The sequence below is a fragment of the Dendropsophus ebraccatus genome, chromosome 1 (genome assembly GCF_027789765.1).
Source record: "Dendropsophus ebraccatus isolate aDenEbr1 chromosome 1, aDenEbr1.pat, whole genome shotgun sequence".
In the NCBI taxonomy this organism is placed as follows: Eukaryota; Metazoa; Chordata; class Amphibia; order Anura; family Hylidae; genus Dendropsophus; species Dendropsophus ebraccatus.
The window spans coordinates 185,485,071-185,629,249 of NC_091454.1; the positions used below are offsets into that span (position 1 = coordinate 185,485,071).

The 144,179-nt window shown below is 43.9% G+C and overlaps 4 protein-coding genes across 10 annotated transcripts in view; 1 reads left to right on the plus strand and 3 right to left on the minus strand.

Moving 5' to 3' along the window:
• Positions 1-5,962: 5,962 nt before the first annotated feature.
• Positions 5,963-10,503, plus strand: LOC138783809 (putative stereocilin-like protein). Its single transcript, XM_069958984.1, has 4 exons — positions 5,963-6,019; positions 7,403-7,500; positions 8,237-8,384; positions 10,409-10,503. Exons 2-4 carry the CDS (start codon positions 7,417-7,419, stop codon positions 10,501-10,503), a joined length of 327 nt encoding a protein of 108 aa, XP_069815085.1. The 5' UTR covers positions 5,963-6,019; positions 7,403-7,416.
• Positions 10,504-17,202: 6,699 nt separating this feature from the next.
• WDR76 (WD repeat domain 76) lies at positions 17,203-49,255 on the minus strand. 3 transcript variants are annotated; one of them, XM_069986656.1, is made up of 16 exons: positions 49,097-49,255; positions 42,168-42,344; positions 36,592-36,756; positions 35,258-35,422; positions 34,365-34,700; positions 32,679-32,756; positions 31,328-31,371; positions 28,667-28,745; positions 27,056-27,133; positions 26,915-26,955; positions 26,382-26,535; positions 24,114-24,266; positions 22,342-22,556; positions 20,972-21,121; positions 18,638-18,694; positions 17,203-17,559 (listed from the first exon to the last, which is right to left on the minus strand). In XM_069986656.1, exons 1-16 carry the CDS (start codon positions 49,163-49,165, stop codon positions 17,313-17,315), a joined length of 2,208 nt encoding a protein of 735 aa, XP_069842757.1. In that variant the 5' UTR covers positions 49,166-49,255; the 3' UTR covers positions 17,203-17,312. The 3 variants fall into 3 exon arrangements, with proteins under 3 accessions (XP_069842757.1, XP_069842766.1, XP_069842774.1); XM_069986665.1 differs by lacking the exon at positions 36,592-36,756; XM_069986673.1 differs by lacking the exons at positions 35,258-35,422; positions 36,592-36,756.
• Positions 49,256-51,977: 2,722 nt separating this feature from the next.
• On the minus strand, positions 51,978-83,807 carry BLM (BLM RecQ like helicase). Its single transcript, XM_069986683.1, has 22 exons — positions 83,694-83,807; positions 73,915-74,013; positions 72,299-72,888; positions 71,934-72,096; positions 70,520-70,611; positions 70,291-70,417; positions 69,541-70,205; positions 63,762-63,950; positions 63,442-63,560; positions 62,373-62,486; positions 62,010-62,108; positions 60,882-61,030; positions 60,334-60,440; positions 60,045-60,205; positions 59,757-59,952; positions 58,112-58,302; positions 55,883-56,018; positions 55,599-55,798; positions 53,621-53,816; positions 52,701-52,823; positions 52,389-52,596; positions 51,978-52,259 (listed from the first exon to the last, which is right to left on the minus strand). Exons 2-22 carry the CDS (start codon positions 74,010-74,012, stop codon positions 52,073-52,075), a joined length of 4,110 nt encoding a protein of 1,369 aa, XP_069842784.1. The 5' UTR covers position 74,013; positions 83,694-83,807; the 3' UTR covers positions 51,978-52,072.
• A 5,217-nt stretch (positions 83,808-89,024) lies between these two features.
• RASGRF1 (Ras protein specific guanine nucleotide releasing factor 1) overlaps positions 89,025-144,179 on the minus strand; it is a 56,638-nt gene continuing 1,483 nt past the window's right edge. The window contains exons 2-27 of one of the 5 annotated variants that reach the window (XM_069986731.1): positions 134,235-134,341; positions 130,514-130,661; positions 114,233-114,322; positions 113,041-113,294; positions 112,843-112,922; positions 112,553-112,746; positions 111,502-111,611; positions 111,268-111,386; positions 109,437-109,597; positions 107,739-107,796; positions 107,416-107,552; positions 105,987-106,069; positions 104,363-104,611; positions 103,248-103,624; positions 102,234-102,356; positions 100,271-100,441; positions 96,904-97,010; positions 95,993-96,105; positions 95,210-95,270; positions 94,057-94,160; positions 93,528-93,612; positions 93,096-93,293; positions 92,853-92,932; positions 91,986-92,103; positions 91,654-91,722; positions 89,025-90,368 (exon numbers count right to left, since the gene is read on the minus strand). In XM_069986731.1, the coding sequence (XP_069842832.1) occupies positions 90,276-90,368; positions 91,654-91,722; positions 91,986-92,103; positions 92,853-92,932; positions 93,096-93,293; positions 93,528-93,612; positions 94,057-94,160; positions 95,210-95,270; positions 95,993-96,105; positions 96,904-97,010; positions 100,271-100,441; positions 102,234-102,356; positions 103,248-103,624; positions 104,363-104,611; positions 105,987-106,069; positions 107,416-107,552; positions 107,739-107,796; positions 109,437-109,597; positions 111,268-111,386; positions 111,502-111,611; positions 112,553-112,746; positions 112,843-112,922; positions 113,041-113,294; positions 114,233-114,322; positions 130,514-130,661; positions 134,235-134,341 (3,489 nt within the window). In that variant the 3' untranslated portion in view covers positions 89,025-90,275. Of the gene's footprint in view, positions 90,369-91,653; positions 91,723-91,985; positions 92,104-92,852; positions 92,933-93,095; positions 93,294-93,527; positions 93,613-94,056; positions 94,161-95,209; positions 95,271-95,992; positions 96,106-96,903; positions 97,011-100,270; positions 100,442-102,233; positions 102,357-103,247; positions 103,625-104,362; positions 104,612-105,986; positions 106,110-107,345; positions 107,553-107,738; positions 107,797-109,436; positions 109,598-111,267; positions 111,387-111,501; positions 111,612-112,552; positions 112,747-112,842; positions 112,923-113,040; positions 113,295-114,232; positions 114,323-130,513; positions 130,662-134,234; positions 134,342-144,179 lie in introns of those variants that run through there. The other 4 variants (XM_069986720.1, XM_069986696.1, XM_069986703.1 and 1 more) reach the window with 4 other exon arrangements.

Here is a 144,179-nt window from a genome sequence, read left to right on the forward strand (position 1 = left end):
TGTTGGATGGATATTTAATTAAAACGTCCATTCACATACCTCTTGTTTCATCCCTACATAGACTGTAAGCTTTTGTCATTGAAAAGTGCTACAGAATATGTTGGCACTCTAGAAATAAAGGTTATTATTACCCAGGCATGCATTTGTTTATAAGAGCACTGTGTTATCTAAATGCTGTATTTCTTTGCAGAATTCTACAGGAACCACTTCTCCTCAGGCACAATTTATCATTCTCGGGGTCCTAGCTCCATTTCTCAAAGGCCCAGCTTATCTTACCTTATCCCAGGGAATGATGCTACAGCATGTAGAACGTGTGACAGGTTACTGCTATCCTCAAGAAACCCAGCTGCCATTATCACAATTGCTGCAGGCAGCACCGGCCTTTGGGTATGTAATATGCTGAGGACAAGTTATGGATGCCCAAATTGTCTTATTATTCACTCATATGGGCTTCTTCATCCTAGTATATTTTAACAATTAGGCCAGAATGCCCCAAAAGATGCATTGATTTCAATCATATGTAAGTTATGTTGAATTATAATGTAGTTTCTCTAAGTTTGGCACAACCATGGGCACTCTAACAAGAAAATCTTGGCTAGCACCTGTGATCCAGATGATAGCACCATCTGCACTGGAAACAGTGGCCAATCGTAGTGCAGTCTAGAATTAAAGGTAAATCATAAGTGTTTGCTATGGCTCCTAGTGATGTGTGTAAGAGTGCCTTGAGTTGTGTCGGTAGGTAATTGGTTCAGGAAAACACAATTAGGCTATGTACACACTGTATTTTTGCTCAGTATTTTATTCAACCAAAACAAGGATCGGGATCCCTCGCGGCACCGCAAAGAACTGACATGTCAGTTTTCTGCGGCCGCTATTCAGTGAACAGTGACCGTAGAAAACCCTGTCAGTGCACACTATGAAGCGAGCGACTGTGGCCGCAAGCTTCATAGTGTGCTGTGGGGAGTTTTGATGCGGGCGCGCAGGGATGCACCCACGTCAGAACTCTGTGGCGTAAAAGATCATCCGGCCGGTACTGCAGTACCGGCCGGGATGATCCTTTCAGAGACCGGCCACTCTGTGACCCGGACGTTCCCTTGCGTCATGCGAACATGGCCTAAAACTGCGAACACTGAAAACTCAGTCTTAGATGTATTAGATTAGAGTTCGGCATGTTATTCAGCTGTGAGCGAGCACTGCCCACTTTATCCCTTTAACTCTCTTCCTTCATGTGCATGAAGTGTTCCTGGAATATAGGGATTTTTATATCTGGTTATCTATTCCCTTTTCTATGAATAGTCATATAGGTGGGAACTTCATTTCAAAATGGTATGTAAATGATGGAACACAAAGGTGCCTTTTACATCTGGCAAATAGTCAACACCACATTGCTTAAAGGGAATCTGTCAGCACCTATTCTTGTTCTGAGGTGCTGACAGTGTGATAAAGGTCTGTGTTTTCTACCTCTATTTTTCTGATCGGTGCTGTACTTGCTGTAATTTTTCTTCATAACTGTCAAAGAGGGGGAGTGGTCTTGGTGTCGCACTTCGTGCCGCGTTTTGGCCCGCTTCACCACTACCTCCTCCCAGCTTGTATTGAATATTCATGGCGCCTGTCCCCCGGCCTCCTGGCGACGTCATCTGTAGCTTCCTGGTTCAGTGTAGTGCGCGCACGCTCCCGCGGCGTAACTTGCGCATGTGTCGTAGTGCAAAGGAGCGGCACTGAGGGCATAGGCTTTGGCCCTCAGTGCGGCTGCGCCGGTCCGACACACTACAGCGCATGCACGAATCACGCCGCGGAAGCGTGCGTGCACTACACTGAACCAGGAAGCTATAGATGACGTCGCCAGGAGGCCGGGGGACGGGCGCCATGAATATTCAATACAAGCTGGGAGGAGGTAGTGGTGAAGCGGGCCAAAGTGTGGCACGAAGTGCGGCACTAAGACATCACCACTCCCCCTCTATGACAGTTTTGACAAAAAATTACAGAAAGTACAGCACCGATCAGAAAAATAGAGGTATGAGCCGGCACTAGAAAACACAGACCTTCATCACACTGTCAGCACCTCAGACCAAGAATAGGTGCTGACAGATTCCCTTTAATAAAAACATCACACCAACAGTCAGACATGTCTGATATTCAAAGGCAATACTGATTGTTTTTAGAATGAAATCCTAAAAGAAGAACGATCCAGTAAGTCTGAGATGCACCATTATTTATCTCTTATTTTAGATCTCCAACCCGTTGGACGTCTCAGATACTGAAACGCTTGGACAGGCTGGTTCCTTTGCTGCCACTCACCTCCCTACAGTCTCTTAATTCAGTAAGTTCCAGCGAACTAAAGACACAATATGGAGTATATTCTATTCATTCCTTCATATGTGTTTTAAAAAGAATCGCCTTGTTAAATTATATTTTTTGGGCCAGTATGGTATAGGCTGATATACATTTTTGCAAAGTGGTGGAGTTGTTGTTGTTGGTGTTTTAATTTTATTGACCTGCATTTAGACAATGACAGCTGAGATCAGTTGGACCACATCACCCCTTCCCCCACTTCCATAGCTTTCATGACTTTTTTTTATGTTCTCTTCTTTTATGAAGACTGCACTTTCTAGCCTATGGTTATACCAGATGCTGTCTGACGAACGACTATGGAGGCAATCGGCACTAGGCACTGCCTGCAGAAAGAGTAAAACGGCTGACCAGCAGGCAGAGGACATAGCGAAACAACGTACACTGCTTCAAAGCTGGTCTTTGAGCCGATCCACACTGAGGAGCTCAGGTGAGAGCTAGTGGTGTTGAAGTGTAGTAAGAAGTTACCAGTTAAAGATATAGGACATCTCTAGATATAATGTTTGCATGTATAATGAGGACTGCATTAAATGTAACTTTTATTATATAGTCCAAAAACTGAAACAATGAAACCTGTCACTGTAACGAACATACAATACATTTTTTTTGTATTGTATGTCCATGGTGACAGGTTTTACTAGTTCAGTTTTTGGTGGCTGTTTATCGTTTTATCAATTATCTAAGCTTTATCATTACAATAGTTTTCTTCAAAAACGTATCATTTGCCCCTCTATAGCAGTACCTGCACCCGATTGTGGCATGCTTCGTGGTAGCATTGTCTCAGCTTGGGGTGTACAGCTTCTCCTAAAAATGACTCCTAACAATTTTATGGACTGTCTGGAAGAAATCGGTCGGGATCCTGATATTCCTAACAGTGAGTTGGCTCCCTTGTTGGCCAAAGCCTTAAAGGTAGGAAATTTTGAGTTTTCAGGTATTAACTATTGGATAAGCGGACAAGTGCACTGGTTGCGTTTTCTTTACAGATAGCCGGACCTTCGTCTGCTCTTCCTAGCCACATCCTTATGCGTCTTGGTCGCTTGGCGACTAAGCTTAGTGTTCAGCAGCTCAAAGTGGTTCCTTTGAAAGACTTGCAAGTTATGGAGGCTTTGGGTAAACAGCAAGAATGGACAACAACTCAGGTAAAGTAATGGATATAAAGATAAACCATTTATTTTGGGGATTTTGCATGAAAAACCTAACACAGTGTGAATACAATAATTACAAATTTGTAAAGTATGCACCTTAAAGGACAACTCCCACAAAAATTTTTTTTTGCTCATTTAACACACATTACAAAGTTATATAACTTTGTAATGTGGTTAAATACCCGGCCTGGCCCCCTTCCCCCACTTTCGGACCCCCGACCCCCCACCCCGGAAGTTAAGGAATGTATACATTACCTATTACGATCGTCACGGTCCTCTTCTCCGGGGCGGCATCTGGTGACGACGACGTCAGAGCCGAGGGGCGGTCCGGGTCTTCTTCCTCCTCGGCGTCTTCATGCAAAGTGAATGGGGATGAAAAGGCTGCTGGTGCACATGCGCACCAGCAGCCTTTTCATTGGCTGGAGCGCATCACATGGCTTCCAGCTTGCTCAGCCCTGATTGGCTGAGCTTGCTGGAAGCCATGTGATGCGCTCCAGCCAATGAAAAGGCTGCCGGTGCGCAAGCGCACTGGCAGCCTTTTCCATCCCCTGGACCCGGAAGTTGGAGACGTCGCTGGATAGAGGACGGCGGCGACGGAGAGGCGGACGGCGGGCGAATCGAGTGGCGATCGTCACCGGAGAGATGGTGAGTATGGTGTCTGTGTGTGTCTGTGGTTTTTTTTTTTTTGGGGTCCCGCGGGAGTTGTCCTTTAAGGCTAAATAAAGGCCGTAAAATAACGGCCGTTGTTTTCACCGTCCGGACTTTTGCGACCACAACTACGGCCGTAGAATTACGATCGTACGGGCTAGTCGTGAAACTACGGCCGTTGTTTAATTTTGATTCCTAGCATGATTATAAACGGGATGAAACAGGTCATTTACTTTAAATACTGCGCCCAGCCTGAGAAACCACTCAGAAATTTTTTTACATCAAAATCAAGTCTAACGGCCGTAGTTTTGCGGCGCAGACAACGGCCGTTATTTTACATAGTGTGAACATAGCCTTAAGGGGTATTCTGGAGAAAAAAAATCTAATCAACTGATGCCAGAAAGTTATCCAGATTTGTAAATACATTTTATTTAAGAAAAACTCAGATTTTCCAGTACTTATCAGTTCCTGATCAGTACCTGGACATTTCCTGACATGGACATAGGTGACAGCAGAGAGCACTGTGTCAGACTGGAAAGAATACACTACTTTGTGTGGGACTTACAGCAGTTTATTAGTACTGAAAGAATTGAGTTTTTTGCAAATAGAAGTAATTTGCAAATCTGCAATTCTGGTCCCTGTTAAATAAACAAAAAAAAAAAATCTCCCCTCCGGAGTACCCCTTTAATATTCACTTTCTAATAGTTAATTTTTATTTATCTCCACAGTTAAGTACCATAGTTAGTGGATTTATGCGGACTCATAATGTCGCGGTGAAGGATCTAAATGCATTGTACTTGGTGACTCTTGGATATGCAATTTGTGGTCTATCTGTGAAAGACATGGAACAGATAAAGCCACTGGAATTTTGGTAATTTTTTTTCTTACTTGGTAATGTAATCTGTAATTAAATAAGGCTGAGCAAACCTGTCAAACTGTTCGGGTTCTGCATCGTTCTCAGAACCTGAATGCTTGCCATTTGACTCCCAGTGGCTGGGGAAGTTGGATGATGACCTAGGAAGTCCTGGAAAACATGGATACAGTCATAGGCTATTTTCATACTACGTAAGCTACTTAGTAATCACTGCCGTTGTAGCTTATGTAGTGCTGCCTTCTATGGAATCCCAGCCAGAGTGTATACACATAGGGCCACATGTATCATCCGGCGAACGGATGATTTTCGGCGGAAAGTGCCGATTTGCGTATTTTTTTTTATACGCAAATGGCCGATTTGCGAATAAAATATTCACAAATCGTCACTTTCCGAACTTAATAAATGCCTCCCATAGTATACACTCTGGCCGGGATCCCTGCGGCCGCAAAAAACCCTGTCAGTTTACACAATGTAGTGTGCGGCTCCAGCCGCACGCTATATTGTGTGCAGTGGGGAATTCGGATGTGGGCACGCAAGGATGCGCCCGCATGCGAATTGAGCGGTGGTTAAGATCATCCGGCCAGTACTGCAGTACCATCAGGGATGTTCTTTTCTGACACTGGCCGTTCTGTGACCTGGCCAGGTCACGGAACGGGCGATTCCATACAAAGTGTCAACATGTGTTCCTGGCAGTCCTAGGGTGGCATCAACTTCTCCAGCAACTGGGAGTCAAATGCCAAGCATTCAGGTTCAGACAACATTGCAGAACCCAAACAGTTTGACAGGTTCCCTCAACGCTATCTATGATATAACTGTGGTCACTTCTGTGGTGTTCCCTTTTCTCTTGGCTTTAGCTCAGCAGTATTGTATCTAGGCCACCTTGCTCTTGGCTGCACTGAGCAGCAGTTTGAGACACTTGTACGGCTCTGCACTGGTAGTGACACGTTTGGACCAGTCAGTGGATGGACAGAAGATGTTTTTCTTGAGATTGGATCAGTAGCTGGTGAGATGCATTTCCATGTAGACTTGTATTTATTTGTAACCTTATATGACATGTTGCAGTGCCAAGAAAGATAATCAAACATGGTCAAAATGGCTTAGGGATGATCTAATCTCTAACAGACAGATATATCTGACAGATTTTTGAAGCCAAAGCCAGGAACTATAAACAGAGAACAGGTCATAAAGGAAAGACTAAGATTTCTCCTCTTTTCAAACCCATTCCTGGCTTGGGCTTCAAAAATCTGTCAAATAAATCTCTCGTGTTTAAGGACCCTAAGGGTCCTTTATACATACAGATGCCTGACCAATTTATCTTACAGATTATTGAATTACTGAATATAAATTGGTCAGATATCTGTGGCTGTAAAAGGGCCGTAAGTTTAAAAGACTCAATGGGGGAGATTTATCAAACATGGTGTAAAGTGAAACTGGCTCAGTTGCCCCTAGCAACCAATCAGATTCCACCTTTCATTTTTCAAAGAATCTGTGAGGAATGAAAGGTGGAATCTGATTGGTTGCTAGGGGCAACTGAGCCAGTTTCACTTTACACCATGTTTGATAAATCTCCCCCAATATGCCTTTCCGGAAAGTAATAATAATACAAATGAGGCTCTGGTTCCATTACATTTAAACCTTCCATCAGGTGTATGACGGGAGGATTTGTCCATGTATATACCTCCTCTACCCCCACAGGCTGCCATGTCAAAAAAAAACCATCTATGACATTATCCTCTACAGCAATGTATTGTACTGTATGCTGATATGATGGATGACACTCTTTGGCATTTGTCTGATAAATGGAGCCATATAGATATACTTGACATATAACAAACCTAGACCTCTGATGTGAACAGAGCCTAGTTATTGCCTGGTTATTGATCCAGGAATTTATCTGGCCAGGAAGTAAGCTTTTATCCCTAGGATGAGGCGTGTACTTCATAGTTGTTTGCTTTCTTGGGAAACAACACTTAGGGGGACATTTATCATTAATAAAATGCATATTTTTTTGTCGGCAAATGGCCAGATGCGAATAAATATTTGCATCTGGCCATTTTCCGCCCGGTACGCCAGGGGGGCGAGGGGTGTGGTGTGGAGGGGGCTGAATGGGGGACACAGACTTAGAGTCTGCCCAATTTATCATTTTGTTCGCCATAAAATAGTCAGGAAACCTACTCCAGCTCTGAGCTGGGGTAGGCTTCCTGGCGCATGCACTCGCACGCCCAGGATTTATGTAGAGGCAGTGCGCCTCTACATAAATCTCCGTAGTGTCGGAGCTGCGGGGACATTTTTTAGTCCCAGAAAACGCCGGACTTAATAAATGTCGCCCTTCATGTGATGGAAATCTTTCAGCTTTACTGACTATGTTACTGGGGTTTTTTTATAGCCGGCCTGCAAGATATGGAGCTTTCTGCCCTCGTCCTCGAGCAAATCCAAGGTCTTACGCCTCTTGCAATATCTCTCATCCATCCTAATAAGTTTGCAGTAAGTTTAACCTATTTCTTGTTTCTTTTGGAAGCACAGGAACCATGGGGTATAGGCGGCTGCATTCAGCAGGCTATACAATCCTTCTAGCACTGAGCTTAGTGTCCATAGGAAGCTCTGTTCTACTCTACCATAAAACAGCTATAAACCATTTAGTAGCTGTTAGGGTATAAAACCAAACTGTATCTTACCTGGCGTGAAGGAGGTACCTACAAAATCATGTGTCAAGAAGGCTGGACCACAAAATTGCACACCTCCTGGCTTGAGTTCACATCCTGACTAGAGATGAGCGAACCGGGTTTGGGTTCGAGTCAATCCGAACCAGAAGGTTCGGTATTTGATTAGCTGGGGCTGCTGAACTTGGATAAAGCTCTAAGGTTGTCTGGAAAACATGGATACAGCCAATGACTATATCCATGATTTCCACATAGCCTTAGGGCTTTATCCAAGTTAAGCAGCCACCGCTAATCAAATGCCGAACGATCGGGTTCGGATCGACTCGAGCATGCTCCAGGTTCGCTCATCTCTATTCCTGACTCATCAACCACCCTGCCATAAGATTCACTCTTCTACAAAGTTTGACTTCCGTCTGAAGGGGCACCCCACCTATACCCCTATGGTTCCTGTACCGCCATGTGAAAACTACAAGAACATGGTTTTATGGTTAAAAAAGCCCCTTTTTGTCTAAATGTGACAAATTCCCTGCCATGATTTAGTAACCCCTCCATTTTTCTAGGTATCGTTCTCTGTGCAGCAGCTTCAGCTGTTCTCCTGGTCTCAGGCCAAAGCGGTTACAAGCCAACAAATGAAGCTGTTGGATAGTGAGCAGATAAAAGCTCTTACACTGGCGCTCATCGAAGATAGTGGAAACCAGATATACAGAGGTATGAATAGCTATAAATGCAGAGAATGGGGTGGATTTGTTAGCTAATAACAGTATGCTAGGAATATTGCATCTCCAGTAGAGATGAGCGAACCTGGAGCATGCTCGAGTCCATCTGAACCCGATCGTTCGGCATTTGATTAGCGGTGGCTGCTGAAGTTGGATAAAGCCCTAAGGCTATGTGGAAAACATGGATATAGTCATTGGCTTTGGGCCCTATTCCACCGGACGATTATCGTTCAGATTATCGTTAAATCGTTCGAATCTAAACGATAATCGTTCGTTTGAAATGCAGTAACGATTAACGACCGAACGAGAAATCGTTGATCGCTTTATAAGACCTGGACCTATTTTTATCGTTGCTCGTTTGCAAAACGTTCGCAAATCGTTCGCATTGAATAAGACATCGTTCGGTCGTTCGCAATAGATACGAACGCAATAGCGAAGAAATACGGAAGAAGAAACGATCGCAATTACGATCATAAGTAACGATTATCGTTCCATGGAAATGAGTGAACGTTTTCAGGTCTTTCGCAATAGCGGTCGTTTGAGATCGTTAATCGTTAACGATTATGCTAACGATAATCGTCCGGTGGAATAGGGCCCTTTATCCATGTTTTCCAGACAACCTTAGGGCCCTATTCCACGGGACGATTATCGTTCAGATTATCGTTAAATCGTTCGAATCTGAACGATAATCGTTCGGTTGAAATGCAGTTAACGATTAACGACCGAACGAGAAATCGTTGATCGTTTAATAAGACCTGGACCTATTTTTATCGTTGCTCGTTCGCAAATCGTTCGCATTGAATAAGACATCGTTCGGTCGTTCTCAATAGATACGAACGCAATAGCGAATAAATAGCGAAGAGAAACGATCGCAATTACGATCATAAGTAACGATTATCGTTCCATGGAAATGAGTGAACGTTTTCAGGTCTTTCGCAATAGCGGTCGTTTGAGATCGTTAATCGTTAACGATTATCCAAACGATAATCGTCCCGTGGAATAGGGCCCTTAGAGCTTTTTCCAAGTTCAGCAGCCCCCGCTAATCAAATACCGAACTTTCAGATCGACTCGAACCCGGTTCGCTCATCTCTAATCTCCAGTCATTTGGATTTTCATTCCCATTCAGGTTTCTATCATTGTATCTCATCCTGATGTCACTGTGACTAATATTTCTATTCTTCTATAGTCTCTTTGTATCTTTTCAGATGATCAATGTTTTCTTAAAATATATACAAAAGAAATATAGGGTCAGGCATATGGATATATTATTGCTCCGTATCAGTTACAAGTAGAGATGAGCGAACCGGGTTCGGGTTCGAGTCGATCCGAACCCGAACGTTCGGTATTTGATTATCTGGGGCTGCTGAGCTTGGATAAAGCTCTAAGGTTGTCTGGAAAACATGGATACAGCCAATGACTATATCAATGTTTTCCACATAGCCTTAGGGCTTTATCCAAGTTCATTAGCCACCGCTAATCAAATGCCGAAAGTTTGGGTTCGGATCGACTCGAGCATGCTCCAGGTTCGCTCATCTCTAGTTACAAGTTATATACAGCCATAGATTCTGGCTGGATTGTGCCATGTACCATCCGATGACATTCTAAGAAAGAATACTCTCGTAATATAATGCTGTATGAGGCCACAATAAGCTGACACACAGAGTGCTTATGGCTTCATGGCAAATAATTGTACAGACTGTATGTTCCACTATGCAAGTACCCAATATAGAAGAAAATAAAGGATCTTGCCAACTATCTACTTCTCTGTAAAAGTATTCGCAAAGTTTCTAACCACCACCAAACCTTTTCTTTCTCATGCGTCTTATTCAGGGACACAGATTCCATGGGTATAGGCTGCTGCCACTAGGAGGCGCTGACACTTACCCTGTTTACTTACTCTTTTCGGCTTATTTATCACCTAGCTTTAACAAGCAACTAAAATACCAAAGCCGGGACAATTCTGATGTTAAGAGTTCCATTTCTATGTCTCTTACAATGCACTTTTTTTCTTTTTAGCCGGGAAATCCAGTGGCGATCACTGCCGATACTGCGCTCTACTCCAGCTCACGTCTCTGCTTTCAGTTCTACAGTACATGTGTTCAGCATCGTGAAAGCTGCTGTCTTCACTGAATCTAAGACAATGACTTGCACTCTGTGCTCCTAATATATTATATGTGCAGTTTAGCTTCTTCCAATAGTGTGGGGTTTTTTTTGCATTTAAATCCCAGAATTATAAGAAGAGATGAGTGAACTTACAGTGAGTATCCATGTTTTCCAGGCAGCCCTATAATGGCATCCGTCTTCTTCAGCTACTGGGATTGACATGATGAGCATTCAGGTTCACACAAACCCAGTCTTTCTGTAAGTTCACTCACCTCCAATTACAAGGACTCTTATTGCTATGAATACGCAGTACTGAGAAAGTAAAGAGAGATAATGTCCAGTGGCACTAACCATGAAGTCATTTCTCTTCTACTTGAGCCTCCTGCACATTGGCGGTACCAGCTACCAGACACTGTAAAAGTGAGTCAGGTGGCTGCCTCCATTACTCGCACCCTGGAGGAAGCTTAGAACTATGAATGCCCGAGACATCACTGTTTTTTTTTCCCTAAATATTCTGAAAAATGCCCCATGGTGACTTTGTAGCTTTAACGTTTACTAATAGAGACCATGGGCACCCAAGTCTCATTGATGCACATGGGGAAGCTAGCCTACTAGGTCTAAGATTTAGGACAACCAGGCGGTGGGGAGATCGTATGCTGGGCTGTATAGCTAGAGGTATAACCAGTAGGAAGAGGGAGATTGTGATCCCGCTGTATAGAGCTCTGGTGAGATCACATCTGGAATACTGTGCCCAGTTCTGGAGACCTCACCTACAAAAAATACTGATAAAATAGAACATATACAGAAATCAAGAACTGACACATCAAGTCTCAATGTGGATGCCAGGTAGAATCCCATTAAAAAAAAAGTAAAGATATATGGTAAATCTACACACTCTTGTGCGTGTATTAGAAGTGGATTTTCGGCTACATGATGAACAGTGTAAGCATGTCCTAAAATGGGGGGGGGGGGGGGGGGGGCGGAGCCTAGCCGGGCATGTGAGCGGACGCGAGTTCTGAGAGCTCCCGCGGGTCCCGCTGAATACCGGCACATTGCTACTCCTGCGGGCCACCATCCTCACTGAAAACGCTCCCAGGGGTGCGGAGAAGCCCGGGAAGCATTCCGGTACCGGGCAAATGGCTGGAAGGGTCCCCAAAAAGACAAAATCGATGGCGGGAACGGGCGGCCAAGAAGCCCAAGTTGGCCCCGACTCGCCACTTCACACACCACGCAGTACAAGGCAGCTTACTGCGGGGACGGCTGCCAGGCTGGTGGAGTTCCAGAAACCGCCGACTCCACGGATGAGCAATGGATGTGTCCGGTATGATCCAGTGGAGGGGGAAGATATAGAGGAAAGCCCCATAGAGACTACCCCTTCAGAGGCAGACATGTCGGGGGGCTGCAGTGACAAGGAGGGAGAGGAGGAATACATGGAGGCTGTGGCAGGGGAAGCACAGCAGAGCAGTACTCCACCACAGGAACCCACACTGAGAGACATTTTGCTGGCAGTCTCACAATGTAACTCCTCTATCACCAAATGTAATGCTGCTGTTTCTTCTCTTACACAACAAGTGGGCAGCTTGCAGGGAGAAGTGGGGTTCCTCCGCCAAGATTTACGTAAAGTCAGTGATAGAACCACGGAGGTGGAGCACAGAGTGGGGGACCTGGAAGACAAACATGTCCTAAAATAATGTAAGTGACGCCCACCTCCTAAATATAATTGGCTTTTGGTTGTCTTGGGAGGACATGCCTCCTGATTACTTGGCCACTTACCTCGCCGCTGGTCAAAATGTATCTAGTAAGTCCAAGGTGCATCTTCTGTCTATGTGTGGCCTTAGGTTTACCAACATTATTGTATTAAGGCCATGTATTGCTGAAAAAAAGACACTTACCCCTAATTCTCCTGAGCAGTCTGCGCTCCTATAGAGCAGAAAAATAAACTTTATTCTCTGCAGCCATGATTGTTTCTTTTAGTTACAGTCAGTGGTTACACTCACCATGCCCTGCCCCCTTCAGCATAGACAGTAGTGATTGATAGCTTAAGTGCATGAGGTATGGCAGAGCACTGAGACAGTAAGCACTGGCTGTAACTGGGAAAAACAGTAACAGCCACAGTTTATTTTCTTCGCCATGTAGGATTACAGGGTAATCGAACACAGGAAAAAGTAATGTTTTAGCGAACTCTAACCTTGTCGAACCTTCCGCATTTCTGATCCCTTCCCGTTCCGTGGGGAAGGAGACAGCCCGAGTACCACCTGGAATTCCGGGATTCAGCCTATTACCTAGGCCAGTGATTTTCAACCTTTTTTGAGCCGCGGCACACTTTTTACACTTAAAAAATCCCGGGGCACACCACCAACCAAAATGGCACAAAATGACACTAAAACAGTACATATTATACATATAGTTAATAATATAGATTCTAAATGTATTTATACTCACTCATTGTGAAACCTGGGCCTGTTTTCTTCTCCCCCCTGTGCTTCTCTCCACCATACTTCCCCCTACTTCTCTCCTGTGCTTCTCTCCACCATACTTCTCCCCCCTGCTTCTCTCCACCATACTTCTCTCCTGTGCTTCTCCCCCCTGCCTCTCTCCACTATACTTCTCCCCCCTGCTTCTCTCCTGTGTTTCTCTCCACCATACTTCTCCCCCATGCTTCTCTCCTGTGCCTCTCTCCACCATACTTCTCCCCCATGCTTCTCTCCTGTGCCTCTCTCCACCATACTTCTCCCCCCTGCTTCTCTCCACCATACTTCAACCCCCTGCTTCTCTCCACCATACTTCAACCCCCTGCTTCTCTCCTGTGCTTCTCTCCACCATACTTCTCTCCTGTGCTTCTCTCCACCATACTTCTCCCCCATACTTCTCTCCTGTACTTCTCCCCCATGCTTCTCTCCACCATACTTCTCCCCCCCATGCTTCTCTTCTGTGCTTCTCTCCGCCATATTTCTCCCCCCCATGCTTCTCTCCACCATACTTATAATCCGCCACTGATCGCTGCGCATTGCCGGGGAACAAAACACAGGGGCACCATAGTTTGTGGAACTTTCCCCGCGGCACACCCGACCATGTGTCGCGGCACACTGGTTGAAAATCACTGACCTAGGCAGTACTTGGGCTGTTCTCCTCCTTCCCCACGGAACGGGAAGGCATCGGGAATCAAATTTTTTCCGGTGTGCGATCATCTCTACACAGAAGAACAGTGTAAGAATGGTGTTCTCTTGATCTGTCAGGTCCCAGGGCCAGTTTGTGAGACCCCAAGGACCTGATAGGTCCCCAAATAAAGAAAAACTAACAGAAATGAAATCATCCTGAGCACCACGCCTAATAACAGACTGACACTTCCTGTTCTGTAGAGATCACATGGGGTCAGACATCATGGGGCAAATTTTTTTTATGATCGGCTGCCTTAATGCCACCACATGGGGTACAGAGCCAAGTGTTGCTGGCCCTTTTCTCTGTGTAGTAAAAAACAGGGATGTCAGGTGTCAGCACCCTACTAATCTACTATAAGTGGCCAATCATGTGGATAGGCCATCAATAGTATTTCCTGGAAACCCCCTTTAAAAGCACCAAGTCATGGGAGGCCTATCCCACTCCACTGTTTGGAAAAGAAGCCTACACTAGGTGTTGTAAAAAGGTGTTTTTTGTTTTTAAGGGTATATTCACACGGACGGGCTCGCAGCGAGATTCTCGCTGCGAGCCCGGCAGGTCCTGTCAGTTCCCATAAACTACATACTTGCTGCGGTCTAAACGACCGCAGCGAGTATGTAATTTACCGCGCTTAACCCCTTCTACTCCCGCCGGCTCCCCCGCTGTAAGCAGCATACATTACCTGTCCTTGCTGCACGGGTCCGGCGTCCTGCTCTCCCGTCCGGCCAATTAGTGTGTTGCCCAGCCGCAGCCACTGATTGGCCGGACGGGAGAGCAGGACGCCGGACCCGTGCAGCAAGGACAGGTAATGTATGCTGCTTACAGCGGGGGAGCCGGCGGGAGTAGAAGGGGTTAAGCGCGGTAAATTACATACTCGCTGCGGTCGTTTAGACCGCAGCAAGTATGTAGTTTATGGGAACTGACAGGACCTGCCGGGCTCGCAGCGAGAATCTCGCTGCGAGCCCGCCCGTGTGAATATACCCTAAAGCCAGCAACTCTTGTACACCACAAAAGCCTCATACAGCCTTTATAAATTCCCTGCTCATGTACTCTCCTCATATTCTTTTCTGTGCACGTGTATTGTAGTCAAACATGAATAAATAAGACTGCAAGATGAATCTGCCAAGAAACCATACTGCAGTGATGAATGAATAAGCCTTATAAACAGAAAAATGTTGTCCTGGCGCCAAAGCCAATTCTTCTTCTCTAATGTGCCTCCAATGTGTTACAGAGGAGTGACATGTACTGTACGTCCCTGTGTGCCATTCATCACTGCAAAAATGAGGTCTTACTATTAATGTGGGGAGCCCCTAATCCTTTTATGAACATTAATATAGTTCATCAACACTGCCATTTAGTTTCAGGATTGTGAGCCACAGCTGCCTTCATAATTCTGCACTAGTACTTACAAGGTTAGTCATAGAAAACTATTTTTTTCTTAACTAAACGTAATAATTGGACACCAGAAGATAATAAGAATATACAGAATCAAATGAATGCAAGTGGAAAACAAGGTATACACAGTTCTAATGCACATACAGTAGCAAATTGTATTTAATATGGAACAGAACAGGTAACAATGGCATTAAATGAAATAGGTATAAGAACTGGTGAGTTAATGTGCAAGTAATAAATCTATTTCTGCAATCCTCTGGAAATGAAAAATAAAGCCATCGCACCATCCATTTACACAGAAAGATTATCTGACAGATTATCTGCCAAAGATTTGAAGCCAAAGCCAGAAACAGACTATAAACATCCATTCCTGGCTTTGGCTTCAAATCTTTGGCAGATAATCTTTCTGTGTAAATGGACCCTAAGTCTTGTACACAGCATTTTTACAGACTATGGACATGTTTCAACCAGGGCTGTGGAGTCGGAACTAGTTTTAGCTGGAGTCGGAAAAAATGTAACGACTTCATTTAAAAAAATTCTTAGAACAATTTAAAATTGAGTTTTGATATGAATTTTATAAGTTATATATATTATGAGCAACATTCTAATAGGACACTGGTCCTATTAGATAAAGGTGGTCGGGGAAAAGTTGTCTGTTACTATTTGGCAGTTTATTCTGGCATTTTTAGCAGTGTTTGTGTGTATAGTGAATATTTAGTTAGAAACATAGAAGATTGTGAGCAGGAAAAGACCACCTGCTCCATCTAGTCTAGTTGTGAGTAGTTCAGGACATGGAGGCTGGAGACTGGCTGCATCCACTGCACACACAGGAGAAGCGGCTTTATATCTTTCCTTGTTCTCTCAGAAGTCGCCCCAGGATCATGTAGGACATTAGGGAGAAGCTGCTGAGCCAGTGTGATAGATAACTCCCCTGGTATATGACTTGCCATTTATGAAGGAGCAGGAGTCAGAGTCGGGAGTCGGTCCTGATAAAATTCAGGAGTCGGAGCTGTGGCTTACCGACTCCACAGCCCTGGTTTCAACAGTTACTAAGAAACCCTGTGTAGTCCGATCATAAATCATTAATGAGAGACTGACAGCACGGATATGCATATAAAAGTGCTGCCAGTTTCCCATTACCATTCACACAAGCAGGACATCCATAATGCTCTGTAATCCGGCATATTCACAAAAAACAATTTTTATCCCAGAGCTGACAGTGTCACACTGGTGTGTCTGTGACACTGACTGCGCCCACCTTGCCACTCTCCATCCAATGCTGTAGCTGCAGGCCACAGTCTACCTCCTCTGAAATGATAGACAGCTGGCTGGCAACAGTCACAATATACAGCATCGCATGGACAGCGGCACAGGTAGAGACCATGAAGGGCAGGCGCAGACCGGGTCATAGACACACCACTGTGACATTGTCAGCTCGGGGATACAGACTTTTTCGTGAAGGCGTTGAATAACAGAGCAGCATGGATGGCAAGTATGCTTGGCTCGTGGGAACGGCAATGGGAGACTAGCAGCACGTATATATGCATATCTGTGCTGTCAGTTTCCCTTTAACTATTTCATCTGTCCTCCTCTTCATGTACATTTCTTAGAAGTTAATGAAATATAAGTGCTGGACACATTGTTTGTGATCACATAGATCTAAATAGCAGCAGTACAAACATAACAGCAAAAGATTGCTAATGAATTTTCTGAATATCTTCATTTCATTTCTCTATAGGATAGCGCATAAGTTTCTAATTGGAGAAGACCTAATATCTGTGACACCTACCAATCACAAGAATGGGGGTCCTGTGCCCACCCATGTGAATGAAGCAGTGGTGCATCATATGCGCCGTTACTATTCCATCTCTATAATACAAATGGAGACAGCGAGTTACAGCGTTGGGCTATCTTCACCTTTCCTACAGTAACTGAATGAAATAGTAGACTGCAAACTTGACCACTGGGGTTGAGGGCACTGCACAAGACCACTGTCCTTGTGATTGGGGGGGGTTCCCAGACATCAGGCACCCACTGATCGGACAATTGTTACCTATCCTGTTAGGAAAACCTCTTTAGGATGCACTTTAAAAAATAATTAAAAAGTTTTCAACATACCCTGGGTGGTATATAAACCGATAAAAACCGGAGGAAGCAAGTTGTAGAACTGTATAATAATGAACAAACTGCAAATTTTCATAAATCACCTGAATTAAAAAAAAAAATTTCAAAAGAAGTTCAAAATTGGTTATCTCCAGGTGTATCCTTAATTTGTCTGTTCCTTCCACACACACAGACTTCTTGTATCTTGCATCCCTGCGGCCAGCAGGTTTCTGGTGGGATGCATGGCAATGGCACTAGGAGTACCAGTAATTAAAAGTGTTTTTACAATTTGTCCCTTCATGTGGCGAATATTTATTTGGCCCTTGCTAATACGGCCTTCAGCAAGGCAGTTTTCTTGCCTGGGGTCCCACGCAGCTGGTGCAAAGCAGTTATATCGCATCCTTTTAGGTCTGAAAAAGAGGCATGCAGTGAAGTTACAGAAGTGATACCCAACTAAAACATTACACAGGAACTACAAAGATTCAGGATTAGCAAGAGTGAAGCAAGACAATTCTGATTTCTGTCACAGGTTTCCCCTTTTGCATACCCACTGCCTAGTAAAGGAGTAATCCGCCCGGAACCCCTTTTTACACAATGCCCAGGGAATGCTCCGATCACTGGCCGCTTCCTGGTCTGAAATAGGACTTGAGACACGAGGTTCCAGGCTGCTCAGCCATTCAGTGGCTGTAGCGGTGTCCCACTTCTGAATGGCTGCGCAGGCCTAGGAGGTCTTGTCTCAAGTCCCATCTCAGACCAGGAAGTGTCCGGGGACCGGAGCTGTGGAATGCCGATATGTGCTGAAGCAGAGAAGATAACTGGACTTTATTATTATTTGTTTTCATACACCCTCTCCCTCTGTCATTGTAAAAAAAAAAAAGAAAAGGGGGTCCTGGCCAGTCAACTCCTTTAACTTCCTGCATTGCTGTTGGGCAGAAATAACCTTGACAACCCAACATACATTGTCAGACAGGGTATAGGCAGATAAACATTGAGAGCCACAGGCATAACAGCTGGAGTGGCCGCTCAGAATTCTCGGGTCCTGAATGAATGTAGAGACCACCAAGGCTACTATATGGGCAATGCCTTCAGCTCTTGTCCACAGTGGTTTGACTGCAAAGAGGAGGAGGAGTGACACGAGTGGTATGATTATAAAATACGTACAGTCTGTATTTGCTATGGCACACCATAACTGGCATGGCTATAGGGTTATTATATCCTATAAAAAAATGGTTGTTTGGTTGTCAGTTATTAAAGGAGTATGGACATATTTACTCGCTCCCACTCCCTGATACAGTACGATCTCTAATACTGGGAGAGCAGAAAATCTGTCTGAAGAACTAATCTTTTGCTAAGCTGCAAAAAGCTAGGAAATTTCTAATGACTATTTACAAAGTGGCTTAATTTTACATTTAGGAAACAAGTGGGAAAAAAACCAAAAACTTCCGTGCAAAGGTGTCCATAGTCTTAAAGTAAAATGAATATGTATACCTCATTATAGTGCTGACAAGATTTGCATTCTGTTTAAAGTCTTTAATTCCAAACACCCTACAAAGACAAAATAAAGCACATTTTAACATTACTGTGTTCCAGTATACAAATGGGGGGGGGGGGGGGGGGGGAGGGGGGAAGATATATGGAAAAGAAAGAACAAAAATACCAACATCTATCTTTACAACCAAATAAAACAATCTTTCATGTTAAAGATGTCATCTTATATTATGGTTCTGTTTAGGAGGGCAGATAGAGGGGCTACAGAATGAGATGTCACATGGATTTTGTGATCGAATGAGCGTGGAATTACATCTGTTAATAAAATATATACAATATATACACAACTCACTCTAATATACACTAGTGGCTTTGCATATAAACAAATGTTTAGATCCTTATAGCAACAAATGCCATATGCCAAAGTAGGTAAAATTGTACTGCTTGCAATGGGTAACTTCTCCCCTATTCTAAACTGGAACATGAAGCACATGGAACAACTTAGAACATTACACCATTGTGTCACTATTACAGCCAGTAGTGAAGCCGCCTGCTATGGGAGGGTGGCAGAATGTTGCCAGGATTCAGCATTCCCAAGTTTACCATGAACTCCTCCAAAGTGACTATGATTTCACTTCTCAAGGCCTAGGGCTCAGTCTCAGCAAGATTGTTTGAAACCTAGAGAACCATCAACTGGTGACGGACATACTGAATGTAATTTTATCACTACGTTCCATCAATCACATGGGGTGATACGCCAAATTCTGAAAAAGCATTGGCATATATTATTGAATGATCCCCTATTAATGAAAGTGCTCCCCAAGAGTCCACGAATTTTATTTAGAAGGGCTAGGAACATCAAAAGTATTGTAGCTCCCAGTCGGTTGCGCCCAGTCACAGCTGGAACATCCAATACTAAGAATACCTTAAAGCAGAATGGCACCTATAGATGTGGGGGTATTAGTTGTAAATGCTGTTCTAGTATTGTCCAAGGACAGAATACCATCACTAGTACAACCACAGGCGAGAGCTTCCCTATCCAAACATATTGAAAAACTGTGGGTCTGAGTATGTGATCTATGTTTTACAGTGCACATGCAATTTACAATATGTTGGGAGAACATCTATGAAACTTCGCACTCGGATTAATAAGCATCGCTCAAATGTCACAAGAGGCTTTGAGCTACATAGTGTTTGAAGACACGGCAAGGAACATCATAATTGTTACTTTAAGGAGTTTTCGTTTATTCCTATTGAACACAAAGAAATCCAGCACCGATCGATTGGGAATGTTACGCAAGCGTGAAATGTACTGGATTTATAAGCTAAATTGTATGGAGCCATTAGGACTAAATGAAGCCTTTGAGTGGAACTGGAAGGCACTAGGTTTAAGTACAATAAGTTGGTCGTATAATTTTATCTAGATATATGTATTGTTTTATATATATTTTTAAGGTTATAGGTCCAGTCATGTATATTTGTTTGTACCATTACTGTTTAATTTCACTCAATAGTTCAGCTATTTGGTATAAGAAAGGGGGCAAAAAAGGGAAAGGAAAAGGGAAGAAAAAAAAATTTTTTTTTTTACATTTATATATTGGGTCTGCATATACCACTTAGCCTTGTTCTTATAGCAACACAATATATTTGTATTTTATTGTATATCTTTCTATTTCCTGTTTATTTTACCATTTCTAGTGACACTTATGTCATATAGGATTCTCGTTAAAAGACACATCACATGACACTTATGCCTAATAGATTAGTAATCACACAATATGACTCCTGGTTTTGGTCTGATCATGTGATGTGGTCTGATCATGTGACCGCTCGGGGTCGATCATGAGATGGTTTTCTCCATGTGCTCCATGAGTTGGAACGCAGAGTACTTTCGGCTGCTGCCTCTGTGGGAATCCATGAGAAATTGGCCTGCCTTTCTTTTTGTTCTTTGTTTTCACTCCTCAAGGAACCTCCCGAATCTCTTCCAGGGTGTCCGGAGACACCACACACTGTATGGATAAATTCAGTATAAAGAATGCCAGTCACTTTACTCTTGATATGCTTTGCACTACTACTGATATTTGGCAGGCATTAGGCTCCTGCTTAGTTATTTACAAGTTCAGGAACTGTCAGCAATCGGTTAGTTTGTGTCTGGGAAGGCATATACATAATTATTCCACTTTTTGTACATTTTCTGTCCTCAGCTTCTGAATTTAACAGGCCCCTGAGATCTACAGTAATGTGTCCACTCCTGTGTTACATAGTAGGTCAATGACAGGCAAAAAGAATACATTACAAAAGTGTTTTTGAGTTACAGCATCTGTCAAAGCTTACCGAAGGGTTGAATCCCAAAAAAGGGTAAGGACGTTTTTTCCTGTGGCCGGGGAGAAGGACGCAGACACACAACTGATGCCTTCCTGTAAGCTCAATACTGGCTTGGTCATGATCATGCTGAGCTTTCGCACATCATAGATAACATTACCGCTGTAAGAAATTCATAAGAAAAAAATAGGAGAACTGTGCAAATAACCAGAACCATCTAAAATATTAAAGGAACACTAAGTATTAAAGATGAAAAAACAAAGCAAGAAAAAACTGCCCCCCCCCCCCCCCAACGCTAATTTACCCAATAATCGGCCTGTGAAAAAGGGTAAAATCGTTGTTATGGGCCGTATATCTTTCTCTAATTGTCAATCAGTCAAGACACAATGCTGCTAATCTCAGCTTGGCCCTCAATTACTATGGGCCCCAGCAGACCAGTGGTAATCGAGCACTGATCTCATAGATCAACGCAGTATCAGTGCAGTTATCATAGAAGTCCCCAATAATAAAAGTTTAAATCCCCCCCCTCCTTTTCCCTATTTACAAATAAAAAATAAATAAACGGCATGTGGAATCGCCCAAACTATTAAATTATCACACCCCTGACCTTACACGGTAAATGCCAAAAAATGCCAAGTTACTAAATTTGTTGCATCAAATCCGGAAAAATTGCAATAAAAAGTGATCAAAAAGTCGCATATACACGAAGCAAGCTACCAATAGAAAGTGCAGATCTGGGTGGAATAAATGACACCATAGGCCAAAAAATAAAAGCATTCTAAGGATGGTAATAGAGCAATTTTAAGAGCAATTTTAACAACATTTAGTTTTTTAAAAAAGGTTTTAATTTTTTAAAAGCCATCAAATAAAATAAAAGATATATTAGTTGCCTATCGTCGTAATCGTGCTGACTTAAGGAACATAGATAACATAGATGTCAGTTTTACCATAGGCCAAACAGCATAAACACAAAAAAATGCTTTTCAATTTCAGCGCACAAGTAATTTATGGAAAAACTAAGTCTGTCATTGAATAGTACAATTGGTGTCACAAAAAAAAGGTCTCATTTGGGTTTGTGGGTGAAACAATGCAAGTGCTATGGCCTTTTAAACAAGGAGGAAAAAATGAAAATGCAAAAACAAAAATTGTCTCAGACCTTAAGGGGTTAAAAAAAAAAAAAAAAAAAAAAAAAAGGAAAAAGGTTACTTATTGGCCCCAATCTCCTGTCTTTCCATAAGCATCTGCATTCTAATGTCCACAACTGAAGAGCCATTTTAATACCCCAAAATTTATGCATAGAAATATGCCCAAAATATGTAGATACATATGGATTATCTACTAAAGATTATAAGTAAAAGAAAGTTATATTGGCACAAGCTTACTGCAATGAAGCAACCACACACAGTTCCCTTTTGAGAGGATGCACATTAACAGATCGGATTCCCACCAAGTGCAAGTGACCGGAAACATTGGATGTATATGTCGGTGTCCTGCGGTCCACCACTGAAAGCTGGGATTTGTAATGACTAACTAGAAGGACAGAACCATCATCTGACAGGAAGTCAAAGGAGGTAAGATCTCTTTCCATGTTGAAAACCTACAGAGAATCATACAGAATGTTTTATGAAGTGTGCAGAATACCAGAACATTCCCCCCTTGTAAAATAATTCACATTTTATTTTAACATTTTGGAAATCCTTTTGTGCAACAGGTTTCATGTTTACTGGTGATATATGAAAGATTCTCTTTGGAAGTTTAAGGGTATGTTCACACTGAGGAATAAGAGAAGAAATAGCTCTGGCGATAGAGGTGCGGAAGGCGAGCGGGAAGCGGAAATTTAAAGCCCTGATGACTTCTATGGGATTTCTCTAGATCAGGGATAGGGAACCTTCGGCCCTCCAGCTGTTGCAAAACTGCAATCCCATCATGCCTGGACAGCCGAAGCTAAAGCTTCGGCTGTCCAGGCATGATGGGTATTGTAGTTTTGCAACAGCTGGAGGGCCGAAGGTTCCCTATCCCTGCTCTAGATGAATTTGCCAAAAGAACTAACATGTCAATTCTTTGGGTGGAAAATGGATCTGTGGTGGTACATTCCATGTGTAAATTCTGCCGTGTGAACAACAGAGCGGAATATCCCATTCCCATTGGCTCTGTACATATGTTACAGGGGAATTTCAACCGGAATATGCGTAGAATTAAGCGTGTATTCTCCCCTCCTCACCCCCTTCTGGACGCAGGTGATTGCAGCCATTAAGGAGATGTGTGGCGAACCTATTGTTATAACTTCACAACTAGTACTCCTATGGCTGCCCCCCTCTGACACCCATTTGTCCAAACAGAGTCTGTTGGTCCACCTCCTCACTGCTGCAAAGCTACTTATTCCAACTTATTGGAAACAATCTATACCACCCCCTATATCAACATGGTACGCTAAGATAGACAGTATGCGCACTATGGAGGAGTTAGCGAGTTGGACCACGCGCACCCACACCACGTTCTTAAAGACATGGGCTCCTTGGACACAATACGCCGAGACCCACCAACTCACTCTGTAGAATAGATTGCTCCCAGAGACCGTTGCGCACCCCACCGCTATTCATCTTCCACGTGAAATGCTAGCAGCGACCCCCCAACCACCCCCCCCCCACTCCCACCCTCTTGTTGATGTCTGTATGTGTCTACCGTCTCTCCCTGTTTTCCAGTTACATCGTTCTTCCCCTAAAAGGCCTTGCCCATGCTTCTGACATCACTAAAAGGGACAGGATAACCCACTTCCATACATTGCCTACTATGCTGCTCCCCTCCCTAGGTGGGACTTACACCCCGAATCTTGGTTGAAGGACCTCCCCTGATGCTCCCCCATCTTGGGTCCTGCCCATGATTTCCACCGGAACATTATACACAGATGGGTTGCCTACCTGCCTCAGACAGGCCGTTTGTCCTCCTTGTTTTATGTACTTGTTTCGTTAGGAGGAAAATATTACCGGTTTATGATCAAAGTCAGTCTGTTTCTATGTATTTATGAAATGAGAAAATATCTTAAATAAAGAATGTTTAAAAAAAGAATTAAGCGTGTATTCCGTTTGAAATTCCTCGCCTATTTCTCAGTGTGAACATGTCCTAAGATAATGTACGTACATGAGCAAGTATTTACCTCATCGAAAACAGAGCGAGTTACGTCTCCACAAAGCATTCTCCCTTCAAGACCAAGAGACAGCAAATGTTTGGAATTGGAAGGTGGGAAAGCAACACACCTGGTTTCTTGAGAATAAAGTGGAAATGTATATAACCCTGGTGACTGGTGATTCTGGAAAGAAATACACAAGGCAATATAAGTGGAATGAGAACATCTAATATAACTAGATATACACACACACATATATATAGGACAGTGTAAAAGGTTTAGGCAGGAGTGCAAAAAAATACTGTAAAGTAAGCTGCCTCCCTCCCAACAGGCACCAAAAGCTGAAATTAATGTTGCAAACAACTATGGCAACATGTACAGTCATGGCCAAAAGTTTTGAGAATGATAAAAATATAAAATTTTTACAAAGTCTACTGCTTCAGTTTTTAAAATGGAAATTTGCATATACTCCAGAATGTTATAAAGAGTGATCAGCTTAACAGCAATTACTTGCAAAGTCAATATTTGCCTAGAAAATTAACTTAATCCCCCAAAACACATTTCAACATTATTGCAGTCCAGGACCAGCTAACATCGTTTCAGTCATTGCTCCATTAACACAGGTGTGGGTGTTGATAAGGACAGGGCTGGAGATCAATCTGTCATGATTAAGTAAGAATGACACCACTGGACACTTTAAAAGGAGGCTGGTGCTTGGCATCATTGTTTCTCTTCTGTTAACCATGGTTATCTCTAAAAAAAAATGTGCAGTCATCATTGCACTGCACAAAAAATGGCATAACAGGGAAGAGTATCGCAGCTAGAAAGATTGCACCTCAGTCAACAATCTATCGCATCATCAAGACATCAAGGAGAGAGGTTCCATTGTTGCCAAAAAGGCTCCAGGGCGCCCAAGAAAGACCAGCAAGCGCTAGGACAGTCTCTTAAAAAAGTGTTACAGCTGCAGGATCAGGCTACCAGCAGTGCAGAGCTTGCTCAGGAATGGCAGCAGGTAGGTGAGGCGCACGCTCTGCACGCACTGTGAGGCGGAGACTCTTGGAGCAAGGCCTGGTCTCAAGGAGGGCAGCAAAGAAGCCACTTCTGTCCAGAAAAAAACATCAGGGGCAGACTGATATTCTGCAAAAGGTACAGGGAGTGGACTGCTAAGGACTGGGGTAAAGTCATTTTCTCTGATGAATCCCCTTTCCGATTGTTTGGGACATCTGGAAAACAGCTTATCCGGAACAGACGAGGTGAGCGCTACCACCAGTCTTGTCTCATGCCAACTGTAAAGCATCCTGAAACCATTCATGTGTGGGGTTGCTTCTCAGCCAAGGGAATTGGCTCTCTCACAGTCTTGCCTAAAAACACAGCCATGAATAAAGAATGGTACCAGAATGTCCTCCAAGAGCAACTTCTCCTTTTCCAGCATGATGGAGCACCTTGCCATAAAGCAAAGGTGATAGCTTAATGGCTCAGGGAACAAAACATAGAGATTTTAGGTCCATGGCATGGAAATGCCCCAGGACTTAATCCCATTGAGAACTTGTGGTCAATCATCAAGAGACGGATGGACAAACAAAAACCAACAAAATACAAGCATTGATTGTGCAAGAATGGACTGCTATCAGTCAGGATTTGGTCCAGAAGTAGATTGAGAGCATGCCAGGGAGAATTGCAGAGGTCCTGAAGAAGGGTCAACACTGTAAATATTGACTTGCTGCATTAACTCATTCTTACTGTCAATATAAGCTTTTGTTACTCATAATATGATTGCAATTATATTTCTGTATGTGATAAAAAAACATCTGACAAACACACATAAAAAACAGAGGGCAGCAGATCATGTGAATATAATCCAAGAAAACAGAGGATACACACCATAAATTCTTTTAAACTTTCTTTATCCAAAATAATTTCAGGATAACAATGCACATAAGGTATATCACCCAACACTCGTGCTCATCGTATTCAGATGCTGTGTGAGAGACAATAAAGTCTCATGTGCAGCGTATCTGTGTGTTAATTGGACATGTGAATATAATATTTGTGTCATTCTCAAAACTTTTGGCCGTGACTGTACATCACGAGATGATCGTAAGATGGATAAAAAAAAAAAAGAAAACAAAAAGAAAACAAAACAAACAAACAAAAAGATAAAACAATTCAAACTTAAAGGTTATTAGATTACAGATTCACAAGACTACAGCCCCTATACTTGTTATACATGTTCACACGTACAGGGGCTGTTGTCTAGTGAGTTGCTGGCATTTACTACTATATTATATCAATCATTACCTGGTCCCACAACACCACATTACCAAGGCTGTCTCCAGCTGCCACCAGTGTATGTGTATTTGATGGATGAATTGCTATAGAAGAAACACAACCAGGTAGAGTACATATACCGGTCCTTTTGTTCAGTGTCATTTTTTTCAGGCTGTTTGCATAGCTGGAATTAAGAAAGCAGATCTCATAGCATCCGTATTCTTCTTTATAAAAAAATACAATGATTTTTAGAGACAATGAAAAAAAATTACAGGCACAAGCGCAACATATTATCGGTATTGCCAGCATTGGTGATTGGTGAAGAGATGCAGCAGTAATACAATGAAGAAATCTCCAGGAAAATGCTGGTTCTTGGAGATGCTAACTTGCTGCCCACTTTACCCATCCTGAAAGCAGGAGACTTGGCCAGACATAAAATAAAACAACAGACCCTAAGCTAATCGATTCCATGACATATCCATATTTAAGTAGAGGTAAGTTTGACATGACAGAATTAGAAGTACAATATATCTAAGGGTTACATGGATTATACTTGCTCCTACCTTGTGATCTTACTGTATTTACAATGTGTTGGTTTGGGAAACTAAATAAAAGAAAAGGCAATAAAAGAATTTATTTACAGTCTTGGTAAATGTAAACTACTACATGAAGTAAGTCATGTACAGGATACCTATTGAACATACCTCATTTGTGCTAATAGACTTCCACGTGTCCTGGAATGATATCCAAGCACCATGATCTACATTGTCTGCCGGTAACATCTTGATAGAACAAAGACAACATAACAGATAGTCAAAAACTTTATAGAGAAAACCAATACCGACACTACCCTTCAGGCAGGACTTTTGTTAGATAGTGGAATGAGGTTGCATATAACAAAAAGCCATGTATGGGGTGCTCCTCATGGAATGCAAAAAGAATTCATAGATATATTCGGTAAGGAGAAATACTAATGTGCAAGCTTTATTTCATATGGATTTTAAAATTTCGGCAGGTCCATCTGTAGGGGGCTCGGACACCAACCACTAATTCACACAAGCTGTCACAGCTGTTTTATGCGCATGCGCGCTTTGTCAGATCTGACGAAGCGCGCATGCATGTGAAACAGCTGTGACAGCTTGCGTGAATTAGTGGTTGGCGTCCGAGCCCGCTACAGATGGACCTGCCGAAATTTTTAAATCCATATGAAATAAAGCTTGCACATTAGTACGGTGAGTGCCCTCTTATCTTTTTCTCCTAACCGAATATAACAGATAGTCAACTGATCTGAAAACCTTATAAAACAAAAGTAAAATATGATTTCTAAATGTAAGTAGGGCAACACATTTTTAACTGTTAGTCCAACAATCACATAGCTATAAATAACTGGTTATTTGCATGACATTTGGTAACTGGACATATTTTTTCCTTTTTTTTTTTTAATTTCTAGTAACATGTGAATGTATATATTAAAAAGGTATATTCTGGAGATTTTTTTCCCCAAAACATAAAAAAAAACTATAATTAAACTTCTCTGCTGCTTTCCCAAAGCTCCGGTCCGATGTGCAGCACTCCCAGCATTTGGGGTTGGCATGTGCCATTGGTTGCTCAGAAAATCAGTGGCTGACCGCTCACTGCTGTGGCCACTGACTGGCTGAAAGGCCAAGTGCACATGCAGACTCCAAACACAGGAAGTGCTGGGGATGGTGGCAGCAGCGGAGTGGGGAAAGTAAATATAAGTAATATTCCAATAATACCAAACTCATTGTTTTTTTCTATGGTTTCATACTTTCAAAAAATGAATCTATTTTTCTACCTCTTTAAAAGGTTGAAAGATTGTTCTTTGTGGAATGAACTATAACTTTTATTGGTACTAGGGATAGGTATGACTTTTTTTCATAATTTTTTATTGTGATATGTGGAAGGCTGTAATAGGAGTACTACCATGTTAAAGTAAGGGTTGTCCACTAGGTCGCTGGGTGGGTTGTCAATCAGTGCGGATGCTTTAAGGAAGTATATAGAGGAGGGGGGCTTCCAATCTGATCTAAGAGCTTGAATTGAATGGTTGCTATTGGCTATGGCATCGTAGGGCCCTATTACACCAACAGATTATCTAACAGATTTTTTTTAAGCCAAAGCCAGGAATGGATTTGAAAAGAGGAGAAATCTCAGTTTCCTTTTTTACCTGTTCTCTGTTTATAGTCCATTCCTGGCTTTGGCTCACAAAAATCTGTCAGATAATCTGTTGGTGTAATAGGGCCCTAAGTGTCTCTTTACCTGCGCTTTAGGATTACTAAAACATTTTGCTTACGTACCTGTAGAACTTTTTCTGAAGGTATTGTTCCCTTTAACCTGACGGAATGGCGCTTAATCTCAAAATGTTGTCGCTTTATTCTTGTAAAATAAAAAAATAATAATTAACTATTTGGTCAGAGTGTATGACTAAGGGCCCTATTACACCAATAGATGTTTGACAGATTATCTGACAGATTTATTCAGCCTAAAAAGTCAGGAAAGGACTATAAACAGAGAACAGGTCTTAAAGATAAGCCCGAGATTTCTCCTCTTTTTTTAAATCCATTCCTGGCTTTGGCTGAAAAAATCTGTAAAGATAATCTGTCAGACATCTTTTGGTCTAATAGGGCCTTAAGTGGTAAGTGCTCCCTTGTGCACTAATTCCATTTAACAACAAAGGATAGATAGGAGCAAAAGGTGTGTGTTCACCTTAGTGTGTGGGCACAACACCAGAGACAGCTTGATTAAAATTGGGTGTGTCACTTGCACGGAACCGCAATCCTCTCAAAGGAATGGTCTCCTAAATTACAGTGTGCTGAATGAAGTCTATATTTAAAACTGCAAGTGCTGGTAACAGTACAACCACCAATCAACCAGAGCTTTATACCGTTACTTGCATCTAAATGGACAATGCCTAAAAAAGAAACTCTTCTCAAGATATTGCCCACCTACATTCTTATGGACTTCCAGTTTAGTGGCGGTTGTTCTATTAGAAGTACAAGCATTTTCGTCATCACATTTACCGGCAGCAATCCAAAAGTCTAATTTTAGGCTATGTTCACACAACGGTTTTCTATGCCCGTTGTTTGATACTCAAAATAACGGTCGTTGTTTTAAGTATTAGGGTATGTTTAACCTGAGTAATACAGAAGGAGTTCCGCGGCGGAGCTTCACACTGTGTAATCCCGCCTGCCTCAATGTGTCAATAGGACGGCTCGCCACTCTCCGATCCACCGCAGGATTCCGCCTGTATTATTCAGTGTGAACATACCCTTAAACAACAGCTGTGGTATAGCATATTCCAACAGCCGTCATTGAAATAACAGCTATTGGAACATTATTCTAGTTCATAGTCAAAGATGGCTCTTTTGGGTGTATCTTTAAAGAGGACCTGTCACCCCCGGTGCCGGGGTGACAGGCTCCCGACCCCCCGCTAGAGCCCCTCATGCTTACTTCATCACGCCGGGTCCCTCTTCCTCGGCCGGTCCCAGGACGGAGATATCCCTGCGGGAATCCTGGCGCACGCGCCGCTAAGATGGGTCCGACGCTCATAGAGAATGAATGGTGAGTTCGACGCTCCATTCATTCTCTATGAGCGTTGGATTGATCTCAGTGGCGCGAGCGCCGGGCTTCCCGCAGGGATATCTCCGTCCCGGGACAGGCCGAAGAAGCAGGACCCGGCGCAATCAAGTATGAGGGGCTCTAGCGGGGGTTCGGGAGCCTGTCACCCCGGCACCAGGGGTGACAGGTCCTCTTTAAAGTGAATGTACCATCAGGCCCGGGCTGAAGCACTGTAGGCGGGCCAACCCACCCCCAGTGGGAGGAAACCCCCGCCCCTCTATGATATGGCTCTATTAAAGCTAATGGAGCCGTGTCACAGAGGGGCAGGGGTTATCTCCCACTGGGGGTGGGTTGGCCCGCCTACAGTGCTTCAGCCCGGGCCTGGTGGTACATTCACTTTAACTAACAGGACCATTTATTTTAATATAAAGAATGGTGAAAAAAGTACTATGTGTGAACAACTGTGTTCACGCAACACAAATCAGTGACACAAACTTTAATTTTTAAATTGTGTGAACCAATGTCCGTTGTTTCCATAGACTTCAAAAGAAATCATTGAAGAATGAAACAAATCCCCAATATTTTACAGTGTGTGTGAACAAGGCCTTATAATGGAACGTACCATAATTCCACCAAAAAGCAGAGACCAAGCAGTCACGTATGCCCATTGCCCACCTGACTCATGTCTAACTACAAAAGAGCTTTGCAGTGTTGATGAGATATTTATAATGCTGGCATAATGCTGAAATGCCAACACTTTTCAACTGGTGAGTGTCTAATGTCAAGAAGCAAACCTAAAGGGGTTGCAGCATTGATATCTCTGTACTGACCTCCGGCTGATCACACTTGTGTCCACCATATTGCTCATACATGTGAACTGACCACTGACCTCCGGCTGATCACACTTGTCTCCACTGTATTGCTGATACCTGTGTACTGACCACTGACTGACTGCTGATCACACTTGTCTCCACTGTATTGCTGATACCTGTGTACTGAGCTCTGGCTCATCACACCTATTTCCACTGTATTGCTGATACCTGTGTACTAAGCTCTGGCTCATCACACCTATCTCCGCCATAATGCTGATAGCTATGTACTGACCTGTGCTGATAACGGACTACAGTACATTTCTAGTATACTTTCTGCATCCAGTACAATGCTGCTATTGGACCTCAGATCTTCACACACCCTAATCACTATATAATACCAGTTTCTGAATAGCAATAGCATCATTTGTATCTCCTTATAAAGAGCATTTAATAGATCTATCTGTTGAGATGGGAAAATCTCTAGCTGATATCCCCCATACAATGACTTTGCTTAGGTATAGGTTCCCCTAGAACTATTTCCCCTGTGTACAGTTCCCACAGCCCAACATACTGGCATGCTAACTTTACCTTGGAGTGTACTTTTTACGACCCAGACGAAGAGTTGATCCAACCTGTAAAACAATATAATGAACAACATATAATGAACTCACAAACCAACAATTTATTAGGCAGAATATGCTCAGAAAATGTTTTTCCATTGACTAAAGCTCAACATGCTCACAAGACAGCAGTTAGCTAAACAAGCTTTTAGGATTCCAAAATGCAAACTCCACTGACTGAGCGTGCATTTGTTCTGAACGGTGAGAGGGGAACAAGCCACTGACAAACTCCTGGTGGTGGCTTGTCTCGCAGAGAACAAATGGATTTAGAAGTCCTGGATCTAGAAGAATGCCTGATAATTATCTCACCTGAGCTGAACACAGAGCAAGACAATATATGACACATCTGCAGCCCTCCCCATATACCACCAATATGATCCAAAGAAATGTGGCCCTTTTAAATCGGGGTCCTAAGATCTTTAATAGAATTAACTTCTAACATGTCAATACCAAGTTTCAAACCATTTGCATTTGTAACAACACCTTCAAGGTTAATTCAACCATTATTTGTAGATTGTGGAGAGGTAAGCATAATCTTTATTATTTTCTATATATCAATACTCCTTTCATCAGTGCATCACTTATTACACAGAGCAACGTGCGGCCGGGGGCCAATGATTTTTAAACGTGGCAATAATGAACAGATGTGCAAACGACTGCTTGCTCCTCGACCAATCGACCCCCGAAGAAGTCTATGACGGAATGCGTGGGGGGACTTTTCATCCTCTAGAGCAGTATTTCTTAGAATTTTGTTCTCTCCATTCATTGTATGGATACTTACCTTCCTTTTTTGCACTGGCACGTTCATGGATCAGGTTACTGTTTACATACAGCTTTGTTGTTTTTGCACTTTTTTTTAAACTGATGTGTCTTACTAGTTTGGTATTGCATTATTTATTCATTTCTTATGCATATTGCTATTTGCTGCACTTGATATTTAAAGGTAAACAGGTTTACCATGTGTCTTATTGGGACCAATGTATGAATTTTCTCTTTTCTATTTTAATTTTTTACAAATCATTTTTGAGGTGCAGCCCATACATACTGGCTTCTCTTTTGGATGGGTACCTTGGCTGATCGTTGTCTTTATTAAACTGAGCTAGCTATATCTGTGTGATTCAGCCTGATTCGGCAGATAATCGCACAGTGTAACAGGGCCTTTACAGGAGATATGTTGTTTCCTTAATCCTAGTTCATATCATCTATTCCCAATGGATGTTAGAAAATTAAGGAGCCCTCATCATTCCAATATCTAGTTTTATCACAATGCAGCGATCGATATATATCTATATGTACATGTTAAAGAAAACACAAATTACCTCAAGCAATTTCAAGGACTTTAGAAATTGTTCGTTCGCTTTTATATTCTTCAGCCTTTCACGCTCATACGCAGAGACCTTTTCAAGATCATAAAAAGACAATATATGGTTATGGAGTTCCATGTTTTTTTCCAGATTTAGTTAACAACTCTCTTTCTATTTCTATCTTTATTTAGTTGTTCTGCTTCAATATCTATTTATGCAAAATGCAACAGTGTGCTTAACCCCTAGACGACCCAGGACGTACAGTTACGTCATGGTAGTCTGTCACCAGACTACCCTGGACGTAACTGTACGTCCTGGGTGTTTCTCCCGGTATGAAGCGCGCTCCAGAGCGGAGTGCGATTCATAGCAGGTGGGGGCCGGCTGCAATCAGCAGCCGGGACCTCGCCGTTCATGACACGCTGCAGCGATCGCGCTGCCGTGTGTCATTAACTCCTTAAACGCCGCAATCGTGGCGCGGCCGCGGCGTTTAAGTGTAAGTGACAGGGGGAGTCCCCTGTCACTTACCGATCGGGACCCCCGCAGTGTGACTGCGGGGGTCCCGATCATTGAAACAGACCGCCGGAGGTCTCTCGCCTGCCTCTGTGCGGTCCGATCGGCAATCTGCTTCACTGAGCCTGCACAGACAGGCTCAATGAGCAGATCGCCGATAACACTGATCAATGCTATGCCTATGGCATAGCAATCATCACTGTAGAAATCATACTAGTGTATGTAAAAATCCCCAACTCACTGCCCCAAAACCCCTCCCCCAATAAAAGTTTAAATCACCCCCCTTTCCCATTATATAAATAAAACATATAAAAATAAATAAACATATAATATACCGTAGCGTGCGTAATTGTCTGATCTATTAAAATATAACAAGCGTCATGGTGAACGGCGTACATGAAAAGAGGGAAAAAAAAGTGTGCGGATTACCGATTTAATGTTATATTTACATGTTTTACATTATATGTAAAACAAAAATTAATAAAAAGTGATCAAAACGTCCAATCTTCACCAATATGGTATTGATAAAAACTAGAGATCATAGCGGAAAAAAATGACACCCCATACAGCCCCGTAGGTGAAAAAATAAAACTGTTATAAGCGTCACAATAGGCCCATTTTATTATTAACGAATTGCCAAAAAAAAAAGGATTACATTAAAAAAAAATATATATAACATTAGAGAATCTGTGTAACCTGCATATAGTTGTGTTCGGACTGACCTATAGAGTAATTGTATCATGTCGCTTTTACCATATAGTGCATTACGTAGACACAGGAACCGACCAAACGTTACCATATTGCATTCTTTTTTATGATTTCACCTATTTATATCTTCATAATAATAATATAATTGGAATTCCATCATACATGTTATGGTAAAATGAAAGACGCCATTACAAAGTACAACTACTCCTGTACATGGCCTTGTAGATAGAAAACTGAAAGTGCTGGAGCTCTTAGAAGGGGAGGAGGGAAAAACAAAAACACTAAGATCAAAATTTGCGAGGTCCACTGGGTCATTTTGGGCCTAGTCCTCAAAGGGTTAAAGTATGAGAAAGGAAAATGTGTCTAAAATACGTCATATTATTTCTGTCATGCATTGGTGGGGTAACACTGTACAATAAATGGTATATGCATGCTAATTTGAAGAGTAATATTATTGGCACAGAACTAATCAAGAGGCTGTACCTGCTTATCAAATTCGTCAGAGTCCTCCTCCTCATCTTCCTGTTCTTCCCAATACTCAGGTTGCACATTTAAGGGAGCGCTATCAGGAGGCTGTACGTGGTCGTGGTGATGTGTGCTGTCGCCTTCAATTCTGGCCTGCCTTACTATTTGGTGATCGGCTTTTATATTCAAGCGAGTACATTGAATTACAGGATACTTCAGACCAAGAGTCTCTGGGCCACATTTCTGCTGATCAGGCTTCCTTGCAAAATCTGTGTTTGGACTGAGAAATTCTTTTTGTGCAAAAGAAGACAGAGCCATTTCCTCATGAGCCTCGCTGTTACTGGGTGAAGACACCTACGTATGACAGGAAATGGTCATTTATATTTTGAGGGACTTTTTTTTTTGCAGATCTGTAGGATTACATTTTAAAAATTATACAGTTATTTATATTTTACTACTACATATTATAATAGTTTACAGCAAATTTGAGTTTCCTTTTTTTGTATCTAGAGTCTTCGTGTTCAGACATAGATCAATCCGATAAACAAGCAGACTTTGTGTTATGTGACCTAGTTGGCTCGATAATGTATGGGACCATCCAGAACGGACACAGAGTGGGAAGAGAGAACTCTCTGCATACAGACTTCTCCCAACTTGTTCTCCTGAAAGGTGATCCTGAACCCAGACCGATCACAACTCTGGACATGTCAAAAATTTTTTTTTTTTTAATAATGACAGGCATGCTTTATATATTTTTATAAACACGTTAATTTAGCAAATTTATTATTCTTCTGGTATACTTGGTGATGCATCCACCCCACCCTGAATAACATCCTTTACTTTGCCCCTAACAAGAATTGTAACTCAAAACCTGGAGCACAACTGGCAGCAATAATTGGTATTAGTCATACCTGATCGGAGTACTGCTTACTTAATTCACTGGATTGCTTTTTTCCTTGGTGATTAAGTGGAGTCTCTAAGCAAATTAATTTAACCACAGGCTCCTTCCATTTACATTCAGATGTGGAAGAAATGGTCACACTTGGGTCTTTCTGCTGGTCTGTCTTGTGTCGCTTCTTCATCCAAAAAATAATTTTAGGAGAGTGTCACAAAAACCAAACATGGTAAGGGGAGACTGTGTTTTGTGGCCATTATTCGGTCTTCATTATCTACACCAGTGCTTCTCAATTCCAGTCCTCAGGCCTCACCAACAGGTCATGCATTGAGGATATCCCATACAAAGAACAATTGTGATAACACCTAAGGCACTGAGTATAATTATAGCGCCTGTGAAATACTAAGGAAATCCTCAATACATGACCTGTTGGTGAGGCCTGAGGACTGGAATTGAGAAGCACTGGTCTACACTACTCTCTACATCTGTAGTGGACCTGCTGCATAGCATAGCAAGGTGTGTAATCAGAAAGCAATATCACTATGTTATTACTAAGTTACCTCCTAATAAAGGGTTTTTCTGGGGGGAAAAATATAGTTTTTAAATCAACTGGTGTCAGAAAGGTTTGTGTTAAAAAACGGAAGCCTTCCAGTACTTATAAACTGCTGTATGCCCTGTAGGAAGTGGTGTATTTTTCCAGTCTGATACAGTGCTCTATCCTGCCACCTCTATCGGTGACAGGAACTGTCCAGCACAGCAGCAAATCCGTAAAGAAAACCTCTGCTATTCTGGACAGTTACTGACACGGACAGAGGAGGCAGCAGAGAGCAATGTGTCAGACTTCAAGGAATATGCCACATACAGCAACTGATAAGTACTGGAAGGCTTGAGATCTTTAAATAGAAGTCATTTACAAATCTTTATAACTTTCTTATACTAGTTGATTTGAAAAAAAATTTTGCACGCTGGAGCACCCCTTTTACCACATACCATAGTGCATGGGTCTCCAAAACTGAGGCCCTCAAGCTGTTGCGAAACCACAACTCCCATCATGCATGGACAGCTAAAGCTTTAGATTTGGCTGTCCAGGCATGATGGGAAATGTAGTTTTGCAACAGCTGGAGGGCCGAAGTTTGGAGACTCATGCCATAGAGCAACAACAGGCAAAAACACAACTCAAAAAATGATGAAGAGAAAGTAACCTATGAAAGTAACCTATCTGCACAACTTTTTTTTTTTTTTTTTTTTTTTTTTTTATATTGAATCCAACCTATGAATGATCTACAACTCTAACTAGAGCATTACTAGCAGCAATAAAAAAAAATATTAATCTAGTTTAGAAAGTCATACCTGATCGGAGTACTGCTTACTTAATTCACTGGATTGCTTTTTTCCTTGGTGATCAAGTGGAGTCTCTAAGCGAATTAATTTAACCACAGGCTCCTTCCATTTACATTCTGATGCTGAAGAAATGGTCACACTTGGGGCTTCCTGCTGGTCTGTCTTGTGTCGCTTCTTCATCCAAAAAGTAATTTTAGGAGGAGAGTGTCAAAAAAAACTAAAATGGTAAGGGGATTTTGTGTTTTGTGGCCATTATTCTGTCTGCACCATCTACACTACTCTCTACATGCGTAGTGGACCTGCTGCATAGCATAGCAAGATGTGTATTCAGAAGACAATATCACTATGTTACCTCCTATTAAAGGGGAGCAAAACAGATTTTAAATCAACTGGTGTCAGAAAGATACACAGATTTGTAAACTACTTATATTTAAAATTCTCAAGCCTTCCAGTACTTATCAGCTGCTGTATGTCCTGCATGAAGTGATATATTCTTTCTAGTCTGACACCGTGCTCTCTGCTGCCACCTCTGTCCATGTCAGGAACTGTCCGAGCAGAGGCAAGTCTCCATAGAAAACCTTTCCTGGACAGTTCCCAAGATAGACAGAGGAGGCAGCAGAGAACACTGTCAGACTGGAAAGAATATTGGGTTTCCTCCGGGTACTCCGGTTTCCCCCCACACGCAAAAACAAACATTAAATATAAAAAAAAAAAAAAAAGAATATACCACTGAGATTTTTAAATAGAAGTCATTTACATTTTTCTAAAACAAGTTGATTTGAATTTTTTTTAAATTGTCTGGAGCACCTCTTTAACTACATACCACAGAGGCAAATTCACAATTTAAAAAGAGGATTTTTGTACTCACCGTAAAATCCCTCTCTTGTGGCTTCATTGGGGGACACAGCACCAGTGGTATAGGCTACTGCCACTAGGAGGCGACACTAGACAGAAGAAGTGGTGACTCCGCCTGGCAGGCTATACCCCTCCTACAGACACCAGGCTAACTCAGTTTAGTCACAAGCAGTAGTACACGGTAAGGAAAACAACAAGCAAAAAACCAGGCTGGTCCCGGGAACAAAAACCCAAGAACAGAACAAGCCCTGGGAGCAACCACCTCAAAAAAACAGGGTGGGAGCTGTGTCCCCCAATGAAGCCACAAGAAAGGGATTTTACGGTGAGTACAAAAATCCTCTTTTCTTGTGCCTGTCATTGGAGGACACAGCACCAGTGGGACAAACAAAAGCAGTCCCAGAGGGTAGGGAAAGAAGATGACAATCCCTTAGCGGCCTGCCTAACGCACGGCGGCCTGCAGAACCTTGCGGCCCAGACTGGGTTCAGAGGAAGCCAGGATATGGACCTGATAAAACTTTGAAAAAGTGTGAACTGAAGACCAGGTGGCGGCTTTGCAGACCTGGGACACTGAGGCCTGATGGCGAACTGCCCAAGAAGCCCCCACCACCCAAGTAGAATGAGCGGTGACCCGAAAAGGCGGAGCCCTGCCACGAACGTGGTAGGCCTCTGTGATGGCTGCCCTGATCCAACGCCGTAGTTGGAGGCAGCCAGCCCCTTGCGCGGACCTGATGGGACCACAAACAGGGAATCCGAGCGGCGGAAGGAATCAGTGACGGATAAGTAGATCCTTATGGCCCGGACAAGGTCCAAACAATGCAGGGACCGTTCCCTAGGATGGGAGGGGGCAGGACAAAAAGAGGGGAGAATTATATCCTCATTAATGTGAAATGCAGACACGATCTTCGGCAGGAAGGAAGGAATAGGGCGAAGCACAACCTTGTCCTTGTAAAGGACCAGGTAAGGGGAGCGACAGGAGAATGCCGCCAGGTCAGACACCCTACGGATGGACGTAATCGCTACCAAGAAGGCGACCTTCCAAGAAAAGAGAAGAGACAACTCCTGTAAAGGCTCAAAGGGAGGACCTTGCAGAACCTCGAGGACCAAATTAAGGTCCCAGGGCTCCACAGGCTGTCGGAAGGGAGGGGCCAAATGGGCCACCCCCTGAAGGAAAAAGTCTTCACCTGAGGGCGAAAAACAAGAGCCCACTGAAAAAGAACAGACAGGGCAGAAACTTGAGAACGCAAGGTGGAATGACTGAGGCCCTTATCCAGACCGAATTGCAAAAAGGAAAGAATCCTGGGCGTGGAACACACCATAGGGTGAAAATTATTCTGTTCACACCAGGAGAAGGACCACCGCCGAGAAGGACCACCGGGGAGGTCAACCAACAAAGAAGCTTCCTGCAAATGGCAGGGGGGAGGAGGATCTTCTTGTGGAGAGACAGAGAGGAACTTTCCCACTGAGACAGAATCGCTCCCTGCAGAGGGCGTGAGTGAAACCGAGTGAAAGGGATCGCCTCAAAAGAAGAGACCATCTTGCCCAGGACTCGCATGCAAAGGCAAATCGAACAAGAAGAGCCGGCGCAAAGCAGAGCGACCGCAGGGAGGCAACCTAGTCGGGGGGGGGGGAGGAGAACACGGGCAGTCTGTGTTGAAAAGCATGCCGAGAACTCCACAGAACGAGGCCCAGCTCCCGAGATGCGACCACTAACCGTAAGGATCCCATGCGGAAACGCCGCAGGCGAACAAACTTGTTAAGCCGCTTCAAATCCAGGGTAGGACGGACGGAACCATCCTTTTTTGGGGACAGTGAACAGATTGGAATGGAATCCCTGGAAGCGCTCGGAGGGGAGGACTGGAACCACAACTCCTTGAGCAAGGAGAGTCTGAACTGCCCGAAAAAGCTCGGAAAGCCGTTCCGAAGAGCGTGGGAGATTTGATAGGAAGAAAAGAGGAGGTGGGATGGACACAAACTCGATCTTGTATCCTGAAGATACCATCTCCCGACCCACACATCGGACACATGGGCGATCCAAACCTCCTTGAAGGAGTGCAGAAGACCCCCCACCTGAGGAAGAGACCTGAGTGGGGAAGGACCCTCAGGAAGAAGACTTGGGGGCAGAACCCTTGGAAGGGCAAGTGCGGGGCTGCCAGGAAGGGCAGGGTTTGAAGGAGGACTTCCTAGAAGAGGGAGCTGGAGGCGTATCCTTAGCAGGGTGCCGACGTGCCGGGAGCGGAGTCGGCTAGATCGCCTGGTAGGCTGCGAGCGTCGGGACCGGTTTTGAGGGAGCAAGGAGCTCTTCCCTGCAGTAGCGTCCGAGATTAACTTATCCAGGCGCTCCCCAAAAAGTCTGCTTCCTGCAAAGGGAAGAGAAGTCAACGCTTTCTTGGAGGCGGCGTCAGCTGACCAGGATTTTAGCCAGACAGAGCATGGATGGCTACAGAGTGCGCCAGGGCCCGAGCAGACAAACGAGAGGCTTCCTAAGAAGCGTCGCACAAGTATTTGGACGCCTGCAGAATCTGCGTGGCCAGAGACAGGAGGTCCCCACGTGGAGAGTCCAGGGTGAGGTCATGGACTAACTGCCTGGCCTAAGAGGAACAAGCTTTGCTGACCCAAGATGCTGTAAAAATAGGTCGCAAGGCCGAACCAGCTGCAATAAAGACAGATTTGGAAAAAAATTTCTTGTCCACTGGGTCAGTGAGTGAAGCACTATCTGCCAGAATAGTAGACTTGGCAAGTCGTGAAACAGGAGGGTCCACCGATGGGGGCACCGTCCATGCAGAGACCAAGTCAGGGGAGAAGGGAAACAAAGCCTCGGCACGCTTAGAGTATGGAATCCGCCGGTCAGGGTGTTTCCACTCCTTGGCGAGAAGATCTTCAAAATCCGTGTGACTGGGAAGAAACAAGGGCTGCCGTTTATGGCGACTGAAGGAGACTTCACTCTTAGATGTAGAAGGGGACTCTGCACGGACCAAGGCTTGCACAGCAGAGGCCAGCTGATCCTCCCTGTCAGACTCTGAGGCAGAGTCAGAGGGGTCCCCCGAGGTGGCGGTGAGGGGTCGCTGGGAAGCGGAACCGCCTGCAGTGGATTTGACAGGAGAAGGGTCTGAGGAACACCGAGAGGGTGACCGTGAGACAGAGAGTCTAGATCTCTTATGAGACCGTCCTCTGGAAGGGGAGTCCGGAGATATCCTGGATGGTCCCGCAGCTGGGGGCGCCTGGGAGGGCAACCACTCAATGGCATGAATCATGACCTGAGACAGCTTAGAGAGGTCAACGATCGCCTGTGACAGGGACCTAGCCCAGTCGGGAGAGGCTACATCTGAGCTTGGAGGGGGGGCCTCCTGGGAGTTAGCACCACGGTTAAGGCATAGCAGGCAGAGTGAACCAGGCTGACCGCAGGGGAACTTCTTATTACAGCGAGCACACGCAAAGTGTGTCGCCACAGCCGCAGGAGCGAGCTGCCTAGGGGGGTCGTCCCGGGGAGGAGACATGGTAGCTAGGGCTGTTAGCCAGGGGAGTGGAGGAGGGGGATATCACCCACTGGGTGAGCCTACCCGACCCTGGACCTGCTGTGTCAGCCACTGGAGCTGCACTTGCACTGGATGCTGGAGCAGCTGCTGCTGCACTGGATGCTGGAGCAGCTGCTGCTGCACTGGATGCTGGAGCAGCTGCTGCTGCACTGGATGCTGGAGCAGCTGCTGCTGCACTGGATGCTGGAGCAGCTGCTGCTGCACTGGATGCTGGAGCAGCTGCTGCTGCACTGGATACTGGAGCAGCTGCTGCTGCACTGGATACTGGAGCAGCTTCTGCTGCACTGGATACTGGAGCAGCTGCTGCTGCACTGGACGCTGGAGCTGTGGAGCTGACAGGCTGGGGGAACGCAGGTTGCCATAAGCTGCACTGAGAATAGTCAGCAAAGAGGAGGAGGGAGAAAACAAGGGTGGGGGCCACTGGGAAAGGAGTAGCCAATAAGAGCAAAGCAGGCAGGCGGGAAGGAGAAGAACGGGCGGGCGCTCCGCCCCCAGTGACGTCACACCCATGCGCCGATGCGGCCAAAGCCGGAGACTAAATTTATGGGGTAGGCCGGCGGTAGCGAGGCGGCGCCGCGGAGCGCCGAGAAAACGTGGCCACTGGAGGAAAAGGGGGGGGGGGGGGCCTGGGACGACCCCCCACCTCCTAAAGAGAGGCCTAAAGGGGCGCTACGGACAGGAATACTCACCTGTCCGGCGTCTTCAGGTGCGCGCAGGGTCACCCCTTTGGTCACCTCACACCTTGGTGGGGCACCGGAATCCTGCCTGGGGGCAGGCGTTGGGGGGCGGGTGACCGGCGTGGGGAAGGAAAACTTTCTGTGCACCCTCAACCCTTAACCTAAAAAAAAAGAAAAGAAATAAAACTAAAAAAAAAAAAAAAAGGAGATGCATGGCACCTGTGTCTACCTCCTACGGACGCTAGACTAAAACTGAGTTAGCTTGGTGTCTGTAGGAGGGGTATAGCCTGCCAGGCGGAGTCACTTCTTCTTCTGTCTAGTGTCGCCTCCTAGTGGCAGTAGCCTATACCACTGGTGCTGTGTACCCCAATGAAAGGCACAAGAAAAATGATGATCAGCAAGTAACCTATCTGCACAACTTTTGTATAGTGAATCCAACTTATTAAAGAATTATAACTCTAATTAGAGCATAACTAGCAGCAATTAAATATATATATTAATCCGGTTTAGAAAGCCATACCTGATCAGAGTACTGCTTACTGTCCAATTTATTTGATCGCTTCTTTTCTTGGTGATCGAACTTTGTATCTAAGTTTAGTAACTTAACCACAGGCTGCTTCATCCGACATAATGCTTCAAGTGACATGTAAGAAATATTCACAGATGGGCTTTCCTGCTGGTCTGTCTTCTGTAGCATCTTCATCACAAAAAGTAATTTCAGGAGGATAGTGTCACAAGAGAAGAAAAATAAAAAGTGCTGTGTATTATTAATTGAGTATGTAGGTTACATTTACCCTTCCATTATAAAAATTTTACTCAAACTGTGTTAATTTATATTTGCTAAATACCTGCGCGACAACACGGCCCCACTCCCTGTCAGACAAAAAACAACTCTTTCGCTTCTCAGAATATAATGAGGAAAAAAAAGAGTCGGATTTGGAGAAACACACTGCCACACAATTCCTGCCGGTGGTATCTAGAAATCTAACCCCCAATACTACTCCTAATACTGCTCTACTATTACTACCCCGAATACTGCTCTACTTCTACTACCCCCAATACTGCTCTACTACTACTACACCCAGTACTGCTCTACTACTACTACCCCCAATACTGCTCTACTACTACCCCCAATACTACTCCTAATACTGCTCTACTACTACCCGAACACTGCTCTACTACTACCCCCAATATTACTTCTAATACTGCTCTACTACTACCCCCAATACTGCTCCCACTACCATTGCTTTGCATGTAAGTATACTGTGGGGTGGTTCTGCATGTAATTATACTGTGGGGCTGGTTCTGCATGTAGTTATATTCTGGGGGTGGCTCCGGATGTAATTATACTGTGGGAGGGCTTTGCATGTAAATATACTGTGGGGGTGGCTCTGCATGTAATTATCCTGTGGGTGTGGCTCTGTATGTAATTATCCTGTGGGTGTGGCTCTGCATGTAATTATCCTGTGGGGGTGGCTCTGCATGTAATTATCATGTGGGGGTGGCTCTGCATGTAATTATCCTGTGGGGGTGGCTCTGCGTGTAATTGTCCTGTGGGTGTGGCTCTGTATGTAATTATCCTGTGGGGGTGGCTCTGTATGTAATTATCTTGTTGGGGTGGCTCTGCATGTAGTTATCCTGTAGGAGGGCTCTGAATGTAATTATCCTGTAGGAGGGCTCTGAATGTAATTATCCTGTGGGAGGGCTCTGAATGTAATTATCCTGTGGGGGTGGCTCTGCATGTAATTGTCCTGTGGGTGTGGCTCTGTATGTAATTATCCTGTGGGGGTGGCTCTGCATGTAGTTATCCTGTGGGGTGGCTCTGTGTGTAATTATCCTGTGGGGGTGGCTCTGCATGTAATTATCCTGTGGGAGGGCTCTGAATGTAATTATCCTGTGGGGGTGGCTCTGCATGTAATTGTCCTGTGGGTGTGGCTCTGTATGTAATTATCCTGTGGGGGTGGCTCTGCATGTAATTGTCCTGTGGGTGTGGCTCTGTATGTAGTTATCCTGTGGGGGTGGCTCTGCATGTAGTTATCCTGTGGGGTGGCTCTGTATGTAATTATCCTGTTGGGGTGGCTCTGCATGTAATTATCCTGTAGGAGGGCTCTGAATGTAATTATCCTGTAGGAGGGCTCTGAATGTAATTATCCTGTGGAGGTGGCTCTGCATATATTTATCCTGTGGGGATGGCTCTGCATGTAATTATCCTGTGGGGATGGCTCTAAATGTAAATATAATGAGGTAAAGACTCTTTATACACGAACTATGGCCACATCTACACGTACTTAGTGCCACGCGCACTATAAACATGTATCAGTAGTGCTCCGCGCCTCACAGAGCACTCTGCGATAGCTATCCATGCTGCAAATCCCGTTGGAACTACTATGTGTGCTTTTTGTGTTGCAACCCCACACACACACGTATGAATGGGGCCATTGAAAAACACTGCAATTGCGTGCCCAAAACAATTGCGTGCCCAAAACAGACCTATGGACATTGTAAACACAAGCGGACAAATACGACGTTTCGGCTGCACAATGAGCCTTTGTCAAGGCTCATTGTGCAGCCGAAACGTCGTATTTGTCCGCTTGTGTTTACAATAAAGATTTGAAGATTACTACACTTGGATGCTGTTGGACTCCTACTCTACAAGTGTTCCTCTTGGGGTTGTGGACATTCCAGCGTGCATCCACCATACAGCTGTATTTCTTGGAACTATTGGTGCTGTTGGACTCTCTGCATTCAAGACCTATGGACATGTGAACGTGGCCTAAGGGGAGGGCTGTGTGGGATTATACTATGGGGGTACTGTGTATTTACTGGGCTTTAGAATGACCCATTCTCACACAAAGGTTTGTAAGGGCAGCCTGCATTGGTGGGGAATGGCTTTAAACACCGGAATCCAGGGATTAGTGATGTGTGTGCCCATACAGGGGACTTCCCCTCACAAGCTTTATATTATAGCACTTCATACTTCTTTTTTACACATTTTATCCTATCAGAAGAGGAGGAGTATAGTGAAGCCTGAGCAGAGGACACTGTGGGGTCTCCATGTTATTATATGAGGAGTATAGTGAAGCCTGAGCAGAGGACACTGTGGGGTCTCCCTGTTATTATATGAGGAGTATAGTGAAGCCTGAGCAGAAGACACTGTGGGGCCTCCATGTTATTATATAAGTATAGTGAAGCCTGAGCAGAGGACACTGTGGGGTCTCCATGTTATTATATGAATATAGTGAAGCCTGGGCAGAGGACACTGTGGGGTCTCCATGTTATTATATGAGGAGTATAGTGAAGCCTGAGCAGAGGACACTGTGGGGTCTCCATGTTATTATAGAGGCTAAGCACAGTTCACCGAGGGGTCTCCATGTTATTATAGAGGAGCCTGAGCACAGTTCACCGAGGGGTCTCCATGTTATTATAGAGGAGGCTGAGCACAGTACATTGAGGGGTCTCCATGTTATTATAGAGGCTGAGCACAGTACTGAGGGGTCTCCATGTTATTATAGAGGCTGAGCACAGTACTGAGGGGTCTCCATGTTATTATAGAGGCTGAGCACTGAGGGGTCTCCATGTTATTATAGAGGCTGAGCACAATACTGAGGGGTCTCCATGTTATTATAGAGGCTGAGCACTGAGGGGTCTCCATGTTATTATAGAGGCTGAGCACAGTACACTGAGGGGTCTCCATGTTATTATAAAGGCTGAGCACAGTACTGAGGGGTCTCCATGTTATTATAGAGGCTGAGCACAGTACAGAGGGGTCTCCATGTTATTATAGAGGAGCCTGAGCACAGTACACTGAGGGTCTCCATGTTATTATAGAGGCTGAGCACTGAGGGGTCTCCATGTTATTATAGAGGCTGAGCACAGTACTGAGGGGTCTCCATGTTATTATAGAGGAGCCTGAGCACAGTACACTAAGGGGTCTCCATGTTATTATAGAGGGTGAGCACAATACTGAGGGGTCTCCATGTTATTATAGAGGCGGAGCACAGTACACTGAGGGGTCTCCATGTTATTAGAGCCTGAGCACAGTACACTGAGGGGTCTCCATGTTATTATAGAGGCTGAGCACAGTACACTGAGGGGTCTCCATGTTATTATAGAGGAGCCTGAGCACAGTACACTGAGGGGTCTCCATGTTATTATAGAGGCTGAGCACAGTACACTGAGGGGTCTCCATGTTATTATAGAGGAGCCTGAGCACAGTACACTGAGGGGTCTCCATGTTATTATAGAGACTGAGCAGAGTACACTGAGGGGTCTCCATGTTATTATAGAGACTGAGCACAGTACTGAGGGGTCTCCATGTTATTATAGAGACTGAGCACAGTACACTGAGGGGTCTCCATGTTATTATAGAGGCTGAGCACAGTACTGAGGGGTCTTCATGTTATTATAGAGGAGCCTGAGCACAGCACATTGAGGGGTCTCCATGTTATTATAGAGGAGCCTGAGCACAGTACACTGAGGGGTCTCCATGTTATTAGAGCCTGAGCACATACTGAGGGGTCTCCATGTTATTATAGAGGAGCCTGAGCACAGTACTGAGGGGTCTCCATGTTATTATAGAGGAGCCTGAGCACAGTACACTGAGGGGTCTCCATGTTATTATAGAGGCTGAGCACAGTACTGAGGGGTCTCCATGTTATTATAGAGGCTGAGAACAGTACAGAGGGGTCTCCATGTTATTATAGAGGCTGAGCACAATACTGAGGGGTGTCCATGTTATTATAGAGGCTGAGCACAGTACACTGAGGGGTCTCCATGTTATTATAGAGGCTGAGCACAGTACTGAGGGGTCTCCATGTTATTATAGAGGCTGAGCACAGTACTGAGGGGTGTCCATGTTATTATAGAAGCTGAGCACTGAGGGGTCTCCATGTTATTATAGAGGCTGAGCACAGTACACTGAGGGGTGTCCATGTTATAGAGGCTGAGCACAGTACTGAGGGGTCTCCATGTTATTATAGAGGAGCCTGAGCACAGTACACTGAGGGGTCTCCATGTTATTATAGAGGCTGAGCACAGTACTGAGAAGTCTCCATGTTATTATAGAGGCTGAGCACAGTACAGAGGGGTCTCCATGTTATTATAGAGGAGCCTGAGCACAGTACACTGAGGGGTCTCCATGTTATTATAGAGGAGCCTGAGCACAGTACACTGAGGGGTCTCCATGTTATTATAGAGGCTGAGCACAGTACTGAGGGGTCTCCATGTTATTATAGAGGCTGAGCACAGTACTGAGGGGTGTCCATGTTATAGAGGCTGAGCACAGTACTGAGGGGTGTCCATGTTATAGAGGCTGAGCACAGTACACTGAGGGGTCTCCATGTTATTATAGAGGAGCCTGAGCACAGTACACTGAGGGGTCTCCATGTTATTATAGAGGAGCCTGAGCACAGTACACTGAGGGGTCTCCATGTTATTATAGAGGCTGAGCACAGTACTGAGGGGTCTCCATGTTATTATAGAGGCTGAGCACAGTACTGAGGGGTCTCCATGTTATTATAGAGGCTGAGCACAGTACTGAGGGGTGTCCATGTTATAGAGGCTGAGCACAGTACTGAGGGGTCTCCATGTTATTATAGAGGCTGAGCACAGTACTGAGGGGTCTCCATGTTATAGAGGCTGAGCACAGTACAGAGGGGTCTCCATGTTATTATAGAGGAGCCTGAGCACAGTACACTGAGGGGTCTCCATGTTATTATAGAGGCTGAGCACAGTACTGAGGGGTCTCCATGTTATTATAGAGGAGCCTGAGCACAGTACACTGAGGGGTCTCCATGTTATTATAGAGGAGCCTGAGCACAGTACACTGAGGGGTCTCCATGTTATTATAGAGGAGCCTCAGCACAGTACACTGAGGGGTCTCCATGTTATTATAGAGGCTGAGCACAGTACACTGAAGGGTCTCCATGTTATTATAGAGGCTGAGCACAGTACACTGAGGGGTCTCCATGTTATTACAGAGGAGCCTGAGCACAGTACACTGAGGGGTGTCCATGTTATTATAGAGGCTGAGCACAGTACACTGAGGGGTCTCCATGTTATTATAGAGGAGCCTGAGCACAGTACACTGAGGGGTCTCCATGTTATTATAGAGGCTGAGCACAGTACACTGAAGGGTCTCCATGTTATTATAGAGGCTGAGCACAGTACACTGAGGGGTCTCCATGTTATTACAGAGGAGCCTGAGCACAGTACACTGAGGGGTGTCCATGTTATTATAGAGGCTGAGCACAGTACACTGAGGGGTCTCCATGTTATTATAGAGGAGCCTGAGCACAGTACACTGAGGGGTCTCCATGTTATTATAGAGGCTGAGCACAGTACACTGAGGGGTCTCCATGTTATTATAGAGGCTGAGCACAGTACACTGAGGGGTCTCCATGTTATTATAGAGGCTGAGCACAGTACACTGAGGGGTCTCCATGTTATTATAGAGGCTGAGCACAGTACACTGAGGGGTCTCCATGTTATTATAGAGGCTGAGCACAGTACACTGAGGGGTCTCCATGTTATTATAGAGGCTGAGCACAGTACTGAGGGGTGTCCGTGTTATTATAGAGGCTGAGCACAGTACACTGAGGGGTCTCCATGTTATTATAGAGGCTGAGCACAGTACTGAGGGGTGTCCATGTTATTATAGAGGCTGAGCACAGTACACTGAGGGGTCTCCATGTTATTATAGAGGCTGAGCACAGTACTGAGGGGTGTCCGTGTTATTATAGAGGCTGAGCACAGTACTGAGGGGTGTCCATGTTATTATAGAGGCTGAGCACAGTACACTGAGGGGTCTCCATGTTATTATAGAGGAGCCTGAGCACAGTACTGAGGGGTCTCCATGTTATTATAGAGGAGCCTGAGCACAGTACACTGAGGGGTCTCCATGTTATTATAGAGGCTGAGCACAGTACTGAGGGGTGTCCGTGTTATTATAGAGGCTGAGCACAGTACTGAGGGGTGTCCATGTTATTATAGAGGAGCCTGAGCACAGTACACTGAGGGGTGTCCATGTTATTATAGAGGCTGAGCACAGTACACTGAGGGGTCTCCATGTTATTATAGAGGAGCCTGAGCACAGTACACTGAGGGGTCTCCATGTTATTATAGAGGCTGAGCACAGTACACTGAGGGGTCTCCATGTTATTATAGAGGCTGAGCACAGTACTGAGGGGTGTCCGTGTTATTATAGAGGCTGAGCACAGTACTGAGGGGTGTCCATGTTATTATAGAGGCTGAGCACAGTGAGGGGTGTCCATGCTGTTATATAACACAGTGATGGAGGTGACAGGCGGGAATCCCCGGCTCTCTGTGAGGAGATGCTGATGACATAACGCTGCTTGTATAAGCAGACCTCTATGACTGTAACGCGCAGCCACCACACATGAGGAGAAGTACACTGCCGCCCTATACCCGCCCGGGGACTGGGACACTCACCTGAGGTACAGGAGGGCCATTTCTATGACTTTTTCTAGTTTTCATTGGCCGGCAGCAGGAGGACGCCATATCACAGCCGATAGACTGACACACGGGACACCAGCTGCAGGCGTTCACAATACGCGCGCTCCCATCTCCCGTCCAAATTGTGTCATGAACGTGGCGGAAGTGACGTTGTGCCAGTAAGTAAGCGTGCTTACGTTTCAGTAAGGGGGCGGGGTTTGGCCGTAAAGAAGGTAGCGGTTGCTATAGTTACATGGTGTGGAATAATCAGAGGCAAAGGGGTAATGACTAAGGAGAGGAAACTGTTGCATAACTACATTGTAGTTTTTAACAGCTGGAGGGCCGAAGGTCCCCCATGCCTGCTGTAAAGGAGAGCAAGTACCAACTGTCACCTTTCAGATGGGACAGGGATGGGGAACCTTCGGCCCTCCAGCTGCTGCAAAACTACAACTCCCATCATGCCTGGACAGCCGATGGAAATTGTAGTTTTGCAACAGCTGGAGGGCCGAAGGTTCCCCATCCGAGATAGGAAAACTCATAGGATAGTATAAGCATCTGCTCCATCTAATATTCCTTGTACTAGGAGAATTGTTCCCTCAGTGTACTTTTAGGACATGTTCACACATGACAGACACTGTGTAGATTTTGAAAGAAACCACAAGAAATTTGCATTTTACTCCGCAAGTGTGAACATACCCTTAAAGGAAAAGCCCCGGGTCCATCATTTTTTTTAATTTTTAAAACAGCTGGGGAGGAGGTGGCTGACCATAACAGTGCCTTACCTCCTAGCTCCAGCACTGGGGTCCCCTGTCCTCCGCTCGGGTTCCTGGTCACCAGTCTGTTTCCTGGAGTGGGGACCCAGGACGTGACGCCCACCAGGCGACCAGGAACCGGAGCGTAGGACAGCAGACCCCAGTGCTGGAGCCAGGAGGTAAGCACTTGTTATGTCCTCCCTGGCTGTTTTTTTTTTTTTTTTTTAAATGATGGACCCCCGACTTCTCATTTAATGGTAAATGACCGATTTGCTTCAGATTACAGCAGCAACAAAGAGCTTTCTGAAATGTGCACACAGCAACTATACAAGGCTGGGGTCACACTGCGTACTTGCAGTCTGTTTAACATATTTGTTTTTAAATGGTTACTTTTAGGGTACAAACCCACACACCGTATACGCAGCAGATTTGATGCTGCGTTCAGTTATTTAGATCTAATCTGCTGCGTATTTGCTACGTATAGCAGCAGTAAATAAGCTGTGTATACAGTGTGTGGGTTTGTACCCTTAAAGGAGACCTGTCACCCCCCGTGTCGGGGTGACAGGCTCCCGACCCCCCGTTACAGCCCCCTATACTCACCTTATCCCGCTTCCTGATCCGGTCGGGTCACGGAGATATGAGCGCCCGAAGCCCAGCGCGCGCGCTCACAGGAGAGTCCGACGCTCATAGAGAATGAATGGGGAGTCCGATGCTCCATCATTCTCTATGGGCATCGGACTCTCCTGTTAGCGCACGCGCCGGGCTTCGGGCGCTCATATCTCTGACCCGACCGGATCAGGAAGCGGGATCAGGTGAGTATAGGGGGCTGTAACGGGGGGTCGGGAGCCTGTCACCCCGGCACGGGGGGTGACAGGTCCTCTTTAACCTACATGGTCATCCCTAATTTTGTGTAGCTAAAAAAACAAAAACATAAGCTTTGATCCTTTTTTTTTTTTTATAATGTAAGTCAATGAAAAAATGAATCGTAACGGATTGCACACAAAAGCACTATTTTTTTTCTTCCATATACGTTATGTTAAACAGGCTGCAAAAATGCAGTGTGAACCCAGCCTAAGGGGCCTATACCACGGAGCGATAAATCGGATAAACAGCCCAATTCGGCCGATTATCACTCCGTGGAATAGAGAGAATGATCAGCCGATGATCGTGTCATTGGCTGATCGTTCATTTAGGTTCAAACCTAAGGGTCCTATTGCATGGGCCGAGCAGGGCCCGATCACGTAGCGCTATTCCACATAGCGATGCGTAGGTGGCGATCGATGATTTTAGGTTTAAACCTAAATGAACGATCAGCCGATGACACGATTGGCTGATCATTCTCTCTATTCAACGGAGCGGTAATCGGGCCAATTTGGCCGATTATCGCTCCATGGAATAGGCCCCTAAAATCATCGGCCGCCACCAGTGTGACCGACGATCTCACAAGCATCATACATTACCTGTTCGGGCTGCAGGTCTTCTTCTCTCCCGTTCCCGCGCCACAGCAGCTTCTGAGCGGTCTGTCTGAACTAACAGACGGCTGAGCTAATCACTAGCCAGGACCGTCGCGGCCAGTGATTGGCTGATTAGTCTGTCAGCTCAGACAGACCGCACCGAAGCTGCTGTGGCGCAGGACCAGAAGGAGAAGACTTGCACCTGGACAGGTAATGTATGAAACAAGGGCTGCAAGGACATCGGTAACAATGTCCATGCAGCCCTCGCTAAATGATTGTCGGGCCGTAGAATAGGCCCAGTAAACGAGCACAGATCTAGTAGATCGGCGCTCGATTACATCGTTGATCGGGCCCTGCTCGGCCCGTGGAACAGGACCCTAAGCAAGGTAAAATCTACATCAAATCCAGAAAACAGGAGAGAGAGCATTGCAAGCAGAGTAGTCCAACACCCCCACCCCCCTCTTGTTCTAATGATTTGGAGGGGGGTCTCCGAACATGTCCCGAGTGTTTTGCAGAGGAAAAAAATTGAATAAATGATGTAGCACACACAAGTTCCCATTTTACATATATAGCATAGAGATCCCAACTATGGTGGTAATGTGTTTCCATACGTCATCCTATTGTGGATATAAGTCAGTAAGCACTCCAATAGATGCATATGGAAAACCCCTTTAAACATATTTATTATACATATTTGAATCTATAAAAAATATTACAAGGCTTTATTACAAATAATAATAGAAAAACATTCACAAATACTGGCACTATCAAAGAAAACTGTAGGTGGGTGTCAGGAAACGACGGTTGCTCTGGGGCAATGGGACTGCCATGAAGCCAGGTTTGTTTGCATCCCCTTGTCTGGATCCACTGTTGTAATTTGCATTACGCCCTCTGCCTGTTTTAGCAGAAGCAGCGTTATTCTTGCCGTATGAAGTTGGAGCATTTCTATCAGCGCTGGAAAAAAACAAAAAAAAAACTTAATAAACATTTACAGAAAACAAATCACTTATATGGTTAACAGCAGATAAGAGTCTATTAACCTAGTGAAACTAGAGGCCTCTTATAGGCCCCTGCACGGTTTACCTTTTGGAACGGGAATTCTGACCATCTCCCCATGTCTTCCTTTTCTTGGCTTTACGAGCATATGGGGCATTCTTCCTCTTTGTTCCACTTTTCCGAGAGGAGTTAAAATAAGAGGAAGTTCTTTCCCTCTCCTCCTCATCCTCCTCGCTGTCATAAATCCTGGCAGTGTGGTTTGTAGGTGCACTGGACTTCTGGGAAACGTCCTCAGCTGTGAGGTGAATAGAATGAATAATACATGACACAGAAGTCACACATGTATAGTAACAAAATGCATGTATCTAGCCAAGTTATGCGCTAGCATAAGGGTCCCACCTGGAAGGGTCCATTCAGAGTATTTCTGGAGAACATCTATAAGCTCTGCACCATATTTCTCCAATTTATCTTCTGTGACGCCATCAATCTGTAACAACACCTCAGGTTCTGGAGAAAGGGCCTCTGAAAAGCATAAATTGGATAAAAATAACCTCAGAAAATGAACACAACAAGGGCATAAGTTACTATTTCTCTTACAGATATGGCCATATACTACATCATCTTAGCTATACATGGTATAATAATTAAAAATAAATAAAACAGGTTATGTAGGCTTGGAAAACATGGCCTCATTCTTCCAGAAACAGCACTAGGCTCCATTCACACGGAGTAAAACTGATGAAATTCCGCGTCGGACTTCTCCACCTGCCTCCGTGTCATAATGGAAGTCTATGGGAGGCTTGCGCACCTCCTCTCTCTGCGCTGAAGAATGGACATGACCATTCTTCAGCGCGGAGAGAGGAGGCGCGCAAGCCTCCTATAGACTGCCATTATGACACGGAGTCAGGCGGAGAATTCCGCCAGTTTTACTCTATTCTTGCTACTCAGGTTGGTTGTAGCTTTGCAGCTCAGCTCCATTGATGTGAATGGAGCTGAAATGTAATACCACACATAACCTGAGGACAGGGGTGGTGCTGTTATTTGTTTCTTCTTATCCTGGGTAACCCCCTTTAAAGCTTACCCCGGCACTCTCACTATTACTGACAAGGCAAGTTATAATAATTATTAGCAATGATTAAAGCCGGTGAATCAGTTTTTCAGCATTGTTAGGTTATAGAAAAATGAGTTGTATTATTTTTTTAGTTTGCCTCTATTACAAGCTTAGCAAACCATAACCAAATAATAACTGATTCTCCAACATTATAAATTCCCGGATAGCTAGATGAAGGTTACATAAAGGTCACTATGCCAGCACGCACCTGCAATCCTACGTATGGTTGCCGTATTGAAGATATTGAAGTAGTGTACACCAAAAATTTTTCCCAGGCGTTTACATAGCTCAGTCACCTCAGCCTGGCATTTTTTGACCATTTCCTCTCTCTGGGTTGTGGATGCCATAACAGATGCCTTCTGTTTCCTGAGGCTGCTTGCATTTTCAGTATCCTGGAATTGAACCTGCCAGTGGTAAATGGTCAAGAATTAGTTTTAGTTTTTTACATTACATTACATTGACTTATAGGACCACTTAATATGGTGGTTTTGATGGTTCCCCTGTAGGAGCCACCCACTGGCTGGGTCCTTTTTGGAGGGATATCTGGCTAGTCCTGTGACTCTTAACCCTTTGAGGACCAGGCCCAAAATGACCCAGTGGACCGCGCAAATTTTGATCTTAGTGTTTCCGTTTTTCCCTCCTCCCCTTCTAAGAGCTCTAGCACTCTCAGTTTTCTATCTACAGGCCATGTAAGTGCTTGTTTTTTACAGGAATAGTTGTACTGTGTAATGGCGTCATTCATTTTACCATAACATGTACGATGGAATTCCAAATATATTATTTATGAAGATATAAATAGGTGAAATCGTAAAAAAGAATGCAATATGGTAACGTTTGGGGGGTTCCTGTGTCTACGTAATGCACTATATGGTAACAGCGACATGATACTATTACTCTATAGGTCAGTCCGAACACAACCATATGCAGGTTACACAGATTCTCTAATGTTATATATATATTTTTTTATGAAATCCTTTTTTTTGCCAATTAAATATTAATAAAATGGGCTTATTGTGACGCTTATAACGGTTTTATTTTTTCACCTATGGGGCTGTATGGGGTGTCATTTTTTCCGCCATGATCTCTAGTTTTTATTAATACCATATTTGTGAAGATCGGACGTTTTGATCACTTTTTATTGATTTTTTTAAATATATAATGTAACATAAAATCGGTAATTGCGCACTTTTTCCCCTCTTTTCGTGTACGCCGTTTACCGGTCACAATGACGCTTGTTATATTTTAATAGATAGGACAATTCCGCACGCTACGGTATATTATATGTTTATCTATTTATTCATTTTTATATGTTTTATTTATATAATGGGAAAGGGGGGTGATTTAGAATTTTATTGGGGGAGGGGCTTTGGGGTAGTGTGTTAGTGTTTTGAACTTTTTTTTTTTTACACATTTGAAGTCCCTTTGGGGGACTTGTACATACAATACTTAGATTTCTACACTGATGAATGCTATGCCATAGGCATAGCATTGATCAGTGTTATCGGCGATCTGCTCATTGAGCCTGCCTGTGCAGGCTCAGTGTAGCAGATCGCCGATCGGACCGCACGGAGGCAGGTGAGAGACCTCCGGCAGTCCGTTTCAACGATCGGGACCCCCGCAGTCACACTGCGGGGGTCCCGATCGGTAAGTGACAGGGGACTCCCCCTGTCACTTACACTTAAACGCCACGGTCGCGCCGTGATCGCGGCGTTTAAGGGGTTAATGACACGCGGCAGCGCGATCGCTGCAGCATGTCATTACCGGTGAGGTCCCGGCTGCTGATTGCAGCCGGCCCCCACCTGCTATGAAGCGCGCTCCGCTCCGGAGCGCGCTTCATAGCGGGAAAAACACCCAGGACGTAAGGTTACGTCATGGGTCGTCTGGGGACAGACTTCCATGACGTAACCCTACGTCCAGGGTCGTCTAAGGGTTAAATGAGGCTCCACAGGCTCTTTTTTTGCATATTCGTATTTCCCAGGGAGCAATGCACCTAGGATTTAACTTTATTGAGCACTTTAACCGGCAGCCGGCAGTGTTATTTTTGGCTGGTCTCCCTGAGATCAGTGATGTGTTTCCTGTAAATCTTAATATTTTAAAACAATGTTTCTGATCTGCCCAAAACTCTCTGGCAATTTTTTTTTATTATTACATTTGTAATAATTTTGCAATGTATTATAAGCACATACCTTCGTGAACCCACTCAGCACAGCATGAGACTTCTCTCCAAGTTTGATATATGCTACAGCTTGGTCATTGGCTGTAATAAATAGCTCTTCATCCAGAATCCTGTCCAGAACCAGTTTTCGGAATAATCGTTCAGCATTGTGGCGGGAATATGCTGCTCCCTTTCCAAATATGCCTGTCTGGATCTTAGCAGATTTACTCCCTGGTATGAGGCAATAAAATTCATTAAATATACCTTTCCCATCTGTTTCAAACACTGATAGTAGGTCATTTTCACAATTCTTACCCAAATATATATCCACCAACATGTTGAGTGTCAAGCGATTTTTGGCTCCCCTTCCTTTTCCTTGAGAAATGCAGTGCTCCTGGACAAATCTCACAATAGTTTTCACCTCATCTGTCACGTCTCTGGACTTGTATTCCTGAAATGCACAAATCCAACAAATATTCTAAAAAGTTAAACTGAACATAATCTAAACTGCTGCTTTGGCAGATAAACCCATAATTTCCAAGACTCTGTCTGGAGAATGGGGAATAGGCGATTACTTAACAGCAGTTAGATATAAAGAAATGAAGACTATGTTCAGACGAATGTGAGTCAAGTACGATAACCAACAGTTTAAAGTATCCCTATCATTAAAAAAAGCTTTTGATGTGTTCAGACCCCCACGATCTCTAGATATATCTGGGATATGTGGCCAGCTATATGTTTTACTCCCTGGATTGCTGCGATCTCTAAGTTTCTGCACAAGATGAGCTTCATAGATTTTTAATGGAGCTCACCTTGTGCAGCTAGAAAGAGATCACAGCTTTTTGCGGCTATGTTTAAAGATCAATGCGAATCTGAACACTCAAACTAAGACGGATCAAAACTTGTGACATCTGCAACAAGTTTTTTTCTAATCACAGGGACATGAACATTCATCGGAGAGCCATTTTTGTGTATGCTTTTAGGTTGACTGTAGACAAGATATTTTAGTCAGCTGGAAAGGGAGATTTAGACCATTTTTTTTTTGCTGGCGATCAGTGTCTTTTCAAATGAATGCAACAGATGCCATCTTAAAGGGGCTATCTAGGACAGTGCTTCTCAATTCCAGTCCTCAGGCCTCACCAACAGGTCATGTTTTCAGGATATCCCATGCAAAGAACAGCTGTGATAATACCTGATGCACTGAGTATAATTATATCACCTGTAAAATACACTGTACTAAGGAAATCCTAAAAACATGACCTGTTGGTGAGGCCTCAGCACTGGAATTGAGACGCACTGATCTAGGCTTAGAACGACATGGCCGCTTTCTCCAGAAACATCACCTTTCCTGTCCTCACTGTGGGTTTTGCAGCTCAGTTCCATTGAAATGAATAGAGCTGAATTGTAATATCATACTATAAAGCACAGAGAAACAGTATATGGCGCACGCACAAACGTATGACAAATGAATCAATATCTCAATAGCATCTTTATTATCAAAAAATACAATGACAAACAAAGAAAATGGACCAACACTTAAAAACACCTAAATACCCAATAAGGGTGAACCATGACAGGGAACGCGCATGAAAATATATGTCACTCCCACCAAAGCCCCAAAAACAATTTTAGCTCCAGATCCTGTACATTACATAATCAAATGTATCTCGGACATTAACAGTCATAGTAGATGTCTCCTAAAGTGCACGTGCTCTCATAAATACATACATAAATAATAAGTACAATAATCAGTAAAAAACATTCATCAACCCATCCAAAAAGTGACCATGTGCTACGTCACCCTAATTTCAGAGCGTCAATTGCTGAAAAAATATCTATTGCTTAGTATATCACCTAGGACTCTAGAATGGGGCTCCGGACTGCAGACCCTACGCATATAGTCACATCAAGTGACTTTGTCAGGGGTAATGGTTCAACAATACATACATCCTTACATACCAATTAGCCTAGAAAATCAATAAACTAAACATAAAGTATCTGTCTGCCGCCATCGTGGCGGATCCCCGAATTGTAATATCACACACAACCTGGGGACAGGGGTCGTGCTCTTTTTGCAGGACACTTCTGTTTTTCTAAACCTAGATAACCCCCTTAAGACTTATATTTTCAATATTCTGCTTTGTTGGACTTTTCTCCTTCATTGAAGAGTGCTATTGTTAAAAGCTGTTTATTGTGAAAGACAGAGCTGCACCCCATTAATAAAAGCCCAGACCAGACAACAGATCTCTGCACAGGTAAATTAGCAATCTGCCATTTTAACTAATGGCAAATTTTAGCATTTTAGCTAATGCACATGTCAGCAAAACCCGTCCGTGCACGGACAGTGTCTTGTGGAGTGGACCTCGGAGCTCCCAACATCGTGATTATGATGTCCAATACTGTTTAAACGTTCGCACTCGTGTACTGACACAGCTGCCCGGCTGTGTCAGTACAAAGTAACGTAAAGGCAAGTTTACCATCTTGTGATTATCATAATACATGAGAAATGACATTGATTAAAAAATAAGTTACTGGAGTTCTCACCGTTGTTCTGCAGCAGTTGTCACAAGCGACTCTTGGATTCTCCTTGCAAAACTTCGGATTGAATGTATTCTCACCAAAATAAGTAAGAAGCTGCATCCTACGACACTCCAGCACATTTTCACAGTAATGCACCATGCTGTATAAGTTATTAAAGTGTGTCTGTTTTGTCTGACTGTTTCCATCTTTCTCCACTTATGAAAAAGAAAAACATACGTTAAAAAGTCCACAAATGTTTTGAGCATTAAGGGCCCTATTCGACGGGACGATTATCATTCGAATAATCGTTAAATCGCTCGGAACAAAGCGATTATCGTTCTGTTGAATAGCAGTTAGCGATTAAACGAACGAAAAATCTTTGATCACTTAATAAGACCTGGACCTATTTTTATCGTTGCTCGTTCACAAATCGCTCGCATGGAATAAGACATCGTTCGGTCGTTCTCAGTAGCGACAACAAGACGACCGCAAGAACGATCATAAGTAACAATCATCGTTCCGTTGTTCGCAATAGCAGTAGTTTGAGATCGTTTTCCGTTATCCAAACAATTAGGGCCCTATTCCACGGCACGATTATTGTTCGAATAATCGTTAAAACGCTCGGAAAAAAGCGAATATCGTTCAGTTGAACAGCAGTTAGCGATTAAACGACGAACGAAAAATCTTTGATCGCTTTATGAGACCTGGACCTATTTTTATCGTTGCTCGTTCGCAAATAGTTTGCGTGAATTAAGGCGTCGGTCGGTCTTTGGCAGAAGCAACGAACGCAATAGCGACGACAAGACGACCGCAAGAACGATCATAAGTAACCATCATCATGCCATGTAATTGGGTGAACGATTTCAGGTTATTCGCAATAGCGGTCGTTTGAGATTGTTTATCGTTAACGATTATCCGAACAATAATCGTCCCGTGGAATAGGGCCCTAAGCGAGCGCCGATCCCCTAGATCAGCACTCTTACCGAGCCTATTACACAGCTAAACGATCGTGTGGCAAGAGTTGCACAGACATCATTGGCAATGTCCGTGCAGCCCTTGCTGTGTTCATAGAAAATAAACCTAAGCCAATCACTGACCGAGACGGGCTGCGGTAAGAGGCCAGGAGGACACCAGGGAGCACGGACAGGCAAGTATAGCTTTATTTTTTTTTTTACATAAGCCATCAGCCACGCACCTCCTATCAAATGAGTGATGCTAGGTTGGCAGCCAATGATTTTAAAACTTGATGTAAGACAACGTTCAGCCCATTAGCTCCTTGGCTGATTGTTTTTTTTTTATTACATGGGCCAATATCTGCTCAATTGCTCTGTGTGATAGGACCCTAAAGGACCTATTTCACCAACAGATCTGACGACAGATTATCTGCCAAAGATTTGAAGCCAAACCCAGGAACGGACTATAATCAGAGAACAGGTGATAAAGGAAAGACTGGATTTCTCCTATTTTTAAACCCATCCCTGGGTTTGGCTTCAAATCTTTGGCAGATAATCTGTCGTCAGGTGGAATAGGGCCTTTACTTGTGACAGGGCTTGTAAAAACTCTGGCCTAATTATGTAGATGTAAGATTCTGGAAGGTGAAATTGCATGAATATTTATTAGGTAAGAACACAGAGAGAATAAGAAAGATTAACTTTAAAATAGCCCTTACTTTGAATCAGCCGACGGATTCTTGTTACATCACTATAGCTATAGAACAGAAGACAGTGGGACATTTCTCCGTCTCGTCCAGCTCTTCCAGACTCCTGATAATATCCTTCCACAGACTTTGGCAGAGAGGCATGAATAACATATCTAACATCTGGTTTATCTATGCCCATTCCAAAGGCAATAGTAGCACAGATTACCTACAGCCAAGACACACAAATAAGGAATTACAGGAATCAAAGTCAAACCTGGCTTTATACTGTACAAATCATTACATTCACTAAAGACTTACATTACAGTCATCCTGATTGATCCACTTCTGTTGTACGTAGTCTCTGTCTCTGTCACTGAGCCCAGCATGATAGGCCAGAGCAACTAGTCCCTCCTTCTGTAGTGTTTCGGCCATAGTGTCACACTCATGTCGTGACAGACAATAAATTATACCAGAATCATCTAGAATTAAAAAAAACAACAACTATGCATGAAACTAAGATACTAGAAGACTTTATTGTATCATCAACAAATATTAAAAATACTAATCATCACTTTTACATCACAGACATTGTTAGTGTGACACTTACTGGGGTGATGTTTCTTTATCCACTCCACACAGTCAAAAGCCACCTTCTTGGGTTTTTTGGGTAAAACATCATACTTAAGATTGTCTCTGTTGAAGCTCATTGAAAATCTGATAAAATACATCAATAGATATAGACATTTTAATAGACTTGACAAAAATGAATTACTTTGAAAAGCCATTTCCCTCTTGTACAATTCCTGAAAGTTATTTGCAGTACTTGCTAGCAGCTGGTAAATGGCTACCTGCCCAGGGAAGCCCAATATGTGCCCTGTATACAAAGCAGATATGTACTAACAGATCTTCTTTAATATGACCCATGGTTAAAGTCTGAACCTCACAGGAGATAGTAGTCAACCAAACGTTCTCTTGGTGGGCTGTAGCAATGTTATATGGTCGGTTGATAATCATAATGTGCATTTTCAGTCAGTAAAAGTCACTGCTACAATAAATAGGCTGGTAACAAAAAATTAAAAGGGGATAGACATGGTTCACCCCCCACCACCACACTTTTCAAAAACACATTTAGCATCCACATCACACCAGACTCACATTTGAGGTTTTGTCATCTTAAGCTGATTGAGAATATCTTTCTGAACGCGAGGGTTTGCTGTTGCTGTAAGAGCCATCATTGGTACAGAAGGGAATTTTTGACGTAACATGTTGAGCCTTTTGTAGTCTGGTCGGAAATCATGACCCCACTGCAATATTTTATGAAAATAAATTGAGAAGATTGTCAACTTGAAAGATCTGTCAGTGTTTCTTAATGTTTCCTTAATGAACATACTACATCTTATGCATAACAGACCTTCATTCACAGTGTTTGTACATCTAAACATATCAGAATGTATGCACTGAAAATTACCTATAACTTCAGTTTGTTATTAATTTGGGTTCAATTTTTAAAAATACTTTTAGGCTATGTTCACACACACATTTTTGCCCAGTATTTTGCAACCAAAACCAGGAGTGGATTGAAAACACAGAAGGACTGTGCCCACACTCTGTTGAAACTGAATGGATGGCAGTCAATTACCATTATTTTAAAACGGGCATTATTTGCCATTAAACGACGGCCATCCCCTAAATTTCAACAGTGTATGAACATAGTCTGTGTTTTCAATCCACTCCTGGTTTTGGTTGCAAAATACTGAGCAGAAACATAGCCTAATTCTAATGATGGAAACAATGCAGAGCTACATCTAAAAAGAAATGAGGGGTGCAGATGATTATGGTTATTGTTATGTCTGCAGAGGGTACAGTCCATGGGGTTGCGGGCGGTGGCAGTATAGTACACCATTCGGTCCTTTGCATGATGTTAGAGTAGAAATCCCATTGGCCATATATTCAATATAATAATGCGCTCAATGAAAGCGAATGGGAAATTGGCCAGCAGTGCACCCACCGTATAGTATGTTGATTAAGACCGTCCAAATATTGAACATGCTCATTATTTACCACCTGCTTTTGCAAAATACAGACATTCTTTTTTACCTGTTCACACATTGTTTTATTTTCATTCAAAATTACAATCGTATTTTATTTATTTTTTTACTGTGAGCCTAGGGAAAATATTTGAAAGCTAGACTAACACCTTTGATTTTCTTTATTTAACAATAATCATAATAAAATCGCACTAGTACTCCTTACCAGGAATTGTCAGAGCACAGGACAACTTACCTGGCTAACACAGTGAGCTTCATCAATGACAAATCGTGCCAGCAGTTGACGTTCATATAAATTTTCCATTGTAGTGATAAGCCTTGGGCTTGCACAAACCTAAACAAAGAATTTTTACACAGAAATAAAACAAGGATCAGACACAATTATGATGAAGACTAGTGAAACCAGATTTTTCTTTTACAGTAATTAAAGTAATCAATGTTTTCCTTGGTAGACGTTTTCAAACACACAGTGAGATTTCAGCCTACACAACTTATTTGGATATTCCACAACACAATCGTTCAGATTTTGATGTGGGTTTCCCACCATGGATTATACAAGGTAAATTCATTAAGAAATACTTTATTACCATATATTTACCTTCTCTGGAGTAACATACAGCAGCTTTATAATTGGATCTTTTTTAGAGAGCTGCAAGTAAATACTAGAAGCTTCAGCATCTGTCTTATCTCCAGTGAGATAAGTCGCTGGAATCTAGATAAAAGAAATACAACCAATAGTTAATATAACATTAGAAATTAACTAAATCAGGGACACGTATCTGTCATTTTGTCATGTGTCTGCTAAAATGACAGCCATCCTTATATTGACAAGAAAAGTGAGCTCTGCTGCCTAAATGACCTGATGCCTGATCAAACAGCTATACAATATCAATAGAGGGAAATAGGTGGCTTGTTACTATGGTATAGCTTTGGACACATGAAACATGATATGCACAAAACATTCTAGGCATCACCACGGGTTAACATCAGTATCAATGAAATACAATGAGGTGCACCATCACAAAGTGCAACAATCACAATGCATATAGTCATTGTGGGGACTACCAGTCCTGAAAAGGATCATCACCTACACCCCAAAACAGACTAAATGATATGCGCCATTTTAGAGCTGATGACTGGCTGAGATGGCCTATGCAACTTCAAAGAACCAGGAAGAGCTCTATGTGGTACACAATTAGGTTATAGTATACGTATGATTTGCTCAGGATGTTATAAATTTTAATATTATGGTCACCAGGGTGATAATGGAGTATAGGTGGGTATTGTTGTACCCATAACAAACATGGAGGGTGTGTTTTAGAACTAATTATTTTATAACACATGTATTTGTATATCTGTAAACCAATCAGCACTGTGGATTTATGTAAGAATGCACTTTAAAAAATTTTTGTTATGCTTGACAAAGATGGCTGCATCCGCCGAAACGTTGCATACTTATGGCGGACTAAAAAAAAACATCACTGGATGCTACTTTGAGACCCTGTCTTTCCTGTGACCTCCCACTGGTGTACATGGGGTGTACTATCCCCATTGCCCCTTGCAAAGCTGAGGTGCCCTGTGCTGGCTCTCTTTGTTTTTCTATATTGGATCCCTTTAATAGTCATAGTTATACCCACAGATGACATAAAAAAACACAATATTCTTACATCTAGAGTGGTAAGCTTCTGAACCTGGTCAACAATCAAGGAACGAAGGGGAGAGATGACAATAGTAACACCGGGGGACACGCAACCGGGCAGCTGGTAACAAAGACTCTTCCCACCACCTAAAATATAGATGATGTGATACATTTAAAACAACATTTCCTAAAACAGAAACAATGACAATACCTTTCTATGGTGTTCTAGAACAACATTACATATAATCAGCAAAAGGCAAACATACATTTTACGTACCATTTTTAAGAGGCGCCTTTTTCAAGCCATTCAAGATAAAACAGCAGCAGTTATTAGAAGTAGGGACTTACCTGTTGGCATTAGAATGAAGCAATCCTCTCCACATAAACAGGCATTGATGGCTTCCAGCTGGTTAGTACGAAAGCGGTGCAACCCAAATTTCTTGTGGAAAATTTTCATCATTTCTTTTGAGTGGGAAAAGTTGAAGCCTCGAAATCGATCATGAGCTGGGTTCTCTATTGGCGGCTTTATAAAAGAATCTATTAAGACAAGAGATCAAACATTTTTCAGATGTACTAAGAATTAAAAACAAAGTAAGGCTGCATTCCCAGGTTCCGTGTTCCTCACGGAACACGGACGTGAATACCTGTAACAGACTCTTCCCCGTCTGGGCAGTATCTGTGATAAGATGCTGGGAGCGGAGGAACTGTACACGTCCGTGTTCTGCGAGGAACACGGAACATAGGAATGCAGCCCAAGCCAACAAATCTAGGACCTGGCACAATATAGTAAAAAGTTAAATTTGGTAGTTTGGAGACATTTGGACATTGAAGGACAAGTGCCATGAAAAACTTTTTCCCAGTAATTGAAGCACATTACAAAGTTATATAACTCTGTAATGTGCTTCAATCTCCTATCTGCCTCCCTTCCCTGTCTTTTCCCCCCTCCACCCCCCACCAGGAAGTGTCCTGACTCACACAGACCTGATTACTGTCGTCACCGTCACCAAGCTCTTCTCTCAGCTCCTTCTCCTGTTACACTAGCCTCCCACTCCCCTGCCTTGTCAGGTGACAGGCTTGCTCAGCTCCCATTGGCTGAACAACTGCAAGCCATCACTTGTCACATGTCTCTTGCTTATCTTCCCTCAGACTGACTCCGGCACATAGGCAGCTCCCACCTCCCCTCATACCCTCTCTCCTGCTGCCGTGGACTCAGTGAAGGAGTCATGTCACTAGAGAAGATAAGCTGAGCAAGCAGAGTCACCTGACAAGGAGGGGAGGGGGGGGGGGGGCTGGTGTAACAGGAGCTAGAGCAGCCCTCCTGCTGATGACTCATCCTCACAAGAAGGAGCTGCCTGGTGACGGTGACGACAGTAATTAGGTCTGTGTGAGTTAGGACACTTCCCAGTGGGGGGTGGAGGGGGGAAAAGACAGGGAAGGGAGGCAGATAGGTGATTGAAGCACATTACAGAGTTATATAACTTTGTAATGTGCTTCAATTACTGGGAAAAAGTTTTTCATGGCACTTGTCCTTTAAGGCTGGGTTCACACTGCGGATCAGTTTTAAGGTTTCTTTTAACTACAGAAAACGGACAACAGATCAGCTCTCTGTGATCATGTCACAGTAAGGCAGTCTGTCCTCCTATACCACCATTTGACATCTAAAAGATTAAATAACTCTCACGGCGATCACTCCGTGCCAGCTATTTGCGGCAGCTACCAGATGTGGAAAGTAGCTGGGAGCTGTTGCCAGGTATGGAGTGGGTTCAAGTCCCAAGGGTATTGTTTGATGCAATCTCCATAACGTCCATGGAGGTTAATAAAAATGGCTTAACCCCTTAGTGACCGCCGATACGGCTTTTTACGGCGGTCACTAAGGGTCCTTATTCTGCTGCCATCGGCTTTTTACGGCGATGGCAGAGAATAAGGCTGCGGGGCCGGGACGGCCCCCACCTCATCCCGCCAGCAGTGTGTGGGGTCCGTCCCGCCCCCCCCCCCCTAACCGACGATCGCCGGTATTAACGTTATAGCGGCGGCCGTCGGTAAAGGGGATTACCGGTGCCGCCGCCGCCTTTCATCTCCCCCCGCCGTGAATCTACGGCAGGGGGAGATGAAATAAGTGTCCCCCAGACCTCAGATCTGCCCCCCCTAGTAGGGCGATCACTAACCCCCCTCCCCCGGCGGCCATTATTTCCAAGATGGCCGCCGCCATCGCTGTGAACCGACTAATGTCTGTTCACAGTGATGGAAAAGTTAAAATGAATGAAAGCCCCATGCTCTCCGCCACCGGAGGTAGCGGAGAGCATGGGGCAGTCATCGGGACCCCCCCTGTGGGGTCCCGGTAAAAGCGATCAGCGGTATATACTATATACCGCTGATTGCTTGTACCATGTGCTCCCGGCACTTTTTATCCCCTGTCACCATGAATGATTGGTGACAGGGGATAAAAAGTGATGTCCCCCCACCCCCCAAGTCGCCCCCCACCCCCCCTGTCACCCCCGTCCCCCAGTCACTTCCCCTACCCCTTATACATTACCTGATCCTGGAGCTCCTTCCTCTTCGGCGTCCTGGCTGGTTATGAAGTGCACATGCGCTCCACAACCAGTCAACTCTGAAAATTTAAAGTGAACTATGATTACTATGATAGAAAATATCACAGTAATCATAGTAATACAGTGAACACGAATGTGTAAAGTACAAAAGGTGACAAACATACAAAAAAATAAAACACACACTTTTTATTATAGTAATAATTGCAGTTTACTCCCAAATTACCCCTAACCCCCCCCAGATTGCCCGTAACCACCGCACGTTGCCCATAACCACCGCACATTGCCCGTAACCACCGCACATTGCCCGTAACCACCGCACATTGCCCGTAACCACCGCACATTGCCCGTAACCACCGCACATTGCCCGTAACCACCCCAAATTGCCAGTGACCCCCTCCAGATTGCCCGTAACCACCCCAAATTACATGTACCCACCCCAGAATACCTATAAGCACTTCAGTTTATCAGTAACAATCCCAGATTGTCTGTAACCCTTCCAGGTTGCACATAACCCCCCCAATTTCCCCGTAATCACGCCAGATTACATGTAACCCCCCAGATTGCACGTAACCACCGCACGTTGCCTCTGACCACACCATGTCGCCTCTGACCACCACACGTCGCCTCTGACCACCCCAAATTGCCAATGACCCCCTCCAGATTGCGGTGCCCATGCCAGATTACAGGTACCCACCCCAGATTGCCTATAAGAACATCAGTTTATCAGTAACCACCCCACATTGCCCGTAACCACCCTACGTTGCCTGTAACCACCCCAGATTATCTCTAAACACTACAGGTTGCCCGTAACCACCCCACGTTGCCCGTATCCACCCCAGATTGTCTGTAAGCACTGCAGGTTGCCCGTAACTACCCCACGTTGCCCGTAACCACCCCACGTTGCCCGTAACCACCCCAGATTGTCTGTAAGCACAGCAGGTTGCCCGTAACCAGCCCACGTTGCCTGTAACCACCCCACGTTGCCGTAACCACAGCAGGTTGCCCGTGACCACCACACGTTGCCCATAACCACCACACGTTGCCCGTAACCACCCCACGTTGCCCGTAACCACCCCACGTTGCCTGTAACCACCCCAGGTTGCCTTAACCACAGCAGGTTGCCCGTGACCACCCCATGTTGTCCGTAACCACCCCAGATTACCTGTAACCACCTCAGGTTGCCCATAACCACCCCACATTACCTGTAATCTCATTTTTTTTATTTTATTTTAGTAACTGCGCTATTCTAATAACCATTACTAGCTGCGGTTTTGCTCCAGTAAATTGGCGCTCCTTCCCTTCTGAGCCCTGCTGTGTGCCCATACAGTGGTTTATGCCCACATATGAGGTACAGTTTTACTCAGAAGAACCTGCGTTACAGATTTTTGGGTACGTTTTCTCTCCTGTTCCTCGTCAAATTGAGAAATTTCAAACTGAACCAACATATTATTGGAAAAATTCGAGTTTTTCATTTTTACTGGCCAATTTTGAATACTTTCCTCTAATACCTGTGGGGTAAAAATGGTCACCCCACCCCAAGATGAATTCTTTGAGGGGTGCACTTTCCAAAATGGGGTGACTTTTGGGGGGAATCTATTCTGCTGACACTACAGGGGCTCTGCAAACGCACCTGGCGCTCAGAAACTTCTTCAGAAAAATCTGCACTAAAAATGCTAATTGGCGCTCCTTCCCTTCTGAGCCCGGCTGTGTGCCCATGCAGTGGTTTATGCCCACATATGGGGTACTGTTCTACTCAGGAGAACCTGCTTTACATATATTGGGGTGACATTTCTCTCCTGTTCCTCAAGAAATTGAGAAATTTCAAACTAAAGGAACATATTATTGGAAAAATTCGAGGTTTTCATTTTTACTGTCTACTTTTGAATACTTTCCTCTAATACCTGTGGGGTCAAAATGCTCACCACACCCCAAAATGAATTCTTTGAGGGGTGCACTTTCCAAAATGGAGTGACTTATTGGGAGATTTTACTCTGCGGACACTACAGGGGCTCTGCAAACACATCTGGCGCTCGGAAACTTCTGCAGCAAAATCTGCATTGAAAAAGCTAATTGGCGCTCCTTCCCTTCTGAGCCCTCCTGTGTGCCCATACAGTGGTTTACGCCCACATATGGGGTACCATTGTACTCAGGAGAACCTGCGTTACAAATTTTGGGGTACTTTTTTCCTCTTGTTCCTCGTATAATTGAGAAATTTCAAACAAAACGAACATATTATTGGAAGAATTCGAGTTTTTCATTTTTACTGTCTTCTTTTGAATACTTTCCTGTAATACCTGTGGGGTCAAAATGGTCACCACACACCAAGATGAATTCTTTGAGGGGTGCACTTTCCAAAATGGAGTGACTTATGGGGGGTTTTCTCTCTGCGGACACTACAGGGGCACTTCAAACGCACCTGGCGCTCAGAAACTTCTTCAGCAAAATTTGCATTGGAAAAGCTAATTGGCGCTCCTTCCCTTCTGAGCCCCGCTGTGTGCCCATACAGTGGTTTACGCCCACATATGGGGTACCGTTGTACTCAAGAGAACCTGCATTACAAATTTTGGGGTGCTTTTTCTCTCATGTTCCTTTTAAAAATGAGAAACTTTAATCGAAACGTATATATTATTGGAAAATTTTAATTTTCCATTTTTTTACTGCCTAATTGTGAATACTTTCCTCCAGCCCCTGTAGGGTTAAAATGCTCATTATACCCCTAGATTAATTCTTTAAGGTGTGTAGTTTCCAAAATGGGGTCACTTATGGGGGTTTTCAGGATACCAGACTTCTAAATCCATTTAAAAAAAGAACTGGTCCCTAAAAAAATCAGTTTTGGAAACTTTCACGAAAATGTGATAATTTTCTGATAAATTTCTAAGCCCCATAACACCCTAAAAAAGTAAAATATGTTTACCAAATTATGCCAGAATAAAGAAGACATATTGGTAATGTGACTTAGTAACTAATTTATGTGCTACGACGTTCTTTTTTTAGAAGCAGAGAATTTCAAAAAGTTTATAAAATGCAAATTTTTTAAATTTTTCATAATATTTTGAGGTTTTTCACAAAAAACACACAAAGTAGTGACCAAATTTTGCCACTAACATAAAGTGCCATATGTGACGAAAAAACAATCTCAGAATCGCTAGCATACGTTAAAGCATCACTGAGCTATAAGAGCATAAAGTGAGACAGGTCAGATTTTGAAAAATTTGCCTGGTCATTAAGGCCCAAACTAGCTGCAGCACGAAGGGGTTAAAGAGCACAACACTGTGAGCTACACTTTGCCAATTTCTTAATGCAATTTCTATAAACGTCTATGGGAGTTACACAAACTGTGTAGTACCACAGAGAAGGATATCCCCATGTCTAAAACGCCTATGGGGCAGGGCGAACAACTGCTAACAATCAGCTAGCAGATATATACAGGAAGTCATTGACAGATGGCTATAACACTCACTGTCACAGCAGTGCATTACCTGGGTTGCCCAAGCCAGTCAGTTAGCAAATGGCTTCATTTCAGCTAAGGATTTCTAAGAATCTTTTGAGAATAATGAGAATTTTTGTGTAATATTTACCTGATTTCCCAGAGGTAGTGGAGGTGTTAGCAGAAGATGGCAAAGAAATTCTGTTGCTGTTTGCAATGGATGGTGCTTTCTGTATCGGGGGGTACAGTGAGGGCAAAAGTTTGTTAGTAGGAGGTGCCTCCCGTATTGGGGGGTATGATGATGGTAAAGGTTTGTTTGTAGATGGTGCTACTGGGCTGTCTACAGACTGTATTTCATCGTCGAAGTCTTCAATGTCAAAATTGTCAATATCAAAGTATATGTCATCCATGTCTGAGGTAACTGGTTGATGTACAGATGGCTTGGCACACGTACTTGAAGTTAGTGGTTTTTCACTATATGGAGTATTGAAATGACTGGCAATAAAAACAGAGTCCTGGAGACTTGAAGAATCAGATGCCTTAAAAGAAAAGTTTTTTTTATTTTCTGTCCGAGGTTCACTCATTGTGCCACAGTCCATGGAAAAGTCCTTTGCTTTTGGCTTGTCTGCAGCAAGTGACTTAAATCTAAAAACATTTGTCAATGGGCGTTGTGATGATGCATCAGAGACGGGAGTACTTAAAGAGTCTTGTGGCAAGTCACTTATTTTGGAAGATGATGGTTTCACATTGCTGGATAACACAGAAGCTTCAATGGGTAAAGATTTCAGTACAGAGTGTTTTGAAAAGAGCCCTTTCCTGTCAAAAAAGGCAGAGCAAAGTTAATAAAATACGCACAAACGAGAAAGTTTGGATAAATTATCAAAATATTGGATTTACTTACCAAATGTTCCTTTGTTTCAGTAGTTGCTTTCCACAAGAAAGAAGCTGCAACTCAGTTGTAGGAATCCTATCAACTAGCTTGCAAATATCAAGCATTACAGCGCAAAGTTCAGGTGATACTGTATGTCCTACAATTAAAGAATGACAATTAAAAAAAACAACAACAAAAAAAAAACAACACTTTACCAAGGCAACGTTTTGTGACAGCTCCAGCATAGGACATTACCTACCTGGTGTTGAGGAAATAGAGTCCTTTCGGAGAGGTTCTGTAGTAGTGTTTTCCTCTGCATTTCCAGAGGTAACTGATGATTTCCCTAAAGAACTATAGTAAAAATACAGATTTGAGAAACAAACGTCTTAGGACCATGGCATTACCAAGAGGCTGCAATAGTTTATGCAAGGGGTGTCAAACGTCAGCCGCTCCAGCTGTTGCAAAACTACAATTTCCATCATGCCTTGACAGATAAAGCTTTTTTGCATTTTGTGTTACTGTGGGTGGTATGGCTACCTCCTTTTGGCTTGCACTCCACCCATCTCTTGTGAGTGTTTTAACCCATTCATAACCGAGGTGATTGGTGCCTGGATGTCCGGTTCAAATTAATGCAATATTCCTCCCCGCCTTCTAAGAGCCATAGCGCTTTTATTTTTCCACTTATAGGGCTGGTTGGGGTGTCATTTTTTGCGCCATGATCTCTAGTTTTTATAAGTATCATATTGGTAAAAGAGAAAAATTATTTTTTTTTACATACAGTATATTTTTTATAATGGGCACTGAGGTATTTTAAACTTTTATTGGGGGTTTATAAGGGTTTTTTTTAATACTTTTTAAAACCTGTTTTTTTATTTACACTTATTTTTGCACTTCTACTTTACTGTAAAACATGCAATCGTTAAATTGCATATACTGATCTATGCTATGTCAGTGTGATCGGCGATCTGTACATAGAGCCTGCCTGACAGCCATATTCGGCCGATATAGACAGTTACGAATAACGAATAATTGAAGACAATGATCAGCCGACATGCACAAAGTCGGCTGTTTGTTGTCTTTCAACAGGCTAAAACGGCAAAGATCAGCCTCTTAACGATCTACTGCCGTTGCTCCGTGTGACACAAACCGCAGCAGCAGACCGCTGCTGCCCCCTATGGGCTGCCCGGACAATCTGAAAGAGGAGCAAGCGAGGGCTGACCTAACAGGTAGGCGCTCGCTTGCTCTCTACATTGCCCCCTGTAATAGTAGCTTTACAGTCCGAGAGAGGCCAGGGTTGGGAATTAACTCTCTGAGGTTCACCTTAACATGGTGAGATGGCACACTCAATTTCATCAGGTTGTTTGCCAAGAACCTTATTTGTTCAAAAAAGCTTTCGAACAGGTTTTTATTGTGTGCATGACAAAGGGAGTATACACGGCGTGTCCTGACACTTGCAGGTTGCAACCTGTACAGTGTGAACAGGGGTATTGGAGTGCTGGCCATTTTTTCTTTGCTTTAAGAGCTAAAGCTTTGGCTGTCCAGGCACGATAGGAATTGTTAGTTTTGCAACAAGTTGGGCACCTTTGGTTTAGGCATTTGGGAAGACCTAAAAAAAACTTTTTAGTACCCAATAATATGTTCACTGTATCCACACATTAGTATCTACTACTTACCAGATACCCCTGAGCACAGGTGGAGAGGACACACTACTATCTGTTGGAGATGGAGGGATAAAATCCTCATCACACTCATCTTCAGCAGGCATCACCTCAGGCAGGTCTTCCACATCAATATCATCATCAGAAATGACTTCCACAGTATCTTTTGAACTTTTATCTAATTTGAAAAAGATAATAGCATAATAATGAAATAAAATTCATCTGGCACCAAATGAGCCAGTTTCCAGCTATGTTCTCTCTGTATTCAGGTGCCGTGGCTATGGCAAACAGCTGATTGTGGGCGGTGTGGATAGGCCATCAATTTAAAAAAGTTTGGGAAAACACTTTTAAATGTATACTTTTCATTCTAAAGAACTAACCTGAGCATACCAAAGCTTCTGCGCAAACTGGAGAAGATACAATGTCAGGCTTCTTAGCCAGCACTATCTGATCTGGAGCAGACTTCTTTATATTTTCTGAAGAGGATTCTACTTCCATAGACAGCGATTTAGAAGATGTCACAGACTGAGTTTTGGTGGATTTCTGTGGTGTCTTTCCAAATTTCCTTGTATGATTTATTGGAGGTGACACAGATGTGTCAAAATCATTTATATCATCCCAATCCTCGAGGCTGAGAACAGAGCTGATAGAGGTATTGCAGTCTGCTTTAGTCTTTGAGCAGGAGGTTTCTTGAGGAATATTGTCATTCTTTTTCTCTGCATTTTGTTGAACGCTTTTAGGAGAGGTTGGTTTTGGAGAAGATTCGGGCAGTTTTGAGCCAGTAGGAGGAGTGAAATAACCATTGATTCTCCCACTTTCCTTTGAGGTTGACATCGGCAGCTGTTTTTTTGACTGGTCGTCTATTGTGATATATACATTTTTATCCTTTAGTGGGATTTGCGGTTTTGCCTGAAAAATACTAGTTGAAGTGGATCCATCTGGAGAAATCTTCTTTTTAAAGGTAAAAATGCTTAAAAGAAGAGAAAAAAAAAATAATTGTAAAGCATCGGACAATACAAACTAGAATAAATTAATTGATACATGGTGGCTATGAGAGGGAAAGATATACACTGCGTTCTGCCTGAATCTGAGGAAGCATTGCAAGACACAGGGATTCTCTCTTCAGTGTTCTGTGAATTTTTATATCCTACAACACTGTCCCTAATGCACAGGGCACATTAGGAACAATACATGTTTTGCCTTCCATTCTTCTACATTAGGTAACATGGAGTAAATTATAGAGGATTTTTTAGAACACTATTACTATCTAGTATGGCAATAGGGTGGTGGTTTGGGAGCCAGAAGCCATAAAGACAACAATCAGACAGGTATTAGATGAGACAACCCTTTTAATCTGAAACAAATCAGAATAAGGTCTGGTGGTCCTTTTCAAACATCTGCTTAATATTTGATATGTAAAATTTTAATGAGAAAAAAGTTCAAAGTGTCTTTTTGTCTCCATTGTAAAAGTTTATCAGGTTTTTTTTTTTTTTTTTACTGGGTTGTGACGCTGAAGGTATCTTCAACAGTGGCTGAGAAAGGACGCCACGCATGCAGCAAGAATGGAGAGGCACAATACTGGCAGCGGCATGGGAGCCAGAGAGGTGAGTGGATATTTTTTGGTATTTTTAATCCACTCCCCCCTCGCATATACATAAAAACTCTCCTGCCCAGACAACCCCCTAACTCCACCTTAAAATAATAGTAGTTGAAGAGTAGCATCGCTTTTACTGCTGTGAAACATGGACAAAAAAACCTGCACTGACTGCACAGATGCTATGCGATGTCAGGCACCCCATTACTTCTGGTAGTGTATTTCTGAGGGTAATCAGTGCTATCACAGTAAATATCCACCCATCCTGTTGGTGACATAGCATGAACCCCCAATGCAGATGCCGATGGTCTGTTGTGCAGTTTTACAGCAGAGTAAGTTAAGATACAACTGTGATGTTCTCACTGAACCAGACAATTTAGCAACATATCAAATTGTACTCACCCAGGTTTAGTTTTCTGCAGAGAAAGCTTATTCCCAGCAACCTTGGCAGAGTATAATTCCAGCTGCTTTTGGAGGTTGTTCTGTGGTAAAGCAGCCATGCTGTAAGGGGACAGACAACACATCAGCAAAGGTGAAAAGATGAATGAAACTAGTAATAATTAATAACACTCCAGCAAACAGGATGCTATTCTGCAATTACACCATCAGTTCATCAAGTAAATGCTATATAATCCAAGGCACCACTGTGTGTGTATATATATATATATATATATATACACACATACATATATATATATACACAGATACACACACACATACATACAGTGGTGTCTTGGATTACGAGCATAATTCGTTTTGGGACCGTGCTTGTTATCCAAATCCACTCTTAAACCAATGAAATTTTCCTATAAAAAATAATTGAAATGCCGACAATTGGTTCCACACCCAAAAAATAATGATTTTTTTTATTCTGAATAACAGGTAAAACAAATTAAAAAAACCAAACATCTAGAAAGCTGGATATGTGATATTATAGGTTACTGTACAGTACAGCAATCAGCATGTGAAGTATAATGTATAGTAAGTGCATAAGAATTAAAAAACAGCAGCAATTTGTGGATACAGGAAGGCGCTGTAGATCCCCATAATGCAGTAGCGTGGCACAACAGGCTAGAATAGAGAAGCAGGACTGCTGTCAGAGGTCTGTGTGGTCACATGACAGCTATGGGGAAGGGGTGTGTGTTCAGCATGGACCAATCAGGAAATGAGAAACACAGAGCTGTGCAGGAGGACAGTGACAGAACCTTTTCTATACAGCAATGTGAATGGCTGAGTGTAAGTGCAGGCACATTATAGCAGCAGTGTGTATAGCTCAGTATGAGTGCAGGCAGATTATAGCAGGAATGGAGAGGATGGGAAACACATCTGGGCTGACAGACTGCAGGAAGGAATGAGCAGGGTATAGCATAGCAGCACTCTGTCCGGGGAGAGAGGGGTTACAGCTATGGTGAGATTACCTCCACAGTCCTGTCCCCTGAACAAGCCCCAGCCTGAAGTAGATAGTCTATGATTTTAAAGGTGACAGAGGCTTCCTGGGTCAGAGTACAGGGCTGTAGACCCCGCTATGCAGACCATGCCCCTCCTCCACTCCCCGTCCCACCCAGTGTAGGGAGCTCTCAAACCAAGTTAAATTTTGAAAAGCTATCCAAGTCAAAAACTATCCAATCCAAGTTACTCTTAAACCAATGTTCCAATGTATATTATATATATATACATATATATATTTATTAATTAGAGAGAGTGTGAGACAACTGGGCTGTTCAGTGATGTATAAAGTCTCTTTAACTCACTTAAGACAATAAAGCTATGTTCACACAGTGTACTTTTTATGAAAAGGACAGCCGTTGTTTTCAATTAAAACAGTCATTCTTTTCATAATGCAATGATCTACATTGAAGTCAATGTAAACAGCGAACATTGTTTGGCTTCTGCCATTGAAATAATTCATGTCATTTACTTCCGGCTGTTGTCCATAGATTTCAATGCAATTTTCTTTAAAACAACGGCCATTGTTTGATACTCAAAACAACAGCGCAATGAGGAGCTATCAGGCCCCATTCACACGTCCGTGTCAGTTTTTACTGTCAGGAAATCCTGATCAGGAGGCCTTAAGGCCCCCTTCACACGTCCGGAAAAACCGCCCGGATTTCCTATCAGGAAATCCGGACGGATTTCCGGACGCATAGACTTTCATTGGACACGGACACCCTTCCGGAATTTACCGGAGGGCTGTCCGTTCCGGAAAATAGGACCGGATTTTTTAGAACCGGTCCTATTTTCGTCCGGAAATCCGGCCCGGACGCCCCCATAGGAGTCTATGGGAGCGCCCGGGCCCCGGACGCTTTCCTGATGCACATCAGGAAAGCGTCCGGAGTTCCACTCACCTTCCGCCTCTGCTCCTGCTGCCTCTTCATCCGCAGGTACCCCCGCACCCCCCCGCGGCCACTCGCGGCACCCCCCCGCGGCCACTCGCGGCACCCCCGCGGCCACTCGCGGCACCCCCGCACCCCCCCCGCGGCCACTCGCGGCACCCCCGCACCCCCCGCGGCACCCCCCGCGGCCACTCGCGGCACCCCCGCACCCCCCCGCGGCCACTCGCAGCACCCCGCACCCCCCCGCGGCCACTCGCGGCACCCCCCCCGCGGCCACTCGTGGCACCCGCACCCCCCCCCCCCATCCCCATCCCCACCCCCCGGCGGCCAGGAGACCAGGACAGGTGAGATTACAACTCCCATCATGCCTTGCTGACAGGCCATGATGGGAGTTGTAGTTCTGCAGCCTGTGGCCATCCAGGTTGCAGAAGTACAACTCCCACCATGCCCCTGCTGACAGGCCATGATGGGAGTTGTAGTTCTGCAGCCTGTGGCCATCCAGGTGGCAGAAGTACAACTCCCACCATGCCCCTGCTGACAAGTCATGATGGGAGTTGTACTTCTGCAGCCTGTGGCCATCCAGGTTGCAGAAGTACAACTCCCACCATGCCTTGCTGACAGGCCATGATGGGAGTTGTAGTTCTGCAGCCTGTGGCCATCCAGGTGGCAGAAGTACAACTCCCACCATGCCTTGCTGACAGGTCATGATGGGAGTTGTACTTCTGCAACCTGGATGGCCACAGGCTGCAGAGGTACAACTCCCATCATGTACTGCAACCTGGGTGACCACAGACTGCAGAAGTACAACTTCCATCATGACCTGTCAGCCAAGCATGATGGGAGTTGTAATTCTGCAAGCTATGACCATCCAGTTTGCAGAAATACATGTCCTATTTTTTTTTCTCATCAGGAAATCCTGAAGGTTTTTCCTGATGGTTTCCTGATGGTAAAAACGGATTACTGTCAGGAAATCCTGATACTATCCTGATGACATTTAAGGCCTCCTGATCAGGATTTCCTGACAGTAAAAACTGACACGGACGTGTGAATGGGGCCTAAATGTCATCAGGATAGTATCAGGATTTCCTGACAGTAATCCGTTTTTACCATCAGGAAACCATCAGGAAAAACCTTCAGGATTTCCTGATGAGAAAAAAAATAGGACATGTATTTCTGCAAACTGGACGGTCACAGCTTGCAGAATTACAACTCCCATCATGCTTGGCTGACAGGTCATGATGGAAGTTGTACTTCTGCAGTCTGTGGTCACCTAGGTTGCAGTACATGATGGGAGTTGTACCTCTGCAGCCTGTGGCCATCCAGGTTGCAGAAGTACAACTCCCATCATGACCTGTCAGCAAGGCATGGTGGGAGTTGTACTTCTGCAACCTGGATGGCCACAGGCTGCAGAACTACAACTCCCATCATGGCCTGTCAGCAAGGCATGGTGGGAGTTGTACTTCTGCAACCTGGATGGCCACAGGCTGCAGAACTACAACTCTCATCATGGCCTGTCAGCAAGGCATGGTGGGAGTTGTACTTCTGCAACCTGGATGGGGGGGTTGGGGATGGGGGGGGGGGGGGTGCGGGTGCCGCGAGTGGCCGCAGGGGGGTGCGGGGGTGCCGCGGGGGGTTCGGGGGTGCCGCGAGTGGCCGCGGGGGTGCCGCGAGTGGCCGCGGGGGTACCGCGAGTGGCCGCGGGGGTACCGCGAGTGGCCGCGGGGGGGTGCGGGGGTGCCGCGAGTGGCCGCGGGGGGGGGGGGGAGGGGGGGGGGGGTGCGGGGGTGCCGCGAGTGGCTGCCGGGGGTACCTGCGGATGAAGAGGCAGCGAAGAGGCAGCAGGAGCAGAGGCGGAAGGTGAGTGGAACTCCGGACGCTTTCCTGATGTGCATCAGGAAAGCGTCCGGGGCCCGGGCGCTCCCATAGACTCCTATGGGGGCGTCCGGGCCGGATTTCCGGACGAAAATAGGACCGGTTCTAAAAAATCCGGTCCTATTTTCCGGAACGGACAGCCCTCCGGAAAATTCCGGAAGGGTGTCCGTGTCCAATGAAAGTCTATGCGTCCGGAAATCCGTCCGGATTTCCTGATAGGAAATCCGTGTGGTTTTTCCGGACGTGTGAAGGGGGCCTCAGCAAATTAGATTAGTCTAACCTGCGGATAGATCACCTTTAGGGTGCCTTCACACAGGACGACTCGCAGCTGCAAAACTTGCAGCGAGATCCGCTATGAGGTAAGGTCCTGGCAGGCCCCTGTGAATACATACTCGCAGCGATATGAAAGACTGCTGCAAGTATGTAATTCACCAGCCCCCTTAATGGGCTCCCACTGTCTCTATACAATGCCTGTCTCCTTGCTGCACGGGGTCCTGGTTTCCTGCTCTCCCACCCAGCCACTCAGTGGCTGCGGCTGGGCAACTCACTGATTGGCTTGGCGGCAGAGCAGGAAGCCGGAACCCTGTGCAGCAAGGAGACAGGTAATGTATACAGACAGCGGGAGCCGATTAAGGGGCGGGTGAGTATGTATTCACAGGGGCCTGCCAGGACCTTACTTCGTAGTAGATCTCGCTGCAAAACTCGCAGCGAGATTTCTGCTAAGAGTCATCCTGTGTGAAGGCACCCTTAATGTACTTTCACCCCAAGGGAACAACAAATTCCCACAAACTTGCATATTTGGACAGCACATTGTTTTTGCCAGGACAAGAGCTGCACTCTAAAAGCTTGGACCAACAATTTAACCCCTTGGACCCATGGTCAAAAGCAACTGTGGCATCAAAGTTGCCTATCCAGCATGGTAGATGTCAGGAAAAAAAAAAAAGAAATAAAATCAATGTCAGAATTCCTGTTTCTGTTCAGTCTGCCATTCAAGGAAAAGAGAGAGAGAGAAGGAAAAAAGAAAGTGGTCAAAAACTTGGATGTATCCTAAATAGAGAGGAGTGCAACTTGAGCATGCTCAAGTGCGATTTTCAGGCATTTGAATACGGGTGGCTGAGGAAGCTTGAGGAAGCTTGAGGAAGCTTGATGTAGCCCTTGGGTGCGTTCACACTACGAAATCCGGGCGGATTCCGCTGCTCGCCCCCGCGTGCATCTTTGCCCGTGCCATAGACTTCATTCTATGGTTGGGCAAATTACGCCATCCACCCAAAGAATTGAAATGTCTCTAATCCTAAATATTACCACAGAAAACAGACACATAAAATTATATGTGTTCCTGGCTCCTGCGGCTAACCTCCATAGACAGCTTACAGCTTTTGAGGAACTTTGTGTTCAACCTGAGCCCCCTAGGCACACCGTTTCTCTACTATATACTTTATTAAACACACCAGGTGACTCTTACAAGACGACTTTCTAAATAGGTTGGGAAACAGAACTGAATCGCACTTTCACCAGGGAGGAATGGGACAAGACACTATTCTTCTGCCATAAGTCCTCAGTCTCCAGCAGAGCACAGGAGACGTGCTATAAAGTTCTATCGCGGTGGTATAGGGTCCCGACCCTGCTCCATCGGTTTTATCCATCAGTCACTGACATCTGCTGGAGATGTGGGACGTCTAGGGGAACGATGGCCCACATATGGTGTGGTTGTGCCAGACTCCAGGGGTTTTGGTTGGAAGTGGTGGACATTATACGGGATATTACTGGTATAGCCCTGACAAATGACCCGGCCACGCTTTTGCTGTTGATCCTCCCTGGACCTACAGCGAAACTTAAGAAGGGCCTTATTAAATCCCTACTATTAGCTGCAAAGACGGTGATTCCACGGCGGTGGCGGTCGGAGACTCCCCCTACAATAACTGAGTGGTTTGAGGAGATTATGCGTTTACAAAGAATGGAGGAACTCAAAGCAGAGTTCCACAATAAGCCTCAGCCCACGGCTAGGTTGTGGTTTCCGTGAATGGCCTTCCTGGATTCGCCCTCCTATATGAGTCGAGCGGTAGGGCCCAGTGACCAGGCTCAAGGTGTGACTCCCTCTTCGTAAACAGAGTTTCTTATTTTTCCTGTTTTCTCCTGTAGTTTGGACCGTGCTGGCACCTCCCCCCCCCCTCCCTCTCCCCTCCCCCTCCCCCCCCTCCCTCTCCCCTCCCCTCCCCTCTCCCCTCCCCTCCCTCTCCCCTCCCTCTCCCCTCCCCTCCCCCTCCCCTCCCTCTCCCCTCCCCCCCCCCTCTCCCCTCCCCCTCCCCTCCCTCTCCCCTCCCTCCCCTCTCCCTCCCCCTCCCCTCCCCTCCCCCCCTCCCCTCTCCCCCTCCCCTCTCCCCCTCCCCCCCTCCCCTCCCCCCCCTCCCCCCCCTCCCCCTCCCCTCCCTCCCTCCCCTCCCCCCCTCCCCCTCCCCTCCCCTCTCCCCTCCCCCTCCTCTCCCCTCCCCCTCCCTCTCCCCTCCCCCTCCCCTCTCCCCTCCCCCTCCCTCTCCCCTCCCCCTCCCTCTCCCCTTCCCCTCCCTCCCCTCCCCTCTCCCCTCCCCTCCCTCCCCTCCCCTCTCCCCTCCCCCTCCCTCTTTCTCTCCCCTTCTCTTTTTCTTGGCTGATTACCTTCTAAGGGTGCCTTCACACCTACCGTATAGCAGTAGAAAATCCGCTGCGGATCCGCAGCAGATTTAAAGAGAACCAATCACCTGAAATTAACTGTCCCTATAATAAAAGATTCTCTTCCCTAAGTCTATTCCTGAAGATACAGACTGCCTGTGCAGTCTGTATCTTATGCTTTTACCTAATCCAGTATAGCAGAGAAGTAAGGCCGGGGGCGGCCATCTTGATGACGTCACAGTGGTGCGTTCCAACGCTGGAACGCAAGGGACGTAATCAAGATGGCGTCCGGCTTTACTGCACCGCTACAGAGGAGTAGGTAAAGTATAAGATACAGACTGCAAAGGCAGTCTGTATCTTCATGAAGTTTATTTCTGAAGATACAGACTGCCTGTGCAGTCTGTATCTTATACTTTACCCACTCCTCTGTAGCGGTGCAGTAAAGCCGGGCGCCATCTTGATTACGTCCCTTGCGTTCCAGCGCTGGAACGCACCACTGACGTCATCAAGATGGCCGCCCCCGGCCTTACTGCTCTGCTCCGCTCCGCAGCTATAGGTAAAAGAATAAGATACAGACTGCACAGGCAGTCTGTATCTTCAGGAATACACTTATAGGCCCAGTTAGGATATTCATACACAGCTATCTCGCGCTGTATAGCGCGGGATCACTGTGTACTTACAGAGCGGTGGCAAAGGCTCATGGGAGCCCTTCCTGCCGCTCGGCATGCCGGGAGCTTCCTGTCGCGCGCCGGCTCTTTTCAAAAGAGCCGGCGCGAGACACGAAAAGAAAATAGGTATATTGCGAAAACGCGGCCCTAAAAGTAATTAATTCAAATTACAAATATTAATAAAAAAACAATTTTAATCTAATTATCGAAAAAATTTTTTTTAATTTCCGCCCATGATTGGTTCTCTTTAACTAAATGAATGAACACAGCATTAAATACGCACTGTCGGATCCGCAGCAGATTTGTAAGTGCGGATTTAGTGCTGTGTTCATTCATTTAGTTAAATCCGCTGCGGATCTGCTGCGGATCCGCAGCAGATTTTCTCCTGCGGTACGGTAGGTGTGAAGGCACCCTAAACCTTCTTTGCTTTTCCTGGTTTGTTGGTTTTCTGTCAGAATCAGCGCTCTACAAGAAAGGCGCATACAACTGGAGCTACATGCTACATCGGCTTTATTGTTATGAACATGTATTTTGTTATTATTTGACCGCTGTAACTTGCTCTGCAGCTGAGCAGAATGCCGCTCTTAATGTTTATTTTTTGACCTTTCCTAATAAAAGCATTAAGAAAGAAAAAAAAAATTATATGTGTTATGGCACCACAAGCTTCTTCATGCGCAAACAAAATGATATGAACTTTTACAGATGTGGTGATACTAAGGGTTCTTTTTTCCATTGCCCCCTTGTGCAGCAGTTCAGATGCCAAGATCGCTATTCACCATGGCATCTATGCATTTAACCCCTTCCAGATATCTGATGTCTATGTACAAAATAATATGTCAGGATCAGAGTATGCAGAGGACCAAGGAGCTGGGTATAGAGAGCAGGTGCTAGCTGTATATTACATCTCCCATTTCAAAAGATATTTTTGTTTCAACAAACACATTATTTTTCTCTACAACAGGTTATACAATTCTCATATTTTGTGTCAATTTTACACTTTAACCCATTTGTGACCAACCTATTTTGGATTTTATGTTAAAAAGTGTCTGTCCTAGAAGTTATTATCTAATTATGTCTAGTATTTAATTGCCACACTGTTACTCAGTTGCTGCCTTCGGTATTGTGAATCAGTTGTTACCTGGTCTCCACAGAAACTTACAGGTCACCAACGATATAATCAATAGTCAGTCACTATATTCATCAGCCGCATCAGCTCTAACTGCGATTCACTAGTGCCGACATTCCAAAAGTCCCAAATATTTCATTCACCATGAAACAGCATATTATATCCATAATAAGTGCGTGCTGCTTATAGCTATCACTGTGTGTGTGTGTGTGTGTGTGTCACTTATAGCTATCACTGTGTGTGTGTGTCACTTATAGCTATCACTGTGTGTGTGTGTCACTTATAGCTATCACTGTGTGTGTGTGTCACTTATAGCTATCACTATGTGTGTGTGTCACTTGTAGCTATCACTATGTGTGTGTCACTTACAGCTCTCACTATGTGTGTGTTACTTGTAGCTATCACTATGTGTGTGTCACTTACAGCTCTCACTAGGCGTGTGTCACTTGTAGCTACCACTATATGTGTGTGTGTCACTTATAGCTATCACTGTGTGTGTGTGTGTGTGTGTGTGTGTGTGTGTCACTTATAGCTATCATCATGTGTGTGTCACTTATAGCTATCACTGTGTGTGTGTCACTTATAGCTATCACTATGTGTGTGTGTGTCACTTATAGCTATCACTGTGTGTGTGTGTGTCACTTATAGCTATCACTATGTGTGTGTGTCACTTATAGCTATCACTATGTGTGTGTCACTTATAGCTATCACTGTGTGTGTGTGTCACTTATAGCTATCACTATGTGTGTGTGTCACTTATAGCTATCACTGTGTGTGTGTCACTTATAGCTATCACTATGTGTGTGTCACTTATAGCTATCACTATGTGTGTGTGTCACTTATAGCTATCACTGTGTGTGTGTGTGTGTGTGTGTCACTTATAGCTATCATCATGTGTGTGTCACTTATAGCTATCACTGTGTGTGTGTCACTTATAGCTATCACTATGTGTGTGTGTGTCACTTATAGCTATCACTGTGTGTGTGTGTCACTTATAGCTATCACTATGTGTGTGTGTCACTTATAGCTATCACTATGTGTGTGTCGCTTATAGCTATCACTGTGTGTGTGTGTCACTTATAGCTATCACTGTGTGTGTGTGACATAGCTATCATCATGTGTGTGTCACTTATAGCTATCACTGTGTGTGTGTATGTGTATCGCTCATAGCTATCACTATATGTATGTATGTATACAGTTACTGGCACCTTCACCTATGGCATGTTTGTCATTTTTTTTACCTCAGAAAACCCGACCAGCAGCTGCAGTATGAGAGAGCAGCCAATCATCACACAGCGCCGAGTCACATGACCTCCAGGCCGATCTTCCTACAAGCGGCATATAAATAATAGAACAAGGAACCCTGCTCTAAGTGAGAGAAGATGCACATAGATGTATATATGCAGCTGTTTGTGTATGTTAGGCCCTGACAGGAAAGTACAGCAGACGTGTATACATTCCCACAGCACAATACATAACCTAGAGGAGGACTCGGGGTATATAGGACACGTTACCGGCCCTTCCCTATTCCGGTACCTCTGCTCCTGTCCGGTCGTGTCACATCCCACATTCACATATCTCCGTCCAGTGTCGCTAGTTTACTTTTGGCGCCGATTGCAGCAACGCTCTGACGTCATTACGCTGCGGCTACATCCGTAGCAACGCCGCATAGCAACGGCGCGGAGTATCGCGTCACTGACTGCCGCATTTGCCTCTAGATCAGTGATGAGGAACCTTCAGCCCTCCAGCTGCTGCAAAACTACAATTCCCATCATGCCTGGGCAGCCGAAACTGAAGCTTTGGCTATCCAGGCATGATGGGAATTGTAGTTTCACAACAGCTGGAGAGCCGAAGGTTCCACATCACTGTTTTAGAATGTTATACAGAATGAGAGTCTTGTAGTCTGTATGTGATATAGCATGGCAATAAGTCACTACAGGCGGCCGTCAACTCCAACTAGTGTCTTTTGGTGCTCAGGTTGCTGCTAAACTACAATTCCCATCATTCCCTGACAGCTCCGGCCTCTCATTGCATGATAGGAGTTGTAGTTTTTAAACAGAGCCACAGATTAAGGAACACTGCTATAGACGACTGTATAATGTGTACAGCCACCTACCCTGTTGCATATAGTACTAGTCACCTAGTGAGAGGGTAACTCTTGTAACTATACCCTGCTCATCTGTCACACAGGAGACTACTATCTGAATGAAAAGTATAGGACAGTCTACGGATTTTATTTTAAATGTCAGTGACGCTATATGTATCCACAATAGTAGGGGGGAGAGTTATCTTATTGTCTTATAGTATGAGTCTCTTTGTTGTCTACAGCAACCAATCAGAGCTCAGCTTTCATTTGCACATCCTCTGGTAACGCTCCATTCACTGTCTGTAGCAGGGGTCCTAAACTCGGACAGCCGAGGCCAGCTGTAACTATACTGAGCTGCGCTCTGCACAGTAACTATGAGCACTCGTAACGGGAGCGCTCATAGTTACCGTGCAGCAGCACGGACAGAGACGGAGCCATCGGCTCCCTCCCTGTCAGTCACCCCTCACTGGCCTGCAGTGCGGCCACAAGAGGGTGGAGAGGAGGAAACGCCCGGACCCAGGCGAGTATAAGTGTTTTTTTTTTAATGCTATATGGGAGGGGGAGAGCGCACAGGGGGCTATATAATACAGGGGGAGAGCACACAAGGGGGCTGTATACTACAGGGGGAGAGCGCACAGGGGGCTATATAATACAGGGGGAGAGCGCACAGGGGGGCTATATACTACAGGGGGAGAGCGCACAGGGGGGCTATATACTACAGGGGGAGAGCGCACAGGGGGGCTATATACTACAGGGGGAGAGCGCACAGGGGGGCTATATACTACAGGGGGAGAGCGCACAAGGGGGCTGTATACTACAGGGGGATAGCGCACAAGGGGGCTGTATACTACAGGGGGAGAGCGCACAAGGGTCTGTATACTACAGGGGGAGAGCGCACAGTGGGGCTATATGGGAGGGGGAGAGCGCACAGGGGGGCTATATGGAAGGGGGAGAGCGCACAAGGGTGTTATATACTACTGGGGGAGTGCACAGGGGGGCTATATGGTACAAGGGGAGAGAGCACAGGGGGCTATATACTACAGGGGGAGAGCACACAGGGGGGCTATATACTACAGGGGGAGAGCGCACAAGGGGGCTGTATACTACAGGGGGAGAGCGCACAAGGGTCTGTATACTACAGGGGGAGAGCGCACAGGGGGGCTATATGGGAGGGGGAGAGCGCACAGGGGGGCTATATGCTACTGGGGGAGAGCGCACAGGGGGGCTATATACTACAGGAGGAAAGCGCACAGGAGGGCTATATGCTACTGGGGTAGAGCACACAGGGGGACTATATACTACTGGGGGGAGAGCATACAGGGGGGCTATATGGTACAGGAGGAGAGCGCACAGGGGGGCTGTATAATACAGGGGGAGAGCACACAAGGGTCTGTATACTACAGGGAGAGAGCGCACAGGGGGGCTATATAGGAGGAGGAGAGTGCACAGGGAGGCTATATGCTACTGGGGGAGAGCGCACAGGGGGCTATATACTACAGGAGGAGAGCACACAGGGGGGCTATATACTACTGGGGGGAGAGGATACAGGGGGGCTATATGGTACAGGGGGAGAGGATACAGGGGGGCTATATGGTACAGAGGGAGAGCGCACAGGGGGCTATATACTACAGGGGGAGAGCACACAGGGGGGCTATATATTACTGGGGGAGAGCGCACAGGGGTCTATATACTACTGGGGGAGCAACAAGGGGCTATATACTATTGGGGCAGTCACCCCCTTTGTACCTAATTTCAAAGGGCCGGTGAAGAAAAAGAAAAAAATGCCAGTTTCCCCACTAATAAGCTTCAATTCTGTATGTAAATAGTTCAACATTTGTGAAAAGTAACAAAACACGTTTATTACTGATGTTCAGCTCGGACTTTCACCTGGTAAGTGGCCCTTCACTAAAAGTTGTTGAGTACCCCTGGTCTATAGGACTTGTAGACATAGCTATAGCTTCATCTCTAATTATTTTCAATAAATGCGATTGAAAGCTATTGGTTATAAGGATGAATGGCTTGTGTGACTAAAGGATTTGTTTTCAGGGCTGTATCAAAATGTTAATGTTTTACTTTCCTGGGCAATTAAGGACTACAGCAAATCAGCCATGAATTTGAGACCATGTAACTTTACACGGAATGATGAGAGGCAAGGTGCAGAAAAGTCGCCAACGTTTTCTGACTCTTCAGTAACTGTAGAATTCATAATAAAAATATGTCTGCGAATCACAACACAATGGGGGAGATTTATCAAACATGGTATAAAGTGAAACAGGCTCAGTTGCCCCTAGCAACCAATCAGATTCCACTCCACTTCCACTTCATTTTCCAAAGAGTCTGTGAGGAATGAAAGGTGGAATCTGGTTGGTTGCTAGGGGCAACTGAGCCAGTTTCACTTTACACCATGTTTGATAAATCTCCCCCAACATCTCTGGCTGAAGCCCTATTACACAAAACAATTACAAACTGTTCAGGCCGATAATCATTTGATATAATAGGACAGGTTAAAAGGCAACGACCAGCCGACATTCACAATATCGGCTGATAGTGGTCTTTCAACATGTTAAAACATCATGATTAGCGCAGTGACGCTTCACGTAATAGGAGCAGCGGCAGCAGACCGCCACCGACTTTAATGGGCAACCCCAACGATCTAAGGATTGTTTGGGCCTCACTTGCTGTATGTGCATGTAATAGCACAGGTAGCGAGCAGGGAACGAGGGGGAAGAGAGCGCTGAGCTGACAGGTCTCTAGGCCAGGTCATCACTTGTGTCAGGGCTCTATCTGGACCCTCGAACTCAGTTCAATGCCACAAAATAGATGTAGACGGTCTGCAAAGGACACCAATGGGGACAATGACTTCAATGAGGGCCATCAGGAGTCAATCATTCAGCAGGATTTCTTCAGACCCTTCTAAATAAATTGAACTTGCAGGAAGCTAACAGAACAGGTCTCCGACACACATGTGACCCTAGCCTAAGCCTAGATTTTGATATTTTCTGTTCTCACACCGTTACTGTATTTGTGATGATGTGCCTAAATACATTGCTGGATGTTTGGCCAATAACAGATGAAGCGCAACAATAAAGTTATGGGGTTTGCTAAGTACTGTATTGCTCCACACTAAGGCTATGCACACATTATGTTTTTGAGCTGCATTTTATGGAAAGATGACATTTTTCAGTGAAATATGGACGTTTTTAGGCTGTAACTAAAGCTATGGTCCCTCATTTGGGACACCTGTAATAATACGGAGTATAATTATATCACCTGTGAAACACTGAATAAATCCTCAAAACATGACCTGCTGGTGGTCCTTGAGGACTGGAATTGAGAATCGATGAACTAGAGGACACATTAATAGTAACAAATACAAGAAAGTACATTGGTAAGACGTTCTTTATAGCCACAGAAGACTCTTGATAATAAAGCTGTGGATCCAACCTCCTACTCTGCACATTTCACATGCACATTACCTTAGTGTCCTGCATCATTTCAGTACCTGAAAACGTTGACATTACATCTGTCACCTTGTGCTAGGAAATGTAATTCCATCTATGATTCACACTCTGAAATCTCCAGAAATCTAAAAAGAGTTGTCTTCTAGAGATGAGAGAACCGGGTTCGGGTTCGAGTCCAGCCGAACCCGAACGATCGGCATTTGATTAGCGATGGCTGCTGAACTCGGATAAAGCTCTAAGGTTGTCTGGAAAACATGGATACAGCCAATGACTATATCAGATCTAGAAGTATTTGGTATTTTAATAATTCAGTCCCCTTCTGACAGAATTTTTTTTTTGAATCTGAAATTCAATCCAAATATTAAGCTTTTCATACACCCTTATGGGGGCCGCTGCACTGATTCCACCGGTGTGGTTCTTTTATCAATCTGCTGCCCGGTGTTCGTAATCTGCACCGTTTCCTAAATATGCAAATGAGTTTACTCAGCACCCTCAGTGCACCGATGTCCCCTCCCCTGGGTGGTGTGCACCTTCCGAAACATGGAGGGGATATCTGGCAGGTGTCCGCCTCCAGTGCACCGACCAACCTCACTTGCATATTTAGAAAATGGCAGAAATCACGGCAGATTGAAAATAGGTCCACACCAGCCGAATCAGCACAGTGGCACCCAAAAGTTAGTATAAAAAGCTTAATTTGTTGATTGAACTAGTACATTCGCTTTAAAACTTTAACACAGATATGGCTACTTCCTGGAGAGTGTTCTTGACTTAGCTTGGGTGTAAGGAAGAGATTTTTCTTCATGAAGGAAAGCATTCTGCTCTTCTAGGCCTTTTCACATGGCCAAGCTCATAACCTTGAAGGGACTGTCTTCAATTCAATGACATATTGGCAGCTTTGTTGCAGATCCACTATGGTGGTGAACAGTGGTGAAATTCTGATAAAGGTGCCACTATCTCAATACTTCTGGATCTATGTGTGTGTGTAAAACATACATATGTATTTATATCGATATCTGTATTTATATTCAGTGGTCTCCCAAAAAATTAGTCCCATACCTACTATGGCAGCCGTATTGGTTACCTACTATGGTAGCCATATTGGTTGTCACCCAGCTTTTTCAGCAGATATTATTAATAAATGGTGAGTGAAATTTCTAACAACTTGACAGAAGACCCCATGCTCTTTTTACACAGCTTTATCTGAACATACATGATGGAGAAGCCTGGGGACATACTGCATAGTTTTTATATTTGCCAAGTTCTCTTTTACATATCTTAAAACAACACATAAATAATCGTTTCCTTATTCAGCAAAGATGAATACATTCTGGGTAATAATCTGCCTCTTGCATTTGCAGCAGCCAGAGGATGTTGGGGTCCCTGCACAGGTTATGGTCCTAGTGACAAATACAGGTTGGTGTCAGCCATATTGTTTGTCATATTTTTTGGCTACAAAGTTTTATTCAATTTTACAAATCTCAATAACCAAGCTCAATTGGTGGTAACCCTGAGATAAAAGATTTATTAGCGAGAGGTAATCAGGAAACACTTTATAGTACAAAAAATAAAGAAAACAAAATGTAGCTGCAATTTTTTTTTTCTCAACACTCACTGCTGGACCTCCCCAGAAGATTCAAGTGACCGTTCTGTGGACGTTCTTCCTAAACCAGCATCAGACCTTCTCTTTACACCACTGAGCTAATTCCATATGCATCCACTGCCATAAGCCTTCTGCTGTAGCTCCCTACCTTGCTATAACACTCTGATAGTAAAGCACTGGAATTCTCAGCCATTATAGCAGCCATAGGACCAGCCCACCATATCAGCTAATAAGCTGAAGGCCGGTGTACTTCTTATCTAGATAATTTGTGCAATTTTTTTTTCTGTGTTGCAGCCATGGACATATACTACTGCTCAAAGTCAACAAGACAAAGCTGGAGTAAAGTCCAGAAAACTGTAGCAATCTGCTGGACGTGTGCCGTGCCATTCTAAGGCATGAGAGACTGGTCATTTCATGGAGGTGGTTCTGTGCTGCAGAGCTGCACTCACATTGCTATTATGAATGTGCCCTCTTCTCCGTCTGTAGGATAGTATCACCTTTCCTTTCTTCATGATAGAGTATTATACATGAACCTCTTCTGCTGTATAGTTCTCTATTGAAACCTCCCTCTGAAAGACACACAGAGCCATGAACCCCTCCATTCAAGCACGGTGGTGGAGGTGGTGACTGCTGGTTTGGTGGTGAGATGCTGCACATCAACATGTTGCTTTATTCTTAAATTTACAGTCAATAGGAGGAAGCAGCAACTCTTTAGTCATTGCCAGCACAGGCTAGTGCTCCTGGTAAGAGGTTTCTCAGTCTCCACCCTGGTCACTCTTACTAGGGGTGTCTTTGGGGAACATTAGGTGTGAGGGCATTGTGGGGCCTCCATTAGGAGCAGCTGGGTGTTTGGGATGAATGGAGACACAGACATCTCTGCCCCTGCATGGTGACCCCTGCACAAAGGGATCTGGCGAGAGGCGTGGGGGGTCTGTACAATATGATACAGGCAGATGAAAAGCAGCAAAATTTCAAGTGGGGAGTTTGGGCTCCAGGCGGAGAGAAGCTTCATAAAGACCCTCTTCATCCAGCACTCCTGTGGTGTCCAATAGGTACTGTGTAACCTGCAAAATGCCATACCATCACTGAAAACACTTCATATTAACATATGTACCGTAATATAAAGTTTTCATAGGATCCATTGATGTCTTTGTTCTAGCTACAAAAACCAAGAACTATAGGCTTAGCAATATTGCTTTTTCCTTTACTTTTATTACCTCTGTATATGTTCCACAAATTCTCCAGTGTCCTCCTTCTCCCATAGGAGGTCCCCACACTTTCCTCATGCTGTGCATGTGTGTGACCATGGCATCACAGGTGCCTTAATATACTTTGTTTGGGTACTTGGCTTAGGTACTAGACAAACACTGCATGTTGAGAACCCCCAGGGCATGACCATACACTGTGTCATACATTAATATCACATAAGAGAATGTCCCCCAAAATAGGATGTGCAGTGTGGGCTGACAACCTTAGCTTTACATTGAGACATTCTTTGTAAATAGATGAGGGTTCTGAACCTTTCTAAACACAAATATATATATATGTATATGTATATATATAATATATATATATATATATATATATATATATATATATATATATATATATATGTGTTTCATCTATATTTATATGTTTATCTAGAATAGCAGTGGCAGGCTTAAAGGGAACCTGTCACCCCCCGTGCCGGGGTGACAGGCTCCCGACCCCCCGTTAGAGCCCCATATACTTACCTAATCCCGCTGGGTCCCGCTTCTGGAGGTGGTCGGGTGACGGAGATCTCAGCCGCTGCAGCCCGGCGGGCGCGCTGAGAGATGAGTCCAACACCCATAGAGAATGACAGGAGAGTCCAGCGCTCCGTCATTCTCTATGAGCGTTGGACTCATCTCTCAGCGGGGGGTCGGGAGCCTGTCACCCCGGCACGGGGGGTGACAGGTTCCCTTTAAGGCCCTATTACACAAAGCGATTTTTGGCCGTATTTGGCCGATTATCGGCTATTATAGCTAATAATCGCTTTGTGTAATAAAAGGCAACGATCAGCCAACAGAACGACGTCCGCTGATCATTGTCTTTAAACATGTTAAAAGACAAACAACGTGGAGAGCAATGATGTGCTGTGGACGCTCCATGTAATAGGAGCAGCAGCCTGCCGCTATCTTCTATGGGCTCCCAGGACAATCTTTAGCCCCCCACAGCTCTCCGCGTCCCCCTCTCACTTACCTACTTGCTGTCAGCGCGTGCAATAGCGTCGGCAGCGAGAGGAGAATGAGGAGCAAGTGAGCACTGACCTGACAGGTCGACGTTCTCTTGCTCCCGGAGATCACCCCGTGTAATAGGGGCTTTACTTACCTTGGGCTGATGCTCTATCTTGTAAGACGTCTGCTGAAATTGCCTTATCTCCCGAATGATATGTGATATCTACAGTAAAATGTAAGTCACTAAATTAGCATTTATAAAGCAAACTAATGAGGGAGAAATATGCCTAACAGTATGTGTATATAAGACTACAACATATGATGGCTGAAAAAGCAAACTAAAGTAAAATACATCTACCATCTTTTTGGAGCAATAAGAAATGAGTCTTTAAAAATAAGAATTTACTGATTTGATGAAAGAAGAATGAAGAAGCATTTCCTTCGTACTGCACTGCTCTTTTTCTGGATACTGTACATATTACTCACCATCCTCATCTTTGAAAAATTGACCAGGCCGTCCTCTGTGTAATTGGGGGTACCTTCCTCTATAAATGCCAAATCAGTCAGGTACATGCCCAGGTATGGCACACAGGGAGGGTCACAGCTGGAGACAGAAGAGAAAGCCAGGTCAATGCAAATAGACAGCATGGGATGACATGTGCCATTACGGAAAGCTAATATAAAGCGGGGACCAATTACAGATGGCAATGCATACATTACACTAAGATACATAGGAATACAGTAAAAGCTCTGAAAAGGGCCAGGTAACAGAGGTTTTGCTGTATGCGAGCAAAAATAGACTTCTACTAAATGACAGCAGAGATCTTGGAAGAGTACTAATGGATACAAAGGGGGAGATTTATCAAACAGGTGTACAGTAGAATTGGCACAGTTGCCCCTAGCAACCAATCAGATTCCACCTTTTATTTTCCAGAGTCTGTGAGGAATGAAAAGTTGAATCTGATTGGTTGCTGGGGCAACTGAGCCAGTTTCACTTTACTCCGTGGGGGAGATTTATCAAACATGGTGTAAAGTGAAACTGGCTCAGTTGCCCCTAGCAACCAATCAGATTCCACCTTTTATTCCTCAAAGACTCTTTGGAAAATGAAAGATGGAATCTGATTGGTTGCTAGGGGCAATTGAGCCAGTTTCACTTTACACCATGTTTGATAAATCTCCTCCCATGTTTCATAAATCTCCCCCATAGTGTATATAGGAACATTTGTTAACTAATAAGCAAGTATTAGATGCTGAAACCAGAAAACCCTTCTACAAGGTTTTACCTGCTTAGTAGTTACGCTATGAAAGCATTCCCCCCATTTACTAGTAAAAGTTATAAAAAAAGAAACTTACTTCTTCAAGGCCTCTCTCAGATTCTTAAATCGCCCTTCTGAAGACACCAACTTCTGAAGTCGGTCAATTAAGGCCTTTGTCTATTTAGAAAAACAATACCATGGTTTAGGATGGAGGTAAATACACTAGTAAAGTGGTTGTCTGACAGAATAACATGGGTCAGACCCTTCACTAAGGTTCAGTGCGAAACAACTTTTATTTGATACCCTAACACACAAATTTATCAGAATGTTGCTGAAGTACCTGTTTAGACACTTTGATCCAGGTTCTCTTGAGCCGGAAGATAGCGCTGCGGTTCAGCGATGATGTAATCTCCAAAACAGCGTTGTAATTGTGTAGACACCGACAGATATCAGCCACTGCCACCCACTTTTCAATGATACATCCTCGCGTGGCTGGCTCTTCGCTCCGCAGGATCTCAGTGGCAATCAAGTTACTCATCTAACACATCCCATACACATGGTTACTATATTATTAAAACTTGCGGTTTCTGATGCATTACATTATTAGGCATTAACACAATGACTGAATTCTGTAAGATTAGAAAGATGGATGTATGTCTTTTTCAGCTTCACAAACTATGTCAATATACTGTATAAAATACATCTGCAGACAACCCACTATTAGATATCATAACCAACGTGAGCTACATGCTGTTATTTAACACTGACTCACATGGTTGAAGTGTTTGCTCGTGCCCATGATATAGGGTGTCCTCTCATTTTTGTCAGCTTTCATCCAACCCTGGCCAAAAAATTCCCTATAAGAAAAAATGAGACAGCAAAAAGATTTATATAATAAAACATATAGTACATATATTTGTACCAAAAAAGATGTAGGATAAAAATTACAACTACTGATGATCATTTACCAAATGAATGGAAGCTTTTAGTATTGGCTAGTACAATATATTTATAGCCAGTCATACATGCTGAACAAGTATGGCGCAACATCTATTCTCTAGATTTGCCACCGTGGTGGTATGGCTGTGAGAAAAATAAAATCTCTTTAGTCACAAGGACTGTCCAAACCATTAGCTCTCCATAAACAAGATGTATAGGAAGAACCCTACTATTCTCGAATGATATCTAAGCTAGTCTGAGAAGCCAAAACACTACTACCAGCACAATGACTGCTGGTGGCTTATCTGGGATAGGACTGTGGTTTTAGTATCCATAACAATGTATAAGTGGATGTGACTCACTCATATGGGATCTTCTTAAAGATTAGATGATCTAGTAACGTTAGTTGTTCTGCAGTCTCCAGAGCAGAGAGGGCCTCGAATGGTTCCACAGGAGTGCTCAACACCTGCAAAGTATAAGAAAACTGGGTGAATATATATTAAATATCTACAATAGATTCAAATATCAGGTTTGCTTCTTCCTTCTGCCAATTAGTGGTGTCTGATGTTGCAGCTCACTCTCATTCACGCGCATGGGAATGCACTATATGGCTGGGTTCACACTATGTATATTTGAGGATGTATTTGGTCCTCATGTCAGGTCCTCATAGCAACCAAAACCAGGAGTGGATTGAAAACATAGAAAGGCTCTGTCTACACAATGTTGAAATTGAGTGGTTGGCCGCCATATAACAGTAAATAACGGCCATTATTTCAATACAACAGCCGTTGTTTTAAAATAACAGCACATATTTGCCATTAAATGACGGCCATCAACTCAATTACAACATTATGTGAACAGAGCCTTTCTGTGTTTTCAATCCACTCCTTGTTTTGGTTGCTATACAGCCTGAAACATACAGCCTCAAATATACGTAGTGGGAACATAGCCTAAATATATATTTACATAATTTTACAGCATGTGGTTCCTCTTCTATTTCTTACCTTCCTTTTACTTACTGCTGCAGTTATTCATCATGTCTGTCTACGCAAAATTCTACATACACAGTTGCAGCCAGATTACTTACATAATTCCAGTAATGATTTATGAAGTTTTAGCACTGGTTTAAAAGTGAAGTTCAATTGCAAAGGGTCAATATGCTTCCTGGGTCTTTGGGCATAAATTAACTTATCCTTTACCCACATGATAATAAGTGTGAGATGGTTTGAAACAGAGGGCTTAAACCTTCTGTATCCCAGTGCTCACATCCTGTATTCACAGTACGTCTCAGAAGTATATCTTCCGAGATACAAGCGGCAGGTATACCACCCTTTTATTGCATGCAGGTTAAACCATGCCCAAGCGCAATGTCCAGGAGCTGTAGGAAGGTTTGAGTCACCTTCTGCTCCCTGGACAACTATTTAAAAATCATGTTGCTAATATAGCAAAGTATAAACTAGAAAATGTTCCCATCCATATACTAGTTTTTACTAAATTACCATTCATAATTCTTACCATGTGTTCAATCTCTTCCAATGTCACCTGACTGTCTCCAGGATCCTCCTGTGTCAATGTGCTAATAAAAGAACATATTGTTAGTACAGCCATTCCTATGCATGCAATTGATGGCTTTATTGGTATGTACCATGAAACAGGACACATCAGCTTTCAGTCATCTGGGATAGTCAAGCTAATCAAAATTGCTTAAAGGGAACCTGTCAGCATTCTGCCTGAACCACAAGTCACTGGGGTGGTCACCAGCAGCTTCTCCCTGAACCATCAGCCTTAAAGGGATACTGTCACCCCAGTTTTCCTGTGTGATTTTATCACTGTTGCACAGTGTAATTTAGGACAGGGCGCTGAATCAGTTCTGCATCTGTCTCTCGTACTAAGATCACAGATACCTTAAGGGACAATTCACAAGCCCTGGAGCCATCTTTGATCTGAGAGGGAGACATAGAAGCTGTAAAAGTTTACTCGCCAGCTTCCGAGGTCCCGACCACCGATATAACCTAGGCAAGTAGCAGTATACAATAAGGACAGATTAAAGAAACCACCAGCAAAAGCAAGCAATTTTGCTTATTAAAAGCCTTTGTAAAATTGCTTACTTTTTGCATTATCTATCATTAATAAAAATTTTTTGCAGATGAGAACACCCCTTGAAGTTCAGAAGTTCAGCTTCACTATCTCGACCTCCCTTAATCCCATAGGTACACCAATAAACGGAGTGCAATTTAGTTAGAAGGTAATGGGATCTTCTTTGTGATAGGATTGTAATCATCTCATGCAATGTCTCACCGAATAATATTGGCAGCAGCCTTCCTCTCCTGTGCCAGCAGCTCTGGGTTGTGGATAACCTCCTCCAGGAAGCTAATGACTTTGCTTTTTAACTGCAAATTTGTCTCAAAGTCCTGGCAAACACAGAAATAACCCATCAAACGGCACATTAAGTCATTTCAGTAGGGTTAATCCAAATGTAATACCCAGTTTGGCTATTCAGTTGTCAGAATACTTGTAACTTTGGAGGACCTTAGCACATTCTGTTAATCCAATGATTTTATTAGATGCTTGCAGTGTTTAAGACTGGAAAACATATGTGCTAGCGCTTGCTCTTGCAAGCGTTGATTATATCCAGTACAGACATATACAAATTGTAATTATTTTTTTTTTAAGTCCATGTTCACATTTTGTGAAAACAGCACCTGTTGTTTGACACCGCCGTGTCAAACAACAGCTGCAGAAATATATGTTTACATGAACATCATTTTATCTTAATTGGAATGCAGGCACAGGGCGTATACAGTACGGCCATTGTCCCATTCAACTGAACACTGTTAGTAAACAATGGCCGTTGTTACAACCTCCAACAATGGCCATTGTTTTATGAACAAGTACAGTGTGTGAACTTGGCCTAAAGGTGCAACCATGTTCTAAAACACTTTCTAGTCATGTTTTCTATGAAATACTGATGAGATAGTAAAAACACAAATAGTGAATTCACGTCTAATAGTTGTGTTGCAGAAAATTTTTGCAACTGTCCCATTTATCTGAATGGAATTTGCTGAAATCTATGTTTTGCCCCTAAAACAACTAATTCAGATGAATGGAACTGCTTTTAAGTTGCACAGATTTCTACAAATTCTTCAGCATATAAAATCACTCACATATAAATGGCGAGAATACCGACTGGCTAGTAAACTGGCATGTACCTGGGCGTGCTTGGAAACCCAGTGTCTCAGGACATTGAGTACACGGTTTGTTGCTGCCCTTCTGATTACAAATTCTTTGTCACCGTTCCTCTGATCTGACGGAAATCCTGGAATACACACAAATCAATACTACCTACAAGCTTATACCATCAAAAGACTGAAGGATTGAAACACAAAGTATGCTAATATCTTATACTATAGTGAAGTAAATACCACCGTTATGAATTCAGGCATCTTTAAAACTGTTATTTATCCTAGTAAAACTAATGGCCTATTCACTAAGGATAGGCCCTCAATTTTATAAAGCTAGTTAACCCCTAGCTGTAAAATATAGGTAAAGTAGATACATTTGTGTATCATTATGTCGGCATTCTTCACCAATAGCCGTACAATGTTGCTGGGATTATCAGCAACATCACTCAGCTACTGGTCAAGAAGTAGGGGCATTGGTTTGGCCACATTGGGGGAGATTTATCAAACATGATGTAAAGGAGAATTGTCTTAGTTACCCCTAGCAACCAATCAGATCCCACCTTTCATTTTTCAAAGAATCTGTGAGGAATGAAAAGTGGAATCTGAGCCAGTTCTACTTTACACAAGTTGGATAAATCTCCCCCATTGTGTTAAAAAATATGGCCGAACAATCATAAATTTATCACCACTTAGGCTATGTTATTATCATTTAGGCTGTGTTCACACATAGAGATTTAGCAAACATGGTATATAGTGAAACTGGTTTAGTTGCCCCTAGCAACCAATCAAATTCCATCTTTTATTCCTCACAGACTCTTTGGAAAATGAAAATTGGAATCTGATTGGTTGCCAGGGGCAACTGAACCAGTTTCACTTTACGTAAATAGAGGGTTTTGGTGTAAGAACTCTACCTAATAGTACAGTTATGGTGTGGGTGTATAACGAGTGCACTACTTGGTTGGCACCAAAAAAAACAGAAAGTATATGTATATTAGTTGGCTCTCTAGCAATACCTCCTATATACTGCTATATTGATGTGTTTGACACTGGATATATATTATTTGTAAGAACAGGGTGAATAATGTAGGTTTCGTAATATAGATGAGTCACAATTGTATATAAAAAACACTTTTTGTTTCCTGTAATGTGAAGTTTTGCAAATAAAGAAAGACGAATTATTTTTATCCGCATACACTGGTGCTGGACTCTTCCTTTGCATATGCTGCCCTGGCTCCGGGCTTATATACTAACAAAGTGACATGTGTAAATTACCCATATTGCACAATAAGTATATTGCTACACATGAACTATATATTCAAGTATTAATATGCAGAACTATATATATACAATGGATAACACCCAGTTTTAAATAAAGCCACGGAAGTGAAGTCCAGTCCACCTATTAGCAGAAACCTGGAGAACCTCAGGCCTGCAATTAACATGGATTTAACATGTATTTAAATGCTGCACAAATGAACAGAACCCATTTGCAACTCATTACTGAGGAAAGAGCGGAGCATCGCTCTGAAACGCGTCCAAGAGTTGCTATATTTACTGAATCTAATACAAAGACACACTGTGCTAACCACCACCACCAGTCCTTATTATCTACCTTTTCTGTTGCATATTGGATGCACTGCAAACACACCCATACCGACAGCGATAACGGGAGCAGCACCTAGCCAAGGGTGAACACCCAGCTGTACCGGGAGAGACAACCAGATACTAAGTACATCGCTGTGAGCCCAACAGCGCTCAAGATAAGATCTCCAATGCATGATACGAGGAACGCATGATACGAGGAGAGCTCCCGACTGAAACATCTTTAAAGAAGCAGTGCACCCAAAAATTTTTTTTAGCCCCCCCCCCCGGTAGCCGCTGGCATGTATACTCACGGAAGATGATCGATGTCCTGTGGCGTAGCTCCGTTCCCATCCCGCGGTGCCGTTCAAATCTGGCGCGCGCTCACTTCCGCCGGCGCTGTAACTCCTCTTCTCTCCCTTGTAATTTAAACGCCGGAAGTCAAGCGCTTCCATAGAGAATGCATGGAAGCGAGTGACTTCCGGCCTATAATGACAGCTCAGAGAAGAGGACTCACAGCTACGGCGGAAGTGAGCGCGCGCCGGATTTGAACGGCACCGCGTGACCGGAGCGGAGCTACGCCGCTGGACATTGATCATCTTCCGTGAGTATACATGCCAGCGGCTGCCGGGGGGGCCAAAATTTTTTGGGGTGAACTGCTTCTTTAAGCAAGAGAAGCTAAACAATCTCCTATACGCTTCCCACAGCCTGCGGCCGCAGACATCGTACAGACAGAACCTTTTGACTGGTGAGAGGTGGATTTCCACCGATTTCATACATATAAATATATCACCTCTGTGAAAACGTGAATAATTACCACTAACTGTTGCAATCCACACTGAATTAAGAAACAGAGGAATGATAAACTAATTTAACCTAAGCACAGTGGTCATAAATCACAGCGACTTGCAAGGGCCCTGCAAAAGTCGCATGTGGACAAAATCATACTTTATAATTAGGCTGCGTTCACACTACGTATATTTCAGTCAGTATTGCAACCAAAACCAGGAGTGGATTAAAAACACAGAAAGGATCTGTTCACACAATGTTGAAATTGAGTGGATGGCCGCCATATAACAGTAAATAACGGCCATTATTTTAATATAACAGCCGTTGTTTTAAAATAACAGCAAATATTTGTCATTAGATGACGGCCAACCACTCAATTTCAACATTGTGTGAACAGATCCTTTCTGTGTTTTCAATCCACTCCTGGTTTTGGTTGCAATACTGACTGAAATAAACTGACTGAAATATACATATACTGACTGAAATATACGTAGTGTGAACGCAGCCTAATAAACTTATCATGTTTAGATTATGAACTAGATTAATTACAACTTTACGATTAACATATGAAATATATACAGAGATTTATATGTGTATAGCCACGTATGTTTGAATGAATTTTAATCCATTTTTATTAAGATAAAAAGTGTTTTTTTATATACAATTGTGACTCATCTATATTATGAAACCTACATTATTCACCCTGTTCTTACAAATAATATATATCCAGTGTCAAACACATCAATATAGCATTATATAGGGGGTATTGCTAGAGATCCTACTAATATACATATACTTTCCAGTTTCACTTTACACCATGTTTGATAAATCTCCCCTATAGTATTTAATTATCGGTAAATTATTGCTATTTTTGCCGTGTTTTTGACTATCATGGCAAAAATAGCCTTAATTTACTATTGCACAAAATATTGCTAATTTAATGCTATGTGTGAACACAGCCTCAATCATCATCAATTAATAATGTATCCATCATTGCATCAGCTCTGATAAACACACAACCTACCTGCTGTGGCTAAAGACATACGTCTGTAGGTTTCCTTGGTTGGTGTACCCTCATTTGCTCCAGCCGTTGCTATGGCAAAAGCAGAGGCTGCTGATAGATTGCTGCGATTGCTGTCATGTTCCCGGCAAGAAGTCATCACAATGCCATTATTATATGAGAAGAGAGTGAAGTCTGAATAGGAAAGTGAGCACAAGTGTGAATGATGGCATCACGTCATAAAGATTCCAGTGTAACCAGCCACAGTACAGTAAATAATAATAAAAAAACAGTACCTACATGAGAGCCATATACAGTGGTACCTTGGTTTAAGAGTAACTTGGTTTAAGAGCATTTTGGTTTAAGAGCTCACAGTTTTTCAAAATTGTGACTTGGTGTAAGAGCATTGCTTTGGTTTAAGAGCTCCCTGTACTGGGTGGGAGCGCGAGCGGAGGAGGGGTATGGTCTTCATAGCGTAATCTACAGCACTGAACTCTGACCCAGGAAGTCTCACTTAACTTGCAAATCATAGCAGATACACTTCAGGCTGGGGCTCACATCAGGGGACAGGACTGTGGAGGTAATCTCCCCATAGCTGTAACCTCTCTCCCTGGACAGAGAGCGCTGCATGTATGTGCCCACATCTGCCCTGCTCATTCCTTCATGCTCCCTGCAGTCTCTGTCAGCCCTTGTGTTTCCCATTCTCTCCATTACTGTACAGTAACTTATAATATCACAGATTCTGCTGTTTTTGAATGTTTGTTTCATCTGTTTTACATGTTATTCAGAATAATAAATTATTATTTTTGGGGTTTGGAACCAATTGTCTGGATTTCTATAATTTCTTATGGGAAAATTTGCTTTGGTATAAGAGTGGATTTGGATTACAAGCGCGGTCCCGGAACGAATTATGCTCAAAAACCAAGGCACCACTGTGTGTGTATATATATTATACCATCTGTACACAACGCGGGCACATTCTTCACATTACGGCTATGTTTACACATAGTATTTCCGTCAGTCTTTTGGTCAGTATTTTTTTAAACAAAATCAGATGTGGAACTAACAGGGCGAAATTATGATGGAAACATTTGCCCAGCTTTTGTGTTTTCAATCCACTCCTGGTTTTGGTAAAAAAAAAAAAAAGTCAGCAAAAAAGACTGATGGCAATACTATGTGTGAACATAACCTACATGTATAATTTCTCCTTGTTTTCCAGGCAGTCCTTGGGCTGCATCCACCTTCTCCAGGCAGCGCGATTCAAATGCTGATTGCTCAGGTTCATGCAAACCTTCAGGTTCGCTCAAGCGGATTCCGTTGCTTGTACCCGCTCATGGAGGTGCGCATATCCACCCGTCCCATAGACACCATTCAATGGGTGGGTGGATTACACCGTCCGCCAAAAGAATTGACATGTCATTTCTTTCCGCGGTTGGCGGAATTCGACTTTCCATACAATTGAGTCTATGGGACGGGCGGATAAGTGCGCCGCCGTAAGCAGGTACGAGCAACGGAATCCGCGGGTTCACACTACTGAATCCGCATGGATAAGTTCCGGCGTTGATTCCCGTTCGTGGTGGCGCACATCTTTGCCTGTGCCATAAACACCTCTATGGCCGGGCGGATTCCGCTTTCCGCCTAAAGAATTGAAGTTAGTTCTTTCGGCGGAAGGCGGAATCCGCCCATGCATAAATGGCACCTATAAATGAGTGGCGAAATCCGCCACAACTTATCCACGCGTATTTTGTAGTGTGAACCCACCCTAACCCTTCTCCCTGCACTGTGGATGTTTACTCAATGTGCCCAATAAAAGACATGGACAGTGCAACGGTTTAGTTTTGCTAGATTTTTGTCTATAGCCTTAACTTAGATTAGGCTATCTGTTAAGTAATCCATGCAGGAATCTAAGTAATCTAAATAGATTTTTCATGCAACTGTGTATGTTAAATTACTGCAGCTGAACATGTGATTATAAGACTTATTTTACCTGCAGAATTGCGTCCACGTTGGGAAATTGGCGTGGTTGGTGAGCGGGTTGGTGATGTGTCAGCCTCTGCCTCATCGCTCTGTGTTTGTTCATTGTCTGATTCTGCTCGACAAGCCTCAGAGTCTGAATGAGAAAGGTATATATAGTGAATAAAATACATTATTTCATGGCAAACACAAATGAAGCCAAAGACTCTCTATTATATCTAAGGATCTAAAGTTTTACTGGCACAAAAATATTGTACCATTTCTTAAAGCGAATCTCTACCGCTAGACATGTCCCTTCAACTACTGGTCCAGTTCTATCGTGTTCCTCAATGCATGCCTGGTGCTAGGATCTGTCTGTCTCCTGGGGCCCGTATTTGGGTTTAAACAAATTTAATTCTGAGTCAATGATGTGGGGCCTAGAACATCTGTACCTTACGCCTGCTGAAGATGGAGATCTAGCCCAAGGCTTAATGTCGGAAGAAAGGCGGAGAAAATCGCTACAGGCCTAGGGCCTGGATGCTCTATTCCCCGCCTCATTGACACCAAAATAAAAGTTGTTTTTAGCCTGGATACCGACACCAGGAGACAGACAGACCCCGGCACCGGGCATGCAGTAATGAAGCCTAAGGCAATCAGTGGAAGGAGGTTAACTTCCTGCATACTTACACTGTACTTAATAAATTTGTATGCAACATGCTTAATCTAGTATTGGATAAAGGTGGCCATGGTTTTTACTTAAAGGGGTTATCTGGGATCACAAAACTGAAGGCCTATCCTTAGGATAGACCATAAATATCAGATTGGTGGAGGTGTGACTCATACCATCCCCCCCCCTGTTTATTTGGGGGATGAGACCATAAGCTCAGTGACATAGTATCACTACAGGTTTATTTTAACTATTACCATTTTTATTTATTAAACCCTTTTTAGGCTTTGTGTTATTTCCTTTAATTCTGCTTTTAGCAGATGTTTTCTAATACTGCATCTGCTACAGAGCCATTACTGCCCCCCATTTCCCTGAACGCACCTTTACTTTGGCGTGGTGCAGCCGGCTCCTCGTCTCTCTCCGCGGGTGGCTCCTCTCCCTCTCCCACCTTGCTTGGGAAACTTCCAGATACATAGAGTTTGTTGATGTCCAGGCTCGTCTTGCTGTATTGAGGAGGAGCAGGACAGGCACTTGAATATCCATTGGAAGAGCAGCCCAAAGCGGCCAGGTCCAATGCTTTTCCACCAGTAATTATAGGAATATTAAGCGACAATTTGCGCCTACGACTCGGGGATGATGACTTGGTGATGGAGAGGGGTGGTGGGGATGAGAACTTGCGTGTAGCTCTAGGAGATTTGGGCGGCTCACCATACAGAAGTTTATTATTCTGATTACTTGCAAACAGTAGCTCTAAAGATCTGAAGATGTGAAAATGCAAACAAAATATGAAAGTAAAAATAGTGATGCCCTATTTTCAATGGAGCATGCAAGAAATGGAAGCAAACTTACAATGATTTATCTAGAAATAAAAAATAATATGATTAATATTATGAAGTTTAGCCGATTCTACGAGAGATTAAACAGGTAAGATAGTTTTCAAGGATTATAAGAATATTGCTGCCTTCTTCCAAAAACAGCACCACACCACACCACAGGCTGTGTGTGGTATTTTAGCCGAGCTTCCATACCAGGCACAACCTATGGACAAGTATTTTGTTAGCCTACACAGTATTTTCATTTAGTTAGAGCAGAAGTTTGTGCTCCAGAGCAGCTTTTCCTACTGTAACTAGATTTCTAGACCATAACCATGGGCACAGCAGCCATTATAGAGGCCAAGCAGAACTCTATTTGGTTATCTAGACACAGAGTATATACAAACATGTGTAGACAGGGCCTTGTTCTCTTCCCTCTACCCCACATAATGCAGAGACCCTCTATATAAAAATCACTGTGGGTCCCAACCTATACACCTCCAAAAATGCAGTCTTCTGCATATTTAATACTTAAAGAGATTATCTGAGGTGGAATTCGTCTTTAAAGGACAAATTCTGAACAGTCTTTCATCTTAACTCATGTCTATACATACTGGCATAGAGAAAGTTATGATATCTACTGAACATGCTGCACAGGCTTTGGTCTTGGTTATAGGTACCCACCTTGCAGGGATGGCGCTGACTGGTTTCCTATAGATAGCAATAAGCTTATCGAGAACAATATCTGCAGTAGTGAAGACCCGGTAAGAGTGCAGGAAAGTGTTGAGGAAATCAATGCTTAAAAAGCGCAGGTCTGTGAGACGTTCCAGTAAGCGCTCGACACTTGCGTAGCGAATCTGAAGAACCTTGCAGGAGTTCATTGTTTTACTGAATCGAATGTCTATATCATCACAGTACAGGCTGCTGTCTGACCTATGAGAACACATTTTCAGAAAAGGTCACTGTATACTTACTGAACACAATACATGAAGGGAAAAAGTCCTTTATTCCTGTAACACATTTTTCCAACCGCCTTCTGCCCGCTAGAGACATGGCAACCCCATCACCAACACTCTCCCCTATCCACAGGATAGGTAATACATACTGTAAATATATAGTGCTTGGATAGCTCATCAGTCCAATAGACAGTGACACAGTATGCAGATGTGAAAGCCTAGCAGACAGCGTATTTGTAACCTCTTTCTCATGATCGCTGAAGATAGAACAGCATCTTTAACGGGAATCAATTATAAAATCACCCCAAGCACTGTTTCCAGCCAAGTAATCGCTATGGATGTTACTGATATGGCTCGAAAATGTACTTTGTAAATCCTACCTATGTAGGCATGTGGGCAGTCTTCGGCTCCTAACTAGTCACCACCAGCGGGAAACTTGTCTGGCTATCACACCTCCCTGGGAGAATCAATGCTCAGGGACGCTCTGTCATTGCCAAAGAGGTTTCCCGACAGCTGGGACTAGTTCAGAGCAGAGGATAACCCACACAGCTACATAGGTGGAATTTACAAAGTACGTTTTTAGGCCATACATGTATCGCTTATAACAATTACTTAAAGCGATCCAGTCACCATGAAAATGCTACGTAAGCTTCAGCATCATGCTATAGAACAGAAGGAGCTGAGCATATATCTTAATGGAAATAGATTCACTATGACCTTATACTTTATTTATTTACATACGTTATACAGTATACATTGTAATTTATTGATGAAAATTTTTGATGTTTCCATGCTAAAGAGTCAAGTCCATTGAGTGAAACTGTGTACTGGACTCCTTGACACAGAATGAGCAGGAATATCTATCAACATGTTACTAGTTATACTGAATCTCCCCCCCCCCCCCAAAAAAAAAATAAAATAAAAAAAAATATATATATATATCGATCTGCTCATGGATGTCACAGGTCAGGGGTTTTATGCTGAAGAATAACAGACCTGCTGCAATGCAAAGCTTCAATTCTGAATGACTCAGTCCTATCATGCATTACAAGGTTCTCCATTCATTTTAATAGGAGTGTTGTAATACTACACCTTACCTGCAATGGGAGGATCTTTGTAATACTACATCCTATCTGCAATGGGAGCTAAAGAAAAATGTTTGACTACCTGCATCTTCCCCAGCACAATAACAGTTAATCGTGAGGTTGAGCAGCCTGATGTGCAGCGATCAAAGGGAACAACCCCTTTAATATGCTATGAACAGTACATGTAAAATATAACTAGCATATTTTTTCTGATATAAAGGGTACATAATGTTTTACGATAACAGATGATGATATGTAACCACTCACTTGATCATCTGAGGAACAGTGACCTTGGAATTCTCCTCAAAGGCATTCATCATCAGTCCATTACAGCGGATGTTATCCACACACTAAAGAGCAGACTCACGGTCAGGTGCAGGTAGAGAGCAGCTGGTATAGAATGGAACAACATGGAAGGGATAATGGGGTATAGAACAGGAGAGACAGATGTAGTCACAAAGACAAATGTAGAAAGACCCAAATCCAGTCTGTCGTCTATTCCACTCCACTAGTTTGCCTGTTTCTTCCATGAAGTTTACAAGGGCATGGTCATATTTTACACCTGTAACTTTCAAACTGCTTTAAAACCTAAAAGGATGCTTCTATGTTCTTAACGAGACATTGATTTTTTTTTAAACATTCTAAAACCCATAACTTTTTTATTTTTCTGCCGGTGTAAGGACTTGTTTTTTGCGGGTACTTACAACCTCCGCCATAGATTTTCACATAATAAATGTTGTACCATTCACCATGAGGCATAAATTATATGTGATCCTTACTGAGCAATTCTATACAATTAAGGCAATATCAAATTAATATGCTTTAAGTTAGAAAAGAATAGTTTTTGCATCATCAGAGCTGTGCGAGGCTTGTTTTATGGTGGGGTGAGCTATAGCTTGAGCCGCTGTTATTGAGAACAATTTATAAGGGGTTAAAAAATAAAGATCAGAGGTAGCTCTGATCCCAGGCCATGAAAGCAGGGTGTCAGCTGTACGTTACAGATGACGCCTGCTGCTGATAGATTTGTATTAAAGCCTATCTGCCCATGATGTAAATGTATGTCATGGAGCAGGAAAGTGCTAAATTATTTTTCTGGTTTAGAAAACCTATTTTTAGATATCAGGGAAGCCCCTGTTGAACACCCTTCTTTATCAGCTGTAAAGGGTGTCTGGAGAATCTGTGCTTTTCTTGGACAGTCCGTTGATTTCAATGAGAACTATGCAATGCTTCATCTCCCCTGTGATGGCGCTGCAGGGAAAATTAACACTTGCTGCAGACTACAGCTCAGTCAGGTGTGATCACTACACTCTAACAAAAAGGGATAGCCCCTTTAGCTTTGTACTTTCCGATGGCCATGTAACAAAACACAAATTGTGTTAGAGTGTATAGTAGACAGCTGCTCCTACAAAGCATAGGAATACCAAAGTATACTATGTAACGTGAAGAAACAGTGAACATCAGACATGATAAGGACAACTACCAGAGGAGAACACCACATTTATAGGCCATTAAGAGACTGTCTGAAAGAAGGAAAAAAACATAAAAACCTAGAGCCTGGGTCAACAAGACTGAATATAATGACTAGTAGTGATGGAAAGGATAAAAATATGGTAGTCGTGATGATACCATGAAGATGTAAAGACATCATGTCACTTATGGTGGCAAGGAGATGACACAGTGATGACACAGTGGTGACCTGGCTGATGTCACTGGTCCATGCTGCTTTCTCCTGCCTGGAAGATGCCAGCAGAATGACAACAAATGGTGCAGAATCTTTGGGTTCCACTGAGATCTTAAAGTCCAAGTGATCCCCATCCTGTGTGGGAGTTCTGTCTGCAACAGGAGACAGTGGACAAAATGGTAAGTATGCATGGAGTCTGCATGCAATGTCAAAGAGCACAGTAAAAAGATGATACAAGGGAAGGCATCTTTTTGGTTTAATGCTAAATAAACTGAGTGTCATGGGGGGTGAAATAGCAAATAAGAAGGTCATTTGGTGTTTGTATTTGCTGTACTAACTGTCATCATCCTCTTGGTCTTCCAGTAAGGTGCAGTCCATCAGCGATATCACCCCATTCTAGAAGAGAAGCAGAGGGCAGTATTAACCAGAGACATGGGAAGGCTCAGTACTTGACATGACAACCAGACATAACAGAGATATACTAGGACCCAAACCAACAACTCGAGCACTGACAAACCAAACACAACCAGAGGGCTTTGTAGCTCACAGAGACCCCTCTCAAGAATCACAAAGACATTGTGCCGCAGAGCTCTGCCGGTTGGCTAGACACTGGAATAACAACATTAAATCTTTTAATCAATCTACAACTATAGTAGTGGGAGCATCAGCAAAGTGATTGTTAGGATGAGAAAGGAGGCGAGTGACTGCATATATGATCCCAGCACTGTGACTACAATACGTATATTACCTAATGCCGCCAAAATACGTCCACTCTCACTGTCACTTCTGTATGAACGTATTAAATACAACCTGATTAAAGCACTTCATGGTCACGCTATAAACCACAGTGACCTAAAAAGGCAGCAATAACCCTAAGGCCATGTTCACACAACGTAAGTTCCGTACTAATCATGGCCGTTGTTGCAACAGCCGTGATTGGTACGGAACTTACGTTGTGCTGCAGGCCGAGTGAATCAGGGCTGGAGTGCATACACATGATATACGCTCTGGCCGGGATTCCTAGCGGCGCCGTAGATAACTGACATGTCAATTTTCTGTGGCCGCTATTCACTGAATAGCGGCCTACTCACTATTCATTGAATACCGTCCGCACAAAACCCTGTCAGTGCACACTATAGTGTGCAGCGGGGAGTTCCGTGCAGTGGGGAGCATCCTTGCGCGACTGCATCAGAACTTTGCGGCGCTAAAGATCATCTGGCCGGTACTGCAGTACCGGCTGGTCTCTTACAAAGTCTGAACATGGCCTAAGACTGTAATAATTATTTAGTTTTTATTCTACAGAAGACGCTAAAGGTGAATTCACACCAAGACTATGAATGCAGTTTGAACCACACCTGACCAATCACTAGGACACCGTACAATTACCATGTTGTCGTGCAGTCGCCAGGAAGACAATTACCATGATCTTGTTCTGATCTACAGTAATAACACCACGTCCAATATCTTTATTCTGATTTTTGCTGTTAACCACTAAAATCCATTACTAATCAATAGTGTTGAGAGTCTGCTGCATTGCATTCTGGAGAATTTTACTAAACCAGCAATGGCTTTTAAAAGAGGTGAGCTCAAAAACATAGTTGCACTAGGTATAAATGTTCTAAACACATAGCTTACTTTAGAATTTATCGGCAGGATACAGCATAAGTGTCAGATCATTGGGGTCCAACTGCTTCAACCCTGTCAGTCTTAAGAAAGCGCCCTGAATTATGGTTGTGGATAGAGTGGAGAGCCACCCCATGTATTAGCTATGGAGCTGCTGAAGGTAGCCCTACATTGTACTCAGCTATCTATGGCAGCTTCATAAACAATGCTGCACAAGTTGTGGCTCCATTTAAAGCCAAAAATGGTGGCTCCCCACTCACAAGATTGTGGGGGTCCCAGCAGATCTGACACTTATCTCTTTATCCTGTGTACAGGGAAGAAATTCTTTTAACATAGAATACATCTTTAAGTAGATGGAACACGGGAAGTCTATCACTGCAAAAATGATAAGAATGCTTGTGCGGTGTTCTCACCTTTGTGAGGTGCAGCTTCCCTCCAGAGCTTCGAGTACAAATTAGAAGATGTTTGGAGAATAAGAAGCACTGACGCTCTCCTTCTTTCCGCAGAGATAAGGAGCCGAGTCGCCCCCGTGTCATCCTACTTTTCTCCGACATTGGCACTTGAATCAGGCAACCTAAAATTTCAAAAGGACCTATCATTTTTATAGTCTATGGCATCACGCTATAATATTTTACAAGATTTGGTTTAACAACTAGTAGTCCACAGACTCCTTCCCTGTGTGCCCAGTTCTTTTGCTCTGGTCTGGTAAATAATGTACCAATCTGCCCTGGAGGAAACATATTAAATGCAACCTGCAGGTGGCAGTATTTCACAGTGAAGATGCTTCCTGGCATTTGGCTGAACTATTTTCTAGGGCAGTCATGTCAAACTCTGGCCCGCAATTCCATCATTTTTGGCCCACCAGGCAATTCAGAGTTTGAATTATATCTGGCCCGCCATGGCTACTATATAAGAGACTATGGGGGAAGGCTGTTTACTATATGAGACTATGGGCAGGGCTGTCTACTATATAAGACTACTGGGTAGGGCTGGCTACTATATAAGACAACTGGGGAGGGCTGGCTACTATATAAGAGACTATGGGGGAGGGCTGGCTACTATATAAGAGACTATGGGGAGGGCTGGCTACTATATAAGAGACTATGGGGGAGGGCTGGCTACTATATGAGACTATGGGGAGGGCTGGCTACTATATAAGACAACTGGGGAGGGCTGGCTACTATATAAGAGACTATGGGGGAGGGCTGGCTACTATATAAGAGACTATGGGGGAGGGCTGGCTACTATATAAGAGACTATGGGGATAGCTGGCTACTATATGAGACTATAGGGATGGGTTGGCTACTATATGAGACTTGGGGAGGGCTGGCTACTATATGAGACTATTGGGAGGGCTGGCTACTATTTGAGACTATGGGGGAGAGCTGGCTACTATATGAGACTATTGGGAGGGCTGGCTACTATATGAGACTACAGGGGAGAGCTGGCTACTGTAGGAGACTATTGGGGAGGGCTGGCTACTATAGGAGACTATTGGGGAGGGCTGGCTACTATAGTAGACTATTTTTTAGAGCTGGCTACTATATAGGACACTTGGGGGGGCTGGCTACCATGTTGGGCAATTTTGGTTGGGTTGGCTACTACATGGGGCATTATTGGCTGGCTACTATGTCGGGCAATTTTGGTTGGGTTGGCTACTACATGGGGCATTATTGGGGGGGGGGGTTGGTTATAACATGGGTTGGGGTTTAATCATATCATAGCAATTTATCATTTATTATAGTGCAAAGTGCTGGGAGATGCACACCACTGAGTGTGCCAGGACCGCCACATTCTCGCTTCAATTAATATCAAGGTTGGCCCGTGACTTTGTCCAATTTTTTAATTTTGGCCCACCGTGTATTTGAGTTTGATACCACTTTTCTAGGGAGTATGGGGATGTATACGTACATGGGGGACACCTGGCTGTGCCATGTCTGTTAATCCACATAGCTTTGACATTTAAGGGAATACAGTATATGTAATATGCAGCCTTCAAACTGTGTTACAGGTCACATCTAAACGCCCCCATACACAATATAGAAAAGCTACAATATTAAGGACAAGTTAAGGTATGAAAATTTTCTTGGCAGTGAAAGAGTTCACAACAAGACTTCTGAATTGCTAAAATGTACAACTCTATTGCAGCTATAAAATCTAATAATATATTTAAAAGAAAACAAAAGCCCAATAGTCAGCATAGTAGAAAGCCACATGTCATGGTAGGGTACCCAGATATCATACCTTGTCGTACAAAGGTCTGACTGGTATCCAGCAAGATTTCACAGCCCTCAACGATCATCCTTTCGATGGCCAGATTTTTACGGATGTTCTCGGTTTCACTGACCTCATCATGCATTATCCTTAGGAAGAGAAACATACACGTTGCTTTTATCTATCTGCTCTAACATCTGATCTCTGAGACTACACAGTAATTCTATAGTATCAATAGTATAGTATATAAGTGATCGACCTTACCTCGACAGCTCTTCCAGTTTGGATTTGGCATACTCCAGACTGTTACGCTCCACATGCTCATGAGGTGTATGAGCCAGCAACTCATGTAATGTGAGGATATAACGTGGGATCTGCAGAGAGGAAAACAATGCTGGAGACACGTCTATATGCAGCATTTTTAGGTCTATGGTTATCAATCAAAGCTTGGATTGACTATTAGTATGTAAGAAATCATGACTTCACATAAGAAAGCTAGCCTTTCCTTCTATTTATTTCATTTGGCCACCAGATGTCAGTCTTGGAAAAGCTCTGCCCTTTTTTATTTTTACTTTAGGATGGATGTGTGTTTTTGGAAAAATATTTTCAAATTATACAGATTTGTAAATTACTTTTATTTTAAAATGTCTTCCACTACTCATCAGCTGCTGTATGTCCTGCAGTAAGTAAATAGAGGCAGCAGAGCTGGAATGAAACAGATGGACTGTAAGAATAGAAGAATAGGTCAGTGGTCAGTGCTGACTTCAGAGGAGATAGCCTGGTGATGTAGCTGTAAATTAACTCTTTGTTGTCCTGTTTTGGTGCCTCATCTCCCTCCACCCCTCCCTTCTCCATAGAAAACCATGAAGACAGGGCTTTAAACTGCTTTTTCATGATAAAAATGCATTTTTTCACTAATAAACCCAATTACAAAGTTTCTTAAAATCGCCTGGACTATTGATTTCTGCAAAAAAAAAATTTATTTAAACGACACTATTCGTTCCTGTTTTCCATACTGGCACATAGAAAATGCCCAATCACCGGCTACAGAGACGACCTGCCAGTGAATGGCTAAGCGGGCATTTTCTATATGTCACATTTAAGAACCACAAGCGCTGACTGACCCAGCCAGAAAGGTACCGCTGGGGGATTGGTAGCAGGTGATGAAAAGGTTTCTTAACCTTTTTCCCACCCTGAGAAATTTAAAAATAGAAATATTTCTCCAGGGTACCTCTTTAAGTTCCAGACAACCCATTAAAACATAACTAATAAAATATAAGATAGGATAGAAAGTTTTTTTTTTACTGGCAGATACCTGGAACATTGGGTAAGTGAGAAAGGTTTCCAGAGTCCTCTCCTCACAGTCTGGTTTGGCCTCATATTGTTTCAGTAGTTTGTCAAAGTCTCGGTTCTGCTTGCAATGAGCCAGGATCTGGAGACTGTACTGATGGTTCCGCACAAACTCTTGGTAGATATTTAACATTGGCAAAAGAATGTCAAATAGATCCGCTAAAGAAAGAGACACAGAGAAAGAAAGAAAACCAGAGATTAAGAGAGGTAAGAAATCCACCAGATAACAGAATGAGAACCAGTATCATATCTCACCCAGCACCAGTGTGGGCCAGCTGGAGATCCTCGCCTTCAGACCCTGATAAAAGATCTGGTGCAAAAACATGATGGTTTCACTGCAAAAGGAAAAGGTAAAAGAACAGAAATGTCATCAATACGAAAAGCAGGCATCACACATCACAAATAAAATATATACATCACAGCACAGTATAAACGCTGTACATCAATGTCTACCTGTTGAGAAAGATACTGCTGACATCATCGTGCGTGATTGGAGGCTTCTTAGAGCTGGCCGCCATACGTAGAGGGCGCAGGAAGTTGTTGACCAGAATATGCAGTTGCTGCACATACTCTGCCTCGGCCTCCAGCATGCTGAACACCACCTGGTTCCTCTTACGCATGCTGTCTGCATGCGGAGATCTTGAGTAATCCTGGATTATGCTCTTCCACTTCCGCCGGCATAGCCAACCACGTAAGAAACTCTGCACCTGCAGACAGTACACATACATGGCATACTAGATAAGTATGGAAACTGGAAACTGCAGTTCAATGTTTTCAAATTTAAAATAATGAACTTGGGGAGGAGGAACCCTCTATCTGTGTATCATATAGGCAGCTCTGTATTCGCAAAGACTTCAGAAGAGAAGGATTTAGGGGTAGTGATTCCTGACAGCCTTAAAATGAGTCACCAGTGCAGCCAGGCGGTGGGGAAAGCAAATTGTATGCTGGGGTGTATGGCTAGAGGTATAACCAGTAGGAAGAAGGAGACTGTGATCCCGCTGTATAGAGCTCTAGTGAGATCACATCTGGTATACTGTGCCCAGTTCTGGAAGCCTCACCTACAAAATGATATAGATAAAATAGAACAGGTCCAAAGACGGGCTAAAAAAATGATGGAGGATGTGAACCATAATATATATCAAGAAAGAATTAAGGATCTAAATCTGGATAGTCTGGAGGAAAGAAGAGAAAGGGGGGATATGGTCAAAATCTTAAATAAATTAAAGGGCTAAATAAAATTCAGAAGGGAACTGTTTTAATGAGAAAAAAAAAACTGAACACAAGAACAAGGGGACACAATCTGAGATTAGTTGGGAGAGAGGCAAGAAACAGCACAAGGAATTATTACTGAAAGAGTAGTAGATGCTTGACACAAACTTCCAGCAGATGTAGTTGGTAAATCTACAATGAGAGAATGTAAACCTGCCTGGGATAAACATATATCTATCCTAAGATACTAAGAAAGGAATTACTAAGGGCCCATTTACGGACTCCGCTTGGAATCCCGCCTGCCTTAGTGTCTCAATGAAATGTGTTGCGCGCCTCTGCTCTCCACTCAAACAATTGACATGTTTCTGTGTAAAGAGTTCATGGCTGGAACAGTCCATGATCAATGAGGAGATGAGGGAGACATGGAATAGCTTACCTTCTTTATTTTCTTGATGTCAGTGTCCTCAGTTGATGCAGAGCTTGGAGTGGACTGAATCCGCTCATTGTCTTTAAGTAATGATGCAATCTGCAAGAGGTATTTAGGAAAAAATATTAAAAGAGTCAAATAATTTATAAATATAAGAACTATGTAACTTATCAAGCAGTATTTGTATAAGGTCTTTCCATTGATGAGAAAAGTCAACAACTTTATCTACAGTATTCTGAGATGGCCTGTCAGCTCTCCTGCCTGTATGAATAAATACTTGCACTATTCCTCTGTTATTCCTCCTGAAAATATATTACTAATCTGACAAGTGGGTGTTACTATTACCTTTGTCAAAATGTTTTGCCCCTACCCAGTATGACTACATTGAGGCTATGTTCACATTATGTATCAGACCGGCCGTTCAGTGACCCCGGCCTCAGCCCGGATCATCCTGGCCGGTACTTAAGAACCGGCCGGGTGATCTTTCCAGCTCTGATGCGGGCGCGCGCTGATGCGCCCGCATCAGAGCTTCCCATAGCCCACAGTGAAGCAAGCGGCCAGAGCCGCTCGCTTCACTGTGTGAACTGACAGGGCTTTCTGCGGCTGGAATTCACTGAATTCCGGCCGCAGAAAACTGACATGTCAGTTTTTTTCCGGCGCCGCACGGGATCCCGGCCAGAGCGCATACGGTGTGTGTACGCTCCGGACGAGATCCTATTCAAAATAAGGCTATGTTCCACCCCTGAAAACTACGGCCGTAGTTCTGCCGCGAGAACTATGGCCGTAGTTTTACGTAGTGTGAACATAGCCTAAATCTAAGAACAAGCTGTAGATGTATTTATAAATTTCAAGAAGGAAAACTACCTTTCAAGGTTCTTAAAGATGCTACAGAATTAAATAAAAGAATTTACTAAAACAATATAAAAAGATCTGAAACAGCTGAAAGCTCCCAAGCTAAAAAGGGATATTTCCCCCAAGAGCTAAAAAATAAAATGCTCTCAAGCCTAGCTGGTCTTAAAGGGGTACTCCGGTGAAAAAAAATTAACCTGCAATGAAAGGGTTAGGTAAAGTTATATAACATTGCAATATACTTACCTAATGGATTCCTGCAGCTTGGTCTTCTTTTTGGTCCCAGCTCCTCCCCACAGGAAGTTGAAAACCTGAGGTCCTCCTCTTGACTGTCGACCCCCGTTTTCCGCCGCCATTTTGTGACAATGCGTCACTAACCGACCTTCTCTCTCTCCTGCATATGCCTGTCATTCACGGTCAGTCCGTGTCTTCCTGCTTTCCTCTGATTGGTCTGCAGTTGCAGCCAATCAGAGCCCTCCCTGTGCACTTGCTCCAATCGGAGAAACTGTTCTGTGTATGCGCAGATCACACAGCGGCTGCTCATGCAGAGATAGCAGCTGGGAGCCTGGCATTGCCGCAGAGAGTTTCAGCTCAATGCTCCCAGTAAAACCCCCTCTCACATTACCCCTCTCACACGGCCCCCTCTCTTGATGTGATCCTCTCCATCCGGCATAGGGCAGAGTAACCATGTCAGCGTGTGGACCGTAGGGGACAATGAGAGAAGAGCAGGAAGAACTTTCTGCAGCTCCTCTCATTGTCCCCTATGGCCCACACGCTGACATGGTTACTCTGCCCTATGCCGGATGGAGAGGATCACATCAAGAGAGGGGGCCGTGTGAGAGGTGGCTTCTATGACCGCACTGTTCCCCAGTAAAGCCGCCTCTCACATGGCCCCCTGCTTGATGTGATCCTCTCCAGTCGACATGTGCAGCATAGGGCAGAGAGACAGTGTGCAGGAGACTCTCCTTTGATTGACTGCACTGCCCCCGGTAAGCAATCAGAGGAGAGTGTTCTGCACACTGTCTCTCTGCTCTATGCTGCACATGCCGACTGGAGAAGATCACATCAAGCAGGGGGCCATGTGAGAGGCGGCTTCTATGATCGCACTGTCCCCTGGAAAAGCCCCCATCATCAAAGGGCCCCCTGTAGCAGTAGCTTGAACCATATAAAAGTAAACCTGGCTGAAGCTGCCGAGGTTTACTATACCCAGCACTGAGCAGTATCACTGTGTGCTGGCAGTGCCACTTTAAATGGCCTTCTTAAGAAGCTGCGGACCCACCTCCTTCCCCCTGAGTGTGTGTGTGAGGAAGTTATTAGAGCAGCAGTCGGGACTACAAGGAGGAGGGAGGGACAATACTGTGCAAACCCTGAGCACACACTGAGACAGCCAGCCCTTTGCTCTCCACATCGGCCTGCTGAGGTAACCCTTTAAAGACTGCCCCTAGCTGGATATCACAAGGAGTAAGTACAGTACTGTATGTGTACAATGTGCAGTGGTATGTGTGGTGTGTAATGTATGTGTGATGTTATCTGTACTGTTCTATGTATGTGTGGTGTGTAATGTATGTGTGATGTTATCTGTACTGTTCTATGTATGTGTGGTGTGTAATGTATGTGTGATGTTATCTATCTGTATTGTTCTATGTATGTGTGGTGTGTAATGTATGTGTGATGTTATCTGTCTGTATTGTTCTATGTATGTGTGGTGTGTAATGTATGTGTGATGTTATCTGTACTGTTCTATGTATGTATGGTGTGTAATGTATGTGTGATATCTGTACTGTTCTATGTATGTGTGGTGTGTAGTGTATGTGTGATATCTGTACTTTTCGATGTATGTGTGGTGTGTAATGTATGTGTGATATCTGTACTGTTCTATGTATGTGTGGTGTGTAATGTATGTGTGATATCTGTACTGTTCTATGTATGTGTGGTGTGTAATGTATGTGTGATGTTATCTGTACTGTTCTATGTATGTGTGGTGTGTAATGTATGTGTGATGTTATCTATCTGTATTGTTCTATGTATGTGTGGTGTGTAATGTATGTGTGATGTTATCTGTCTGTATTGTTCTATGTATGTGTGGTGTGTAATGTATGTGTGATATCTGTACTGTTCTATGTATGTATGGTGTGTAATGTATGTGTGATGTTATCTGTCTGTATTGTTCTATGTGTGATGTATAATGTATGTGTGTTATCTGTACTGTTCTATGTATGTGTGGTGTGTAATGTATGTGTGATGTTATCTGTCTGTATTGTTCTATGTGTGATGTATAATGTATGTGTGTTATCTGTACTGTTCTATGTATGTGTGGTGTGTAATGTATGTGTGATGTTATCTATCTGTATTGTTCTATGTATGTGTGGTGTGTAATGTATGTGTGATGTTATCTATCTGTATTGTTCTATGTATGTATGGTGTGTAATGTATGTGTGATGTTATCTGTCTGTATTGTTCTATGTGTGATGTATAATGTATGTGTGTTATCTGTACTGTTCTATGTATGTGTGGTGTGTAATGTATGTGTGATGTTATCTGTCTGTATTGTTCTATGTGTGATGTATAATGTATGTGTGTTATCTGTACTGTTCTATGTATGTGTGGTGTGTAATGTATGTGTGATGTTATCTGTCTGTATTGTTCTATGTGTGATGTATAATGTATGTGTGTTATCTGTACTGTTCTATGTATGTGTGGTGTGTAATGTATGTGTGATGTTATCTGTCTGTATTGTTCTATGTGTGATGTGTAATGTATGTGTGATGTTATCTGTTTGTATTGTTCTATGTATGTGTATTGTATTGTTCAATGTATGTGATTTACTTACTGTGTACTGTATATTATATTGTGTTTATATATACTGTATGTAAGAGCATATCTGTCTAGCTGACTGACAATTTATCTCTTTCTATTTTTCTATCTATCTGATTATCTATTTATCTATCTGTATTGCACATACTCAGCAACATTCCAAATTCAGTGAAGTAAATGAGTGAATTTTTTCCATCCAAACGTCGCATTGTATGGCGCACTTAACTATTGTTTGTTGTTTGCAAGTTCAATGGAATAAATTTACACTTTTACTTAATTGAATTTGGAATGCTGCGGACTATCTGCAATATAGATATCCCAAACCTGTGGCTGTGATGTGTGCTGGCACCAACCTACGAACTGGGAGCCGTGCTGCTTTACTATCTATTGTATTTATCTATCTGGCTATTTATCCATGTATACAGTACGATTGGAACCCCACAGTGTCCCAATCAGACAGTGACAGGCGCACAGTTGCAAGGGTTACTGGCGGGCTGCTGCACGATCACATAAGGCAGCCGGTCCCTACGTGCTATGAAGTGAGTTCTGCTTCTGAGCTCACTTCATAGCGCTGCTGGACCCACTGACGTTTTAAAAAATATATATATATATATGTTCATATTATTGTGATTTTTCGCAATGTTTCAACATGGAATATCAGTGGGTTATTTATTCGCATGCTGTGATGGTTGTCTCCCATACTGTATACATATGCATAGCTAGAAGCCCCATCTTAATTAATATTGTGGCAATGGTACAACATGGGAGTTGTAGTTCTGCAACATAGACTACTCAAGGTTGCAGAACTGCAACTACCAGTCAAGCAACCAGGAAAACTACTACTCCCATTAAGTATTGTCCCCACAACATGATCATAGGAGTTGTAGTTCTGCAACTTGAATTTCTCCTGGTTGCATAAATACAAGACCCATGCTAATGTGACGATGGTAACAAATGGGAGTTGTAGTTTTTCAAGTTAGAGAGGTCCAGGTTGCAGAACTAAAACTCCCATCTGGTACCATCATCACACAATGAGGATGGGACTTTTAGTCATGCAACCAGTAGAAATCCAAGTTGGAATACTACAACTCCCCACAAAATTGTAATGGGAGTTGTAGTTCTACAATTAGGAGCACTCCTAGTAGCATAAATACAACTTCAGGCTATGTTCCCGCCTAGTAAGAGACCGGCTGTTCCGTGACCCGGCTGGGTCACGGAACAGCCAGTCTCTGCAAAGATTATCCCGGCTGGTACTAAAGTACCGTCCGGATGATCTTTCCTGCCAGTGAATTCTGACGTGGGCGCATTCGTGTGTGCCCGCATCAGAATTCCCACTGCACATAGTGTGCACTGACATGGTTTCCTGCGGCCGCTATTCAATGAATAGTGGCTGCAGAAAACTAACATGTCAGTTGTTTGCGGCGCCGCTAGAGAACCCGGCCGGAGTGTATACTATGTGTATACGCTCCGGCCAGGATTTCATAGAGGCAAGGTAACGCATATTTTTGTATTGATACGGAAATATACGTTGTGTGAACATTGCCTCAATCATGTTATGTCACCAGGGCATACTGGGAGTTGTAAGAGTGCAACTGCTAAGGAACCACAGTAGATGGAGAGTTACAGAGAGGGTAAGAGGGAAGCCTGTAGTGAAATCCCCATCCCCATACATTGCAGAGCCGCGGGGAAGCTGGAATGCAAGTTTGGGGCGACACTGCTCATTGTCTTTCCCGGGGGGAATCCTGGAGTATTCCCCAGTATTACTGCATTCGGGGAGGAGTAGGGGAGGGGTTCTGAGGGGGAACGGGGCCACCACTGTTTTTTCACACTGTATAGGGGAGGGGACCGAACCAGATGGGCATGGGGCAGCTGCAGGTGTATAAGCGCTGCAAGGGGTATTTTATAAAAAAAATAAATAATTAATTAAAAAAGGGCAAATTAAAGAGGTTGGTCACTTTATAGTAAAATTGCTCAGTGTACAGTATTAGTCAGTGTACTCACTGTATATACTGATAGCAGCTCCCTGTGTACCTCATAGAGCTAATATCAGACTCTCCTCCTCCAGGCTGTGCTGTCCTGCTCTGTGGTGAGCCTGTCCATAAGATGGATGACATGGAAGAGTATGTGACCAGGCCCCACCCCCAGTGTCTACCACTGAGCCTGTATATGTCTATGGAGGACACAGTGGACAGGGCATGATCACATGCCCCTCCATGTCGGCCATTTTATGGACAGAAACAAAACAGAGCATGGCAGCCCAGCCTGGAGGAGGGGAGTCTGATTTTAGCTCTATGAGGTACACAGGGAGTTGCTGTCTGTATATACAGTGAGTACACTTACTAATACTTTGTACTGACCTATTTTACTATAAAGTGGCCAGCCTCTTTAGGGTAGCTTCACACGTACCGACTTGCAGCGTTAATAACGCTCCCAGTCGGCTAGGTCCTGGCAGATCACTTTCATTACATACACACAGCGGTCTGAACGACCGCTGCGTGTATGTAATTCTGCTGGCCGCTTAGCCCCTTCAGCTGCTCCCGGCGCCTGCTCTGTATACATTACCTGTCCTCGCTGCACGGGGTCCCGGCGTACTGCTCTCCTGCCCGGCCAATCAGTGTGTTGCCCTGCCGCAACCACTGATTGGCCGGGCAGGAGAGCAGTACCCCGGGACCCCGTGCAGCGAGGACAGGTAATGCATGCAGAGCGGCGCCGGGCGCAGCTGAAGGGGTTAAGCGGCTGGCAGAATTACATACACGCAGCGGTCGTTCAGACCGCTGTGTGTATGTAATGAAAGTGATCTGCCAGGACCTAGCCGACTGGGAGCGTTATTAACGCTGCGAGTCGGTACGTGTGAAGCTACCCTTAACCCTTTGAGGACCAGGCCCAAAATGACCCAGTGGACCGCGCAAATTTTGATCTTAGTGTTTTCGTTTTTCCCTCCTCCCCTTCTAAGTGCTTATTTGTTACAGGAATAGTTGTACTTTGTAATGACGTCTTTCATTTTACCATAACATGTATGATGGAATTCCAAATACAGTAAAACCTTGGTTTCCGAACACCTCGGAGTTCGAACAATTCGGTTTTCGAACTAAATTTCCCCCTGAAGTTTTGCTCGGTATCCGAACTTTGCTCGGTATCCGAACAAAACCAGGGGGATAACTGTCAGCTGAACTGATGTTCAGCTGACAGTTAGAGGTGTTCGGAACACTGAGAGGCAGGAGCGGGCGGCTATTTAAACTTGCCGCCGTGCTCCTGCTCCAATCAGCTGCGGGGGACACCCTGTAAAGAAGTGGGGAATCCCATCATAATGATGGGATTCCCCACTTCTTTACAGGGTGTCCCCGGCAGCTGAGAGGAGCAGGAGCACGGCGGCAAGTTTAAATAGCCGCCCGCTCCTGCCTCTTACTGCGGGGACAGGCTGTAAAGAAGCCGGCTCCCAGCACTGTCCTCCTGTCTCTCCCCACCAGCCCGTCCGCCCCCTCGCCGGCCCGGAGCGCTGTACACCCCTGGGGCAGAGGGGCTGGTGGGAAGAGACAGGAGGACAGCGCTGGGAGACGGCTTCTTTACAGCCTGTCCCCGCAGTGAGAGGCAGGAGCGGGCGGCTATTTAAACTTGCCGCCGTGCTCCTGCTCCTCTCAGCTGCCGGGGACACCGTGTAAAGAAGTGGGGAATCCCATCATTATGATGGGATTCCCCACTTCTTTACAGGGTGTCCCCCGCAGCTGATTGGAGCAGGAGCACGGCGGCAAGTTTAAATAGCCGCCCGCTCCTGCCTCTCACTGTTGCGGGGGATGTGGAGTGTTTTTGCACTCTGTGGGCCGGGTGCTCTGCACCTGACCCACGGAGTGTAAAAACCAATTAATCACATTTACATTGTTCCCTATGGGAACTTACAGCTCGGTTTTCGAACTGCTCGGTTATGGAACAGCCTTCCAGAACCAATTATGTTTGAAAACCGAGGTACCACTGTATATTATTTATGAAGATATAAATAGGTGAAATTTGTAAAAAAGAATGCAATATGGTAACGTTTGGGGGGTTCCTGTGTCTACGTAATGCACTATATGGTAACAGCGACATCATATTATTACTCTATAGGTCTGAACACAACCATATGCAGGTTACACAGATTCTCTAATGTTATATATGTATTTTTTTTATGAAATCCTTTTTTTTGGCAATTAAATATTAATAAAATGGGCCTATTGTGACGCTTATAACGGTTTTATTTTTTCACCTACGGGGCTTTATGGGGTGTAATTTTTTCCGCCATGATCTCTAGTTTTTATTAATACCATATTTGTGAAGATCGGACGTTTTGATCACTTTTTATTATTTTTTTTAATATATAATGTAACATAAAATCGGTAATCTGCGCACTTTTTCCCCTCTTTCCGTGTACGCCGTTTACCGATCACAATGACGCTTGTTATATTTTAATAGATCGGACAATTATGCACGCTACGGTATATTATATGTTTATCTATTTATTTATTTTTATATGTTTTATTTATATAATGGGAAAGGGGGGTGATTTCAACTTTTATTGGGGGAGGGGTTTTGGGGTAGTGTGTTAGTGTTTTGAACTTTTTTTTTTTTTTTTTTACAAATTTGAAGTCCCTTTGGGGGACTTCTACATACACTACTTTGATTTGTACACTGATCATTGCTATGCCATAGGCATAGCATTGATCAGTGTTATCGGCGCTCTGCTCATTGAGCCTGCCTGTGCAGGCTCAGTGCAGCAGATCGCCGATCGGACCGCACAGAGGCAGGTGAGAGACCTCCGGCAGTCCGTTTCAACGATCGGGACCCCCGCAGTCACACTGCGGGGGTCCCGATCGGTAAGTGACAGGGGACTCCCCCTGTCACTTACACTTAAACAGCGTTTAAGGGGTTAATGACACGCGGCAGCGCGATCGCTGCAGCGTGTCATTACCGGTGAGGTCCCGACTGCTGATTGCAGCCGGCCCCCACCTGCTATGAAGCGCGCTCCGCTCCGGAGTGCGCTTCATAGCGGGAGAAACACCCAGGACGTAGAGTTATGTCATGGGTCGTCTGGGGACAGACTTCCATGACGTAACCCTACGTCCAGGGTCGTCTAGGGGTTAAAGGGGTTATCCAGCGCTACAAAAACATGGCCACTTTCCCCCTACTGTTGTCTCCAGTTTGGGTGGGGTTTTGAAACTCAGTTCCATTGAAGTAAATGGAGCTTAATTGCAAAGCACACCTGAACTGGAGACAAGAGAGGGGGAAAAGTGGCCATGTTTTTGTAGCGCTGGATAACTCCTTTAATGACACTTACTACAGATATAAAATGTTTTATTCATTTTGGTATGATCACCGGAGTACATGCAAAAATAAATCAATAAATTTATCTTGAGATCTTGTAAATTCTGCAGATTTTTTAAACACTAGACAAGAGTAGGTAGATAGATAGATAGATAGATAGATAGATAGATAGATAGATAGATAGATACGTAGATACAGGGCTCCAGATGGCGACCAAAATGGTCGCCAATGCGACTGACTTTTTGCAAATGGCGCCCAGATTTATTAATCTGGGCGCCATTTGCGACTGGCCCCGGCGGCGGCGCGCTGTCTCTTTAAGATGCGCGGCTGATGCGCTGATGCGCGGCTGCCGGGGGTGTCCCGTCCTATCCCCGGCAGCGCGGCGCATCAGTGAGCTGCCTGGGGCCCTGACTTCCGGCACAGGAAGCGCGCGTCAGAGACGCTTCCTGTGTCAGAAGTCACAGCCCCGGCGTACAGAGAGCTCACTGACGCGCCGCGCTGCCGGGGATAGGACGGGACACCCCCGGCAGCCGCGCATCAGCCGGGGACAGCGCCTGAAGAACAAGAGGATCGCCGGGGGAGCGGGTTGTCAGGTGAGTTTGTGTGTTTGTTTTTTTTTAAATATTGCTTAGCATAGAGGAAAGGGGGGGGCATCTATAATGGGGGGAAGAGAAGGGGGGGCATCTATAATGGGGGGAGAAGAGGGGCCATCTTCAAGGGGGGGAGAGGGGGCCATCTATAAGGGGGGGAGAAGAGGGGGCATCTATAATGGGGGGGGAGAGGGGGCATCTATAAGGTGAGGGGGTATCTATAAGGGGGGGAGAAGAGGGGGTATCTATAATGGGGGGAGAAGAGGGGGCATCTATAATGGGGGGAGAAGAGGGGGCATCTATAATGGGGGGGAGGAGGGGGCATCTATAAGGTGAGGGGGAATCTATAAGGGGGGGAGAAGAGGGGGCATCTATAAGGGGGGGAGAAGAGGGGGTATCTATAAGGGGGGGAGAAGAGGGGGTATCTATAATGGGGGGGAGAAGAGGGGGTATCTATAATGGGGGGAGAGGGGGCCATCTATAAGGGGAGGGGGTATCTATAAGGGGGGGAGAAGAGGGGGCATCTATAATGGGGGGAGGAGGGGGCATCTATAATGGGGGGGAGAAGAGGGGGTATCTATAATGGGGGGGAGGAGGGGGTCATCTATAAGGGGAGGGGGCCATCTATAAGTGTAGGGCAAACTGGCTGCAGACACTGGGAGATAGATATATGCACAATTATTATTATCAGGGCCCCTCAGGTGTCTGTATTGTAGGGGGTCACTTGCATTAGTCACTAGGTGAGATATATCTATCTATATACACATCTTGTGGGGGGTCACTATGGCTGCAGTCAGAAGTCTAGCTCAGTATGTATAGACTGTTGCAAGCTTTTAAAGGGAACCTGTCACCCCCCGTGACGGGGTGACAGGCTCCCAACCCCCCGTTAGAGCCCCCTATACTCACCTCATCGCGCCGGGTCCCGCTTCTGAAGGTGGTCAGGTCACGGAGATCTCAGCCGCTGCAGCCCGGTGCGCACACTGAGAGATGAGTCCAACGCTCATAGAGAATGACGGAGCGCTGGACTCTCCCGTCATTCTCTATGAGCGTTGGACTCATCTCTCAGCGCACGCCGGGCTGCAGCGGCCGAGATCTCCGTGACCCGACCATCTTCAGAAGCGGGACCCGGCGCGATGAGGTGAGTATAGGGGGTTCTAACGGGGGGTTGGGAGCCTGTCACCCCGGCACGGGGGTCGACAGGTTCCCTTTAAGTTCAAGTTCAGAAGAGTAAGCCTCATTAAAAGGCTAGCCAAGTGAAGCTGAAGTACTGAGTCAGACTGGATATGGTTGTCAAGTTGCAAGTTTCCATGTTGAACGTTTTCAAACTAAGAAAAGAAAGAATCTAAAGGAGGAGGAGGCTGCCGTGGCCTCTGCACACAGTAAGTCCCATTTAACATAACATTAATTTTACATGGTTTAAAATGTTGGCGACCAAATATTCTATTTGGCGCCTAAATTTTTCAGGTTAGGAGCCAATGGCTCCTAGGTAAATTTTTTAGTCTGGAGCCCTGAGATAGAATCCCAGCATCTCGGCGGCTCTGTAGGTGTGGGAAATTTCACTACATGCTTCCCCGTCAGCCCCTTTGTGACTCTCCATCTAGTGTGGCTCCTCAGATTGTGGAGCCATGGTGACATTACATGATGGGTGTGGCTGAACTGCAACTGATCTAAAGGTGGCTGAACTGCAACTCCCATCTTGTAATGTCACCACAAGGTGAGGCTGGGGCTTTTAGTTATGCAACCAGGAGAGATCAAAGTTGGAAAACTACAATTCCCATATAGAGTATTGTCCCTACATCAGGATAATGGGAGTTGAAGTTTTGCAACTTGGATTTCTCCTGGCTGCATCACTACAATTCCTATCCTCATATTGTGGTGACGGTGCCAGATGGGAGTTGTAGTTCTTTAACCGTGAGCACTGCAAGTTGAATAACTACTAGACCCATCATCGTGTTGTGGTAACAGTACAATATGGGAGTTGTAGTTGAGCAACTTGGAGCTCTCCTGGTTGCATAACTACAAGCTCCATCCTCATGGTGTGGTGATTGTACATAATGGTAGCTGGAGTTATGCAACCAGGAAAACTACAGGTGGCAGAACTTTAACTCCCATCTTGTAGTGCCATCATAACATAAGGATGGGAGTTGTAGTTGTGCATACCTGGTTGCATACCTACAAGCCCCATCGACATGTTTTGGTGATGGTACATGATGGTAGCTGTAGTTATGCAACCAGAAGAGTTCCAGGTGGCAGAACTTCAACTCCCATCTTGTAGTGTCATCACAACATGAGGATGGGAGTTGAAGTTGTGCAACTTGGAGCTCTCCTGGTTTCATACCTACAAGTCCCATCCTCATCTTGTACTTCTGCCACCTGAAGCTCTTCTAGTTGCATAACTACTACCCATCATGTAATGTCACCAGGTCATACTGGGATTTGTAGCTATTCAACATCTACAGGAGCCACAACAAATGGAGAGTCACAGAGGGGGTGACAACGAAGCCAATAGTGAAATACCCCTCCCCTATTACAGAGTCTCCAAGATGCACGGGGGAGGGGGGGGGGGGGGCTGAGGATTCGCGGGGGTGGGAAGGTTGCTGAGGTAGAACGATAGTGGAGGTGAGCGCAACAATTCCTGCATAGTAAAACTACAGATATGTATTTACAACATGACCAAGTCAGCAGGGTTTTTCCTGTGAGGACAATCTTTAGGGTACAAACACACACGGCATATACGCTGCGTATTTACTGCTGCGATACGCAGCAGATTAGATGTAAATAACTGAACACAGCATCAAATCTGCTGCGTATCTGCTGTGTGTGTTTGTACCCTTACACACAAAGTATGTTGCTTAGCAACAGGATTGGCAGTTGGTTATCAGGTAGGGCAGTGAGGAGAAACACACGGGACCATAGAGAGGCCAGGGAACTCCTAGAGCGCCTTGACAGCGAGAGGGGAATATAGAGAGTCAGACTGGAGCGCATGCCCTGGAGATGTTGATGAAACAGGAAGCAGATACGTTTTTGATTGAATCAATGTAGGTGCATGGGGACTACAAAGGGGAGTTAAAAAAAAAAATAACACAACAAGACAATGTAATGACACACCCTAAACATGTATGAATAAATTAGTTTTTTTTCCATGATCACCGGAGTACTCCTTTAAGGCCCTATTACATGAAGCGATTATTGGCCATATTTGGCCAATATCGACCGTTATGGCCGGTAATTGCTTTGTGCAATAGAAGACAACGATCAGCCGACATGCACGTTGTCGACTGTTTTTTTTTCCAACAGGCTGAAAGGGCGACAATCAGCCTAACAATGAATTTGTTGCCGTAGCTCTGTGCTATAGGAGAGGCGGCAGCAGAGGGCCACTATCGCCTATGGGCTCCCCAGACGGTCTGCACGTGTAATAGTGCCGGCAGCGAGCAGGCAACGAGGAGCAAACGAGCGCTAAACTAACAGGTCAGCAATCCCTTGCTCCAGCTGATCGCCCTATTTAATAGGGGCTTTACTCACCAAGTCCCCCTTGAGCCATCTTCTATCTTTCTAGCTGCCGCAGTTCCTGAGTTACACGTTTTTCTAAAAGCCCACCTATATCCAAGATGGCACCAGCCAGGAAACTACATTTCCCATCTTGCAGTGCCTCTTCCTAATAGGTCTGTTTGCATACCTGCCCCCCCCCCAGGTGAGAAATGAAAGCCGAGCTGTGATTGGTTGCGGTGAGAGACAAAAAGAATGTTACTACAAGACAGCGTAATAACTCTGTCCCTTGAAGAATTTTTCACAGTTATTGAAACCTTTTGGTGACTGGCTTCTACTTATAACGTCTGTTACATGGGTTTTCTTTTTCTGTCATTTGTAGATGTTCTAGAGAAGTCTACAGAATGCCTGATAACCCAATAAGATTCCTGCTTTCATGCTCCACTGCACAAGGTTTGATATAATGCCTTTTTATTTCAATTGCAGCATGGCTCCAGATGTTGTTTTTTTTTTTTTTAAAAGCAGTTTGTGTCCCATTGTTTTTTCCCCTTCTTTAAAAAACACATGAAGTCTCTGAACTGCATGATTTGTAATGCAATGTAAAAATGCAACAAATAAAACGGGTAGGGGAGACTTTAAAATAATTTATCATGCAGATTTTCTTTGAGCCAAATATTAAAAGATTCTTTATTCTACTGCGTTACTATTCTCTATCTTTGCTTTATGGCAAGCCTCATGGACATATGCACAATAGACTGAAGGGAGAGTTTTCTAGGCATGCTCTGTGACCTGTGCAGAGTTCAGTGTGCAGGGTAGGGTGAGATTAAGCACTGACAACCATGTAATGTACATGGCCTGATCTTGTCTTATTTATACACTGGTGACATCTATTATTGTAATCCTGTCTGTGAGGATAAGGAGCACACTGCTGCAAAACGATCTGTACAGAACAGAAAGTGTCAGCTTAGTTTAGGTTAAGTTGCCAGACTGAAAGCTCCGGCTTGCTTACGGGGTTCCCGGCTGGACGTCCTGGTCAGCCAATCAATGCGCTGCCCCGCCGGGAGCACCAGATACAGTATGCAGAGCAGTATACAGAGCAGCAGGTACAGTATGCTACGGCCGGCGGGGGTTAACAGGGCTGTCAGTTTCATACTCGAGGCAGAATGTCTTCATTGTCATAGAAACTACAGGCCAGGGATCCGCAGTGGATCTCGCTGCAAATTCGCTGCGAGATATCACCTGCGAATCCACCCTGTGTGTTTGTACCCTAAGTGGGCATCTCTTCGGTACCTACCTCTTTGCTGTGGGATCCAGTGTTTTTTAGAAAAAAATAAATTTTATTTTGCACAGTGCCAGCCAGCGCTTTGTCTTCAGGCCGCCCGCCTCCTCCAGAATGATTGACAGACGAAGTTGCCAGTGCAAAAAAGATCATTTTTTTCCAAAAATGCTGAATCACACAGCAGTGAGTATAGTACCGTCAGGATGTCCGTTAAATAGGTAACTGCTAAGTGGCAGCATAGATATATGCATATCCGTGCTGTCAGTTTCCCTTTAACACAAAAACCTGATATAACAACAGGTCATTTTCTGGTATCACATTCCCTTTAAGAAAACGTATCTGCTGGAAGTGATCAACAGATGTCAGGATTTGTCTGATAACAGTCGTAGCTGCTCCGTATCCAAGAGGTTAATGATCAGCAATTGCTTATGAAAAGCACCAAATCTTACAGTCATAAATATTCACATTTTCAGCTTTTAATATCAAATAATTCTCATTAACACATCAAAGTGTCAGCAGCTGTGACACAGACATCACATCCCAATGACACCATGTCCTCCTCCTATTTATCTCAACACAAAGGGAGCACTACATGAAAAGTGCACGGCGCTCTGCGCATTAACACAGCAAACAATGGAGTCTTAACCGCACATCGACCGTGCACACGAAGACTGGGCAAACTGCACATGTCCAGGAGCTGTGAGTAGAGGAGGAGACCTGGGGATGCGGGTGAGGCTCTGCACAGGGCAGAAAATTACCAAAAATAGTGATGTACCAATATACTGCAGTTATAGAGTGCTCCCACATGTAGATGCATTCTAATGCCTGCTTCCCTATAGGAGTCATAAGCAGAATACATAGTCTAACTATAACTAGAAGATACCAAACACATTGTAGAAAAAGACTCTCCCAGCAAACACAGACTTGTAATAACGGCCGTCATTTCTACGGTACTTACATAGTGCTGCCTTCTAAGGAATCCCTAGTGGCGCCGCAAGAAACTGACATGTCAGTTCTCTGCAGCCGCTATTCAATGAATAGTGGCTGCAGAAAACCATGTCAGTTCACACAGTGGAGCGTGCACCCGCATCCAATTTCAGCGTCGGTAAAGATCGTTAGGCCGGTACTGCAGTACCGTCCGGGATGATCTCTTCTGACACTGGCCAGGTCCCGGAACGGTCGGTGTCATACAACATGTGAACATGGCCTGATACTTATATAGTACTTGACTGCACTAAATGTGTTATGCTCAACCAACTATTCACTAACTATGCACCAGAGGTTTATGTCAAGTTTTTTTTTTTTTGCAAACATATATTTTATTTTCAAAATTTTCCACATAACACATGAGCAGGTCACATCATCAGTGAGGATATAAGGTAAGTAATGTCAAGTTTTTGTTGCAGTTGTGGTGCATTTTAAAGGGGTTATCCGGGGTTAGAAAAAACACAGCTGACTTCCTGCAAAATCAGCGCTACACCCCTGTCCCCAGATTGTGGGTGGTATTACAATTCAACTACTTTCACTTCAATGGAACTGAGCTGCAAAACTACACCCAAACTGAGGACAAGTGTGGTGCTGTTTCTTGAAGAAAGTAGACATGTTTTTGTAAGCCTGGATAAGCCCTTTAAATCAATTCCCTTTCCCATGAAACCATGTTTTTTTGAGTGAGGTGCAAAAGTTTCTATTACATGTAATTGAAAAAAGAGACTTACCAAAAACTTTGGTAAGTAAATCAGTAAATCTTCCAACATGTGTTCCATGTGTTATGGTGTGTTCCAAAACATGCCAAATACCCAAGGGTGAAACTCTTTTAATGTGAAAGGCAAGAGTTTTACAAGATGCCCCCCACCACCCTTGGTCACTAATGTATAGCTGCTCTATGGACAATCCTGACAGTACAATTGAAGGAGGGAGGATAAAATATTTAAATAGTGGAATAGCTGAACAATGATCATTTGATTATAAGAGATTCCTCACCTCAGATTTGAGACGTTCGACCTCCACTTCTCCATCTTCTATTTGTTGTCTCAATTGTTTGGCAACCTTCTTCTCAGTTTCAACAATTTGCAGTAAATGTAAGTATTTCTGCATCAAAGCTTCATGCTCAGTCACCAGGGTCTTGTAGCTGGAGAAGGTTCAGAAAAGACAATCAATGGATAAAATAATACTTAATTCCTGCATTTGTCAAGGTGGACAGGAAAGATATTCATAGACCTTACATTCTCTCCCTTCTAGAAGGTGAGATGAAAAAAAAGGGCCTTAATGGCAATGCCCCACTATAAACCCATCCTTCTAAACATTGTCAAAAGTTTTGGTCGGTCGGGGTCTAAGGGGGAAATTTATCAAGGGCTTTGCGCCTTTTTAGGTGAATAATTGGTTTTTCACCCATTTTGGTCTAATTTATCAACCAGTATTCCACAGGCGAATATATATATATATATTATATATATAGATAGATAGATAGTTTTTTTTTTTTTTTTTTTAAATCTGCCTGTTTTTTGAGTATTCACCCCAAAAATGTGGAATTTGTGCTCAATTTAATTTAATTTAAATTGCACAAACTGGCGCAGGCCTATGTATGGTCAGTACCAGGTGAATTTTTTGGCGCATTTTTTTGTGAATATTTCGTAAATATTCTAAACACTAAAAAGAAAAGTTTGTTAAATTAGTTCTATTCAGCTGGGTAAAAAAAAAACAGATGAATACTCTAAAAAAAAATCGCACGTTTTAGACTCAATAGTGAATGTCTCCCCTACGTGTTCAGACCACCACCAAACATTAGACCAAGTGTGCAGGAGTAAACACTAGTTCACTGCAGTCTCACTGCAGAAAATGGGCTCCATTTTAAGTCTATGGAGTATGTTGCCTGCAGTGAACTAGTCAACACCTGGACCCTGATCAATTGAAACTTAAGGTGCGTTTACACGAAACGATAATTGGCCCGATTGTACGATTAACGATGTCGGAGTAACGATTTTTTTTCATAACGATCAGCGTTTAGACGGTACGATATATCGTACAGAAAATCGTTTTGCGATTGTTTTGCGATCGCTTAAGCCTATCTCACACATTGATTAAATTGGCGAACGACTGTTCACACGGAACGATCTGCGAATTTTTTGCGAAGGACGATTTGATAACATGTTGAAAAATCTAAATGAACGTTTTCTCGTTCGTCGCGTTTACACGTTACGTGTTACGTGTAAACACACCTTTAGACGTGCTTTTGTGACAACGGCTGTATCCATGTTTTCCAGAACTCTCTAGGGCGGCATTGAACTTTATATTCTGCAGCTGTCCACTCAACACGGTCAGGGCGGTCTCATTGACAGCCTTCCCTTTATGACTGTGCTTACACAGATAGCTGTCAGTCACTGAGTAGGACAACCTACTGGACTCAAACCCAAAATGAGCAAAGATTTAAATGAATAAAATACAATTTGTACTAAATCTCCTACAACTCCTTCTGCTGACTGGATTCCAATATGACAGGTTCCTTTTAAAGGGGTTGTTCACAAAAAAAATGTTTTTCTTTCAAATCAACTGGTGGCAGAAAGTGCTAGAGATTTGTTATTTACTTCTATTAAAAAAAAAGTCTTCAAGTACTTATAAGCTACTGTATGTCCTGCAAGAAGTGGTGTATTCATTCCAGTCTGAAGAGCAGGAAAAGATTTCTATGGGGATTTGCTACTGCTCTGGTCAGTTCCTGACATTCTCTCCAGTCTGACATGGTTCTCTCTACTGCCACCTCTGGCAACAGAGAGAAACGTATTAGACTGGAAAGAATACACCACAACCAGCAAGACATACAGCAGCTGATAAGTACTGGAAGACTTGAGAAATTTTAAAAGAAGTAAATTATAAATCTCTAGCACCAGTTGATTTGAAATAAAAAAAAAAATGGTTAACAACCCCTTTAAGTGCTTAAAAGCCTCTTATATAAACGGTATAATGTAATATTATATTTGGCTTGTAAAACAGCCAGCCCCACCATCTGAAAAACCTCATTTCTGTCTTCCACTAACACTAGAACACGGATATTCACAGTAAATGTGGCGACAGAAGACGGTAAGCAGTTGTTCACAATTGTAAACTTCACATCCCACAATATGAATTAGCTCCATTACATTCTATTAATCAAACTGCTCAGCGATGTGGCTCCCGGTGCTGAGAGGAGTAGTAAATAGGAGTGGTAAGATGAGATCTGCCTGTAGCATTTTAATTCCTTTCCACATGAGTGACCCAAGAATTCATCTCCTGTCAACTCACTGTCAAGTCTGGAATCCAGAAAACACAAAGTGACTGCACCGTCTCTGGGCCGGGGATTGCTGCTATGCATTAGGCTAATGCCCTCAATGTTGTAATTTATAAGGATATTAAAGGTATTTTTTATAAAGCCGTGTGTACATTTGCGGCAGATAAGTAGTGGCCATATTTTACATTGCCGTTTTATAGCATTTTCCACCATTGGCTTCTATGAGGAAAAACTGTAGCAAATAAAGCAGCTTACAAAACCTGTGATCGGTTCCTATAAATTTAAGGTGGCCTTTCACCTCTATGACTTACCATATTTTTGTTCATTGCTTATTAGATTATACAAGAGTTGTCAGTAACCCATTACATAAGGATTTACCAGAAAGTACCTTGTCTCTTTTTACGCTGTAATTTACAGTGAGTTCTCCTGGTATGGGGCCTATGGATACATACACAACTACACTGCAATATGAGTTTACATATATAAGAGGCAATATAGGTTAAGTATACATGACTTGTCTGCAATGTAGTTAAATGGAACCAGTCATCGCTTTCATGCTGCCTGAGCAGTTATCAGGGTGGTTCCCTGTACTTTTTTATTTAATTTTTTAAAGTGGAGGTTGGCGATCTGAAAATAGAGCTTTATATAAAACACTGCTCTTGTTACATTACCATACATACCAGTGTCACATTTCACTGGGAGGAGAGGGGCTGAGCTCTAAGTGAGACGTATTGTGAATGGTCTGATCTCATCTTATCTATATACTAGTGTTACAATTTAGAAAGTCATCTGTACAGCTTAGTTTTAGGGTTAGAGGTCAGAATGAAAATTGAAAGATTTCAGGATTATTTTTTTTCAAATATATATTGTAAAATGAAAGATTAGAAACAAATCAATAAAAAAAAGGGTTTGGCCGCATTATAGTAAAATTCCTCAGTGTACAGTATTAGTAAGTGTACTCACTACACTTACTGACCGTAGCTTCCTGTGTACCTCATAGAGCTAAAATCATAAAACTCTCCTCCAAGCTATGCTGTCCTGCTCTGTGGTGATTCTGTCCATAAGATGGCTGGCATGGAGGAGCATGTGACGATGCCCCGCCCCCTGTATCCACCACTGAGCCTGTGCCTATGGAGGACACTGGGGAGCGAACATGGTCACATGCTCTTCCATGTCGGTCATCTTATGGACAGACTAACCACAGAGCAGGGCAGCCCAGCCTGGAGGAGGGGAGTCTGATGTTAGCCCTATGAGACACACAGGGAGCTGCTGTCAGTAAGTGCAGTGTGTACACTTTACTGTACACTGAGGAATGTGGCCAGCCCTTTAACATAGAAACTTGATTAAAACATGGTGCTACAAAGAGAGTTTCTTTATATTCTCTTTAAAAAACATTGTAATTATTTTCTACGCATTTTTCGCCACTCAGACTGCAGACGTTACCTCGCTCGTGATATAGCGTTGACCCACTCATCACAGTCATTGGAGTCCTCTGTGCGCAGCTCCAAGGGCTTCTGATTCTCGTGATTAAAGTTGATGATGAAACAATACTGTCAAGAAAGACAAAGTCAGCAAAGTCCCCAAAGTACACTGGAAATATCCAGAGGCCAAGCACAGAATCTACCTATGGAATAGGAACAGACAAACAATGCTAAATGCTATAAGATTATGGTTATATAAGGAAACTGCATACACAGCGATTCCCTAATATAAGGGAAAACTACAGTATATGATCAGCACGAGGGATCCCTGCTATTTCTTAGAAGAAGGTTCCCATTATAACAGTATAGCATACACATCCTAATATTACTTTAAAGTGGCTGCATAGGTGGAAGATTTACCTTTTTGGGTCTAGTGACCGAAACTACTGACCTATTTACCTGTAGTTTTGGTCATGTAGACTTAAAGGGGTAGTGCGGCGGTAAAAAATTATTCACAGAATAACACACATTACAAAGTTATACAACTTTGTAATGAATGTTATGTCTGTGAATGGCCCCCTTCCCCGTGTCCCACCACCCCCACCCGTGTACCCGGAAGTGTAGTGCATTATACATACCTGTTCGGGCTGGCCGGCCGAAGATGACGTTTGGCACAAGATGTCGGACGCGTGTCGGCACAGATCAGGTATGTATAAAGCACTACACTTCCGGGTACACGGGGGGGGGGGACACGGGGAAGGGGGCCATTCACAGACAAAACATATAGTACAAAGTTGTATAACTTTGTAATGTGTGTTATTCTGTGAATAACACGCTACAAAAACATGGCCACTTTCCCCTTACTGTTGTCTCCAGTTTGGGTGGGGTTTTGAAACTCCAATGAAGTAAATGGAGCTTAATTGCAAACCGCACCTGAACTGGAGACAAGATAGGGGGAAAAATAACCATGTTTTTGTAGCGCTGGGTAACCCCTTTAAACAAACATCTTTTTTTCAGGAACTGATACCACAGGTGCCCAGGAGGCGGGTCCTTTATGCCAAGTGCCCATAGGCCTCTCCTCCGCTCTAGCATCCAATTAGGAGACTGATAGAGCTGAGAGGAGGGTCTTGGTAAGAGCTCAGCACAGAGCACTATGGGCACTTAGCATGAAGGGTCCGCCTCCTGGGCACCAGCTATAAAGATACCTGGGATGCAACAAGGCATTTTTTTTGCTCATGGAACCTGCTTGACTGGAACTTTAGTTTTTTTTTTAACACCGCTACCCATCCTCTATAGGAATAGAGCTCAAAACTGCTGAAAGATTTTCTTGAAGCCATACAATGTCCAAAGACCATAGCAGGCCTGTTCCAGTATATGTAAGTGCCTAAGATTAGCACTTTTTCATGTCACCAATAAAACCTATCCATACAGTTAACACACTAACAACATCCTGCAGTGATCCAGGCTCGTATCCTTTATGGCTTACTATCAGTGCACTATAGGACTATAGGCTGTTATAAGCAGCGGCCTGGATTCAGTTGATGGGCACAAGGAAGGTGAGGAGGCCATGGATCTAGTGCTCTATGAGTATTCTTGGTGCTAAAAGGGGCAGCTTTATTAAACATATTATGGATTTTAAAAAAAAATAAATGGAGTCAAGGGAACAGCATTGCTTTTCATTCATCTCATAGCTGTTGAGTGATGGAAGATGGATCTCGCTCAGCAACTTGGCACTTCTGCCCTGTTTCAGTCAAGATGCTAAATAGAATGATTGTTTCTGCTGCACAGGTATTGGTGCACCTTTTTCCCATCAATATAAACTTTTGTATCACTACCCATCAGAGCCAAACTAACAGTAATGTGCATTAAAATTCATGGGCCCAAACTAACAAATATGAGCATTAAAAGTCATGGGCCCATTATAATTAGGAGACCTGCCATATTAAAAATGCAGTCCAATCATCAGGGACTATGACATAAAGCTGGAGGAGCTGTGAAGTTACCCCTGCTAATTTTTGGCTTAAGAGTCTAGTGGGCGGCCTTACTCTCCGATTAACAGCCTGTTCTATGTGTGACTACTGTCAGTCACTGAGTAGGACCAGTGTCTGGACTCCTAAGCCAAGAATAAACAGGAATAAAAAAAAATTAAATGCATATTATATATATCCCCTTTTATTGTATAATGAGTTGCATTTTCAATGTGTCAGGTTACCTTAAACTAATACATGATACATTTGATTCATAGATGAATTACACTCAAAGGGGTACTCCTCAATCAACTGGTGTTAGAAAATTATACAGGTTTGTAAATTACTTCTATTAAAAAAATCTTAAGTCTTCCAGTACTTATCAGCTGCTGTATGCCCTGCAGGAAGTGATGTATTGTTTCCAGTCAGACACAGTGCTCTCTGCTGCCACCTCTGTCCATGTCAGGAACTTTCCAGTGCAGTAGGAAATCCCCATAGAAAACCTCTCCTGCTCTGGACAGTTCCTGAAATGGACAGAGGTGGCAGCAGAGAGCACTGTGTCAGATTGGAAAGAATACATAATTTCTTGCAGGACACACAGCAGCTGATAATTAATAGAAATCTTGAGATTTTTTTAATAGAAGAAATCTACAAATCTGTATAACTTTCTGACACCAGTTGATTTGAAAACAATTTTTTTCCACTGAAGTACCCCTGTAAAAAACAGCTGCCATATCCATTTTCTTTACTGACCCTTCACTGTACTTAGGGGACAGGTGTCCTTTGGGGGTCCAACCTAATGTCCAGAAGATCACTTCTTATGGTCCTTTTACACTGAGCCATAATTTGGGCAATCGATTGTTTAACGACTTTGTTTTTATAACGATCATTTTAAACGTTAAACAAATCGTTACTGCGATCATTTTAAGATCATTTATCTCACACATAGGGTGAATCTGTGAAAGACTGTTTACACGAACCGATCTGCTAATTTTCAGCGAACGACCAACAATGATTTGAGAACATGTTAAAAGATTTCAATGAACGATTTCTCGCTCGTTGCTTGATCATTTGCTGTGTTTACACAAGCCGATTATCGCTCAAATGCGATCGTTATTGCGGAAATTCAAACAATAATCATTCCGTGTAAATGGACCATTACTTTTCATTTTTATTGGTGAACTTCTTTTATTCTTGCCTATATTTTTATCCATGCAGCTGCTGGGATTGTATACAGACTGCATTTAGATGGCCGTACCGTACTGCTGTAAAGTCACATATTGGGGAACACTGGTTTAGCGTCTCATATAGTGATACAATTCTGAACCTTTTCCTGTTTTCCGTCCTGCCCATATCTGCTCAATGACACCTTGGATGTAAAAGTTTGGGGCTGTCCATATACATTACAGTGATCTGAGGAGATGCCGGGAAGCAAGGTTTGTCTTCAGATGAGATGTATATAGGTGGTTTTATCCTGACCCATTTTAAACAAGGTCCAGGTGGACTAAGAAAAGATGAAGAACGAGGTTAATGAAGGGGCTATGACATCAGACTAATGTGCCTTTAAAATGCGGTAAAATTTCCATCTGTCAATAAGGAAAAAGTAGAGATCAGCAAAAATAAGACCTCTGCCTGACAAAGCTATCAAATCAATGGTGTTCAGGCACCGCATGCATATAAATCACTTCTACTTGTGGTCCAGATGCTTGGAAGGCCGGGATCACCTCGAAAAATCTGTTTTCAGAGGGAAATAGCAGCCAAGATAGCCCCACATACAAATGATGGGGGTAATAAACCAATGGCATCAGATGGGAATAGGATATGGGTTGTTTGCTATATATTATATACTAGAAAATGTACCCGGCGCTGCCCGGGTATAAAGTGTCAGTGTGTTAATTAGATTTGTTCTAAGGTGCCCAGGAGGCCAAGCTAAAGGTATTGTTTCATCTGAGTTAATCAGTGGAATTAGTGTATACCTGTAGTGCATATTTGGAGGGGTTCTGTATACCCACAATGTATAGTTTTTAGGGGTCTCGCATATCTGTAGTGCATAGTTGGGGGGGCTGTATACCTATAGTGTATAGTTGAGGGAGGTCCTGTATACCTGCAGTGTACAGTTGGTGAAGGTCCTGTATACCTGTACTGTATAGTTTGGGGGTCCTGTATACCTGTAGTATATAGTTGGTGCTGTATACCTGTAATGTATAGTTGGTGGAGGTCTTGTATACCTGTAGTTTATAGTTTGAGGGTCCTGGATACCTGTAGTGTATAATTGGTGGAGGTCTTGTATACCTATAGTATATAGTTCTGGGGTCCTGTATACCTGTAGTAAATAGTTTGAGGGTCCTGTATAACTATAGTAAAGAGTTGGTGGAGGTCCTGTATACCTGTAGTGTATAGTTTGGGGTCCTATATACCTGTAGTATATAGCTGGTGGAGTTCCTGTATACCTGTAGTATATTTGGGGTCCTGTATACTTGTAGTATATTTGGGGTCCTGTATACTTGTAGTATAGAGTTGGTGAAGGTGCTGTATACCTGTATTATAGAGTTGGTGTAGGTCCTGTATACCTGTAGTGTATGGTTTTGAGGTCCTGTATACCTGTAGTGTATAGTTTGGGGTCCTATATACCTGTAGTATATAGTTGGTGGAGTTCCTGTATACCTGAAGTATATAGTTGGTGGAGGTCCTGTATACCTGTAGTATATAGTTTTGGGGTCCTGTATACCTGTAGTGTAAAGTTTGGGGTCCTGTATACCTGTAGTATATAGTTTTGTGGAGGTCCCGTGCACTTGTAGTGTATAGTTTTGGGGTCCTGTATACCTGTAGTGTCCTGTATACCTGCAGGGTTGTATTTACCCGCAGTGTTATTCAGTCACAGTGTGTCGGTATTGATCATGTCTGGTATGGGGGTGTTATCCAGTCACAGTATGGCGGTATTGGTCAGGTCTGGTGTGGCGGTGTTATCCAGTCACAGTATAGTGGTATTGGTCAGGACTGGTGTGGCGGTGTTACCCAGTCACAGTTTGCCGGTATTGGTCAGGTCTGGTATGGCAGTGTTATCCAGTCACAGTATGGCGGTATTGGTCAGGTCTGGTGTGACAGTGTTATCCAGCACAGTATGGCGGTATTGGTCAGGTCTGGTATGGCAGTGTTATCCAGTCACAGTATGGCGGTATTGGTCAGGTCTGGTATGACAGTGTTATCCAGCACAGTATAGCGGTATTGGTCAGGTCTGGTGTGGTGTGGCGGTGTTATCCATTCACAGTATGGCGGTATTGGTCAGGTATTATATGACAGTGTTATCCAGTCACAGTATGGCGGTATTGGTCAGGTCTGGTATGACAGTGTTATCCAGTCACAGTATGGTGGTATTGGTCAGGTCTGGTGTGGCAGTGTTATCCAGTCACAATATGGTGGTATTGGTCAGGTCTGGTGTGGCGGTGTTACCCAGTCACAGTATCGCGGTATTGTTCAGGTCTGGTATGGCAGTGTTATCCAGTCACAGTATGTTGGTATCAGGTCTGGTATAGCAGTGTTATCCAGTCACAGTGTGGCGGTATTGTTCAGGTCTGGTATGGCAGTGTTATCCAGTCACAGTATGTTGGTATCAGGTCTGGTATAGCAGTGTTATCCAGTCACAGTGTGGCGGTATTGGTCAGGTCTGGTGTGGCAGTGTTACCCAGTCACAGTATGGCGGATTGGTCAGGTCTGGTATGGAGGTGTTATCCAGTCACAGTATGGCGGTATTGGTCAGGTCTGGTATGGAGGTGTTATCCAGTCACAGTATGGCGGTATTGGTCAGGTCTGGTATGGAGGTGTTATCCAGTCACAGTATGGCAGTATTGGTCAGGTCTGGTATGACAGTTATCCAGCACAGTATGGCGGTATTGGTCAGGTCTGGTGTAGCAGTGTTACCCAGTCACAGTTTGGTATACCTGTTGTGCCCTGTATATACATGTACTGTATAGATGGAGTAGGGGGTCGTGTATATACATGTACTGTATAGATGGAGTAGGGGGTCCTGTATATACATGTACTGTATAGATGGAGTAGGGGGCCCTGTATATACATGTACTGTATAGATGGAGTAGGGGGTCCTGTATATACATGTACTGTATAGATGGAGTAGGGGGTCCTGTATATACATGTACTGTATAGATGGAGTAGGGGTCCTGTATATACATGTACTGTATAGATGGAGTAGGGGGCCCTGTATATACATGTACTGTATGGATGGATTAGGGGGCCCTGTATATACATGTACTGTATAGATGGAGTAGGGGGCCCTGTATATACATGTACTGTATAGATGGAGTAGGGGGCCCTGTATATACATGTACTGTATAGATGGAGTAGGGGGTCCTGTATATACATGTACTGTATAGATGGAGTAGGGGGCCCTGTATATACATGTACTGTATAGATGGAGTAGGGGGCCCTGTATATACATGTACTGTATAGATGGAGTAGGGGGCCCTGTATATACATGTCCTGTATAGATGGAGTAGGGGGTCCTATATATACATGTACTGTATAGATGGAGTAGGGGGTCCTGTATATACATGTACTGTATAGATGGAGTAGGGGGTCCTGTATATACATGTACTGTATAGATGGAGTAGGGGGCCCTGTATATACATGTACTGTATAGATATAGTAGGGGGTCCTGTATATACATGTACTGTATAGATGGAGTAGGGGGTCCTGTATATACATGTACTGTATAGATGGAGTAGGGGGTCCTGTATATACATGTACTGTATAGATGGAGTAGGGGGCCCTGTATATACATGTACTGTATAGATGGAGTAGGGGGTCTACCAGTTATTACTGTGGATGTTGTGAGGCAGCTTCCCTAGCAACCATTGCTCCCTGTGAAAATGAAAGCAGTAATCCTATTGGTTGCTAAGGCTCCAACTGCCGTGTCTGCTGCAGCTAATTATATCACCTGTGTTTGCAGTGAGGAGATTTTCCCATTCATCTCTATGGGGCGCCTCTCTTTCCCCTCCCCCTCCCCTCCTGTACATCTGGCGGGGACGGGACCTTCGCAATAACCTTCCCGGGCACCCAGTGTATCTGTGTGCCAAATTTTGGGTCAAACGGTTCAGGCGTTTGAAAGTCTATAGAGGACAGACAGACAGACAGAAGGACAGACAGACAGACAGACTTTGATTTTTATGATATAGATGATATAATCTTGTACTGTACTTTATTTACAGTTTGAATCATAGCCCACAGCTGCAGTTACAACCCTGCAGGCTTCAGAGCTGAAATCTCCTGCTGAATTTAGAGCTTGCTCTATTACGGGAGTAAAGTCTTTTGCACGTTAATCAGATGTAGGAAATAATAAGAACAATCCTATTGGGTTATAGGGATGTGTCCGTCAGCAAACTTGTTTACCGTTTCCATAGCAACAAGCAGCGTAGCCGAGTTACGAATGCAGCGCTGGATTATAACGCGGATCTTGTACAATTATTTGTTAATGGTGCGTTCACACCTACAGGATCTGCAGCTGATTTTCTGCAGCAGATTTCATTTAAATAACTGAACACTGCATCAAATCTGCTGCAGATCCTGTAGGTGTGAATGCACCCTAAAGAGGTTTTTCCATAAAGGACACTCATCACCTGCCTGCGGCATCAGTGTCTGATAAGTAGGGGTCCAACCGATGGGACTTCCACCGATCACCAAAACAAGGGGCCTGCCAGAGTATAGTACTTATATCATCATCGAATCTAAGGGCCCTATTACACCAACAGATATCTGACAGATTTTTTACAGCCAAAGTCAGGAACGGATTTAAAGAGGAGGAATCCAGTCTTTCCTTTATGACCTGTTCTGTTTATAGTCTGTTCCTGGCTTTGGCAGCAAAAATCTGTCAGATACCTGTTGGTGTAATAGGGCCCAAATGCATCCAAATGGTTCATACCCAACCACTGCTCGTTCCATCCATCTAGACCTATTTTTGTGATCTGCAGGAGTTTCAGTGATTGGATCTCCATCAATCAAACACTTAACCATAGGATAGGCGGTAAGTCGTTTATCTGGAAAAGCCCTTTAAAATCATCAAAATCCCTAATGCACTCAATGTTAAAATAATAAAGAATAATAATATTTTTTAGTTCTAGCCAATGACCTGACTGTGTGTACCTGCTCCTTACATGTGTTCTTCCCCATTCTAATGGCATTATACAACTATAGGCAGCATGGCGGCTTAGTAGTTAACAACATTGGCTGCTAACACCAATGCTGCTAACCACTGAGCCACCACGCTGCCCATAGTTACCTGTATAATGCTATTAGAATGGGCAAAAACACATGTACTGGGATCTTCAAGATCAGTGCTGGGATCTGCATGTTGTCCTGCTGCTTGTGTGGGTTGTCTACAGGTATCACACAGTCTAAAAACATAGTTTACCGACTTCCTAATAAGTGTCTGAAACAGGGGACACAAAATAGTGAGACCTACAGTGGGCAGGGACTGATTGTACAGCACGCTAGAATATGTTGGCGCCATATATGCTACAGGAAAAGGAATAGACGTGTCTTTTTTTCACTCATACTAACTAAATAACCAGCACCACAGGCAGCTGTCGGTTGTTATTATACTGCAGATTATTAGGAAAGAATTACGCCTCGGCATTATTAGTCCCTGAGCGATACTGCTGGAATTGCTGGTCCATCCCCCTATACGCCATTACCTATATGCAGGATACAGAAGTTTATATATAACCTGCTGCAGACTTGGTCAAAACCCTGTAATAAGAGATGAACTACAATGATCCAATTAACCTATTTTTCCCCCTAATATAGTGACTATATAGATACCCCACTACTACCTCTTCTCTGTATCCATTACAGTCACATCTGTTCACACTCAAGGATTAAGTAATGAGCTGCCCACACTCTCTTTGCCTTCAGCAGAATCTTCCGACCATGTTTACCAGCACTTCATGTAGAACATACCTGGCTTATCCACATGCCAGAACACATTTCTTTCATCTGACATACTGTACTCCTACTTCTTAGGGGGGAAAGAAGAGGGGAACTCAAATAAGTGCAATCTAATATATATATATATATATATATATATATATATATATATATATATATATATACACACACACACATATCTATCTAGATAAGGGATGGGAAACCTTCGGCCCTCGAATTGTTGTAAAAATACAATTCCCATCATGCCTGGACAGAAAAAGCTTTAGCTTTGGCTGTCCAGGCATGATGGGAATTGTGGTTTTGCAACAGCTGGAGGGCCGAAGGTTCCCCATCCCTTATCTAGTTAAAGGGGTTATCCAGCACTACAAAAACATGGCCACTTTCCCCCCTCTCGTGTCTCCAGTTCAGGTGCGGTTTGCAATTAAGCTCCATTTACTTCAATGGAACTGAGTTTCAAAACCCCGCCCAAACTGGAGACAACAGTAGGGGGAAAAGTGGCCATGTTTTTGTAGCGCTAGATAACCCCTTTAAGCTCCATTTACTTCAATGGAACTAAGTTTCAAAACCTCACCCAATCTGGAGACAAGAGAGGGGGGGAAAGGAGCCATGTTTTTGTAGCGCTGGATAACCCCTTTAATGTCATATCAGTTTGAAGTGGAGGATAGCTATGAAACTTAAGTTGTGTGTTGTCAAGCTCTATCCTGTGCTCCCTAAATGGTGGCTCTCCACCGTTGTAAAACTACCACTTCCATCATGATCACAGCTATAGAACTGTCAAAGTCAGCAAAGTAGCAGGAACCACAATGAGATGCACACTTCAATTGGACCCCAGAATGGGACCAGTGACATCAGTGCATCCTAATCAATGTCACAACTCTAGCGGATCACCCCAGCCTTAGCCAGTTCAACCTCTAGGCCAGGGACGGGGAACCTACGGCCTTCCAGCTGTTGAAAAACTACAGTTCCCATCATGCCTGGACGGCCAAAGCTTTAGCTTTGGCTGTCCATGCATGATGGGAACTGTAGTTTTTCAACAGCTGGAG

Bases quoted from the DNA above. Each gene is read 5' to 3' on its own strand.
- WDR76 (XM_069986656.1), bottom strand. From the start codon at position 49,165: ATGGCGTCCTCCTGCTGCCGGCCAATGAAAACTAGAAAAAGTCATAGA. The intron at 36,757-42,167 runs GTATGGCTTTCT...TTTTGGATGAAG, and splicing joins GTAAGCAGTACTCTGATCAG to AAGCGACACAAGACAGACCA. The intron at 18,695-20,971 runs GTAAGCTTTGAC...TTGTCTTTGTAG, and splicing joins TTTTGGGATTCAACCCTTCG to GGTGTTTGGAATTAAAGACT.
- LOC138783809 (XM_069958984.1), top strand. From the start codon at position 7,417: ATGGAGCTTTCTGCCCTCGTCCTCGAGCAAATCCAAGGTCTTACGCCT. The intron at 7,501-8,236 runs GTAAGTTTAACC...CCATTTTTCTAG, and splicing joins TCCATCCTAATAAGTTTGCA to GTATCGTTCTCTGTGCAGCA. The intron at 8,385-10,408 runs GTATGAATAGCT...TTTTCTTTTTAG, and splicing joins TGGAAACCAGATATACAGAG to CCGGGAAATCCAGTGGCGAT.
- BLM (XM_069986683.1), bottom strand. From the start codon at position 74,012: ATGGCTGCTTTACCACAGAACAACCTCCAAAAGCAGCTGGAATTATAC. The intron at 63,951-69,540 runs GTAAATATTACA...TTGTCTTAATAG, and splicing joins CACTACCTCTGGGAAATCAG to ATTCTTTTATAAAGCCGCCA. The intron at 56,019-58,111 runs GTGAGAACTCCA...TGTGCATTTCAG, and splicing joins ACAACTGCTGCAGAACAACG to GAATACAAGTCCAGAGACGT.